General features: G+C 38.4%; 2 protein-coding genes and 1 pseudogene across 2 annotated transcripts; all 3 read left to right on the top strand.

Moving 5' to 3' along the window:
* Nucleotides 1–34,280: 34,280 nt before the first annotated feature.
* TNIP3 (TNFAIP3 interacting protein 3) lies at nucleotides 34,281–124,499 on the top strand. Its single transcript, XM_060147423.1, has 13 exons — nucleotides 34,281–34,360; nucleotides 66,751–66,871; nucleotides 88,977–89,063; nucleotides 92,741–92,821; nucleotides 94,725–94,790; nucleotides 96,208–96,315; nucleotides 98,365–98,493; nucleotides 103,256–103,375; nucleotides 106,266–106,391; nucleotides 110,457–110,507; nucleotides 111,628–111,726; nucleotides 114,610–114,670; nucleotides 123,781–124,499. Exons 1-13 carry the CDS (start codon nucleotides 34,329–34,331, stop codon nucleotides 123,810–123,812), a joined length of 1,113 nt encoding a protein of 370 aa, XP_060003406.1. The 5' UTR covers nucleotides 34,281–34,328; the 3' UTR covers nucleotides 123,813–124,499.
* An 11,393-nt stretch (nucleotides 124,500–135,892) lies between these two features.
* Nucleotides 135,893–136,010, top strand: LOC132520127 (small nucleolar RNA SNORA11; annotated as a pseudogene).
* Nucleotides 136,011–142,779: 6,769 nt separating this feature from the next.
* LOC132519488 (NADH dehydrogenase [ubiquinone] 1 subunit C1, mitochondrial-like) lies at nucleotides 142,780–143,023 on the top strand. The gene has a single exon (XM_060147422.1). The coding sequence runs from the start codon at nucleotides 142,780–142,782 to the stop codon at nucleotides 143,008–143,010; it is 231 nt and encodes a 76-aa protein (XP_060003405.1). The 3' UTR covers nucleotides 143,011–143,023.
* The last annotated feature ends 478 nt before the right edge of the window (nucleotides 143,024–143,501 follow it).

The raw sequence follows: 143,501 nt of genomic DNA, 5'->3' as shown, positions 1-143,501 counted from the left end.
TCTAAAGAAATAAAAAAAATACTATCTGGAGACTGATTTGAGGACATCAATATAAATATAACTAACAGAAAAAAATAGTTTTTTAGCCACATTCCAAAAGTTTCCCCTTGGGGGAGAATCGGTTTTGGAGTTAATGCTCTGACAGCCTCTTTGGAGTTTCCAAGGCAGTAAGAAGGAGGGCACAGGAGAGGCATTGAGAGGGATGACAGAGAGCTCTAGAATCTGAAAAAAAAGATACAAATGAACTTGTTTACAAAATAGAAATAGACCCACAGACATAGAAGACAAACTTGTGCTTACTAAAGGGGAAGGAGGGAGAGGGGTAAATTAGGAGGATGGGCTTAACAGAGACACACTACTATATATAAAATAGATAACCAACAAGGACCTACTGTATAGCACAGGGAACTCTACTCAGTATTTTGTAATAACCTATAAGGGAAAAGAGTATGAAAAAGAATATATAAATATTATGTATACATATAATATATACACATACATATATAACTGAATCACTGTGCTGTACACCTGAAACTAAGATATTGTAAATCAGCTATACTTCACTATAAATAAATAAAAATAAAATTCTACAAACAATAAAAAATTAATCCGATATAATCCCCCCCAAAATAAAAAGTTTGAAAAAAATAGGAAAGACTTTCGGGAGATATTATTTGAGACTTCACGGGGGAAAGATGGCCAGAGGGAGACCCAAAGGCTGATAATCAAGACAGATGGAGAAAAATTCAATGTGATCTGTAGTGAAATATGATACTTTACCTGATGCAAGTTCTCCTGTCTTCTCCTCTACAAAATCATTAGTAAATTTACACTGCTCACTCACGCTTTCTAGAGAATTCCTGTAGCAGGAAACTAGACAGTTACTGAATTCAAGGCTGGTGTGAGATGAAAGCAGCTGTCCACAGAAGAGATCACATATGAGGTGAGAAAAGATTTCAATGTTACGATTTTCAAGTTGGAGAATCATTTCCTTATCTAAGACCCTGCAACTCTCATAGTTTGTATGGATAGAGCAGAATCTTGGATTTTCTAAAAACATAAATCTTTATAGTATTTGAAAAAGAATGTTTAGTATGTGCCGTCCTGGGTTTGTCAGGGATCAAGGACTTGAAGACAGGAATATATAAGCGTGGTGCCTGAAGTGTCTTAAACCCACAGTATTGTAATATACGTAAACCAGTAGATTTAAGTGGGTCTGGTTTGGATTTCTGTCCCTTGCAATGAAAAGTCTCCTGTTTTTTGATGCAAAGGGCAACTGTGGTTATCATCAGAAGGACAGTCAGGACAAATAGGGCCATAGGGACGAGAGGGAGAACGGATATATTTAAAAGGAAAAAATTTGGTAACTGAGGCAACTTGCCGTCCTATCTACTTGGGTCTGATCAGCACCTGAGCTCTAGTTTCAGCACTAGAGAATGGGAGAAACGTTCTGTCAAATTTCACTCGTGCCTTGGGTATTGAGGAGCTAGCCAGCTGCCAACTTGCAGCTGGAGGATTAGCTGGGGAGAAATTTCTTTATGGCTGGGCTTAAGCTGGATGAGGAGGAAAGAAGTGAGTATTCCACATAAAGGTGCACAATGAATTGTTACTGTCACTCGTGGTTTAAACATCTGGGCCTTACTTCTGAGCTAACATTGGCCTTTCTCCCTTGGCCGTGCTTCAGGCCGTTTTTCCCACTTAACTGTACATACGTCCTATTCACGACGCTGGCTGAAACCACCACTTCATCCTTGACCCTGCTGGCCCAATTATTCCTCCCCCGTACCTCCCTGGTGATGGCCTGGAACTGTCATCTACTAGGCTGACCATGCCTCCCTCTTTAGCTGTGTTTGTGATTGAAGGTGTAGACTCCTGCCATCTGCTTTCTTCTCCCGCAGGCCAACACAAAGAAGTTTAATCACGGCACTAACTATGGGTTTTCGGAGATTTTTATCCAATTTACTGCTGTGAAAGTCATCAGTGGAGGCTTGTGTGTGGCAATAACAAATGCTTCAGATCAGGGGAAAGTATAAGGACAGAGAGAAGACACAGCTTGGCTGAGAATGGGAAAGCAGAATTACAGATGATTAATAATATTTATTTTCACACTCTCTCCATGAAAAAAAAAATCTCTGTTGTCCTTTATTCTATCTCCTCAAATTAGTGGAAGAGTGCTACTCATGATTCATCAGTGATTCAGGATGAGCTGCCCTGCTGATTTCTACTCTTTATCCTCTGGCCCATCAGGGCCCAAGTCAGAGGAGTTTGTTGACCTTAAAAATAAAACAGCCAGTTATTTTACCAGCAAAATGCATTTATTCAGGAAGAGTAGAGGAATTGCAAGTTGGAATATGCAGGCTATGGCAAAACCATAGGCAAATAAAGGAGAGGAACATTACTTAATATAGAAAAAGGAGGAAGCTGGGAGGAGCTGCTTCCAACAAAAATCCATTGGAGGAAAGTGAGAGTTCGGGGTGACCGTTTCTCATTGGCTGGGCCTGTTGCTGATCTAGGAGACAATCTTCCTTCCTCCTGTTGGAGATGTAGGGTAGGTCTCTTCCTGTTTGCCCTCTTCCTATGGCAACGAGGGGTAGTGCCTGAGAGCTCCCTCTTCGGGACTCCACCTTCAACGAGGTTTCCTTTTATGAATTTTCACAGGGTCAGTTAAATAGCAGAATGCTGTTAGTTATTAAAACTTGTTTTGACCCGCAAACTCTTCTCTTTTTTTTTTCTATAACTCCTTCCAATCTGGCCTTCACCTCAACCCTCCAACAAAACAGCTCTTGTCAAGGTCACCAAATGAACTCCACTTTTGAAAATCCAGTGGGAAGTTTTCAGGCAGCTAACTTGACTTGTCAGATCCTTTTTCGTCCTGGATATGTTTTCTTCACTTGCCTTCCAGGACACCACACACTCTAAGCCCCAGACACCTCCCCCCTCCCCCCACTAAGTAGATGCTTCCTTCCAGCCTTTTTTCCCTGATTCCTCCTCTTTCCCATTCTTTCAACGCTGGTGTACCCTGGGGCTCAGTCTCTGGACCTTTTCTCTTCTACACTCACTGTGTTGGTGATATTTCATCTAGTCTCAGAGCTTTCAGTTCTTTCTGTATACAAATGCTTCTTTAATTAATATATCTGACCTGGACTTCCCTCCTTAACCCTCAGCTAATATATACAATCATTTACTTTTACTGGCTCTACTTGGATGTATATTAACTGTAACATATCACTATTCAACCTCCTCCTCACATAGACCTCCTCATCTCAGCAAGTAACACAGTCTATCCAGTTGCACACACCAAAAACCTTGAGATCATCCTTGAATCCTCTTTGTCTAATACCTCATATCCAGTTTACCGGCAAATCCTACTGGGTTGACTTCAGATTATTCTCTGCCAATACTACCCTGGTCTCAGACATCAGAATCTTTTGTCCTAAACAGCCTCCTACCTGGTTCCTTGTTTGTACCTTTGCTCTTCTAGAGTTTATTCCAAACACAGCAACTAGAAATATTCTATTGAACACAAAATCAGATTATGTTATGTCCTTCCTCAAAACTCTCCAATATTGGGCTTCCCTGGTGGCGCAGTGGTTGAGAGTCCGCCTGCCGATGCAGGGGACACGGGTTCGTGCCCCGGTCCGGGAGGATCCCACATGTAGAGACTGGCTAAGTGAATGAATCAATGACAAAAATAAATTGCTATTTCTATTACATAACCTTACCGCTTCCTCCAAAGAGAAAAATTTAGTTAATAATGTTACCCTCTGTAGGCAGTTTTGAATTTAGACACATTTTTCCCCCACTCATTTGTATGCGTCATGGTTTTATCGTATATGTTTCAAGACATTTAAGTATTTAAAATAAGCAAAGTTGATGAGGACAAAAAGCTGATGAGATCTAAGGTCTCCAGGATACTAAATGTAAACAAAAATTTAAATATATAATGATTATAAAAGATTTAGGGGGAAAATCACATTGGGGGGATATAAAATCAAAGCAAACATTTAAAAATTAAACAGGTAGATATAGATATATTTTTTAAAATCAAAGCCAGATGACAAATTTTCATTCTTGTTATTGATTTGCTATGAAATCTTTAGATTATAGATAATATAGTAACTTGGAGCCAAAAAAGGTTTTGTTTAAGTCAAGAAATGCTTTACCTCATCCACATAATGCCAATTGGAAGAGTTCTGAGACTATTACATTCAACAGCCTCTGACCAACTTTAACAAAGTGTGATGATATGTCTGAGACATCATTTTTCTGCTAAAACATTAATGACATCTAAGCCAAGGCATTGAGCAAAGGAAAAGTTCAGTGTTAAATGGAGAAATTCCACTTAAGTATCACTTTAATCAATGGAGACAAGAAACTTTCTTGGTTATATTAAAATCAGTTTAGGGAATGTATTTTATCAATAATTTACCTGTAAGCAAATTAAATCAATTGGAGATTTTCAAACAGAATTTTGTAAAATATATCCTAGGGATTTTTTTCTTTCATAAAAGGAGTATTTAAGATTATCCTCAAAGGACAAGCTTTCAATAATTTGAGCTTCATCCTGGGAATCCCAGAGGCTGAGATGGTGGAATGTAGGTTTATGCTTGCTAATAAGGAGGAGGAACACTGAGAAGATACCAGATAAACCCGAGGGTAAACCTGCAAATGTCTGGCTTCTTATTTACTGCCAAATCCATCGCTTGCTATTTGTGTCTGCCAACCCCGGAGACTTCCAAGAACTAAAAGTATCCTGGGAACATGTGAGGCAGTACCCTTCTTCCCCCTATTTACTTCCTTTCTCTCAACCTTGGTCTACCCTCCTGTTAGCTTCTCCTATCTAGCTGGACTCAATCCTTTCAGAAGTACTCTTAGTTAAACAGACACAAGCATTTTATGCAGACACAGCACTTCCCCCACACTCACGTGCATACACGCACACACACACACCCCTTATCCTATGCTTATAGTAATACATTTCGTACTACAATATATGGTGCTTCTATAGACAAGAGTACCAATAAACTAGTTTATAGACCCTAAGACCAACATTGGCGGAAGCTGAAAAATGAAATATTACATCCACATCTATTACAATCTTTTTAAATAAATTTATTTATTTTATTTATTTATTTTTGGCTGTGTTGGGTCTTCATTGCTGCACGTGGGCTTTCTCCAGTTGCGACAAGCAGGGGCTACTCTTCACTGTGGTGCGCGGGCTTCTCATTGTGGTGGCTTCTCTTGTTGTGGAGCATGGGATCTAGGCGCGTGGGCTTCAGTAGTTGTGGCATGTGGTCTCAGTAGTTGTGGCTCACGGGTTCTAGAGCACAGGCTCAGTAGTTGTGGCGCACGGGCTTAGTTGCTCCGCGGCATGTGGGATCTTCCCGGAGCAGGGCTCGAAGCCGTGTCCCCTGCATTGGCAGGTGGATTCTTAACCGCTGCACCACCAGGGAAGCCCCAATTACAATTTTATTTGTCAATTATACCTCAAAAAAGCTAGGAAAAATAAAATAAAATACATAATTTTCAGATTGAGAAATAAATAAGTTAACAGGATTTATTTTATTTTATTTTTAATTGGTGTACAGTTTCTTTACAATATTGTGTTAATTTCTACTGTACAGCAAAGTGAATCAGCTATACGTATACATATAACCCCTCTTTTTTGGATTTCCTCCTCATTTAGGTCACCACAGGGCACTGAGTAGAGTTCCCTGTGCTATACAGTAGGTTCTCATTAGTTATCTATTTTATACATAGTATCAGTAGTGTATATATGTCAATCCCAATCTCCCAATTCATCCCATCTCCCCCTTCCCCCTTGGTATCCGTATGTTTATTCTCTACATCTGTGTCTCTATTTCTGCTTTGTAAATAAGAACAGGATTTTTAATTATATGTAATTCACTGATGTTAAATATTGAAGAAATGTTATTATATGTTAGGCTATAAAGATGTGTTAGGCTATAATTTGCTTGAGAATATTATTTGTTGAAATTATTTTTTTCTGCAGGGCTTAAATTTCCTTTATCTTATTATCTTGGTTAACAGGATTTTTTTTCCTGCTTTCTCCTTTCCTTCTACAGCCTCCTGGAGACTGTAGAAATGGATGTTTTATTCAATCTATTTATACGTATATTAGGAGCTTTTTAGCAAATAGTTTGTGAAAGAAAGGAGAGAATCACAGAGGGGAAGTTTACATGAGAGTTTTTGCTTCTCTAAGGCAAAGGGTAGGTTCTAAGCTCAGCACAGGTTGAGGTTCCCCAGGTCACAGGCGTTGCTGGGCTATGAGAACTGTACCCCAAATGAACAACGTCACCCTTCAAAGGAAGTGTAGACAGATATTTTCACATCTAACCACCAGGCTCATTTCTCATCTCAGGTTTCTGTAAAATTCCCTGCATTTTAATTGCCCAAATTAAAGGGTTAGAAAATCAGTCATAATAATAATTTTTAAAACATTTCCCACAAAATCATCATCGATTCCTAATTTTTCATTCATCAGTATGTCTTGTCCAAGTCTCCTAAATTCTAGCACTGTCCTTGATACATGAATTAGTTAATGTACAGCCAAAGTGGATTGTGTATGTCAATTTCTGTCATCTAAATGGCTCCTGTTCCTTTGAAACTCTTTACAAAAACTCTTTGGAGTGTTTTGCACACAGTGGCCAGTTTTGAAAGACCTTTTCTAAAAAAGAAAACTACTCTTTAGAGGAAGCATAAATGAAATAGCCATCAAAATTCACTATGCCCCTGCGAAAGGTTGAATTCAGAGAGTTAAGTGAAGTACTTCATCCAGAGCGCCGCTATGATGTGGATGAAATGAAATGAAAGCAATCTTTATGCGAGAAAAAAATCTAGCCCCCAAGAAATCTTATAAATGCTTACTAGTTCAGTCTTTAAACTATGAGTCATGAGCCACGATTAGTGAAGTATTCCTCTTCAGCTTTCAGTAACCATGAAGGTAGTTTTTATAAAAGTAGTTTTTACCCTGCCCATAGTGATAACTAGAAAAGATAAACTCCTACACAAGGTAATGGCGAGGGCAGCGTGAGAGGAGGTTCCGATCTGTGTGGGAAGCTGTAGGTGGTCAGGGACGACTCAAGAGTCCAAGATCAGCCTCCTAGTCATCTAGCTTTAGCAGTTCCCAGCTACTTTTTAGTTGCCTGGTTGGTCTGTTTTCTCTCTCTCTCTCTCTCTCTCTCTCCCTCACATTCAACACATATGTTCGAAAAACAGCTTACAGTTCTCATTAAAACACTTGAGTTTGCATGAACTTGCATCAGCAAATGGAATAAATTATTAAGAGCTTATTCACACACATTTTATCATTCAAGCCATGTGTTCCTGTAAATATCTTATTGAGTTGTTCCATTTAAAAATAAAGATGTTGTGTCATTCAATGTATTAAATTCAGCTTTTCATCTGAAATTCTCCAAGGCCTTGAGTTATAGTGTCATAGTTTTTTGCCAAGGAAATAATTTCTATCTTTCAATCATTCAATTTAAGATATTGTGGCTCAAAATTACCTTAGCAGAGAATGCACTCTCCCACAGAAACACTTACTGGACAGGAACTGATATTCTGAAAGTTTTTTTTCTTCTTCTTCTTAAAAGAATTAGCACATAGCACAGGGAGATCAGCTCGGTGCTTTGTGACCAGATAGAAGGGTGGGATAGGGAGGGTGGGAGGGAGGGAGACGCAAGAGGGAAGAGATATGGCGATATATGTATAACTGATTCACTTTGTTATAAAGCAGATACTAACACACTATTGTAAAGCAATTATACTCCAATAAAAACGTTAAAAAAAAAAGAATTAGCTTTGAAATCTTTATTTAAAATGTTAATTAACTTTTATTCTATCAAAAACCGAACAATCTCAAACTTGCATATTTTGTGTGTTTTGTGTAAATGTATTATATGTGTAAGTATCTATGGCTTTATATATATTCTGTGTATGTGTACACACACATAGAAAGGTAAATGAAATAAAAAATAAAACAGAAGTCATAGTAGAACATTACATTTTCACAACTCTTCTGTTATTTTTACAATCCTACCACCACCAGAAAAGGTCTCTGGTGGGCACTGAAAATCTAGCAGATGGAGATGACTACATGCACCCGTAGAGCTTTGAAATGATCGTGAGGCCAGGCCTGTCTGTCATTCAAGGAGCCCTTCTGCTCTGCATTAATACGGGGCAGTTAAACTGAGTGCAATGCTTACTTCCCGGGTCTCAACGCCTATCACCACAACCTGAGGAGGTAAGAAGGTACTTCCTCTTTATCCACAATTTTGGCACAAGTTTCTTTGACCAAATTTCCAGAAATTAGCTCAAATCATCCACCCAATTATATCTGAGAGCCCAAGGGAACCATATCACATACCCTCCAGGATAAAGATCTCAGGCTTTCAGATTCCAGAAGACTTGACCTACAGTCACTCAGCTGCCATGGCTGAGAGACCCTCACAGGCTTACGGTCCTTTGAGACAGCCCTCCAGCATGACTCTGCTGGTGTTCCCTAGGTGGCCTCGGAAGGGTGCTGCCGTCCCTAATTATCATCGCGCAACTAAGACCAGGATGTGATTTTTACCAGAATTTCCTGAAGAGTTAAAGATAACAGACACAAACTCCAAAAGCAGTTTACAACTGTTACTAGAGACCCAAACATGACCCTTTATAACACTGGGTAGCCTGCGGTTGAGGATAGCATAACCCCGGACTGATAGGAAGCTTCAGACAGCCACACTTCAGGATCCAGGCTCTGCTGAAGGGAAATGTTCTCTTCTGCCCAAGCTGATTGACAGAGTGCTTGCTGTGTTCTCGTTACTTTATATGCACCACCTTCAATCCTCACAACACGATGGTGATATAACCGCCACCATAACAATCCTCTTCACGGCCGACGAAAATAAGGCCCAAAGAGGTTAAAAGTCATGTTGCTGAAAATCACAAAGCCACGATTTGAAAAACCAGAAGTGTCTGACTCCTTCACTTCAGAGATCAAGAGGCAACTAAAACTCTGGTAGTGTTCAGACAGCTGGCCTCAAATATGATTTAGTAAAATTCTGACAGGTTACTGGGTGAAGGGGATGGCGGGCACTTGGCTATGAGGAGGGATCCAGGACAGGGAGAGAAACACCCCATACTCTGCATGGGCTTGGAGGAAGCACTGACTCTGAAAGAGAACCTACTACTTCGGCCCTCCGGTCTTTGCAGGGTTAAGGTTTATGACTCTGAATCCAGAGAAAAAGACCTTCTTCCAAACAGCTGAGCCGCACCTGCCTCACCTTGTGGCAGGAATCCCAACACATCCTAACGCTGCACCCGCAATGTCGTGAGCAGCAGTAGGGAGCAAAGAGAGAGAGAGAGACTATTATTTCTATTGTCCTTAAGAACACTTCCTATTCTAAAGAATAGGAATATGCTTACGGGTAAGCATCAGGCAAGCCATAGTCCATCTGCTGGCTTGGATTATAAAGGTGAATATGTCAGAAGTTAGAAGTTACACTGCTATCTTGCAGAGACGTAGAAAGTGATGCGTATGCTGTAGAGCCTAAAGCTAGACCCTGGGGACCCAAAGGCCAAGGCTGAGGATATGGTGCGTGAACTCCACGAGAGGATGCTCACCACTGGAGAGAACAGAGGCCAGAGGTGAACAAGAAATAGCGGGTCTCCACCAGGTGGGCCGTCAGGATTCAAGCAGTAAGACCCAGGCAAATTACTCATCAGTGAGACAGGCGAGAATGCACGTTCTCACCTCCTCAAAAATATGAGTGACAATTTGTAGTTATGCTCATTTGATATAATTAAACTCACTGCAGATGGTATAATTCTCTGCATTGTCCTGTGGATTATACGACTACTCTGAATATACAGCCATTTTAGCGGCCCATTACTTCATTTCCTCTGCTCTCTCAAATTTTTCATGCAACAGTTTCATCTTCAAGTCATAGCACTGTTACCTTCAAGATTCTGCAAGCACTAAGCAGCAATTATAGTGACAACAATTCCTGTAGAATTTATGAAGTGTGTGCTCAAGTTAAAGCCTGAGCTGAGAAAATGGAATGCCTTTATGAGATTTTATTGCAGAAATCTCTATCCTAACAACATGATACTATCTTCAAGGTGATTAATGTAGGGCCAAGATAGCACACTTCTTCCCCAGTCAGGGTATAAAGATGATTACTGACGATGTCCAAATATTCCTAAACAACATATTTTGGCTCTACCCTCTACGTATAACTGAACTTGACTTCATAATCCCAAACTCTCAGACGAACAGTAGAAGAGCATCTTTCAAACAGAGCTTCCAGAGTTGTACAGGCATCACCAGCCAACCAGCAATCCTGTCTAAAGAACAGTGTCCATACGCTAACACTATAATCTGCTTTACTTAAAATGACCTTCCCCTGGAAGTTATGTTTTACTAAACTTTCCAGACTCTGACCCAATACAATTTAGTGCTTTTGTTCAACCACACACATGCATGATCTCAAGTCATCGTTTCATGTGTCAAGATTACTAACAAATGGCAAATGGATGAAATCATACTGAGAGAATTTCTCCAGGTCAGAGACAGACTGTGATTCTCGTTTCATTCACATATAATTTCTAATAAGTAAACAGTTATGTCATTGATCCCTTCCAAATATTTTCAACTCTATTGTAACTGCTACATCCCTGTTTACCTTGATCCCTCTTCTTTTTGGCCAGCTTAATTTTGCTGTCTAGCTGTAACCATCAAAGTGAAGAGTCAAAAAGAATTTTCAGTCCAGGATAAAACCTTTAATCTCCAACACGTCTATTCCATGACTGTGATGACGTGGACCCAGAGAAAAGCACTGGGAATTGGATGATTTCAGTTGGGGCCTTTGACCTGTTCCACCTTCTACTGCTTAAAGCCTCACCTTACTCTCCCCCTGGGGTTTTCCTAACAGTGGGCAGTAGCATACTGTTTAGCTCTGTACAACTTTCCACTCATAGATACAGACCCTTTTTAGGAAGCAAAGAACCAAGTAAGAAATTTTAGTATCTCATCTCAAGGGGTTCTGGGTACAATCATTTTGCTTACTCCTGACCCTCATGGCTGATTCCAAGATGCGACAACTGACTCTGACCCAGCTCCTTATCTGAATGCTTTGGCTTGTTTATTTCTTGGTTCTCATTCCTGAATTTCTCCAGTAACTTAATATCCTGATTCATTGGTTTGACTGAGTTTTTGTACTAATTGGCAAGTCAGGCCTCCCAGCCTCCCACAGGAAGCCCCTGAGGCCCACAACTTACCCATACAGCACTCTAGCAGTACCAGTGCTGCCTGGTAGTACTAATACTGTCTAGCAGTGCTGTCAGCTGACGCTGAATCTATGCTGAGGCATTTCCATTAAAGTTCTAGCAACTACTAAAACAGTTGCTTTCTGATTGCCACTTGTTTCGGAGCTACTTGCCCATTTGAGGACATTATGTACATTTATTTTAAAAAAAGTCTTCTGCTTGTAAATTTGCTCAAAGCTTCACCTCACTTTTTTTTTTTTTTTTTTTTTTTTTTTTGCCCCGTTCAAGCTCTTAACCTGGGTACATTCTTGAGGGCTGACTTTGGCAATACGTCCAGTAGAGAGTAGAGACAGCCCCCATCTGAAGGTGTGAATGAGTCTCACACTCCCAGGCTACTTCTACCGTATCACGCCCAGTAGAATTTGCTTAGGCAACAAGTGGAGACGTGGGTGTTTTTTTTTTTTTTTTGGAAGATTTTTAGGAGGTTCTTTGTAAGAAAAGCCATCAGGGTGAGAAAAGAGCCCAGCTTTTCCAAGAAGCACGGCCACAGATGTCTCTGTGAGCGAGCAAGGACAATACGGCAGGCAGCTGCTGGATCCTTCGGCTGCCTCTGAGCAGGCAGGGGCAGGTCCCCGGAATCACCCCTCACAGGGGCAGCCAAGCGTGCCTCTTCGAGAGGCAGGAAGTGAGAAGCGTGGGTGGGCAGGGCGTTCGACAGAATTTTGAGGAGTGGTTTCAGAATGAGGCAAGAAGGGCTCCAGATCTGCTCGATGGATTCTAGAGCGAAGGACAGGAGATTGTGCCGTTTTGTTTATTTTTCTCACAAGTGGTGCTGTGGGCTGTGAGATACCCTTTAATGTTTTTCAAAAGACAAAAATAGGGCTTCCCTGGTGGCCCAGTGGTTGGGAGTCCGCCTGCCGATGCACGCGAGCTCGTGCCTCCGTCCGGGAGGATCCCACATGGCGGGGAGCGGCTGGGCCCGTGGGCCATGGCCGCTGAGCCTGCGTGTCCGGATCCTGTGCTCCGCAGCCGGAGAGGTCACAACAGTGAGAGGCCCGCGTGAAAAAAAAGAAGACAAAAGTAAAACCAGAATTAAATTTTAATGTTTGATGGTTATTGTACATTTTTTAGTGTCTCATAGGGCAGTCTATCACTTAGTATTTGCTGTGTAACAAATCACTCTAAAACTGAGTGATGTAATAAAACAACTAATTATTTAGCTCGCAATTCTGTGGACTGCCAGTTTGGCCTGGGCTCAGACAGGCAGTTCTTGTCTCAATGGGACTCATATATGTTTGCAGGCAGCAGCTGGTCAAGAAAGGCAATTACGCTTTGGGGGGTTGCTGGCAATTAACTAGGCAGGAGGTGGGCGGCATCTGGGATACACGTCTCTCCTCTTGTTGGGAGAAACTGAAAAGTCGCATTGCTTCTACCAGCACTAGGGTAGAGTCTCTTTCTCTGCTGCCTGAATCTGGGCTGGCCTTGTAGCTTGCTTTGCTGATTTAATGTGTAGGAAGCCAAGTTGTATCATTTCTGAGCGTGTTTGCTTCTGCTCTCTTTTTTTAGAACCCTACCAGGTTACCAGTGAAACAATGATGAAATGTCATTCAACTCTGAATTGCAATATGGGGGTGAACACACGGTTCGAACCTGGCTACTTCAGGCAGAGAATCAAACTTACATGATATTGTGTTGCTTCAATAACTTAAGGAAAACTCAATATCTCTCACGTGAAGTTGTGAAGCTGTCATCAGTTTTCACTCAACATCCACGAAGCACTAAGTTTCCTGAGAAATGACAAATAGCTACGTGGGTAACCTTCTTGCTTGGATTATTGCAGATGTAATTGCTCTGCTTCACTAATTGATCCCAGATTCTTTATGGAGGTGGCTACTACTGTGTGACTTGTAATCAAGCAAGCTTTGAATTATGGGCATAAGGTCTTTCACCATAAACTGGACAAATTCACAGAGAGCGTGCATCTCTGAGACCCTAAGGAGAAGACGGAGTCTTGTAAACTATACCAGTGACACAAGACAGGATGGAAGTCTCAGAGGCTGAAAAAAACCAGCAGGCAGAACAGAGGTTTCTGGAGGTGGTTCATGATCTCAGAGACACACAGTCCACGTAGAATGACCTCACTTCCCAAGAACAAGTGATTCAGAGTACAGTGAAAGGATTCTCATGGCTTCGGCTTCCCATTCCAATTGGAAGGCAACCTGTGGTCAAAGAATGTCGCCTGCCATGTCAGTAAACAAAGGATGTTGGGGCCATCTAGCCCTCGGCCACTGCAGCTGCCCTGACTGTGCACCCTGAGGGGATTCAGGATGGAAAAAACCAGGACACCGACCCTGGACAGCTAAGGTGCATATCAAAGGAATGATCTCAATGAGCCCAGACTCGTGCATCTTCCTGTACGTAGGAAAGTGCTAAATTCATTAACTTGAGATAGCCGGATTTTTTTTCAATTAACAGTAATCTTTTGATATTCTGCCTGGTTTTTGTTGTAAAAACTCCTGTATACCCTGGCTTCTCCCTCGCCTCTTTGGAGCAGTCCCTCAGAGCTCTGTGAGAGGCTATCTCCCGCGCCTTGAGAGGCTATCTCCCGGGCCTAAGTCCCCAGTAAGTTTGCCAAATAAAACATGATTCTCAACTTTTAGGCTGTGCATTTTTTTTTCAGTCGGCAAACCATAACAGATCAACTGGGAGAAGTGAGAGGAAGATGTTTGACAAAGGAGAAGAAAGGTCCAAGTGGAATATACTTATGGCTAACGATGGCTGAAGAATCTTGATATTCCCACACTAAGATGAAGTATAAAGAGATGAGTCTTCTGTGGCTCTCCAGGAGCAACGTAGAGGATGGAGAGTCAATCCCAGAAAATGCAGTGGACTTCGAGAGCTGCAAATAATGCCACAGCTTCTAAAGTCAGGCCCAACAAACAAGAACCTGGTGGTGGAAATAATCAGGTTCCCCTATACTAATCAGCAAACATCCCAACCGCAACTTACTGTCCAAGTCCACACCTTCCTGTCAGCCTGGACCTCAGACTGTGGCTACGTTTACAAAGTTGACTTCATCAGCCTGAGATGGGTCACAAACAGGAGGGCTGCTTACCCCCGGCAATTCACAAACCCTGCCATGAATGGGCAGCTAAAAGGCTGCCTCCTTGGTAATGTTCTGTTTCTTGAACTGGGTGTTGGTTACACAGGTATATTCAGGTTTTAAAAATTCATCAAGCTGTATACTCATGATACATGCACCATTTCTATATATTAATACATCAATAAAAAATTTAAAAGAAAAAATGACTACTCCCTAGATGCTTCCAACACTGGGGTTTGGACATATCTCTGGCTTTGCTTGTAACTGTGAGATGATATTTTCCAGAGAAACAAATATTCCTTTTTCCCATTATCTGTGGTCACAACCCTAGGAATAAAAAAAGAAATCATGCAGACACTTCCCCAGCAAAGCCTGGCGAAGGCAGGGGAAGTGCAGTGACACTGACTAGGGAAGAAGGAGATAAGGTTTCCTGCTGGACTGTGAATAGAAGCCCTGCGAGGAACAAAAGGAGTCTGGACTTCCTTGAAACAGAGGGTGACATAGATTTCATTTGGGTGTCACCAGGAAAACTCCATGATCACTTATTGAGAGAAAAGCAGTCACAGAGACAAAACTTTTACATTTTGGAGGATGGGTTATAAAACACCCCAGTTCTCCACCTGTGAGTCTTTCAGCTGTTGTGTCTCTTTTTGCTTTTAAACTATTACCACACTCACATAGGACACTTCACACTTGACCCTGTGCTCACAGTACGTGTGGAAGGTTTCCCCCGCAGCAAGTAATTCTCTGCCACATCAGCTGGGTGTCCACGAATTCAGCTCAATTCTGGTAGGGCGGAGGGATTGAAATGGAGAAGTAAACGGGTAGAGAAAAACCAGAAATAGCGAAGGCTTTTAAGTTTAGCTTTGAATCTACTTCTCACCCCAACTGACCTCAGAAATTCTTGATTTATTTGTGTAACAGTCATAAAATCACTCTGTGGGATAGTGTGAAAAATATGTTTCTGCCACTCATAAACCAGGGTCTGAATCTTAGCTATGCTAATTACCGGCTGAGAGAAGGTGGCTCAGATGGGTCCTTCAGTTCTCGGCAGGGTTGAATTGGACACCTGCACCTACTCTTGTTCCGTTCTCCTCTCTTGTTGGCTGACGCCTGTGTTGAATCAGGTGTCAAATATTTTGAATATTACCTCTGCTTCTCTGAGCTTCCTTTTCCTCATAGGGGGCGAGTGACACCTTATGTGCTAGTTACTGAAAAGAAAAAATGAGACAATGCAGTGCTTCTCAGACTTTAGTGTTCATTGATGAGATCCCCTCTTATAGCTACCTGGAGATCTTGTTAAAATGCAGAATTTGATTCAGTAAGTTTGGGTTGGGGCCTGAGATTCTGCCTTTATTACACCTTCTTACAAGTTTTTTGCTGGTCCAAAGACCTCACTTTAAGTAGCAAGGAGATAATGTTTGTAAAGCAATTGGTACATAATAGACGATCAGAAATTATTGCTAGTCATTATTTTCAATTATTATCATCAAACTCATAAATGTAAATTGCTTCCATTTATATTTAATTACCATGCAACAAAATAATCATAAGTTATTAAGTTATGCGCTAACTTTTCTTATAAACTTGGCTTAATTTCAGCAATGGTCTCTGTCCATATGTGTTTATTCTTTATATTACATGGCTCATTTATACACAATTTTAAAAACCACAGAGAGAATGACACGAAAATCACTTCAATGTTTATAATGTTTCTCTCTCTCTCTCCATTTTAGTATATGAAGAAGAAACTATAATTTATTAAACTGCAAGAGATATTCCTAGTTTCACCCAATCAAAAAATATTATTGTCACTAGTAATACTTGTGAGCTTCATCCAGTAACAAAATATTATGCTCAATAATGATACCAATTATTATGTGTATGGAGAAGAAGTAAACCAAATAATAATAATAATTTGGTGCACCAAATTATCTGAAAATGGTGTTGTCTTTTGAAATCACAGCCTTATATCAGAAGTTCTTTCTCCATTTTTTCTCTTTCCTTAATATAGTTGTATACTCTTAAACTTTGCCTAAGTCCTATGTTTGACTTTTGTAATTAAAAAATTAAAGGAAAAGTATTTATTATTTTGGGTCCTTGTTTACTCTTGACTTTCCAAAACACTAACATCTTTGTAAAATAGAGAGAATTTCCTTCAGAGTGAAGTACTTTCCCTTACTGTCAAACATTTTTACAGAACAATGAAAGACATGATGAGAACAGTTTTTCCTAAGGCCTAGTTACTCCTTGGCAGTAAATTCGGTATTCAAGTGTACAACTATTAATTGTGCCGGGAGTCCAACTCTTCTAAGTCTTTAATACTTTGGTTTAAGAGCTGAATGAGTTAATATAATTCCATGAGTAGTATCCACTCAGAGTAGACACGAGGTGGAACAATGTGAGCGTTAAATTTTTGTGAATTTTGTGAATTTTTTTTTCTCAACTGTACAAGGGAACTTAAGAAGCATAAAGCCAGTCAAACTGGAAATGTGTTGTTTGCTATTTAGGGTGTTACCAAATTATAGAATCTTTGACCTGGATGGGATTTTCAGGCATCATCTGTCCCAGTCTCATTTTTAGGAAAAGGAAATGAAATCTCTGAGGGTTAAATGAGTCTGATTTGTAGTGAGGTTGTTAGAATGAATGCCATGGGAGAATAATGCATTGGTTTAAATTAAACTTCTGTAAACAGATCTCAGCATTTTGCTCCTTGGTGTACAAAATTATTTCCAATACAAGCTTCAAAATTATCTTGTGAGTTTCAAAGTGCTGGAGGGAAAGTTTTACATTTGTTATGTAACCTTCTGTGTCCTTTGCGATAAAACACTGAGGGCCCCTCCCAAACTTTAGCACAGTAAATGGCTTTTCCTTAAAATATCCATAAAGCTAATCATTTTAGTAACTGTTCCTACCGTTTTAAAGTTCCTGTCTATTCCCAAGTGTGCAAACCCCGCAATGCTGTAGATTTGGAGTTAAGATCTGAAGATCACATGAAGACCATTGGCTGTAAGTGAGGGTCACAGAAGGTAGAAATCACAGCTTAAGATCAGAAGTTATTTTTCTGTTTTAGATTTTCAACTGAAAACAAGAAAATGCCGTAAGAAATATGTCTCTTCAAGTGGGATGTGTAGGCCTTCTAATATCCAAATTCAGTTTTGGCACAGATGGAGAATGTATAAATGATTCAGTGTTGGTCTTATAAAATTTGGTCCAAAATGCCTGACTTCTAAGTTAATGCTCTTTGGGTGGTAATTCCTGTAAAGATAGGAAGGATCAAAAGCAAATTTAATGTTGAAAACAGGTATGGTTCCTGAATTTGGATGAGAAAGTATATTCATGCATATTGAAAACAGGAAGGAATACAGTTGTGGTGAGGGTAAAAGTCTACGAGGTTGAGTGTCAAAGAGTTCTCTTGGGATGTCTCTACACTGTCAACACCTGGGGTTGCCTTTTAACGATCACCATGTCTCTGGGCGTGTCATATAGTGATAACTAGACTTTGGTCCCAAACAGCTGCATTTCTGATTTATCTACAGCCATGATTCATATCCATTCTCTTTAGAAATAAGATTTTTGCCCCTTCTCCCTCCCTACTGTTTGCCTGATATATCCCCCCTTTTTTTTTTTTTTGCCGTATGCGGGCCTCTCACCGCTGTGGCCTCTCCCCCTCCGGACGCGCAGGCCCAGCAGCCATGGCCCACGGGCCCAGCCACTCCGCGGCATGCGGGATCCTCCCGGACCAGGGCACGAACCCGCGTCCCCTGCATCGGCTGGCAGCCTCCCCACCACTGCGCCACCAGGGAAGCCCTGATATATCCTCTTTTATGGTAGAATTTTTCAGAAAAAAAAATCATATCTAGTCAGGAAAAAATGATATTTCAATGGTTTACATTATATGCTATTTAGCCCTTTGTTATATACACTGGAGTTTTTTTTAAAAAAAAGCATGCACGCACGTGCGCACACACACACACACACACACACACACAGTAATGAGGAAGAACTCAGTGAAAATGTGTAGAACTACTCAATTCCTTAAAATTTTTTTCCATTGGGAAAAAAAAATGGACAAAAAAAATCAAATTTAACCATTATAACTTGAGTACAACTGTTCCCAGATTTTTATGAAGGGGTATTCAGTTTTGCAAAATGATGACAAAAATGATCTGTTCTCTATGTCGATTTTCATCCAGGTGAAATTTTATCACATAGTGAAATCAGTTCTACTCCTGGTTGTTATGGGAGTTTGAGAGAAAAAAAAATGCCATTTTTTTAATGAAGTAGAAAGCCCAAATTAATACTAAGGTTTATTCTTCATAAACTAGGCTAGGAGACAGTAGAGCAGAAGTCACAATATTACTCTTCTGGTTGGATAGCCATCCAGCTGAGGCTCCTGGCACAACTATCTCTGTCCTTTAAGTAATACTACAGGTGATGTCCTGAAGTTTTAATGGGAATACACTCTCTAGTTTGAATCTCTCATGGAAACAATGAGGACCAAAGTTTGGCGAGAGGTCATGGCTTCCCTCTTGAAGGACCCTGGAGGATTATCAAATGTGTCTTATCTGCAGGAAGCTGTCACCCAACAGATGGAATCTAGTTTGAACAACTCCTGAGGACCCTGTATTTTAATGGAACAAACATTGCTACGTTCGTTTTACCACATTTCTTTTAAAACCTTATGATGATGAAGCCTTTGAAAGTGAATTTCTCAACTGTAGTACCTACATGATTGTCTCCATTCAACCTCCACTCTTACTCATGATTCGGAATCTGGGATGTTGAGAGGCTAGGAGGTAAAGGAGCCTGAGTTAGGGGTAGAGAGGGAGAGGAGAGGGCCTGGAATCATGCCAGAAAGGAAGCATGTGGAAGCCCTTTGCCTGTCTTCCTCAGGATGCCTGCGGACTGCCTGCTCACGAGGCACAGCTGAGGCCCATGGGAGCCTGATTACCGAGCGACACATTCAGCTCATCTTTAGAGACAGGTTGGATTTGCCCTTTCCCAAGCCTAAAGCTGGGAAACTTCCTTACCTTAGCTTCTTTAATACTCTTAATATTACTTCCAGGCAAAGGAAGAAATACTGAATATGACTCTCTTTTTCCCAAACTCAACTCTCAGTGGGCTTGTCTTACACTTTACCAGTCTCAGTTTCTCCGTTTTCCCCCTTTTCCCTCAGACACTTGCACCCTCAAGCCCTGTGAAATTAATTTTGGGTCAGTCACTTTAGGTACTAGTCTTCACGTTTCATTAAATTTTTTTCAACTCATTTCCTTATTTTTCCCTGAAGGTAAATCACTAAACAAAATGCTCTTTTGTGAACAGTAAAAATCACCTGGTCGGCAGATAGTCATCTTTTGCTTGCCATTGACGTTACGTGGCTTAGATGTGTACTAGAAGCAATGCAGTGCTTTACGGACCAGTAATGCCTTTATTTCATGACGGTGTTCTAGAGAGAGCCCAACTTCCCTTTTACAGTCAGAATGATGGGCGGTAGAGATAAGGAGATCTGTCCTTGAGTTTTAGAGACTCTCTCTTCTCCAACATGTCATGAGGTAAATGAAAATGATGTCTTATTCCATTTTCCACTGACCATCCCCCCGTCCTTCCCATAGTTTTTAATGGAAACAATCTTCTTGCTTAATTGTCATTAAACTCTGGAAGAAATGTCTATGCTCTGTCCAACACTTTTATTTGTGGGATCATTACTAGATTGGTCCTGAGACACTCTGGGAACACTTCAAAGTTTTAATAGCAGCAATTACGTGGTGCATTTGTATAGCACTCTGTAATTTTTATAGAAATTTCAGAAAAGGAAAATATCAGTTAGATCTAAAGCTTCCAATCTATAAGAATGACTTGACTTTCCACCTTATTGCTGTTGGTTGATAAATGTCTCCTTGCTCTTTTGACATCACACTAAAATGGCATATCCGTGTGAAACATTAAGTAATTATTCTTCTCACATGGAAAGAAACAGACATGGTAAATGTCATTTTGTGTTAACTCAAAAGACCTTTTAGAAGACATGTTCAAAAGATTTTAGGAGACCTTAAAGCAACAGTATTGGTATTTCCAGGTCAAATATGTTTACTTTAATAACTCAGATTAAAGACATTGTTTACTTCTAAGTTTCTGTTGAGATTTTTTTTAGGTTGATTATATGTGCAGACTACATTGCATTATAGGCTTTTCTTCTTGTGGAAAATTTTTGAAAACACAGAAATAAAGTGAAAAAATATAACAAACAGTCATGATTTCACCACTCAGTATTGATATTTATAACATTTTTGTCATAAAAAGATAATGTTGAAGTTCTCTTTGGAATCCACTGACTTTCCAAAATGTGTTTGTGGAAGTGGAATTGTAGAAGTGGGATCTTCTCATGGTGTCAGTCTATTTTTCTGAAGTACAATGCCTGTTGTGATAAGAGCTGAAATGTACCAAACAGTCAAACTCCAGTACAGTCTGTCTTCTCCAGCATATTGCCCACATGCTGTTGGCAGTTTACTCTCACCATGTCTACCAGAAAAATTAATACTCCAATATAATCAAATGGTGTAAATAACCCCTAATGATTACTATTGGGTTCTTCATCCACAAGGATTTCATTTCTGAACTTGTAAAAAAATTTTTTCTTACCTTGGAGAGGTTTGCCACTGCTAAAAATTCTATGGACTATGTTCTCGTATAATGAGAAAAACATACATGATTCCTATCCTATAATGCCAGTGAAGCAATCTAGAGGCCATAAATACAATTTCCCCTCTAAGAAAACACTCAGCAACTCCTTTTTAAAAAGGGAGTGGGCTTATTTCTAAATTACTTTAAAGAATGAGTGTTTAAATGTTAACCTGGCTGCTAGCTCTCTCAGGGAAAGAAATAGGAAGATGAAACAGAGGAACATTCCTAGAAATGAGTGTGTGACCTGTGTGGTCTTTACAGTAAATTATACTAATTCTACATTTATGTTTATGTGTTGTGGCCCTATTGAGCTGATATAACTTTTCCATTAAGTGGGCAGGTGGTTTTCCTGTAGTACCCCCAAGTGCCTGAAGAGGTATATTGTTTTCTTGTTTCCATTACAGCATAGAGACTAAGAGGGAATCCTCTGTGGTACTTTCACATAGGTTGTGAATCTTTCATCTGTAGGTTGTATTTGTATCCAAGAGGTGAATATTAGTAGCCTCTTGGTGGCAGAGTGACTTTCTTTAAAAAAAAGGGGTTTCCCTGTGCATGGGGGGATTAACCTTTCAAAATATATGTTTCTACTTCAACCACTTACTTACTGTTTGATTCAAAGGCTGTCATAAAGACAACCTCTCCACGTCTTTATTAGACCTCGTAGTACACTTACCTAGATCTGAGAGGAACTTTCAGTATAGAGCATGGTGAGTAACGTATTCTCCTGCCTTTACTTTCATTTCGCTTACTTACCAGAGTTTGCCGTAACTTAATTTCTTTTTAAAATGCCTAGAATTTTCATATTAAAATGGCATGTGTGATTGGTTTTTGGATTTGGTAATATTAGCAATTAAGATCTGTTTTTTTGTATTCCAGGTGGGAAATGAGATAGAATGTATAAAATGTAATAATGTGCGATGCTCTCCTTTAAAATTTTCATAGCTTTCACCAGTTAGCCCCTTTGTCCATGTCAGGTAAGAGATTTTGAAATGACACAGTTAACTACGTGATGTTATCCTATTTACTGTTTCTAACAATTCTGTAAATAATAACCAAATCGAAGCACTCATATGAATAATTTTACTATGATTGTCCTCTTAGGCAATATTGCAGGGTTCAATAATCTTGATAAAGCAATGAGCCGTGCAAGGATCCAGGCAATGTGTGTCGCTGTAGTGGATAGCTTTCATTGTATTCTTCATGGTATTATAGAATCATGTTGATGGGAAGCATAAAAAGTTCTAAAAGAATGTATTTCTAAATATAAAGTCACTGGGTTGATTTATTTAAATTGTCAAATCTTCCAAAGGAGATTGGAAAATAAACTTCCCTAGGTGCAATTTAACTATAAGCAATCAGACTGACATCCAAGGAAGGTTCATTTTAAAAGCCAGCAGCGGACAAAGGGAGATGAGATGGCTGTGAACACAGTGATGATTTTTTTCATTAATCTAGCAACATTAAGTTTCTGGCTTAGCCACAAAATTTTCTGTTGTGAAATACTACGGGGCTTCGTTATTCTTGGGAATCTCAGGCAACGCCCTGTTGCAGAAACTCTGAAAGCCCTTTTTAAATGGCAAAGCATCCAAGGACCTGCTCCCACAGCACAAGGCCTTAACATGATGGGTGACAAGCAAATATCTGTAGAATGGGTCAATGTTAACATAGACAACTTTCAGAAATGCTCTCCTCAAATTTTTGAGGCTAATTTTTTTTAAATCGGAATTGTAATATATTTTTAAAATCCAGAAAATAATGGGAAACAAATCCTCTCATTTTCTCCTTTCCTTTTCACTCTGTATCTTTGTCTCTCTCTGTCTCTTTCCTGTCTTTCTGTCTCTCTCTCCCTCTCTCTGTCTCCCTCTCTGCTGGCTTCCCTCACTCTCCACTAAGTCTACATTTTAATTAGTACATCATTGGCTTCCAGTATAATTATTCCATTGAAATTTGCAGTCACTGTACAATTTCCCAGTTTTAATGAGATAAATGAGGCATGAATGAGGAAGAAATGATCATTCTTAAACATGGGAAATGTAGTATTAAACTCAATTCCTCCAGTTAAAGGAACCTGAAACACAGGTGTGAGAGGGGCCTGTGGAACAACAGAAGAGACAGGCACCATCCTGTATGCTTCATCAGTCAAGGTCCCTTACTCCTTGACCATCTTCTTCCACTGGGGTTAAGCATCTTTACCTAGATAGTGAGGGGGGAGGGGGAGGAGGGAATGAAGATGCTTACTAAGTTCTTTGTCAACCGAATACTTCCTGCAGAGAATAAAACCTTAGGCTTTGTTTTAACTGTTAACTTTAAAAAATTGCTCTCTAATGTTTTATGCTTAAGTGCTTTAGCTATCAATTTGTAAACTTCGTTTCCTCATTAATATTAGATAATGAAGAGGTCTCAGAGGAAAACCTGTTAGTCACGGTTGTTCTCCCATCTGTTTGGAGCTGTGACAGTTTAGATATTTCAAACATTGTTTTCATGAAGGAAGAAGAATTTAAAATAAAAGAAACATATTTTACACACATATGTCCTCAAGTCTTTAAGAAAGATGAGAGAATTTAAAAAGTGTCTTTCTACTGAAATTGCACAGAGCATGAGTAAACAATCAATTTTATTTGAAAACACTTCCAAGATGAAATATCCCCAAGGTTTTAAAATAAAAACAACATATGGGTGAAAATTATTCTAGTGGCTGCAAAGCACAGTCCCAACAAATGGATCCCTTGATTGATCTAAGAATGTAAAAAACTGGGGATGACAGAGAAAGAGTCACAGTGGGGCAGTTAGTACACAGCTAATAGATTATTATGGTAAGTAATCAGAGTTAATTATTCTATACTTCTGCTAATCTGACACACAAATTCTGAGAGAAGAAATATATTAAGTGGTGTAATTCATAAAATACATTCAAAAGTAAATTACTCCTTTCACAGTTTTAAAATACATCTTAAATTACAAAGATGATGAAATGTTTCCTTTTGATGTGAATAAATATTGATAGGTTATGTCCAGATGACAGATTGCATGCTTACGAGGTATATCAGTACATTCTTCAGTAGGTTGCCATATTCACCTTTTTTCCTTCAGTTTTGAAGAATATGTTATCACTTTTCACAAACTCTTTACTAGGAGAAGCTGTTCAAAAGTGTTCTGGGAAGAAAGCTTACATTTTTTTCAACTACAAAAGGCAAAACAACTGTAGATATTAAAATAAGCAAAAAACTGTTCAGCCTGAACAATAGGAAAATGTGCTTCCTCTTTGAATTTTTCTTGTAGAGAGGAACATAAAACATTGGAACAGTATCAAAACAATCAAATTTGATTTATAGTTGAAAAAAGTGAGTAGGAAGATTCTCAACCTTGAAGTGTTTCATGTAGACAAATTTAATCCTCCCTAAATGTGTGTCAAAAAATAAGATAAATTTCTAATTAGAGATTATTCTGTTGCTTTTTAAAAAATAAGAAAAAATATCAAAAAATAAAACCATTAACATTAGATAAGACTAAAGCAGAGACTATGTAATTAGTCTGAAAGGATCTTGAATTTCACATGTAGAAACAAAAGGATGGATTCTGTACCCGAAATGCAGTGTCCAGAGGTCAGGTCTTATCTCAACTTTTCCTTACCAACAGAAAGCATTTATTAAAATCTCAGGACTGAGCTCATTAACTATTCATTTTTATTATACTAAACAGTCATTTATTTTCATTTGAGTCGTATTGAGATAGCATAGTTCTTTATATATATATATATATATGTTTGTTAACCTGGTGATAATCACCCGGATGTTAAAATTCCAAGGTAATTTCTATGTAGTCACGGATATTTAGATTTATCACAATTCCTTGATGTTAATAATAATAATCTTATATTATTATAATAATAACATGGTAATTAATGTTAAGTACTTATAATAATAATAACATATTATTATCATTTTGAAAGTACACAGACTCGGACATGGCTTCTATTGCTAAAAATTTGGTGCAGGTCAGAATACACTCATCTGAAGTATATTCCCATAAAACAACACCTCCTTAATCTCCCAGTTTCATGACTATCAACAAAACAATCAATATCCATAAATAATAACATACATAAAATACTCATGTCCCATAAAAATCATTTTCTCTACAGGTTTTCCAATAAGTTTTGAATGTTAAACAGTATTTAAATTCGACAATATTTATTTAGAACTTACTATTCACCAGACAACTCCGGGCAAATCTCCTTGTAGTGGAAGCAAACTGGCAGTGCTTTCAAATGCAATCTCTCATTTAATCTTTATGTTTTTCCCTTTGAAGATAGGAAGTATTATTGTTACTTCACAGATGAGGATATTGGGGCTCTGAGAGTTTAACTAATTTGCCAAAAGTCACAAAGCTTGTTGAGTATAAGAGATAGATTGGGACTCACATCTTTTGACACTTACTTAATCCAATCATTCTTTGTAATATGCATGTTAAAAAAGGTGAATTTCTAAATTGGGGTGCCTCGGGGGAGTCCTTCAATAGAACTCCACAGAAAGAGACTAATTCCCCAGATAGAGCTGGATGAAGGCCCAGAGCAAGCACATGCTTGTCTTGCTGCAGAATGAAAGGCCATGCTGTGGACAACAGGACCCTCTCTATGAGGTAAGAATTGGCCATTGGTCATATTTCAGTAAGCCTCTAAGACGTTGTGTCACAAGAGATATTGCAATATATATAACACTAGGATGACCAATTTCACAGCACCTAAGTGTTGGAAAAGTTCTTAGCCATTATAATGTCCAATCTCTTCAAATCTGTGAGATGATGATAAACAACTTATCCAGGGATGAGCAAGTTTAGTGACAGCCCTGGTAACAGAATCTTGGTCTCTTGACTCCTGATTCAGGAACTTTTCCAATTTCAGTCCCCAAATGTTAGTTTTTCATAAAGTAGTGCAGGTGCCCTGAAGTGCTTGAACAATAGAGTACCTGTGGTGGTAAAGAATTTTACTCTATTGCTATAAAACAAAAAGACTTCTTAGAAGGAAATAGATGATGAAAGTCCCCTGATTGGGCAACTTTCTCAGAAATATGAAATGGAAAAAAAAAAAAAACACAGCTCTTCTTTTAGGTATCTCTTTCTTTTGGTTTAGCCAAACAATGTGTAGCCAAAAGTCTCTTTCCTATTCTCGATCTCCCTTGAGCCATTACTGTAAATGAGGGTGATGTGTAATTTTCCTCTCTTCCAATTTCTTCCACAACTGTAATCAAAGGGCCTTAAGTACCTGTTTAGATATAGGGATCTTTTTTTTGCCAGAGAAAATAAATGAATGAAAACCTAGAACAAATTCTTATTTTTTTTGAATGGCATTATCGTATTCTTAAAAACCCTGTGCATTTGCCTTATTTATCATAGAAATTATCTGAAATATTCCAGTGGAATTTAACCCTGTTTCTAGGCTAAGTGAATTCCTTTTTCTTTTTTGATTTTTTTGACTATAAAATTATTTTGATAGGGAGCTCTGGGGATAAAACTTCTTGAACATACAAACAGGTTTAAAGAGTGATTTAGACTAAACTAAGGTATTATTAGGAAAGCTTATTCAAGATTTTGTATTAAAAATGTTAAAGTTCCATGTACAACTTACTGCTGGCATAATTAATATCCTTCAATTCATTCATTCAACATGTGTGGCGCATTTAGCATATTACAGACACTGCACCAGGTACCGGGGATTCAGTTGCGAGCAAAAAAGATGTAAAAATCACAGGATTTACAGTCTGGTGGAGAAGAATGGCCTTAAGCAAATACTCACACACCAAAATAGAAATTACAATTATGATAAATGCTACAAAGGGGAGATGCGTACAGTTGTAAGAACGGATATTAAAAGAATTTGTACAAGATAAGTCAGGAAAGATGACTTTACTTTGAGGGGAAGAGCAATCTAAGGGGGAGCAGCTTCAAAGGTTACAGCAGAAGGGAGCGTGGTACCTTCAGGGAACTGAAAGAAAGGCTAATGGGTGATAAGAAAAGTGGTTGGAAGGTGCTTGTGGGTCAATGGCAGAAAGAGGGGAGCATTTTCAGTTATCGTAATGACTGGAAGCCGGTGATGTCAATACCAGAAGAGTTGCCACACGGCAAAGAACTATCACTTCCTTACGTGACTTCCTTAACCATCACTTCCAATAGTGACTGGTTTGAGACAAGCAGAGCCCTTTAGTTACGATAAGGACTTTGGTCACTGTAATGGAAAACCATGATGGTGGTTTCTTTGTGGGGTGGAGAGAGGGGAGATGACAAGATCAAATATGTGTTTTGAAAAGAACACTATGTCTACCATGTGAAGAGCCAACTGAAGGGAGCCAATACCAGGAAGAGGCAGGCCAGTTAGGATGCTACCTTAGTGGTCCAGGTAAAAAGCAATGGTATTGTCAGTGGTTTGCAAGCATTGCAAAGAAGCTATACAATACTTGAAGTTATTTCTTACCAGCCAATGTAATAGAACATTAAGCATAAAGAAAAGTTTGTCTGGCCCTTTATCTCCCCAATTCGTTCTTGAGTTTTATACAAGTCACTTAATTCTACTTTAAGGAGAACCAAACAGAGAACAATAGCACCCATGTCTCCTTCCCACCATAAGGGTTAACCCAGTAGTGATCCTGGTCATCGTTCCCAGTGCTGACAGTAAATATCTGGCAATAATCATCATGGAATTTTAGAATTCAAGGAGCATTAGAGATAATGCAATCAGGCCTTGATTCTGCCAAAGAGGGCTGAAATCTAGAGAAAATAATTAAAATGCTTAAAATTTTACATCTAGTTAATTTAGGAATTGGGACCAGAAAAAAACTAATAAAAACGAAAGACCTTCTAGTTTCTAATCTAGTGCTTTTTTCCATATTTCTTTCTTACTAATAATCGCAAGGATCTCAGAACTTATGCGTGATTATCTACAGATTGGCAACAAATAAGCTCATGCTTTGGAAGTTACAAACGGCTATGAAAAATAGACTTGATAGTTGCTGAAAGTCAACAGAAATATATGTTAAGAGCATTGTTTTCTGTTTGTTCACTTTGTTTTTTTTTAAAAGAATTGAATTTGAAAGCCTTGAGGCAGGACATTCATCTACTTGTTCTCCACAGGCCCTCCCACCACCTAATGTGGCCAATTTGTCTTAGCTTCCTGACACACTGCAGGCACTTTCCCGCTCCTGACTGAAAGCTCTGCTCTTTTTCCAAACTCCACGTAACCAGCTCAGCATGCATTAACCATTCTGTCTATGTCTCTGTAAACTGGCACTCAAGGCACGCCTAATACTCGCAGCTAAGGACATTCTCTTATTTCTGCCTCCAAAAGTTAAGTGGTACGTTTACCAAAGGTCAGTCTTATTTTTTCCCCCAAGCTATATGTGACAATTTTAATTTTTTTGCAATTACATAATTTAAATAAAATTTGTATAAGCTGATGTTTCATGAGTACAAAAAATGTAAAAGAATTGTTCTGTACAAGCTAATGGGAGTACCTTGGAAACATCCAACACAGGTGAGTTGCCCAATTTAAATTGGATGTGGGTGAGGCAAATTTAAAAGACTGGAAAAATATAAGCATCGAAAAGCATTCTATTTTCAGACAGCTTTGTAAATAAATGTCTTACAAGTCTAATTCCCTTGTAAGCAAAATGAAAACTAGAATTCATGGAGGATTTGCTGTGGGCCAGGAAGGCTCTGTGAAACACCATCAGTTGATCCCTGCTGGGAAGAGAGGGCTTGGTGACTGAGGTGCACTTGTGTATTTTAAGGTATAATAACTTATTATGATAGTAATGTGTTATTCTTCATGAGTCCCAGTTTTAACCAATTTTTTGATCAACTGACTACTTGTAGGTCTCTTATGTGATGATAAGAAAACATTTGTGTATTAGACACCAATATATCATTCCTTTAAAAATCAATATAAGTGATTTCATATATGTAAGTTTGAGGGTATAAGTATGTATGTTTTCAGCATATGATAAAATCTTTATTATTTATCATATATATTTAGATATAAGGATAATAATTTTCATAATGGTTTAGTACTTACCTAGGACATTTCATCCTAAATGCATTGGACCTGGTTAACGTTTGATTTTGAATTTAGTTAAGGTAGACTCTGGAATGAAATAGGTTTTCCGGGTAAATATTATGAGTTCTAAATCATATGCCCCAGAGGGCAGAGCATTCTATATAGATAAAAATCACATGTCAGCCTCAGCGGACAGCCTTCTTTCTGTTTTAAGTAAAACTTTCATGCCTTTGATTGCTCATTTATTTTGACACATTCCAACGCTATAGCATAGACTTGACCAACATAACAATGTTATACAATTGTAGAAGAATTCTTTGGCCATTTTTAATGTGATATTTTCAAGGTCTGTAAAAACCATTTCTGCACAGTTGACCATGACTGGTAATGCTCACACCCTAGTCCTTGAACCTGACTTTAAAAGTCCAACTGTATTAAAAACTTGTCACCACAAATGGCAAAAAGCTCATAAAACTTGGTTTACTTCCAAAAGTAAGTTTATCCTCTAAAGTTGGGTTATTTTGGAACTGTGGATTGTGTAAACTTCTGCTTAAACAATCAAAGAGTTTATGATCTTCATTGATGTACTGAAATCCATCCAAGAATCCAGGACATCTTTTGGTTAAGTTAAACAGAAAGCAACAGCTGCTTCTTGAGCAGTAAGAAACTCCTTAAAAAGAGGAGGAACTGGTGGGGGAGAAGAAGAGGAAGAAGAAAGTAACCAAACAATGGAAACAAAAAATGTGTTTGCTTTTAGCTGAGAGGATGCTGTCAGCCAGTTAGGTACTCTAACTTCCATGGTCTTTAATTGTAAATCTTTTGGTTCCCAGAAATTACATGTGGTTCATATTAGTCTTCCCCCAGGAAAACGAAAGTATAAAACAACTTAAGTAAACTTTTAAGCCCTCTTGTTGTCAAATTTCCTTGATATAAAAGGTAAAAATAAAACAATGTAAATAATCCATTAAAAACATCAGAGCAACTGATGCTGGCCATAGTTAGGTCCTATAATCCTCAAACTCTTAATGTCAGTATCAGTTATTTTTCATTTTCACATCTCTCCTTTTATACAGTTAGGTATCCTTCTTAATTCTACTGTGAAAATATTTGGTCCTCACTGTGAGATAAGTACCAGGTAGGATCCTGGAGATATGAAAATAAGAAACACCTGGATTTGAGCCTCTAAGGCTTAGCATCCTACTTTCTCAATAGGATGTGAATTCTTTGAAAGCAAGCACCTCTTTCTTTCCTCGGAATCTTAGAAGCAGAGAATTTTAGAGTCAAAAGGAACCTTAAAAGATATCATCGGGCTTCCCTGGTGGCGCAGTGGTTGAGAGTCCGCCTGCCGATGAAGGGGACACGGGTTCGTGCCCCGGTACGGGAAGATCCCACATGCCGCGGAGCGGCTGGGCCCATGGGCCATGGCCGCTGAGCCTGTGCGTCCGGAGCCTGTGCTCCACAACGGGAGAGGCCACAACAGTGAGAGGCCGCGTACCGCAAAAATAGATATCATCTACACCAACCCCCATACACCAAGGTCTCCCGGTACGAGCCCCTCCTACCCACCATGAGTCAAGGTGATGAAACGATCAGTTATTTACCTCCTTCCTCCTCAGACTCTGTCAAAATGACACCCATAAACAAGTATAGCACACTAACTACAGGCCAAACACTACTGTATATATTTTACATATATCAACATATCTAAGCCTCACTACGGCCCTAATGAGGCAGGTACTATTATTATTCCCATCTTACCAGAGAGGAAACAGAGACACAGGAAGACTGTAATCTCTCAGTGGGTCACTAGAGGAGCCGGACTGCACGTGGGCAGTCTTGCTTCCCAGCCTGTTCTTAATCACTATGCTACTCTGCTTCTATCCATACAAAGAAAACATATTTTAAAAGTTTACAAACGAGGGAAGGAAGACAGCTCTATTTTTCACCCTATATTTTAAACCACTGTTATTACTTAGCCTTACTGTCTTCACCTTATTTCCTGAACTTTAACCTGACAACTTAGGCCTTTTCCGAAAATTTTGAGAAGAACATGCCATGAATTCTAGAAGTAATTTCAGAAGAGAGATGTCAGTACTTAATTCACAGTAGCTTTGTTTGCAGAGAGCAGTCATATTACGGTCACACTTCTTATCAAGGATGATAGGGTACAAAGGTTCAGTGGCTCATGGACCACATAGTGAACATATCTGGGAGAAATAATGGCTTCTCGGATGACCCTGCAGGGTAGAGACCAATATCACAGATATGAGAGAAAGATCTGTTGACTTCTACCTAGAAGTTAATAGAAATAAGAGTAGAGCAGGCAGACACCATGATCAGCAGTACAAACTAGATTAGTTTATATTGCAAGTACTTCAGGATAAACTGAGAAATTCACCTTGAATGGGCAAAGGTTAAGAGGCATCAGGTACCCTATCTTTCCTTTATCTTTCTACTATTTCATATTCAGATACTATTCATTTTAATGAAAGTTCACCCTGTTCTATGTCTGACTTGGTTGTCCCATTTGGGATCTGCCTCAAACATTTTAAATGTTTAGCAAAGCAAAAATACTTGAATTACACATTTTGCAAGAAATGAATGAACCTCAATCAAGCTGCAGTAGGCTGTGATGTGCTGCTATAAATGTGGGGGTTCTGACCACAGTGTCTCCTGGTTTGGTATAGCAGGTGCTTTGCTCCTGCCTGTTTCACGTCTCCACACTAGCCAATTAAATTTCAGGAAGTCCATTACCTCCCTTCTAGGCTGATTCTGTGAAAAATTAAAGGAGCAAGAACTTCAGTAGAATTCTTTATCTTATGGTTTAACATCACCCTGACTTACAGTTTGTAGAGATAAAGTGCATAGAGGCACACACATGTTTACTAAGTCTTATGAGACTCCTAAAGTGGTTCATTTTCTCTACGACTAAAAAAAAAAGTGAGGCACCGACATTGAGAAAGGCCCTGTGTCTTCAATGTTGGCTGGATTTGTTTGCTTCTACTTGAAAGAGAAGCCCTTTAATTGCTCAGTGTCTTTTTCTGATTGTCTTCTTTGTTTCTCTTCTCGTGGAAAAACACCCCCCATCAGGGGAAATGTATAAACTATTGGAAATGATGATTATTCCTGTGATATTGACTTTTCTGATGATCATTAGTTGACATTTCGACTTCCTGGGTAGAAGAATAACAAGTGTAAAATTCCAGCCTATGAAAAGGCTATTTAGAAGGAAATACAATGCTCGGTAAAGTACACCTTTGAGGCAGTACCTAGTCCATCTGTTTCTAGTGCCTCGGAGGTATTATCTGTGAATTTTAAACTATAACATTTGGTTTGTTGGTTTGTTTGTCGTTTTCATTTTCTCATTATGGTATAAACTATAACATTTTAAGTTTGGAAATTTCCCTCTCCATATGCTGTTTTCGGGGATTTTTTACCACCAGAGTTCAAATAATACAATGTCCTTGCCTAAGCAATATGTTTTTATGAGGTTTCATTTATAATGTAAACATTTCATATAGAACTTTTTAAATATTTTAACATTAGATCCCATCTTATGTCAAACTTGAAATTTCACCTGTATAACGTTCAATTGTGGAACAACAATAGAAAGTCATGGACTAAGGGTCAAATGGCTTGACATCTAATCCTAGATGAGGCATTAGTTAGTCAAATCATTTGTCCTCTATGGGCTTCTGTTTCCTCTCTTGTAAAATGATGATGTCATAATTCTCAGTATTCTCCAAGGTCTCAAATGCTATGATTCTCTAATACTCCAGGACTCCATGTGTCATTTCAGCTCTGCTAGGAAATTAACATTTTTTAAAAAGTAATTTTAGGAATAATGAAACCATTGAAGATATTTTTTAAAACTTACTGCAATTTTATTTTATAAATGAATTGTTTTAAAAACCTCATCTTCCAGAAATTACGGAGTGCACACTTAATTGCAAGTCATGCTTTGTCAGGTAGCACCTCACTTGCATGCCTTTTCAAAGCATCTGCAGAATTGTATGGTATTTCCAGAGTGCCACATGAAGAAACTGGGCAATTTTGCAATTTTATATAGCTAAAAGATAGTTGTACTAGTTGGTGGTCTAATTCCTACAACAGTCCTGAAAGGCATTTGCTTTCATCTAGCAACTGGCTACCATGGTGGTAATGGATGACTTTTAAACAGCTGTCACAAGCTGAAAAAAAACAAAATAAAAAAGCCACCCTCCTACACTATGTAAAGACAGCCTGCCAATAGCTAAAACAAATCCTTCTTGGAGCAATTTAACAAACAAACTTTTTTTTGTTGTTGTTACTATTAAATAGAAACTCATAAAACTCAAACAAACTGGCTTCATGTTTCCCACACACTTGAACAGCCTAATATTTCTTATGGGATCACAGCAATTAGTGGTTTCCAGATGCATTTCAAATGTGTTAAGTGCCTGCAGGAATTGGCTTTTAAAACATACCCACATCTTAAAATGCTTCAATCTCAAGAATCTACTATAATCCCCATGAGGGACTATGATGTCTGTGTAATGTTTGACCATAGTTTGGTGCTTAAGTTGCAATTAATATTAAACAGGAAAAAAAATTGGGAAATGAAAAAAATTCTGTCTTACACGCCTTTTAAAATTTCCTCCTTTTTTAATGATCACATTACCAGTTCCCTTGTTATCCTGAAAATCATGGAAATAATCACTAACTTCTATTGGAGAAAAAGCTGGAATAAATGAGATTCTGAGAAGAAAGCTCTTGGTGTCACTGCGTTGTTAGGCACTCCTGGAAAACTCATTCCTGGACTGTGGCTAATTGAACTACAAACATGTCAGTCTGACAGCATTAACAGTTTATGACTCGTGCGTTGGAATCTCCAGCTTTCTTCACTTGCTCCTGGACAATTTCTCCCTGTCATGAGACTCTTCCTTAACTGGAAGACTGGGTCCTTATGTTTACACCCAGTATTTTACCTTTGATTGAAACTAGACAGAAGGCAAGTTCACGGTCTGTCTTCTCGTAACTGTCAGTGCTGAAAACAAGACATGAGAATAAAAACATGGCTTTTGGGAAAAATGCATTTAACAAGTGGTTTCTCCTCCATTGACTGACGTAGTTATCTTCCCTTGAGATACGGCCAAGTCTCATGTTCTTCATATTTTTTCCTTTTAGTTTCCACGTGGACGACTCTTAAATAAAAATGAGAAACACGAAGAGAAATTAGTCATGCTCACCAATCAGTCAGAAGATTCTGAAAGGTAATTACAGACACATTATTTAGAGGATACATGCCTCTAATAGTAATATTCTAGTAGGAGCACTTCAGTTTCCAGACAAAGGTTTTCAGTCTATTAAGAGTAGACGAGAACTTATCTGGATACAACCATAAAGAGTTGATAAGAAATATATGGTGGATAACAGCGTGGACTATTTGAACACGTTTTTTTTCGCTGCTCTTCAAGGGGCAAGAATCATAGCAAGTTACGGAAGTTATTTGATTTTTTTTTTAAGTATTTGATAAATTCCCCTTGACAAGTTTGGATCTTCAGATGATTTCTCCTCAATAGCACACATTTTCACCTAGGAAACAACTCTATATCTTTTTTTAAAATTTATTTTTAAATTTAATTTATTTTCGTTGCTGCGCGCGGACCTTCTCTAGTTGTGGTGAGAAGGGTCTACTCTTCTTTGCGGTGCACAGGTTTCTCATTGCGGTGGCTTCTCTTGTTGTGGAGCATGGGCTCTAGGTGTGCAGTCTCAGTAGTTGTGGCACACTGGCTTAGTTGCTTCACGGCATGTGGGATCTTCCCAGACCAGGGCTTGAACCCGTGTCCCCTACATTGGCAGGCGGATTCTTAACCACTGTGCCACCAGGGAAGTCCCAACTCTATTTCATTAATAGGGTGAAGAGTAGCTATATCTTCTCTCCTGTGTTCTTAAATCCTCAGCTCAGGTATAGGATGAGAAATTTACTAAGTCCCTTAACAAAAAATCCCTTCTTCAGTCACTTTCTACATTCTATCGACCATTTATGGCTTTTCTCAAGCTTCACTCTAGTCATTGACCCATGTAGTTACTTCTTTGACTTCTTATTTGGCACCTTTTTTTGTGCAAGATATTGGGCCAGCTGCTTCTAGACAATGAATCAGATCCTGTCCTTTTCCTCTAGCTGCTTGCAGTTTAGAAGCGAAAAGCCACACACACACCTAAGTATAATAAATGTTGAGTGTTTCGTGTCATAAAAGAGACACAGATAATCTGCCCTGAGGCATCAGAGGAAGGTGAGAATCCTAGTTGTGAGCATAAAGAGATGCGTGAAGAAGGATTTGTTTGACCTAGTTTCTGGCAAAAAAGAAAATAGGGGGACAGATGGAAAAAAAGAAAAAGGAAAGCGTATTCCAGGCTGAAGGCAGAATGTATACAAAAAAGTTGTGTAGGTAAGTTGAGGACTTGTGTTGGTTCCAGTGAGCTTTTTGGTTTGACTTCCACACCTGGCATATAATACAAAACTCATCTTGAGTGAGAGACTAAATAGTTGAGGACTTATTGTACACGCCAATGTTTCTCTGTGTATAAAGACAAAATTTCTTTCAAGTGAAAGATAATTTAAAGAAATAATTACCCTCAGGTTCTCAAGTCGGTGTTGCTCAAACTTGGGTTCTCATAACCTATGGATCTGGAGACATATTCTCAGGATTCTTGGTCTGTGAAAAACTTTTCATTAAAAGAAGCCCATAGGTACTTCCACTGTGAGAATCACGACTGTGCACAAGGGAAGCCAATAAGAATTCTGAACAAGGATTGACAATAGGCTAACCTGGCCACAGTGTCTGAAATTGGCAAAGGCGGGGAAGTGACTAGAAGCTTGAATAAATATAGAATTGCTGATTTATCCCATTCCTCTCAACCGGTTATATTCAGTATCAATAACAAGCATTTTAGCCTTTAATTGTATAAATTTAGCCTTTAATTGTATAAATTTATACAATTTATAAATTGTATAAATTTAGCACTTTATTATGCATCACAGTTTATTATTCTATAATTGTGCTGTATGTATAAGTCTTGTCTCGTTGATGAGATTTTATCTACCTCAAGGGAAAGAACTCAGCATACAACAGTATAACCCACTTTAGCAGCAGGCCTATAATAAGCATTGATCAATTTCATATAAATGATTATAAAATGTGTAAGCAAAATAGAAATTCAGTTCACAGGAGTAGTTTGAGGATTAACCGATGATACTGACAACCTCTAAGATACTATAGATATTATAGAAGCGTAGAAGACAACATATGATGTTGAACGATTTCTAGGAAAGATGATACCCCACATTTGCCAAATTTTACCAGTTTAAAAAAAAAAGAATGAAAGAGAGGAAAGGAAAGAGAAGAAGGGAGGAAAGAAGGAAGGAAGAAAAGCAGGCAAACAAACTATTGTTTCTGTGTTTTGAAGTTATGTATAGTCTAGCTTTTCCTTCAGTAGAACCACAATGCAAAGAGGTAGGGATTACCTCCCCATCCCATCCCACCCCACACACCATTTTCTTCCAGGTGGAGAATTACAAGGACTCTGTAAGCTCCTGAGTCCCATTCTACTGCCCCCTCTCCTTGGCAACCCAAATTAATGTTTAGAGTCTCTCCATTTACCCATGATGAAAATTACTCAGAAGTTAGTAGTTAACATATTTTTTTCTACAGTAGTAAAACTTTTGTATTTCTAAGAGAATGAGACAGGTAGGTCCTTTGACAGTAATTTAAAATGCTCAGGAGATGGTTTTCAGGTTAACCTTTCTGGTGTATATGACTTGGAGTCCAGAAGAAGGACGGTGGATGAGGCAGATGCTGCAGTCCATACCCCCCTCTCAAGGGAGGTGAGAAAGAGAGAAGAAAGCAGGGAGATGAGAGGCCACAGAGTAGGAACTAAATAGTGAGTGCTGGTCATCTTTCCCTCTTCCTCTCCTGAACTGACCCCTTCCTACTTGAACCGTTTTAGGTTCTGCAGGGTAAAATCTGCCACTTCTTGAAGGTGATACACTGATATCACGGTTGTCATACCAAACTTCTTTCTAAAGTAAAGGGGCAGAGGAAACAACTTTGATCCCAGTGAGAAACTATCAAAATAAAAACAGTATTTTATGGTTTTTATATTTCCTGTTAACAAAATCTCGAAGCATATTGTTTAAAAAGCAGCCCCACTCAATATATCATGATCCTGGGGTCATCCTTGCTTTGATGTACTCTTATAAGACCAGCTCCTCATTTAAATTTTCCTAAAGCAGAATTTTTTCCCTGTCCTAACATCTATTTTAAGAAATTTATTTTTAATAAATTATGTGTTCAGAAAATTATAATTATTACCTAGCAAGGAAAACTATTATGATTCATTATAGCCTCAAGTAGAGGTAATCACAGTAGAATAAAATGAATGTTAAATTCCCATGACGTGCCTCCTTTACCTGGCATTAAACTCACTCACATTAGCACTTGTTCAACCTACGTATTGAACGTGGTCAAATACAATCTCTGTTATTCATTGCTTTCTGGGAACAATACACCGGTTTCAGATGCCCTTAAGGAGCTCCTGTGTCTTTCCCCACATTCAAAGCGTTTAAATGTCTTGATGCAAAACACTGGTGGACTTTAAGAAAATTAAACAACAGGTTTTTGTTTTTTGGTTTTTCTTCCCATACATGAAGAGTACACTACCCTCCAGATGCAGTATTTGGCAGCCAAAAAGCTGCTGGCTATTAAACATCCCTTAAAGCTTCATTTTTTGCTCATAAAGGGAGGAACAGTGTAGGGACGTTTATGGGGTGATAGGCAAATATTTTGGTTGGAGCAAGACTGTGTGGTAAGCGAAAGCTAAAATGATCATTTTTATGATATCATAAGCATTTTTACAATTCTTTTGGCCTCTTCATTTTTAACCTACTTCTTACCTGACCCTAAATTAAACTATTCTGGGAGGGCCATTTATACAGTTGCTGTCCACATGGTGAAGAGAGAAGTGAATGGTGTCATCTACTTTCTCAGACTGGCATATGTATTTTCTATCCATTCACATTGTTTTGTCAGATAAAAGAGAAATTAATTTTGAAGTGCTAAGTGTTTTTAATTACTCACAGAACATCACAGATCCTCACCTATATTTTCTCATAAATTTTGTTAATTCTTAGTCATGCTTTAAACAGTTTCAATATTTAAACTTATGAGACAAATTTGTCAGTTTTTCAGAAATTATAGTTCTTCAAACTAATAAACATCAAAGTTACATTGGGTTTCTGGACAACAGTCTAATTAAGTCTCTTCTCTTTCCAAAATAAGAAAGTAGCATCTCAAGCATGTGTTTATGTGTAATATATTACATAACATTAACTTTTATTGGATGGATACATTCACAGAGATATAAGACAGGGGGCTTTTAGAAAACTTGTGTTTTCAGCCAGACTCCATAAAGCACATTTCAGAAAAGCTTTTTCCATACAAACAACACCCATGGGATGAACATAGCCTTTCCATTTTCTAAGGCCCAGCTTAAACAAAATGCCAAAGAAGGTATCTATGGTATATCTTCTGTCTGTCTGTTTTTAATACTTTATGCCCACATAAACTCTTTGTTTGATTCAATGCAACAATAACTTGTAAAGTTACTACCATGTGCTAGGAAGTGTTTGGGGAAATACTGTTGGAAAGAATACCAAATTAGAATTCTCCAAAGGAGCTACTTATCAGTTAATCTCGGAAGAACTGGCACTACCTCTCAGCATGAAATTTGTGTATCTGGAGACTGGATCTGCCAGCTTTTACCTCAATGGAAACATCTTTGGCATTAACTGGGAAGGCACAGAGCTCACTTGGAGGTCTAACTAGGCCCCAGGCAGGCTGCAGACAGCATGCAGCCAGCTGAAGGAGTCATAAGTCTGTTCTTTCTGTGTGTGGCAGTTCTTGAGTTGCCCTTTTTTTTGCAGAAGGCTTCAGAGTTTAAGCTAATGACATGTCCTCCAGCATGGTAATTAAATACACAGACCCTTCTAAGGCAGTACATTTAGTTTCGTGGCTTGAATTTGATGTGGTTCAAGGCCAATTAACATGATGGAAGATATTGCATTAGCAAAATTCCAGTTTTCAGGGCAATTTGGAAATAACAAGTTCACAACTCTCTTTATGCTGCTCTGACAGGAAGTTATATCAAAACACTAAGTGAGGAAATAATGCGGAAAAATGAAGGGACTTGAGTTTGGAAAATTCAATTTGGTTCTGGTTTGGATCTTTCTCTTTTATTCCTTCATATAAATTGAAATTTTAAGTTTAATGCCCTCAGTGAATTGGATTTTTTCATTGCTGGTAGGCTTCTACTTTGAATACTATATATGTCTCTGATCAAACATAGGTTTACTTTAGAAAGTAGGGAGGTTATGTTCAGAATTTGTTTGAAATCAATTTTTATTCCCTGTGTTTAGTCATTTATATCATTTGCTAATTTTTATATTGACACAGTGCTCACTTTATATTCTGAATATATTGCTCTGTTAGGAAGGATTGTAATTACTTAAATCACACATCACCTCACTTTCCAAGGAAACTGCACTAGGGAATCATTTTTTCGTTTCACATCTAGGAAATATTTCTAAGCTGGAGACATCTACTTTCCAAATACAATGACTTTCATTGTTCTAACCATGTGAGTTCCATTATTCTCCTTATATTACCAGCTCAGTATTTTCAATTATCACAGAAAATATCAGCACATTAAAAAGTGAAATAAAATTTATTTTAAGACTCCAATCATTTGGATGATTTGCCTTTTTAAAAGTTTTTATTTTACTCTGTACTATATCACACTTTATTTATTTTAGAATATAAACAGGAGGGGAAATGTAAATATTAGAAATGAAACTTAGATGAGTTTCACACCCTATACTGTTGTTATTATCAGTACTTGAATACGACACTCTTGAGGTGTTACTGTTCAAAATCAGATTTACATTTATTTAATATCTTATACAGCTTGGACAGTCTTTTCACATTTATATCTAAATTTAGAGTAGATTACAAGCTACACAGAAAAGTAAACTTCAATATGTGATTCCTGGTTATTTCCAGTTGCTTCTGTGTCTTACCTGCTGAAAGGTTAGTTGCTCTTTATAGGAAGAGAGCTGATCACAGTGAGTAGCACATGGTAAAGTCTCTGAAATGTTTGTTGAATGAGTAAGTGGAGACTAATTTAGCTGATAAGTTTGCTCTGCCCCTCTGCTAAACAGAACATTTTTCTGACCATTACAAATGAACCAGCCACCATGCCATCTTATTCTCCTTGTCTCTTTCTTTTTTGAAAATAGTTTCTATTTTCTAATTATAACAGTAAAACGTGAGTTATAAGTCAGTTCTTTCTGTGTGTGGCAACTCTAAGAGTTGCTATATTTACGTAGAAGCCTTTAGTGTTTGCAAATACAGATGAATAGGAAGAAAAGAAAACTCAGGTTTAGTCCTAACACCCAAAATAACTACTGATAGAATTTTTCAGATCTCTCTACCTCTTTTTATCTTTTTCTTTAAAAACAGGACTATAGAGAAAAGGTTGCTTTTGAAAATTTTTAAGTAGGTATATTATAAATATTTTCCCAAGTAAATATTCATCTCGATCATATCCGGTTATATAGCCATATCAATATTGATTTAACTGATGCCCTGTTTGAGACATATAAGTTGTATTCAATCTTTTACTATTAGGAACAACGCTGCAACAGATATACTTGTATTTAAATCTTTGTGCACATTCACCTTTGTTTTCTTAGGGTAAATTCCCAAAAGTGGAGTGTTGAGTGGAAGTACAGAAAAATTTAAAACTTTTGACATGTACTTAACAATGCTCTCAAGCAGAATAACCCCAGTTTACCTTCCCTCCAGAAACAGAGTAATTTTTCTACATTGTCATTATTGCTCCAAATATTATTCACTGTTGAACCAAGTACTTCACTCTGGTCAAAATTTCTTTCCTAAGAATACTATCCCTTACTGGAGTTAAAGTTGCTCTGCCACCTCAGTTGGTCAGCTTTCTAGAAGTCCTTCTCACCAAGTGAGACAACCTACCCATACTATTTTCTCTACAGTCAACCCCATGAGTTACTTTTTTTCTAACATCCTCACTTCTTGAGCTCTCTGTCGTTCTCTCCAGTCTGGATTGTTACTCTTTGGCCAACAGTGCAGTCTTTCCTAGAACCTTCTTTACCACCTCAGAATTTCTAATCGTTGGTCTTTTCTGGCTGTTCGGTTTTTCTAGTGAGGGTCTTTCCAATCTGTAGTCTTGAGATATATGAACGGCTGTACTATTTAGAGCAAAAGTGAGGGACGAGATCTCAGACTACTACAGTTTATTATGTAGATTTCCATGCAACCTCTCAACCCCACCCCAGACCTCTTCTGTGCCTTCTGTCTCTCAATCCAGAGGCTTTGGGTTTCATCTTTCCAAAAGAATCATCCTCTGGCCATGCCTGGGTTATTAAGACAGCTGCCTGGGAATAAAGACGCAGACAGAGAGAAGGACTTGAGGACATGGGGAGGGGGTAGGGTAAGCTGGGACGAAGTGAGAGAGTGGCATGGACATATATACACTACCAAGTGTAAAATAGATAGCTAGTGGGAAGCAGCCGCATAGCACAGGGAGATCAGCTCGGTGCTTTGTGACCACCTAGAGGGGTGGGATAGGGAGGGTGGGAGGGAGATGCAAGAGGGAGGGTATGGGTTTTGCTTTGTAAGCCACATTCAAAATCGTGTTCATTAAATAACCTAGTTAAGCCCATTTACATTTGTTGATATGATCGGCATGTTTGTTCTCAATTCTGTCCTATTATTTGATGTTAATATTAATGTTAAATTTACTATGTTTCTCTCTACTTGATCCGTCTTCTTTGCTTATTTTTAGTACTTGTTTTTGCATTTAGAAAAGCTTATATTTTTATTCTAGTAGTTGCCTAACTCTATGCTAATAACTCAAACTTCCCTTGATCTTTTTTTCCCCCTTAATTAGGCTTCTCCTATCTGGTTTGTTAGATTTAAGTGATACTCTTTGACTCCTATCTATAATCTATGCAGCTATGAACTTATGCTAATTTTTACTTTTTCCCTTCTCCTACAACTTTTTAAATTACTTTTATTTTGTCAGAACCCATATTTAGATAATGCTTTTTCATGCTTGTTCTCCCTTTTTTTTTAGTCTTGGGTATATTCTTAGATCTACTATTTTAATACTCATCAGCAGTCTTTTTGCCAAAGTTTCCTTTAGTTTTAATACATGTAAAACAGCTTAACTGGATACAAGATTCTTGACTCATACTTTCCTAAAATTATTATTTTTATTTTTTATTTTTATTTTTTTGCGGTACGTGGAATGCGCAGGCTCAGCGGCCATGGCTCACGGGCCCAGCCGCGGCATGCGGGATCCTCCCGGACCGGGACATGAACCCGTGCCCCTGCATCGGCAGGCGGACTCTCAACCACTGTGCCACCAGGGAAGCCCCTAAAATTATTTTTAAAATGCTGTGTCATTTTTGTCTTGCTTCTCATGTTTCAGTCAAGAAACTTTGTAAGTTTCTTGGTAATTTTTACCCCAGATGACGGATTCTTAAAAACTAAATAGTTTTACTAGACTCTGTCTTGTAATTTCGAAGGCATATGGGGGTAGGGGGACACTTTCAAAAATAAAATTAAGATTTCGTTTTTTACTTTGATTATAGTTTTAATGGCTGTTCTATTTCATTGCTTTATTTTTCTTATTCAGGAAAATCAAATGTGTACTGGATATTTTTTTCTGTTCTATATCAAGCACTTCCTTTCTGATCCTATTTATTTCTTCATTTTATTTTTGTTCCTCTACTCAAAATCTCTTATGAGACTCTTAACTAAATCTCTTCTTCCTTGGATACTTTGTAATTTCACCTTCACCCATGAGATGATTTTTATCTTTTTTTCAATTTTTCTTTCCTGAATTTGGTCATATCTCATCTTAAATTGTGCTTTTGCTCACTTCTGTCCTGGGTTTTCTTGAATTTATGATTTAAGGTCCTCTTTTATATCTAAAAATGTCTATTTAGAGATGTTTAAAGCTTGTTGGAGTTTTCTTACAGTTTTCCTGTGCATCATGTTTGGTTTTTTAGAGAATATTTTGATCAGCTAAAATCTGTTGATTCTCAATTTCTGTTTTTCTTCTTGTAGTTTTTAGTGGTTGTCAACTGCCCATTTTATAATCAGTTTCCTAGACTGGAAATAATAGATGTCTCGATGTAAAATTGGTGAGAATGTCTTACTAGGTTTCCTAGTTCAAGAGGACCCTCCTCTGATGGTAAAGATAAATGCTTTTTCTTTGGTGGTTGGTGTGTTCAAGGTTAATGTATCTTCTGATTTTGTTTTTATAGGTAGGGTTCAATTCCACAGCCTGGTTTATTACATCCCTTCATCACCAGACTCCACAGGATGCTTCCTCCTTCCAAGTCTCATACTCTCCTTCACAGTGGTGCCCACCCAAGGCCGCCACTGTCAGGGGACAATTCTGCATGGGTCTTTCATGTTCATGCATGTCTTACAAGCAGAGACACTGAGTGCCTTTGTTCTGGGTTACCTTCCCAAGACATTTATTTTAAAAAAATTCTTAGAAGACAAAAGTAATGTCTTCTCTGGACTGAAAGGCACAATTGCTTACAGTTTTGGAATATAGTGTCCTCCTTCATAGCAGCGGCAGTCATATTTACTGTCCAGTATAAAATATTCATTTTATTAAGATCAGGGCTCCTCCTCTGTAATGCAATAAACTTGGTCACAAGTGCTACCTGGCTACCTTTGCACCTCGCTACAAGAACTAGGCTTGAGGAACTAGCCCAGCTTATCAAAAACACCAATACCTGGCTACTGCTATTTCTGTGAGCAATAAAGTCCTTTGTCTCTGATATATAAGTGTCATCTCTTCTGTCAGTATCCATGAAACACTGATGGGCTAAATTGTTAGCCTGCAAGGAGAAAGTCTCAGCCTCTTCACAGTTCTTGATGGCGGCCTTTTGATCTTTGAGTCCCCAGAAGCCAGTTCTCAGACATGTTCTGAGTGTTTTCTCATTCAGAAGGGGACTTTCACCTCCTTTTTTTTTTTTCAAAATTCTGATATATTCCTTTTGAAAATATATTATGAATATTTTCAAACATATACAAAAGCAGAGAGAATATTATGGTGAAGCCCTTAATCATCACAGCAGTTTTTATAATATTCAATACATGGGCAGTCTTATTTCATCTATATCCACACCTATCCCCCAACTTTGAATTATTTTGAAAAAAATCGAAGGTGTCATTTCATCTGTGGATATTTCAGTATTTCTGAAAGATAAGTATTTCTTTTAAAAAACATACCCACAATATCGTTATTACAACTAACATATTTAACAACAATTCCTTAAAATCACAAAATATCCAGTGTTAAGATTTTTCCCAATTGACTTGTTTCTATTTACAGTTTATTGAACTAGGATCAAACATTTGATAATTCTAGCTAATTATCTTTTGTTCTACAGCTTCCTCTTCTTTTTTTTCTTGCAGTTTTGTGGTTGCTGTTTTGTTTTGTTTTGCTGTTGTTGTCTCTTGAAGAAACTGGGTAACTTATAGAGTTTGCCAACAGCAATCACATTGATCATATAATAGATGTTCCTCTGTCCACTGTATTTACTATAAATTGCTCCTTAGATCTAAAGGCTTGGTCAGAATCAGATTTTATTTATTCATTTGGCAAGACTACTTTATAGGTGACATTGTATACTTCTACCTGAAAATACTTAATGTTTGCTCATCTCTTTTTTGGATTACTATCAGCCTCTGATAATTGCTTAGATCCATTCATTTATTATTATGATTATAAAATAGCAATAGAGCATTCTACCATGTCTTCTTTATTATGTAGAATAATTCTATAAAAAATTTCCCCAAAACTATATGACTATTCTGAGATACAGATTATATAGGAGAGGCAATATAAATAACTTGATTCTGTCATGTATCTGTTTTTGAAATAATGGGGACATTTTTTTCTCAGGGAGATTTTTTTGATGTTCATCACCACTAGACCACAATGGGTTTGCTCCTCTTTTCAACTCATTCTTCACCAGACCCTGCTCTGGCATGGTTCCCAAATCTAGCTTTGTTGGTTTGAGATTGAAATTTGTAGTACTCTCTGTCTCTTATTGCTATGGACTGAATTGTGTTCTCCCCAAATTCATATGTTGAATCCCTAAACCAATATGACAGTATTTGGAGATAGGGCCTTTAGGGGATAATTAAGGTTAAATGAGGTCATAAGGGTGGGGTCCTGGTGCAATAGGATTAGTGTCCTTATGGGAAGAGACATCAGAGAGTTGCCTTGAGCTCTCTCTCTCCACACATGCATACACACACGCAAAAAAAGAAGAGATCATGAGAGTACACAGTAAGATGGCACAATCTGCAAGCCAAGAGAAGAGGCCTCAGAATAAAACCTACTTTGCTGGCATCTTGATCTTGAACTTCCCAGCCTCCAGAACTGTGAGAAATAAATTTGTGTTGTTGAAGCCACCCAGTCTGCAGTATTTTTTTATGGAAGTTTGAGCAGGCTAAGACACTTATTTATGCTACAGATCCCTATTGTGGATTTTATTTGCCCTTCTTGTTGATCTGTAAGCATTTTGGAGGATGTGTGGAGGAATTTGGATTAGGCAACTGCTAAAATGTAACAGGAATCTAGAAGTCCAGGCAATATATTGAGAAATAATCCCCTAAAGAAACACATGCACTTTTATTATCAAAGGTATGATTACCAAACCTGGTTCAATTTAAGACTCTTAGAAATGTTCCAGAGTACAAGGATTTATTTCATCTCTATATAGTGGTAATCTTTATTTTCTTTATCATATGGTATAATTTATTAGACGATGATGAGACCCCTTCTCATCAATGGCTCAGAGAAACTCCTAGCTATCCTTTTGAGCAAAGCTGATAGAAGTTCTTATTTACTGACAAGTAAAGAGCACCCACTATATCAGTGACACCATTTAAAAACAGTCTTGTGGTGGAAAGTGTGGTTTCTTGAGTCAGACTGCCTGAGTTCAAATCGCACTTTTTAGGTAAATTACTTAAGCTCTCTAAAAATCGTCATTTTCTCATCTTCCTGATGGGAATAATAATAGTCATAAGGATTAAATAAGATAATACATATAGAGCTTCTGACACATAGTAAGCATTCAGTCATCCTACAGATGCATTTAAAACAACCAACTTAGTTTATGGTTAGAAAATGTTTCACCTTAAAAATATTTCAGGTGTCAATAATTCTCTCTATACTTAGAAGCAGTCATGTAAAATTAGGTAGAAGTCTATATAATGCCCCCAAATGTGTCACTGACTTGTTTCTTACAATAAGAAATATAAGAAGCATTGAGGACAGTTCTTGGCCCATAGTAAACTTCAATAAATATTTGTTGGTGAGTGAATTAAAATCACATAGTAAAATTATATATATAATATTTATCTCACCCCATCTGGGGTCAAAGGATAGAGGACCTTGATTCTTCTGCAATTATTTTATAGAGCTTCAGAGACACACATGAATACATGTGAGACTTTCCATAACTTTACTGATCTGAATTTACAAGGCAATATTCTTTCTGTGTATAATGCTGCTTGGATTTATATAAGCATCACTTATGCCCATTGTAACATCTTTTTTTCTGACACCAAATGAGTGACTTTTTCCACAACCAATTCTCCAACACCAACTGTGTGTGCAACAATTCAATTCAATTCTGACGCTAGCTACTTGGAGTTAGACCCCACAGGTTAAGGGCTCAGTCCCACAAGACTGGCCTCACTTTGAATTCCAGTCACAGGGGCCACCTATACTTCTGACTGACAGGTTATAAATTTGGGGGATCCTATAACCCTCTCCTCAGGTTCTATAATTCACTAGAATATTAATACCTTAACTCAGTGTTAGAGCAGTTAAATAGAACATTTAAAAATCACCAGACTTATGAAATAGTCTAGAGAGATTTAAAGAAGTAGAGCATCTATATAGAATTAGTTGCTTAATTCATCAACATTTAATAAATCATGTACAGAGGTCCCCAACTTATGATGGTTTGGCTTATGATTTATTTAATTTATGGTGGTGTGAAAGCGATATGCACTCAGTAGAAACTATATATCAAATTTTGAGTTTTGATCTTTTCCCTGGCTGGCAATATGCATACCATACTCTCTCATGATGCTGGGCGGTGGCAGTAGACAGAGTTCCCAGTCAACCAGGCGATTGCGAAGATAAACAACCAATACACCTACTACCATTCTGTCCCCATACAACCAATACACCTACTACCATTCTGTCCCCATACAACCATTCTGTCTTTCACTTTCAGTAAAGTATTCAATAAAATAGACTTTGTGTTAGACGTTAGATGATTTTGCCCAACTGTAGGGTAGTATGAGGCTAAGCCTTGATATTGGGTAGGTTGGGTGTATTAAATGCATTTTCGACTTATGACGGGTTTATTGAGATGTAGCCCCATCTCATAAATCAAGGAAGATCTGCATTAGTGTATCCTGGTTTCTACAAAACTAGAATAGATTTAATATTAATGAAATCTTTGATTTTCCTGAGACTTGTTAATTTCTCTCTATGATTTAGAAGTTCCTGCACTTAAAGCTGTCAAAGCTTAATGTCTTCTTTATGTTCTCAGTTATACATCATTGATCACTGTTGTTTTACTGATCTTGAGGTTAATTTTCTCTACGCCTCTGAACAATTCTCTGAACTTTCACGGTCCCTTTATCTTTTCTCTTCAATTGTGGGTATTTAACAACACCAACAAACAAACGGCAAAAAACATAAAACAAAACAAAAAAACCCAGACCACATGTAAAGTAGTCTCACTAATGTGACTCTCCATGACTGTTCTTTTCCAATGAGAAGATTTTCCTCTACCTGACCACCTGTTTCTGCTCTTAGCTCCTTGCCCTTTGGAGTCGATACTTAAATTTGTTTCTATTTTGAAGCAAAATGTCAAGAGGCAACCCCCATAAATATAAAATTAGATAGCTCTGTACCCTCAGGGGCTTAGTACAAGATCCAGGTTATATATAAGTCTAACATTTCAACACCTTTAAGTAAACTTTTATTTTAAAAGTCAGAACACTAAGTAATGTGTCTATGATAAAATGCGTCTGACAATAATGAATACTTTGTAGACCTCTCATTTCTCAAACTACCCAAATTTGCTCCTCCCTCAGTCTTCTGTCTCAGTAAAGGGCAACTAGCATCTCTGCCCAGATTATTGAGTAGCTTCTAAGTAGTCTCCATGCGTTTTCCCTTGCCTCCCTGCAGGCTACTCTAAACCCAGCAACCAGAGTGATCTTTCCAAAATATGTCACATCATATTACTCTTTTGCTCAAAACCCTCATCTCCTCAGAGTAAAATTCAAGATTTTGTTAATACCTACAAGCCCTCCATGAGCTGGCTCCCTTTTATCTCTAGTATTATTGACTACAACCTCCCCTCCATCTCTGTCTACTCCAGGCATACCTTCCTCCTTGGGTTCGTTGGACACACCAGGCAAGCTCTAGCCTTCGAGTTTTGACACAGCAGGGAGTGGAATGCCATTTCCCCAATAAGCCACAGGCTCACTCCTACACCTCCCGCAAGGCTTGCTCAAATGTCACCTTCTCAGTGGGCCTTGCCTTTGATTACCCTACATAAAGTTGGAATCCCTACTTCCCCTACTTCTGACACTCCATAGTTCTGATCCCACTTCCCTTGCTTTGTATTGTTTTCTGTAACACCTCTACCTGTTAAAATGATGACTAGACAAAGAAGTACTGCAAATGGGAAAGGGAAAAGGCATCCGCAAAGAAAAGTCAGTCAAGAGCCAAGACTAACAGTTACAGAAGAGAACAAGCAAATAAAAACAAATATATTGAAATAGGATCAACATCATTGGTAATTAGGAAAATACAAATTAAAACAACAGTGGAATACTCATTGTTGGCAAAGATATTAATACACATAGAGCTGACGTCAGTTGTAGGAAAATAGAAATTCTTATATATAGCTGATAGAAATGAAAATTGCTATAACCAATTTGGAAAGTAATCTAGAAGCATTGTTAAATTTTAAACGTTTATACCCTTTGGCTAACAATCTAAATCTATTCTATGTAAATAAAGCACCAGTATGTAAGAATATATCTAGACAAATATTTCTTTTATGACGTTAACTAAAATGACATCAAAAAGAAAAAACTGTTAGAAACAACTTGATATTCCATCATAGGGAAATAGTTAAATAAATTTGGCCCATTTATAATTTTCAATATTATTCAGCCATTAAAAATAATTGGTTAGATCTATATGTATGAACCTGGAGGAATGTTCAGAAAAATGCAAAATAAATAATTAGCAGGGTAATGTATAATATGACTATATTTTACTTTTTTAGAAAAGGAAGAAAAATTATCATATATATCATATAAATATACACATATTTGTGTGAGTATAGAGAAGAATATGGGATTGGTGCAAATACTAATTATCACAGTAAGGTGGAACTGAGGGAAGAATAAGTTTATTATTTTTTAATCTTCTCTAGTGTTGGCTTGTTAAAGTGGGTGTACTTTTATAGTGTACAATACAGAAAAAAATAAAACAGGCTTTTATTTGAAAATACATAGCCTAATGCTTTGATAAATGCAGAATAAGTGTATGTATCATATCAGAGGACCTAGGTTTTTATCTCAGTTCTCACAAAAAGGTGACATTTAAAATTAATGATATGATTCCAACATTGAATTGATCTAGGGTAATTCCTTTAATTTACACATGAAGAAAATGAGATTACCATGCACAAGGCAGGTTCTCAGTATAAGGCCACTGAATAAATGAATGGATGCATTAATTACTAGACAAAGAACGAGCTAAGTACTTGCTCAAATCACAGCTAGTTAGTGGCAGAGGTACATCTGGAATACAGATCTTCCGATTCCAGGTGCAGGGCTCTTTCCCTTGACATAGGCTTGGGAAAGCAACGTGGAGAAAGATATGTGTATGGCCCAAAGCAGTGATAAACTCTGGCTCTAAATTTGCCTAAGGCAAAAATCATGATGCACAGAGTAAAGGACCATAATTACCTTTTCCTCTTAGAAAGCTTATTACTTTTTGTTTGGGGTTTTTTGTTTTTGTGTTTTGCTTTTTGAAACATACAAAATAATGCTTAGAAATGAATTTTAAACACATGAGACACAAAACGATGTCTAACAACCAGATGTTCTATGTTGGGGCCTGCTGCTCTGTCAGAAGCAGGCCAGTGACTACACACCATCTTGCATGGAACAGCCTCGTGCTTTCGGTGCTGAGTCCTACTCTGGTCCTTCCAAGCACTAACTAAAGTATCAATATGGCTACCCAGTTGTCCCCTTTTGTGGAACATTTGATTAGCATGTTTTCTGGACTTTCCTCACACCCCAAACTTCCTCTCTTGCCCCCTACTCACTCAGGCACGTCAGAAGCATTCACTGACGAAGCCTAGAGTCCGTTCATAAATTAACTCTAGTTATTGCAGCCACCAAATTTCCCCCTTGACCTTCAACTCCTACTCTTTTCCCCAACAGACAGTTCTGCTTTTACTAACATTCAGAGCCTCTTACCAAAAAGTGACCTTTACTTTCACTCTCACCTAGCAGATCCAAAGAGCCAGTTTCGCTTTTTAATACTTCCCTCCGGATTTAGTTCCACCTAAGGTACATTATTTTCCAGTACAGTTCTGTTTTTCCTCTTAATAGAGCCTGAGCAGAGGACTTGAAATGGCCAGCTGGGCTGAGGGTTCCAGAAATATGCTGGATGAAAAGGAACAAAAAGCTCTCTGCGGGAATAAAAACAAAACAAACAAACGAACAAAAATCTGTTGAGGAAAATATAATCAACATGCCTGTTAGCTGGCAGTAATTCCCTGATCGTTAAATCAGCCACACAGTGTCAGCCACAGTTCTGTTTGAACTAGATTGTTCTGTCATAGGAAAAGGATGTTTTCTAATCAGCAGTGGTTACCTAAAGCACCAGAGGAGCGGGGAGCCTGCTAGTTAGGACATGTGTTCAGGGGTCCCTTTCTGCATCCAGAGACTGCTGGTGACCCGACAGCTGCCAACTGCCAAAATTTTGTGTAAAGATGAAAAACGTTGTTCAGAGGTGTGGAAAACCCCCCTGAGCCTAGCAAATTCTAACTAGGTACAGTTTTGAGAAATTGGGTCTAAATAAAGACAGTTGAGGCCCCTACTATGAGGTTTTTGAGAAATCTTGGACTCAAAAGTGTCCTCTTCTTAATTTAAGATTATGCAGAGGGAATTTGTCATTTTTATAGTGTCCTATTCATCACAATCTTTCTGCAGTTATCCCAGTAAACCCACTGTTTAGCACTCTCAGGTGTGGCTGGTGTCACCTATTTGGGTGAGAACAAAAGCAAGAGGAATTTCCTGTAGCGTGTCTGTGTCCATTTGGGGGCACTAAAGAACCAGTCGCAGGTGGTTGCCATGTCTCAACATACAAACAGAAGAAATGTCAAATGCCACCCCAATGTTGCCAGGTATGGGCTTTGCCTCTGACGATGGTTTTTGACAGCGGACACAGTTTCCAGGGCGCTGCTAGCCCAGAGAGTGCCCTTGTGTAATTGAGAAACAGGTGCTCTTCTTTCTGGGTGTATGCAGCCCCACGCAAGAGCTCCTGGCTTGGCCAGAGAAGCATGGGTGAGATCCCAGCCTTCCGCAGCACCAGCCAGGTGCTCTGACACAACCACCCACAGAGCTGTCCTCAGTGAGCTACCCTGACAAGTTACCTGCCCTGTCACCTCAGAAGGATTAAGCTTCCTTAGCTTCCTTTCTTATCTGAGGGTATCAGAGGGATGCTTCAACTCCAGACATTGTGTCTTGGGGTTGACATGACCTGTTTCCTCTTCTCTGGGACGTTATTCCCCAGCCATTGTAGCTAGGTGCACACAAGTAGTTCCAGTTCTGTGGGGGGGAAATTTGGAAGATAAAAATCAGTTCAGTTATTAGTTTAGTTTCACATCTCTCAGCTAGTCATGGGTTGAAATCTTCAATCAATGATTCCCAGTTGCCACTTCCTTTTCTAATCCATTGACCCTGACTCATGGCCAAGACACCTAGAGTCCTTGTTTTCCCTGCCCAGGCAGGGGTATTTCCAAGCTACATGAATAGCAAGACTCCTTTCTTATAGGCCCCATGCCCGACTTCTTTTACTTTTAAGTGAAAACTGCTGTCAAAGTAACAATGAGCTTCATCGATATATCTTTAAGCTCAGTAGCCTACCGATATTACAGATACTTTACTGAACTTTTCCTGGCTCTCACATTCCTCACTTACAGCGTCCCTAAGGTGGTACCAGCCCCCATCTCCTCGAACACTTCTCGGCTTTCCTTTTCTCCTGATTTTCCTCTAGATTTTCTTGTTCTGTTTTGGGGTTTTTTTTTTTTTTTTTTGGTTTGAACTCTCTCTTCTCTCTTGTCCTTGCACAGTGCTTTCAACTGAGCCAGCCATGTTGCATCTGGGTTCTCCCAAGTTTTTTATTTGTTTTGTTGCTAGTTTCACTAAACCTCCTCCTAAGTTTTTTCCAACGTTCTATCTCTAGCCATCATAGAAGGTCTATACCCTTTCCAAAACACCTCTTTAAAAACATTGCATGTTAAAGATAATCTTTTTCTTAGTAAGCTCCATAATTATTATATTATTTTAATTTAAATACCTCAGAGCTGTATGAGTATTTTATGAGGAAAAACTAGGGTCACAGCGCCAACTGCAGTCACTTTTGAGAGGAAGGGCTCTTCTCATAACGTATCCCATGATTTTGTTAACACTCTCTTTGAACCTACTCATGTCTTCCAAGCAGATATACTAAACTCTTAATAAGCTTCAGGCAGTGAATCTTCTTGATCAGCATAGCTGGCCCTCACTGGATCTTCTGAGCCATGTTCATTAATGAACTTGACAGCAAATTCATTACAGTTTGTTTGGAGGCAGGAAAATGTTATAGCGGCCGTTTGTAAGAAATCCTGTAAACTCCACAAGCGGAGGCATTTTTTTTTTTCTTTTCTGCTCATTGAGATAATGTGCCAACCACTAGGAAGAGTGTCTGCCGTATAATAGATGTTCAATAGTTATTTGCTGAAGGGATAGATGATAAAATCCAGTCATTTTTTATTTTACTTTTTTACCTCTGTAGCACTGTGAGGATGATTCATAAGGAAAAAATCCTCAATGCCTTCAGTGCCATGTAAACCTCTTTGTAACTAAAAATTTAGGCCACAGATATCAAACTCATATGTTTCGGGTTATATTTTCTCTGAATGTGATTCTCTACAATGAAGGTCATGTACTACTTTTCAGCCCATTCCTTTAAGTTTTTGTACCTTTCCTGTAGTCCATTCCTTTTGCTTTAACATTTTGGTTTGCAAAGTTTATTAAAATGTCATTCATTGCTACTGTTTACCTTTCCTTTCCTGTAGTTTACAAAAAAAAAAAAATGAAATCTTTCCTAGCCCAGATCCCTAAGAGAAACCAGATCACTATGCTCACCCAGAAATTTGTCTATTATCTTACTCCCTTCAGTTCTTTTCTAGAATCTATTTTTAAAACATGACAAAACGTTTTTATATGCATTCAATTTTTTTAAATTGCCTTTGCCTATAATCTTAGTGGACAGATTTTATGTGTGTATTTAATCAATCAAGCAAGATTTGTCCTTACAGAAACTTTTCTTTCCACTGCTTAAATTACTTTCATGTTAGTAAATCTGTATCATAAATTCTACTTCTCACTGATAAGGTCTTTGAATTTCTTACATGGCTATTCATAATTAAAATAGTATTAGCAAGCCTTATTTCTGTGTTGGCTAATAAATATTGAGGAAAAATCCTAAATTTGTCCTCAAATTCCTTCAGAATTCTTGGGTGGATCCCACTATTTTGGTTTTTTGTTTGTTTTAATATTTATTTATTTACTTACTTATTTGGCTGCGGGGTCTTAGTTGTGGCATGTGGGAGCTTAAGTTGCCATGTGTGGAATCTTCCTTGCAGCGGGCGGGCTCTTTTAGTTGCCGTATGTGGGATCTAGTTCCCCGAACAGAGATCGAACCCGGGCCCCCTGCATTGGGAGCACGGAGTCTAAACCACTGGACCACCAGGGAAGTCCCACACAATTTTGGTTATGTTTAGCTTTATAGCTAGGCTTGGAATAGATCTTATGTGTACTTAAGCTTGGCCCTAGATGTTAAGGGACACTCAAAATCTTTAACAGTTAAGTCAAAAATCAAGTTTCTTAACTCTGAACAGCCATCTACTTGATGAGCACAACTTTTACATTGTACTGATAACTTTCTAACTGGTTTAAGTTCATTAAGCCTAATACTTTGAGCCAAGTCTGTTCATATTTGTTCTTGAATGTTTTAAATTGAATTTCTATGCTACTCATGGATCTCTTTACTGAAGGAAAGGCCTTTAATACTCTGATGATATATTAATCAGAAAAAAAAATACAATACTTTATATACCCCTAGTCCCAATTTACAAAAATATATATGTGCATAGAAAGGAAAAAGATAAATTTACCACGATTTTATTCTATATTAAAGTTGTATTACTATTATATTCATTATAAAAGTCTTTATTACTGAAAATGCTACTAGATATACATACTTATATTTGATATGAATGTATATTTTTAATTATTAATTCTTTTCATCTTCACAACTAAATACTTTTCCCTGGCTATTTATAATTCCATTTTTAATGACTAAGTCTGACCAATTCTTTAGTTTTCCAAACTTCACTGGAATTCTGAATTTAATTGTGTTATGATCTCCATTGCACAGTCAAGCACACGCAATTACTTCCTGAACAAGTTCCTAATTTTTAGCTCTTAAAAACCGAACATCGTATGTGGCCCTTTCTTTCCTTACTTTTTTTTTTTTAAAAAGTACTTATATAGAAAAATGAACTGTTTATTAAAAAGATCTGTTTCTACCAGTATTAGAACTTGTGATCTCTTCTAATTCTTTACCTTTGGCCATCTACACAAAAGCTGTGCTCAATGAAATGCAATGAGAAGAGCTCACCTTGGGCAAGTTAATCATCTCTGTGAACCTCAGTTTCCTCACCTGTAAGACAGGGGAAGCAGTGCCTACCTCAAGGAGGCCTTCTATGGAGTGAATGCGATAAAGCATATACAGTGCTTAGTGCAGTGCCTGGCTCAGTAGACGCTGCCATCGCTGTGACTAGCCTGGCCAGGGGACTGTGTGCTTGTACATATTTCAACAAGTGTCAGGTGAGTAAAGGTGAATGTCATTTTTTTAGTAGAATGCTACTGTTTCCCATCTATTCTGTCATCGCTCATCAGAACAATGTCACCTCACCCACCTGCTGGTCTTGTTTTCACTACAGAATGCTACCTGGCCTTTGGAGATGATTTTTTTTTTTTCACTTGATCTCAAAAGTGCCAGTTAAATGTGAGATTTGCTTTTTCTGCCAAGTATTCTAACTTACCGTGTTTTAGGAACGCCTCCTCTAGTCTTGGTGTAGTTGCATTTATACAAATACCTGAATTGCTTTTATGTCAATCTTGTAAAGATGTCTGAAGAACAAAAAACAATTTATACCAAATAACTGTTTCACTTTGCTGGTTTCCCGCATAATCATGACCCGTGATAATTCCTTCCAAATTCAATGATTTGATGTTTTATAACAAAGAGAAACCAGTGTTTTTTTTTTCCATTTCACTCAAGAATAAATGATCCATTCTCTCTACTCAGAAATACACAAGGTCAACAATAGTTTTATTTTATAGTTTTTGAATCTAAAAATAATGCTGTGATAAAAATCCATTTTATTTATTATTTTATTTTTGTCTGCCTCAGGTCTTAGTTGAGGCATGCAGTATCTTTCTAGTTGTGGTGTGTGGTGCAAGGGCTTCTGTAGTTGTGGCGCACAGGTTCCAGAGCATGTGGGCTCTGTAGTTGCAGCACACAGGCTCACTAGTTGTGGTGCGCAATCTCAGTAGTTGCGGCATGCAGGCTTAGTTGTGCCGCAGCATGTGGGATCTTAGTTCCCCGACCAGGGATCAAACCCGCATCCCCTGAATTGGAAGGCGGATTCTTAACCACTGGACCACCAGGGAAGTCCCTAAAAATCCATTTTAAACCCCTGTGCTATTCCTTGATGCCAAAAGTCATATCAATGTGTTTAAAAAAAAAAGTAATTAATGAAAGAAAAACACTCCCTTTACGCACATTTCTTTCTTTTGGAATCTCACCCAAAATCATGAGGACATAAGCTCTTGAAGGTTAATGGACTTTATTACACAAAGAAGTTTTAAAGAAATATTTGTTGAATTAAATGAGAAAAAAAGTCTTCCTGAGTTTGGGTTTTTTCTTTTTCTGTTGTGCATGGATTTTAGCACTAACCCACATTTCCAAAGGCAGGCTTCTATAATCTGAGGATTTCAACAATTTTTAATATGTTTATTATGAGAAGTCCACAGGGAGGTGAAATGCCAGACATTACAGAGCAAAGATGAAGACATTCAAGGTTTGGGAGTCTTGTTTATCTATTTTGTATTTTTTCCTACCTGGGCTTTAAATATTATGGTGGAAATAGCTCATTTCATTTTTGGAATCCTTGGGCTAGAACAGACTATCAAAGTAATTTGATTCACACACATGCTCTTCTTCCACATTCTTTTAGAAAAGCAAAACACTAAATCATCTTTGCTTTGTTTCAGTTTGCACTAATTCCACAAATCTCAAAGAAGATTTATAGGCCTGCATCTTAGTTTCTGCAATATAATGAAATGCTAACTTCATTTTCATAAGATGGTTTCTACATTGAGTATAAGATAAAGTGTCAAACCGATTTTATTTTTTTAGGTTTACTATTTATGTACTTTTTAATTTTAAAATAATTTCAAACTCCCAAGAATTTCTAAGTGTATCAAGATCTTTCTTTTTTTTTTTTTTTAACTGAGCCATTCAGAAATAAATTAACACTGGATTATTTCATGAGCATTTCCTACAACCAAGGACATTCTCCCATGTAACCACAAGAAAGAAAAAAACTTTTCCTCTACCCTGTTAGGTTCAGTGTCGGGGGGCCTGCTAATTTAACCGACAAAGGTTGATTAACAGGAGAAAAGGAATACACATTTATTACTGTTTGTATTTTCATGGGATTTCACAGAAAAGAAATGAAATTCAAAGAAGTTAGACTCAGGAGCTTCTATACCCTTCTTAGCAAAGGAAATAGTGTTTGGGCTTCAGGGGACAATAAATTGTATGGAAGTAACTAGGAAATATATGGGCTATTGTAGTAAGGTTTGTTTATGCAGACTCATTTTGGTTGCCGGCTTTTGATCTCCGGTGATGAGTTGTTCTTCTCATCCTGGTATAGGAAAAGGGCAAAATTTATGCCATCTTCACAAAAGGAAATTTATGCCCTGCTTTTAGGGAGATCAAGGAGGGCTGATAACTCTTACTATACTTGTTGATTCTTCAACTCAAAATGATCTTCATATCAAAGTGGCATATTTTGAGTGTGGCAAATTCTGATCCCCTTTGAATCAAAATCAGAAAACGAACATTGTTACAATACTATCATATAATCCTCAAAGCCATTCAAGTTTTTGCCAATTATTCTGTTCGTGTCTTTCCTAGACAAAGAAGGATCCAATCCAGGAACATAGATTGCATGTAGTTTTCATGATTTTTAGCCTCTTTCAATCTGGGACAGTTTCCCAGTCTTGCTTGACTTTCATGACCTAACACTTTATACATTTTTAGCAGGAATACCATAGATGTGAAGCTATGTTTTGATGCATCCTATCAGATGGTCAGTTTGGATTTTTCTCATTACAGGTGATTTTATTCTTGATCATTCCGTTAAGGTGGAGTCTGCCAATATTCTCCAATGTAAGGTTACTCTTCCGTATTTCCTTTAGTATTAACTAAGTATTTGGGGGGGGGGGAGATCCTATGAAATGATGTAAAGATGCCATTCCTCATCAAAATTTCAGGCATGAGTTTTAGCATCCATTAATATTTCCTATTTAAATTATTACTATGATGGCTGCCAAATAGTGAATTTCTGATACCATAATTTCTTCTACATTTATTAGTACGTATTCTAACATAAAGAAAAAAGATTTCTCCTGTCCCCATTTATGTCTATTTCTAAATTTTTTATCAGTATAAATTAACTAATCCTATTTTATTTAATGAGTTAGAATGCATTTATATCACTACTTATTTTGATGTGAAATTGTCCCATGTTTAACCAGTTCTTTAGGTATTTCCTAATTTCTAGCACAAAAAGAAATTCTAGGCTCATCAATTTCACATCCATATGAACACTGAAAAAAACAGAGAAAGAAAGAAAGAAAGAAAATGAATATAGACCATTTCAATCTTTAACAAAGTTAACTTACCACTATAGTAGGAAAGCTATTCAGTGTAAGTCTATTACATAAATGTTAAACAACAGCAAATTAAAAAAAAAAACACTTTATTAAAAAAGAAAGAAAATTTTTATTAAAAGTTTAAAATTCGGTAAAAAAAAAAGCTACAATTATTACAAATGTACACACCACACACTTCTCTCTCTCTGCTGACCTCAAAATTCAAAATAAATATAACAGAAAATGTGAGCAACATCAGAAACTAGTTTCTACCTGAACTGAATGCAGAGTGCCCTCTAGAGGCATCATTTAATCAATGCAATATTTCCAACTGCAAATGAACCTGTTTATAATATAGCTCTGTAGAAAGTTTTCAGAAGCAGTTCTCATTCAATACGTAGGTTTACTCTACGCATACTAATAACTCATAATGATTTGATTCAGTGTATTATGTACCACCTCTAACAAAACTAATGCAAGGGATCCAATAAAATGTGGCTCTCACTTTATCAGCTAGACAAGAGAATTGAGACACATGATCACAAGATAAGACATCAAATTGTCGTATGTCAGTTTGTGACTTTTGGTAAAGCTATTACCAAATCTGAGATCTCCCAAAAATTTTATGCAGAAGAAATGTCTCCATAATTTATTCCATTATTTCCTCACCATCCATAGACGAATCAGCTGTAGATTCAGCTTGCAAACTGCCTCACTTGGCTCTGTACTTTTATGTACTGCTGCAAACTTCAAAACTGCTGATGAATTAAAATCGAGAACTGTAGTCACATCTTGAAATGAAACTCCAACACAGATGTGAAAAATTCACATTTAAACTGATATCGTTTAAATAAGTATTACTTAAAGATCAAGGAAATAGAAAGGTAAACTACTTCTCCTATTATAAAATTTTTATACAGCTCTCAAGTATATGGGGGTCCAAATTACTTAATACTTCAGCTATAGTTATTAAAAGTATCACTTTCTCACCTTCTCTGCAATAATTTAAAATAATTTGAATAAAATTATTTTACCAATGGCTGTTCCTTAAAAAAGTCCTTTCAAATATTTGTCCCAATGAAATTCAGCTATAACAATATAGATTTGAGTTAAGAGAATAGTTTTAAGATAATATTGTTTTATTTGATCATATGTTTTACCTAAATACATACTCAATATTAAACAGCAATGAGATACTAGGGAAAATATTATAATTAGACTTCCAAAGTTTAGTCTTCCGACCTTCCTAGAGAATGTCACAACTTGGTACTGTGTAAAGAAGAGATACATTTTGATAAATTAAAGGAAAACTATAGTTGACACCAAAATGTGGTTATATCAGATGAGTGTAACCAGATCTAATTTATCTACTTTGCTTTTTTGATATAGATACAATTGTAAAATATATAACTTAATGTTCCTGTTGAAATGCTTATTTCCAAGTACAGTGTAGGGGAGGAAAATTCTTGAATGGGCTCTGCAAGAAAAGACAGCTTAATAGGAGAAAATCGCACAAACAAGTTTTTGGTGACATGGGAGCCTAAGAGGTTAGGAAATGAAGACCCAAAGAAATGGCAAAACCTAGTATACAATGCTTTTATACTAAATTGATCAAAGAAAGACAATTAGGGAAAAGTAACTGAAACATATGATGAGGCTAAAGGAAGATAAGAATTATTTTAACAAGGTCTGTTTGTACAGATTTCTCTTCGTCTTAATTTCCCATCCTTGATAAGAATGCTTCTTTCTTCCTAGTATAGGGGGACATCTTTCACAAGGGAGTTTTATCTCCTGTTTTCAGGAAGAAAAAGGGGAGATCAGAATGCTTTTTTTTGTATCTGCTGTTTTTCAAGTATCTTTTGTTCAAAATAATCCTTATGCTTAAGTGGCATATTTTGGGCTGGCATTCTCTGCCATCATTCAACATTCACAATAAAATATATAATTTTGCTCTGCATGTATAGCTAGCTTAATTTTGTTTTCAATAAATCAGCATGAGCATATTTACTCTGCAGAGCAATGTGCAAAAGCTTTAACCACGTGATACAAACGCTAAAATGCCAAGGTTTTCTTGACCTTCAGGTCAAGCTTAACGTAACAGGCTTAACTTATTCACAATGCTGGTTGGGAATTATGTTTCCTAACACCTGAATCTTTAAGAGTATTCACTTTTTATAGTCTCTGCTTCTTCAAAAGAATGGAATTTTAAGTAAATAAAGAACAACCTTCATGATAGTCTGCCATATTCAAAAGAAATAGTAACAAAAACACCAAGGAATCTATCCCCTATTGACCCATAAACTCTCAAGCTATGTCCCTCCTGTATCCCTGTTAGAGGGTGTATTTTGTGTGTTTTCGACCCCATAATAAATAGTAGGGAGAGTAGCAATATTTGCGTGACTTCTTCGTCTTTCTGCTGTTCCTCCAACAGGGTCCCTGCTCCCTGGAGTAGAGAAACTCACATCCTAACAAACCTTGGTGTTCCAGGCTCAGTCTATCCAGAAGATCTAAGATCTAAAAACGGTGTCATTTTTCTCTCAATAAAAACTCAGAAAACTTGTTAGGAGAGGAGAGAATCATGCTTACTACTTGCCCTCGGACAAGATTTTATCCTGACTTATATTTCTTCTCAAGCATCAACCTGACTATAGGTTTGATTCCAGGGAATTTGGAAGGACTCCACAACTCCAAAATCCCTCCAGAACGCTGCTTGCTGATGCCTAAAGCTCTATGGCTTGTAGCAGAAAGTTGTGTGCCCTGTTACAATCTCCATAGCTGTTAGACTTTGTCAGCTCCTTCTCCCAGAGGCTGACTACTGAGATGAGGAGGGAAGAAATCATATAGATCCCATGGAGAGAACACGTCTAGAGAGAACAGATGAGCAGCCTACACGTGACTTTTTAATATAAGCGTCCCGTCCTTCAGGACTACCTGGCATCCTTGTTGACCTCAGACCTAGTTGTTCTTGACTATCTGTTCTCTTGTCAAACATTTCATAATCACTCTGAGACTCTGGAGTTACAATGATAAGCAAGCCAAACCTGTGCCTGCCTCCAGGGGTTTCTAATCTAATGGAGGATACATGTGAGTAGACATGCAATCAAGTGTAATAAGCTGCCTACTGTAGGAAATACACGTTGCTATGGAAATACATAGTTGGAACATCTCATGCAATCTAGGGTCTTGTCATGCTCCCATACTTAAGGTGAGAACTGCACAATGGCTAACATTCAGCCAGACAAAAAGGCCAAGGTTTGCATGTATCACAATATCTCCTGTTGAAACAGTGTGTATTTATAGACGCTGTATCCTGCCTCATCTGTTGCTCTGCCCTTGTGAACAAGAATGTTTTACTGGCGCAGAATAGTTCCAGTAAGATGGCCAAACCTTAACTCCGTAGGATAGTTACAGGAAGATGTGGTTTCTACAGAACTATGCTCACCTGTAACCTTTCGCGGGCTGAACAGCACCTGCAGCTGCACCTTATCTCCACTCCAATCTGGCTCTTCTGTCCACGCGTTCCTCCAGGGAGCAGCCACAAGAGGTTTGGCTGGGGTGTGTGGCATCAGTTCAGCGACGTGGCACATCACAAAAAGCAGAGAGGAGATAAATAGGGATCCAACCAAGAATGCAGATAGAGGGCAGTAACAGAGTCCATGCTTATAAGAAATATCCCGATCCTCCAGGCTTTTGTTTCAGACATGCAAAGACCATTTTTAGATATTTATTTAAATTATTAAGCCACATAGCTTGGGTTGAACTCTAGAAATAGTCATTCTTGCCCGAGGCCGATGCTACTCTGAAAATTTTGTGAGCAAATCTTTTCTCTTCCATCACCTCTTTAAGCCACAACTGTTAAAGCTCTCAATTACGAAATAATTAAGACACCATGACTTGTGGATCTAAAGCACAATTACACAGAGTAACTTCTTCATTGAGTAGTTTGTTTCTCCCCCTTATAGCCAGTAGCACACTCAGACTACTAATCACAATAACAAAAAGTAAAACCTAAAAGTCACGGAAAAAAGTCACGGGAAAAGAAAAAGTTCCCATTTGCTTAATTGTTTTGGATTCGTTATTGTAGTTCTTTTCCTTCTCTTGTGTTTCTTGCCTAGAGAAGTTCCTTTAGCAGTTGTTGTAAAGCTGGTTTGGTGGTGCTGAACTCTCTCAGCTTTTGCTTGTCTGTAAAGGTTTTAATTTCTCCATCAAATCTGAATGAGATCCTTGCTGGGTAGAGTAATCTTGGTTGCAGGTTTTTCTCCTTCATCACTTTAAATATGTCCTATCACTCCCTTCTGGCTTGCAGAGTTTCTGCTGAAAGATCAGCCATTAACCTTATGGGGATTCCCTTGTGTGTTATTTGTTGTTTTTCCCTTGCTGCTTTTAATATGTTTTCTTTGTATTTAATTTGTGACAGTTTGATTAATATGTGTCTTGGCATATTTCTCCTTGGATTTTTCCTGTATGGGACTCTCTGTGCTTCCTGGACTTGATTAACTATTTCCTTTCCCATATTAGGGAAGTTTTCAACTATAATCTCTTCAAATATTTTCTCAGTCCCTTTCTTTTTGTCTTCTTTTTCTGGAACCCCTATAATTCGAATGTTGGTGCGTTTAATGTTGTCCCAGAGGTCTCTGAGACTGTCCTCAGCTCTTTTCATTCTTTTTTCTTTATTCTGCTCTGCAGTAGTTATTTCCACTATTTTATCTTCCAGGTCACGTATCCGTTCTTCTGCCTCAGTTATTCTGCTATTGATCCCATCTAGAGTCTTTTTCATTTCATTTATTGTGTTGTTCATCATTGTTTCATCTTTAGTTCTTCTAGGTCCTTGTTAAACGTTTCTTGCATTTTCTCTATTCTATTTCCAAGATTTTGGATCATCTTTACTATCATTATTCTGAATTCTTTTCAGGTAGACTGCCTATTTCCTCTTCATTTGTTAGGTCTGGTGGGTTTTTATCTTGCTCCTTCATCTGCTGTGTGTTTTTCTGTCTTCTCATTTTGCTTATCTTACTGTGTTTGGGGTCTCCTTTTTGCAGGCTGCAGGTTCGTAGTTACTGTTGTTTTTGGTGTCTGTCCCCAGTGGTTAAGGTTGGTTCAGTGGGTTGTGTAGGTTTCCTGGTGGAGGGGACTAGTGCCTGTGTTCTGGTGGATGAGGCTGGATCTTGTCTTTCTGGTGGGCAGGTCCACGTCTGGTGGTGTATTTTGGGGTGTCTGTGGACTTATTATGATTTTAGGAAGCCTCTCTGCTAATGGGTGGGGTTGTGTTCCTGTCTTGCTAGTTGTTTGGCATAGGATGTCCAGCACTGTAGCTTGCTGGTCATTGAGTGAAGTTGGGTATTGAGATGGAGATCTCTGGGAGATTTTCGCCATTTGATATTATGTGGAGCTGGGAGGTCTCTTGTGGACCAGTGTCCTGAAGTTGGTTCTCCCACCTCAGAGGCACAGCACTGACTCCTGGCTGCAATACCAAGAGCCTTTCATTCACACAGCTCAGAATAAAAGTGAGAAAAAGTAGAAAGAAAGAATAAGTAGAAGTAGAAAGAAAGAAAGAAAGAAAGAAAGAAAGAAAGGAGGGAGGGAGGGAGGGAGGAAGGGAGGAAGGAAGGAGGGAAGGAAGGAAAAAAAGAAAGAAAGAAGATAAAGTAAAATAAAATATAATAAAATTATTAAAATAAAAATATAATTATTAAGAAAAAATATTAAAAAACGTACGGATAGAACCCTAGGACAAATGGTGGAAGCAGAGCTATACAGACAAAATCTCACACAGAAGCATACACACTCACAAAAAGAGGAAAAAAGGAAAAAATCATAAATCTTGCCCTCAAAGTCCACCTCCTCAATTTGGGATGACTCGTTGTCTATTCATGTATTCCACAGATGCAGGGTACATCAAGTTGATTGTGGAGCTTTAATCCGCTGCTTCGGAGGCTGCTGGGAGAGATTTCCGTTTCTCTTCTTTGTTCTCACGGCTCACAGGGACTCAGCTTTGGATTTGGCCCTGCCTCTGCGTGTAGGTCGCCGGAGGGCGTCTGTTCCCGCTCAGACAGGACGGGGTTAAAGGAGCCGCTGATTCGGGGTCTCTGGCGCACTCAGGCCGGGAGGGGGGGGAGGGGCACGGAGTGCGGGGCGGGCCTGCGGCGGCAGAGGCCTGCGTGACGTTGCACCAGCCTGAGGCGCGCCGTGCGTTCTCCCGGGGGAGTTGTCCCTGGATCCCGGGACCCTGGCAGTGGCGGGCTGCACAGGCTCCCCGGAAGGTAGGCGTGGAGAGTGACCTGTGCTCGCACACAGGCTTCTTGGTGGCGGCAGCAGCAGCCTTAGCGTCTCATGCCCATCGCTGGGGTCCGCGCTGTTAGCCGCGGCTCGTGCCCGTCTCTGGAGCTCCTTTAAGCAGCGCTCTTAATCCCCTCTCCTCGCGCACCAGGAAATAAAGAGGGAAGAAAAAGTCTCTTGTCTCTTCGGCAGCTCCAGACTTTTCCCCCGCACTCCCTCCCAGCTGGCCGTGGCGCACTAACCCCTGCAGGCTGTGTTCACGCCGCCAACCCCAGTCCTCCCCCTGTGCTCCGACCGAAGCCCGAGCCTCAGCTCCCAGCCCCGCCCGCCCCGGCGGGTGAGCAGACAAGGCTCTCGGGCTGGTGAGTGCCGGTCGGCCCTGATCCTCTGTGCGGGAATCTCTCCGCTTTGCCCTCCGCACCCCTGTTGCTGTGCTCTCCTCCGCGGCCCCGAAGCTTTCCCCCTCCGCCACCTGCTGTCTCCACCCGCGAACAGGCTTCCTAGTGTGTGGAAACATTTCCTCCTTCACAGCTCCCTCCCACTGGTGTAGGTCCCGTCCCTATCCTTTTGTCTCTGTTTATTCTTTTTTCTTTTGCCCTACCCAGGTACGTGGGGGGTTTCTTGCCTTTTGGGCGGTCTGAGGTCTTCTGCCAGCGTTCAGTAGGTGTTCTGTAGGAGTTGTTCCACATGTAGATGTATTTCTGGTGTATCTGTGGGGAGGAAGGTGATCTCCGCGTCTTACTCTTCCGCCATCTTCCCAGAAGCCTCCAAGGGGTTGTTTTTAAGGGATGAAAAATGATGAGGAAGGGAAAAAAAAAAAACTATGTAAAGAAAAATAACAAAATGAATGTATTTTTCTCTTGAATTGTGGGGGTTTTTTTCCTTTTTTTTTTTTTTTTTTGCGGTACGCGGGCCTCTCTGTTGTGGCCTCTCCCTTTGCGGAGCACAGGCTCCGGACGCGCAGGCTCAGTGGCCATGGCTCACGGGCCCAGCCGCTCCACGGCATGTGGGACCTTCCCGGACCGGGGCATGAACCCGTGGCCCCCGCATCGGCAGGCGGACTCTCAACCACTGCGCCACCAGGGAAGCCCCTGAATTGTGTTTTTAATGAGAAGGTTTCTCCATCATGCCAACATGATATAATGGAAAGAAAAATGGACTGGAGTCAGAAAATCTGATTTAAATTTTGATGTTACCTGTTAATAGTCATGGGAATGTAAGCAATTCATTCTTGTTCTCATATAAATGATGCAAGTTGGACTAAGTTCTTTTTAAGGTAATTTCCAGATACTCTTTGACTCTAATATTTCCATTTGGTGGCAAATAATTCCTTAGGGATTTGTTCTCAGTTTAACTGAAGACGTACAGCAAACATAGCCCAGAGACAGGCCATAGAACCCTACAGATCTGCGTCTGATCTTGGTCCTGCCAATCTTCTGAAGTGTGATTTCATGTAAATTAGTAAGTTAATTAACTTCCTAAGTCTGAGTTTGCTCATCTGTATAACGCAGGTAATGCTGACTATGGTAATGCGTTGTTATACCCACTGAATAAGAATATGGATGTAAAGCATCAGGCTTACTGGGAGTGCTCAGCTCTGGTCATCGTTATCAGACTGTGAAAATCCCTAAACTTGCCTGTATCTTACTTGATTACTTGGAATAAATGTGCAAGTAAGTGAAAATTAAACTCCAATACTCTTTAAAGTTCTCTAATGGCAGCAACTAATGAATACAAAATGAAATTAGAGAACTGGAGATTTTGGAGGGGTATCGTACACGAATAACACCTCCACATCATTCACAAAATGATAATCATTTTTAATTATCTTTGTAAAATGTGACTTTCCCATGTCCCCTGGGCAGATGTGAAAGCATGGAGCTGGATAATAAAATCTGCGATCTGATTGAGAGGAATGTTTCTCCTGATCCCAGAGGGGTCACCCCGGGACCAATGCCAAGTCACAGAAGTCCATGTTCTGTGAAGGTAAGAAAACATCTTCTTTCGCGGTTTCTCAATACACCCTTCAGCAGCGTGTTCACCGAGAAGAATGCATGGGGACAGTCCCCAAATCATTTACAGTAATGCACTTCCTTGATGGCTGAGAGGACAAAGTGAACCAGTACCAACTTCTCATACACAGTCACTTCCTGTTACCAAGGAAACCCTCAGCAGAAGCTCCTTCCAGTTTAAAGCGTGATACCAGGGGAAGCAGAGCTCAAGCCGCAAGAAAGAACGCTTATTGCAGCGACAGCTCTTTTACTGGGAGGCGCTAACCTCGTTTTTGTAAACCCACTTACACTGGGTTGCGAAAGTCTGCACAACTCACGTCTGTTTTTTTGATGAAAGAACAAGGTTTTCCTGATTAGAGTTGTTTGACTTTGACTTTCCTCTTGTTTTAGGATATTTGTCTATAGTGCTTTATGTAAGCAAATAAAATTCAAGGGTAAGCTCAAGCTAGGAATTTTGTGCATGACTTTCTAGAAATACATCATAAATGACAACATAAGCTCTTAAACTCTGCAGCCCTTCTGATTAGAAACCGTCTCTAATGATCATTTCAAAAGAGATCTAATGTAAGTAAATTAGAGAGCATGGCTGACATTAAAAACATTTACATAGGGCTTCCCTGGTGGCGCAGTGGTTGAGAGTCCGCCTGCCGATGCAGGGGACACGGGTTCGTGCTCCGATCCAGGAGGATCCCACATGCTGTGGAGCGGCTGGGCCCGTGAGCCATGGCCGCTGAGCCTGCGCGTCCGGAGCCTGTGCTCCGCAACGGGAGAGGCCACAACAGTGAGAGGCCCGCGTACCACAAAAAGAAAAAAAAAAAAAAAATTTACATAACTTCTGCTTTGGTTCTTAGTTCTAAAATAATTCATGCTCATTGTGGAAAAGCTATACTAAGCATAGAGAATACTATAAAAATCATGTAGAGACAGATTTATTGTGGAGCTAATTAAGCTTGGATTCCCCTAAACAAATATTTACTTTTGTAACTAATTAGCATTCACAGATTTGTGGTTTTTTCTCTTAAAGGAGGTCCTGGAATTGTATAAGCCTCAGGCCTCGCCAAACATGTATCAGCCTCTGAAATCCCCTCCATGCCCACAGCTCCTAGAGAGCCTCTCTCAGCATTTGGGGTCTGTCTGTGTGTCTCCTTCTGTCACACACACACACACGTGCACACCCTCTTTTGTTAAACTCACCTTTTTTCACTTAATAAAATGTTGTGGATATTCCTATAACTCTTTCATTCATTTAATGACCAAATAGTATGGTGTGTGTTCTTCCCACTTCTCCCTGAAAAAGAAGTATTTCTTTTCAGAGTTAGAAATGACTCTCTGCTAATGATGAGGGGCAAGGAGGCTTTCCTCCCCTTTTCTTTCTTCTCTTCTCACTCCCACCCCGATACACATATCTCTAACTCCCAGTTAAGACTTCCTTCCTTCATGAAATGTGTGCTTCTTTGTAGTGGCCATCTTGTCTAATCCCGGAAATAAATTTAATGATGAAAATTTGAATCCCCTCCAGTACCTCTGATCTGCATATTCTCTGATTATCAGCCCCCAAGACTCATTTGACTGACTTCCCTCCCCATTCCGTTCATTTTGTTTTCTGGATTCCTCCTTATGTGCTAAAGACCTCTTCTCCATCCTTATTGCTACTCTCCTGGAAGTTAGCTCGCTCTGTGCTGGGGACTTAACTGGAACTTCTACCTCTCTTCAAGATACTGTTTCCCCTATCACTTTGTTGATGAAATTGGCTCGTTTTCCGATACATATCCAGGCAAATACATATCCAGGCAAAGGAGAACAGGTACCTGGCTGATGTTTTTTATTGTCCTTGTGAAGTGTGAGGTAAAGACATCTACAGAGAATGAATGCGAGGGTAAACGTGAAGTCCAGTGGTTAACATAAGGGAAGATATGAAATGGCCATTGAGAGACTGAGAGACAGGAGAGAGGTGCAAAACTAAAGTGAGTTGCTGAGTAGCAGTGAGGACCACTTAGTAAGACCAGTCACTAAAGAGTGTTTGGGCTCCTAAATCTTCACTCTCTCCATCACCTCTTGCCAGCTTAATTCTCCTCAACTTTAAACATTTATGAGACCTCATGTTATTTTATGGGTAATGTTCTTTCTTTCTCACCAGTAAGTATGATTTTATTTTATTTTTTAATTTTTTTATTCAAGTACAGTTGATTTACAATGTGTTAGTTTCAGGTGTACAGCAAAGTGATATGTATATATTCTTTTCCAGATTCTTTTCCATTATAGGTTATTACAAGATATTGAATGTAGTTCCCTGTGCTATACAGTAGGTCCTTGTTATTTATCTATTATATATATAGTACTATGTCTCTGTTAATCCCAAACTCCTAATTTATCCCTCCCTCACCCCCATTTTAGGGGTAATGTTCTAACTCACTCTAATATATCATAGCCAAGCTTATTGATCATGACGTCCAAGACTTTGCAGCCCCTTATCACACCACTAATAAGCTCTACCCTGATAAATCCACAGTCATTTTGCATCTGATTTTTCACTTGTCCTCCCATTTGCATTTGATACTATTCACTAATTCAACTTTCTTAAAATGTCTTACTCCATTTACATCTATAAAAGTATCCCTCAACACCCTCCTTTTTCCTTCTGATCTTTTCTTCTCACTCACCTTCACTGACTTCTCTTTCATCACCTGCCCATGTTATACTAGTGTCACCCAGGGATCTGTCCGTAATCATTGGCTCACTAAACTACAAAATATAGCCTGATGACTTCCGACACATACACCTACTAAAGGTCAAGTACTTTTCTATACTCATATCAACTTCACTCAGCATTTTCAAAGGTGAATTCAGTATCTTTCCTGTTAAAACTGCTCGTTTTCTTTTTTTCCACTCTCCATTTCCCAGTTCCCAAAATGCACCCATGTCCCACCATTCCACAGTCCTCTAACAGACCATGCAGTTTCATGTACTATGCCTTTTCACATGCTGTTTATTCTTCATGGAAACCCTTGTCTCCTTGCCCATTGGATGAACTATCCTTTATGCCAAGGTTTGGACATGTCATGACTCTTTAGTCCCACAGAGTTCTCCAGCCCCCTTTTGCTCTGTCCTAAATAAATACCTTCTTCATACCTCATTCATAGGCTTTATCACCTTGGTTTTGTAATCATTTATGTGTAGACATGTCTTCCCCACCGGTCATGGACTTCCTGTGGATGGGGTATAAAGTGTCACATGAATGTGTAAAGTATCACAACATAGGTTTTTCTAGAAGGTACCAGGGTTATGCAACATGTTTGTTTTCATGCACTGTGAGAAAACTAGATATACAAAATCAACTTATCTCTAGAATCCCTTCACAAATAATTCTCAAAGTCTACAGGGGAATATTGAATATACACTTATAAGCCCAGTTTCTCATCCTCAAGCTTTTGACTGCCAGTGATTGTCAGATGCCCACCTATCACTGCTGCTTCTAGACGTCAGCTTTACCACTCTCAGTGGCATTGTTGTGGTACCACTCACTGTGACAAGTCAGCCTAATATTTGGATATATTCTCCAGAGCCCAAATGCAGCTAACTGCTATTGCTCCCTCCATTTCAATGGAAAGACATTTCCTTTTGCAACTTTAGCTACACAGGCCCCTAATGCTACTTTACACATCCAGTGTTTGCCAGAAATATGTGTAACAGTTTGACTTTCATTCTTCTGCAGATGGGGAAACTGAGGCTCAGTGAAGCTAGATCATTTTCTCATGGTCCTGTAGCTAGTAGAAATTGGTTTCTGGACCTAAACCCAGATTTGTCTGGGTTACCCTATATATCCTGCTCTTAACTTCCCCTCCCTCACATAAGAATCATTCGGTGACTGGGCCCAAGTTCAAGCTGGTATCAGGAATGATGCTATTGTCAGAGCAAGCCCTCCTTTCTGGCTTAAAGCATCACCATTGGATCAAGCTACTGTGCCTTTACTCTCTTTGAGGGTAAGATCTCCCAGGAAAAATTCCTGGAAGTTTCTCTTTATCTCACGGACTTCTGGCATCTCCTCCTCAATTGTCATCTGAAGTATCTTAAAATATTTGATTCCTTAAGTAAACACAGCTTAGTTTCCAGCTGGAAGTTCTGCTGAATTACTGTTTACAATAGCACTCTGCAGAAGTAAATCCTACATTCAAAACAAACAAAAACTGTTGCATTCTCACTGAGATACTGATGGAACTAAAAAAAGTATAGGAAAAATCTTTTGGGGTAAGACAAGGGTGAGCCAATGACAGAAGAACTGTGGAGGGCATCTCATTTTTCCACTGGAGGAAGTAAGCATGAGAACGGTAAGGTAGACTCCCTTTCCAGGAAGAGGAAATGAATTTCTTTATGACATTATGAGATGGGAAGAGTGTGGCTGCCTAAAAGAAATATGATTTAATGAAAACTCCTGAGACATATGTCATGTTCCTTTTTTGCTCTATCTTTGCCAAGAATAAGGAAAGAGAAAGAATTACTATAAGAGAAAATGAGCAGACTGACTCATTGCTTTGAGGAAACAGAAAAACATTATTGATGAACATGAGGAACTCCATCAGTATGAAAGCAGGTTTTAATATTCTGGGAGAGCTGAAGTAGACAGCTGGTGAACAGAAGGCATTGAAAGTCTTATAGGCAAAGGACAAATAATTTTCTAAGTGAGATTAACATTCAATTCCAAAATGGGTGTTAAATGGAAGTTACACTAAACCAAGACACGGTCTTAATACTATGAGAAAATTAATATATGAACATTAATTTATGACCCTGTAATTGTATGTCTTCAAAGACAAAAGAAAGTGATAGGAGGCTTGAGATGTATTTCTTGGACAAACACATACATTCCAGTAATGCTTGGAAACAAGGGTGCCACTTGGGAAAGGGAAGGAAAAGTGTCCCAATTTTAAGAAGATATACCACAACTGAATTTGCTTAAGAGCATTGTCTTGTGTTTAAATTCTATTTTGCTTTTCTGATTTTAACTGAGACAGCACTAGAAATTGGCTTTTAATAACTTTGGTACCAGCTGAGGGAAGATTTCCCAGTAACTGCAGAAAAATTCTAGCTCTGGACATTCTTCTCAAGGCAAAAAGCTTTGGGAAAATGTTTTGAAATGTTCAGAGAGTAATATGAAACTTCTTGGAAAGTACAGTAAGTTGACACACGTTTTTTGTAACCACATTTGTTGAAAAAAACAAAAGATCTAGTTTCCGTTTCCTTATTTCCCTTTTTAGAAAGTTAAGCTATTTCTTTATCAAAATAAAATTTTGATTATTGAAATCTTGTTTTCCCATCTCTAAAATGGGTTGTCACAAGAATATACTAAAGTGAGTGAAGGAGAGTGAAGCCATGTGCTTGCTCAGCGGCTGCAGGCACCGCTGCTCCTCTGCTGCACTAACGCCGCAGCCTCAACTCGGATTTTCCCTTGATTTCATGCCTCTTGACCCGGTCTCTTACCGTTCTGTGGAAGCTAGCTCCACCCACGCCTCCTCCTCGAGGTAAATACTTAGGAGTGGAATTGCTGAGTCGTATGGTTGTAAATCTGGGAGGTCCTTATCCTGGGATCATTTAATCTGCAGTTATCTTGAAGGCTCCACTGTGGCTGGAGGGTCCAAGTTGTCTTCACTCAGATGTGTGGCAGTGGGTACTGGATATTGGCTGAGTCTCCTCATTTCTCCTCCACATGATCTCTCATCTTCTGCCACGTGGCTGACAGGGTCTTGGTGCTCCAGCCTGGTGTCAGGCCTGAGCTTCTGAGGTGGGAGAGCTGACTTCAGGACATTGGATGATGAGAGACCTCCCAGCCCCACATAGTATCAATTGGCGAGAGCTCGCCCAGAGATCTCCATCTCAACGGTAAGACCCAACTCCCCGCAATGGCCAGCAAGCTCCAGTGCTGGACACCCATGCCAAACAACCAGCAAGACAGGAGCACAACCTCATCCATTAGCAGAGAGGCTGCCTAAAATCACACTAAGTTCGCAGACACCCCAAAACACACCGCCACATGCAGCCCTGCCCACCAGAAAGGCAAGATCCAGCCTCATCCATCAGAACACAGAGAGCAGCCCCCTCCACCAGGAAACCTACAGAAACCACTGAGCCAAACTTACCCACTGCAGGCAGACACCAAAAACAACAGAAACTATGAACCAGCAGCCTGCGAAAAAGAGACCCCAAACACAGTAAATTAAGCAAAATGAGAAGACAGAGCAATACACAGCAGATGAAGGAGCAAAGTAAAAACTCACCAGACCAAACAAATGAAGAGGAAATAGGCAGTCTACCTGAAAAACAATTCAGAGTAATGATAGTAAGATGGCCCCAAATGTTGGAAATAGAATGGAGAAAATACAAGAAACATTTAACATGGACCTAGAAGAAGTAAAGAGCAAACAAACAATGATGAACAACACAATAAATGAAATTAAAAATTCTCTAGAAGGAATCAATAGCAAAATAACTGAGGCAGAAGAACGGATAAGCGACCTGGAAAATAAAATAATGTAAATAGCTACCACAGAGCAGAATAAAGAAAAAAGAAATGAAAAGAGTTGAGGACAGTCTCAGAGACCTCTGGGACAACATTAAACGTACCAACATTCGAATTATAGGGGTCCCAGAAAAAGAAGAGAAAAAGGCAGGGTCTGAGAAAATATTTGAAGAGATTATAGTTAAAAACTTCCTTAATATGGGAAAGGAAATAGTCAAGTCCAGGAAGTGCAGAGAGTCCCGTACAGGATAAATCCAAGGAGAAACACACCAAGACACATATTAATCAAACTATCAAAAATTAAATACAAAGAAAAAATATTAAAAGCAGCAAGGGAAAAGCAACAATTAACATGCAAGGGAAATCCCATAAGGTTAACAGCTGATCGTTCAGCAGAAACTCTGCAAGCCAGAAGGGAGTGACAGGACATATTTAAAGTGATGAAAGGGAAAAACCTACAACCAAGATTACTCTACGCAGCAGGGATCTCATTCAGATTAGACAGAGAAATTAAAACCTTTAGAGACAAGCAAAAGTTAAGAGAATTCAGAACCACCAAACCAGCTTTACAACAAATGCTAAAGGAACTTCTCTAGGCAGGAAACACAAGAGAAGGAAAAGACCTACAAAAACAAACACAAAACAATTAAGAAAATGGTAATAGGAGCATACCTATTGATAATTACCTTAAATGTAAATGGACTAAATGCTCCAACCAAAAGATATAGACTGGGTGAAAGAACACAAAAACAAGAGTCATATATACTGTCTACAAGAGACCCACTTCAGACCTAGGGACACATACAGACTGAAAGTGAGGGGATGGAAAAATATATTCCATGCAAATGGAAATCAAAAGAAAGCTAGAGTAGCAATTCTCATATCTGACAAAATAGACTTTAAAATAAAGACCATTATAGGAGACAAAGAAGGACACTACATAATGATCAAGGGATCCATCCAAGAAAAAGATATAACAATTGTAATTATTTATGCATCCAATATAGAAGCACCTCAATACATAAGACAAATGCTAACAGCCACAAAAGGGGAAATTGACAGTAACACAATCATAGTAGGGGACTTTAGCACCCCATTTTCACCAATGGACAGATCATCCAAAATGAAAGTAAATAAGGAAACACAAGGTTTAAATGACACACTGAACAAGATGTACCTAATTGATATTTATAAGACATTCCATCCAAAAGCAACAGAATACACTTTCTTCTCAAGTGGTCATGGAATATTCTCCAGGGTAGATCATATCTTGGGTCACAAATCAAGCCTTGATAAATTTAAGAAAATTGACATCATATCAAGTATCTTTTCCAACCACAATGCTATGAGACTAGATGTCAACTACAGGAAAATATCTGTAAAAAATACAAATACATGGAGGCTAAACAATACACTACTTAATGACCAAGAGATCACTGAAGAAATAAAAGAGGAAATCAAAAAATACCTAGAAACAAATGACAATGAAAACATGGCGACCCAAACCTATGTGATGCATCAAAAGCAGTCCTAAGAGGGAAGTTTACAGCAATACAATCCTACTTCAAGAAACAAGAAACATTTCAAATAAACAACCTAACCTTACACCTAAAGCAATTAGAGAAAGAAGAACCAAAAACCCCCAAAGTTAACAGAAGGAAAGAAATCATAAAGATCAGATCAGAAATAAATGAAAAAGAAATAAAGGAAACAGTAGCAAAGATCAATAAAAGTAAAAGCTGGTTCATTGAGAAGTTAAAAAAAATTGATAAACCATTAGCCAGACTCATCAAGAAAAAAAAGGAGAAGACTCAAATCAATAGAATTAGAAATGAAAAAGAAGTAACAACTGACACTGCAGCAATACAGAGGATCATGAAAGATTACTACAAGCAACTCTATGCCAATAAAATGGACAACCTGGAAGAAATGAACAAATTCTTAGAAAAGCACAACCTTCCAAGACTGAACCAGGAAGAAATAGAAAATATAAACAGACCAATCACAATCACTGAAATTGAAACTGTGATTAAAAATCTTCCAACAAACAAAAGCCCAGGACCAGATGGCTTCACAGACTAATTCTATCAAACATTTAGAGAAGAGCTAACACCTATCCTTCTCAAACTCTTCCAAAATATAGCAGAGGGAGGAACAACTCCCAACTCATTCTGTGAGGCCACCATCACCCTGATACCAAACCAGACAAAGATGTCACAAAAAAAGAAAACTACAGGCCAATATCACTGATAAATATAGATGCAAAACTCCTCAACAAAGTACTAGCAAACAGAATCCAACTGCACAGTAAAAGGACCATACACCATGATCAAGTGGGATTTATCCCAAGAATGCAAGGATTCTTCAATATATGTAAATCTATCAATGTGATACACCATATTGTCAAATTGAAGGAGAAAAACCATATGATCATCTCAATAGTTGCAGTAAAAGCTTTCGACAAAATTCAACACCCATTTATGATAAACACTTGCAGAAAGTAGGCATAGAGGGAACTTAACATAATAAAGTCCATATATGACAACCCCACAGACAACATCGTTCACAATGGTGAAAAATTGAAACCATTTCCTATAAGATCAGGAACAAAACAAGGTTACCACTCTCGCCACCATTATTCAACATAGTTTTGGAAGTTTTAGCCACAGAGAAGAAAAAGAAATAAAAGGAATCCAAATCGGAAAAGAAGAAGTAAAGCTGTCACTGTTTGCAGATGACAAGATACTATACATAGAGAATTCTAAATATGCTACCAGAAAACTACTAGAGCTAATCAATGAATTTCGTAAAGTAGCAGCATACAAAATGAATGAACAGAAATCTCTTGCATTCCTATACACTAATGATGAAAAATCTGAAAGAGAAATTAAGGAAACTTAATTTGATGGTAAACTTAATTTATTGGTAAACTCCCATTTACCATTGCAACAAAAAGAATAAAATACCTAGGAATAAACCTAACTAAGGAGACAAAAGACCTGTATGCAGAAAACTATAAGACACTGATGAATGAAATTAAAGACGATACAAATGGATGGAGACACATACCATGTTCTTGGATTGGAAGAATCAACATTGTGAAAATGACTATACTACCCAAAGCAATCTACAGATTCAATGCAATCCCTATCAAAAACCAATGGCAGGGCTTCCCTGGTGGTGCAGTGGTTGAGAGTCTGCCTGCCGATTCAGGGGACATGAGTTCATGCCCCGGTCCAGGAAGATCCCACATGCCGCGGAGCGGCTGGGCCCGTGAGCCATGGCCGCTGAGCCTGCGTGTCTGGAGCCTGTGCTCCATAACAGGAGAGGCCACAACAGTGAGAGGCCCGCGTACCGCAAAAAAAAAAAAAAAAAAAAATACAATGACATTTTTCACAGAACTAGAACAAAAAATTTCACAATTTGTATGGAAACACAAAAGACCCCGAATAGCCAAAGCAATCTTGAGAAAGAAATACGGAGCTGGAGGAATCAGGCTCCCTGGCTTCAGACTATACTACAAAGCTACAGTAATCAAGGCAGCATGGTACTGGCACCAAAACAGAAATGTAGATCAATAGAACAGGATAAAAAGCCTAGAGATAAACACACACGCATATGGTCACCTTATCTTTGATAAAGGAGGCAAGAATATACAATGGAGAAGAGACAGCCTCTTCAATAAGTGGTGCCGGGAAAACTGGACAGCAGCATGGAAAATAATGAAATTAGAACACTTCCTAACACCATACACAAAAATAAACTCAAAATGGATTAAAGACCTAAATGTAAGGCCAGACACTGTAAAACTCCTAGGGGAAAACACAGGAAGGACATTCTTTGACATAAATCACAGCAAGATCCTTTTTGACCCACCTCCTAGAGAAATCAAAATAAAAACAAAAATAAACAAGTGGGACCTAATGAAACTTGAAAGCTTTTGCACAGCAAAGGAAACCATAAACAAGATGAAAAGACAACACTCAGAATGGGAGAAAATATTTGCAAAGGAAGCAACTGACAAAGAATTAATCTCCAAAATTTACAAGCAGCTCATGCAGCTCTATGTCAAAAAAACAAAGAACCCAATCTAAAAATGGGCAGAAGACTGAAATAGACATTTCTCCAAAGATATACAGATTGCCAACAAACACATGAAAGGATGCTCAACATCACTAATCATTAGAGAAATGCAAATCAAAACTACAATGAGGTGTCACCTCACACTGGTCAGAATGGCCATCATCAAAAAATCTACAAACGATAAATGCTGGAGAGGATGCGGAGAAAAGGGAACACTCTTGCACTGCTGGTGGGAATGTAAATTGATACAGCCACTATGGAGAGCCATATGGAGGTTCCTTAAAAATCTAAAAATAGGACAACCATACGACCCAGCAATCCCACTACTGGGCATATACCCTCAGAAAACCATAATTCAAAAAGATACATGTACCACAGTGTTCATTGCAGCATGATTTACAATAGCCAGGACATGGAAGCAACCTAAGTGTCCATTGACAGATGAATGGATAAAGAAGATGTGGCACATATATACAATGGAATATTACTCGGCCATAAAAAGAAATGAAAGTGAGTTATTTGTAGTGAGGTGGATGGACCTAGAGTCTGTCATACTGAGTGAAGTAAGTCAGAAAGAGAAAAACAAATACCATATGCTAACACATATATAGGGAATCAAAAAAAACCAAAAAACGGTTCTGATGAACCCAGGGGCAGGACAGGAATAAGGACGCAGACATAGAGAATGGACTTGGGGACACAGGGAGGGGGAAGGGTAAGCTGGGACGTCTCAAGCTGGGACGAAGTGAGAGAATAGCATTGACATATATACACTACCAAATGTAAAATAGATAGCTAGCGGGAAGCAGCTGCATAGCACAGGGCGATCAGCTCGGTGGTGCTTTGTGACCACCTAGAGGAGTGGGATAGGGAGGGTGGGAGGGAGACACAAGCGCGAGGGGATATATGTATACATATAGCTGATTCAGTTGTGGTAATCGTGGAGTATTTCAATCCTTTCTTTGTTAGGAAAAAACATTGCATTTTTGTGTGAGGACCTGTTTACTGTTCCCTGGGAAATGTTTGAATAGCTAGCTGGAAAAACAGCAAGTTCTTAGGCAACAAGAAGGCCTGTCTCAACTCAGCTGCTGCACTTTGTGGTGTTTGAAGCCCACAGTTGGCAACCTGGGTGAAATTTAAATGAGCTATGTATCTTTCTCTTATCTCTAAGTTCAGCTAGTAGTTTTTAGTCTTATAGTTCTAAAAGTATAATCAAATCTCAAAACTAAACAGATGAGTGGATAAAGAGACCATGTTGTGTTTCCCTAAATATCACCATGCCTTATCTATGACATTTTATTCCTCCATTCATTACAAAGATTTTAAAAGCTTCCACTATGCATGAATATCAGGTATATGTCCAGATAAGGAGATCTTGCTGTGTCTGTCCACCTTGAACTCTATTTTATAATAAGGTATAACACCAGGCACCACAGGAAAACAGACACACAAGTCTGTAAGCTAAAATCGAACTCTAAGACACAATTAAAACTCTTATAAAAGAAGGGAGACAGAAACTCTCCCTAACACTTGAGAGGCGTCCATTGTTGGACAGATGGCTGTCTATTGGATAGATGTGAGGTGATAAGCTCAAGCTCCTCTTGGTTAATAAGTAAGAGACACTTTTGAGTAGGACACTTTCTTACTCAAACGTTTTCTCTTCCATCGCTGGGAGAATTTGCCCCAAGTTCCACAAGAGAGGGATTTAGAGAACACTGGAAGATGCAGGTTGTCCTTTGGAGATGTGAGCAGTAGGTGCAAGACGATTCCATCTGCCTCTGAACATAGTGATCCTGGAAGCTCCAATGCAGGCTGCTTTGGTGGCCAGGAGAGCAGCATGCCAACACGAGGGGGTGTTAGTGGAGGAAGCCACCAAGTCTTGAAGTGAAGGGTGACATCTGGGTGGAAATTATAATACATTTTATAATTTTAACGGAATAAACGAACATAAGGCATCCAAGAGGCTGCAAAGAGAAGAAAATGAATTCGGAGTGTCAGGGCTTCTAGCAAACAGACTTTCAGAGCTAAAAGTATTATCCTTACTTTTGGAATCGTTGCCCTCTCATAGACTTATATGACTTCAGCAATTACACTTGAAAAAAACTTTAGATATGTCTTTCTTATTATGCAGAAGGAAGAGTAACGTCAGTCTCTGGGTTCAGAGATTTGTAAATTTGTGACACTATTAAGGAAGCTAAATTCTTGGCTTGGGAGATACCACGAATAAACACGTTCATAAGAGTTGTTTAGCAAATTGTATTCTTTATATTCTTGATCTGTTTAGCTTTGTGACAGAATGTGGATCTCTCATAAGGACTTCCAAACCTAAGATGGGTTTTGGAATCTAATGCCTCAAGAAACCTTTTTTCTCAAGCAAGCCTTCCCATTTCTAGTTTGGTTAGAAACAATTTCTTTAATGGGCGTGGGGAAAATACTAGCGAAATGGGCACTTTCAGCTCTCACTGAAGAAGGTTCATAGTATTCTAATGTCTACCATCTAGATGAAATGCATCTTAAGACTCTTTTTACCTTCTTTTGTACTTGTGAGGGGAGTGAGGCTGGACCCACAAAGTATATAAATATCTTTTCCTATGGGATTCTGGGATAGGTAGCAAAAAGTGGGATAATTTATTCCTTTTATTTTTTTCTCCAGTAAGGAAGATTTAGTTTTTTTAAGTAAATGTTCCTTAAATCAGTAAGATCAGCTAGTAAATATTTACAATATTTTCAAGCTCTCATATTGAGAGATTTTCTTTGAGTCAGGCTCATTTTCAGACAAAACAGTCCCAATGTACACTATTTGATCACTTGTGTTTCCACAAGTCATCACCGTAGGCTCCCATTATTCCCACATCATCTATATATGTACATGCCCTTTCTTAATTACTATATGTAACTATAATTTTTGCTATTTAAAAATAGTATCTAGGGGGCTTCCCTGGTGGCGCAGTGTGCAGGGGACACGGGTTCCTGCCCCAGTCCGGGAGGATCCCCCATGCCGCGGAGCGGCTGGGCCTGTGAGCCATGGCCGCTGAGCCTGCGCGTCCGGAGCCTGTGCTCCGCAATGGGAGAGGCCACAACAGTGAGAGGCCCGCGTACCGCAAAAAAAAAAAAAAAAAAAAAGTATCTAAAGCTATGATATGTTGAGATGTATTGTCTCAGGAAGAAAGTAGTCTCTTTCACCTGAGGTCTCCAGGCTGATCGCTTGGTGATTATGAAATGATGCAGAAAGGATTTCATTATCAATGGAATGATCCCTCTAATCTTCAGATTTTATTTTCAAAAACCAGAAAATGCATGAAAGACATGTCTGTTTTGCTCATCTAGTACTTGTCTCATGTCCAATACACAGTCCATAATCAATAAATATTTATTATAAGAATGAGTACATGAATGAAGGTGAAGTCAACACATGTAAGCTAGGTACAAGGGAAAAATAAAGGGATTTGCAAAGATACCGAGTGATCAGGGATTAAAGTCTGGCAGGGAAGAGAACATTAACAACTTCAAATGCAGGATTACAATTTTCGAAGGCTAAATTTCTCTTTTCTGACCACCAGTTATTGGCAGTAGAAATTAATCTCTAGGCAAGTAGTGATGGGAACTGGTAAGAGTTTGTTTGGATATGATCTTGAAGGTCAAGCCAGTTCATATGTAGCCCTCAAGAAAGCTCAACTCCCTTGAAACTTTTCTGAATTATATTTCTTAATGGCTCAGGCTCCTGTATCAAACAAAGTAAATTATGTTTTGTCCAATAATCTTTAGCTATGTTATTCATGTCTCCTCGCACAGGTAAAAGGTCCTTTGTGGGGAATAAGCCAGGGGGACTGAGGTCTAGTATGGGTTCAGCCACCCACTCATCATGTAATGACCATGGGCAAGTCACTTCTCAACTCTGAACCTCAATTTAATCCTTCTTTACATCAAAGATGCCTCTCCTGACAGCTGCACGGGACTGTTATGAAGTTCAAATTGAAGCAGATAAACGTTTGCAAACCACAGAACTCACATGTGCTAAATTGTAATTTTCTCCGTTTTTTAAGCTGAATTTAATTTCAATCTAGGACCCCTATCCTGTCTTTTAGAAGATAATTTAATCCAGTTGACTTCAGGAAATCTCAGCCACTTCAGCGTTTTCTCAGGCAATTTATATTTTCAGTGCAGTCTTACGCAGGGATTCTCTCCTCTGTCTTCTTCTCCCTACAGCAGCACCTACAGTCTGTGATGGAGATTTTGTGGGAAAATGCAGGTGGAGTAGAGTTGCCAGATGTGGCAAATAAAAATACAGGATGGGGCTTCCCTGATGGCACAGTGGTTGAGAGTCCGCCTGCCGATGCAGGGGACACGGGTTCATGCCCCGGTCCGGGAGGATCCCACATGCCGCGGAGCGGCTGGGCCCGTGAGCCATGGCTGCTGAGCGTGCGCGTCCGGAGCCTGTGCTCTGCAATGGGAGAGGCCACAACAGTGAGAGGCCTGCGTACAGCAAAAAAAAAAAAAAAAAAACAGGATGCCACGTAAATTTGAATTTCAGATAAACATCAAAATATTGTATCGGACATACTTTTACAAAAAAGGTTATTGTGCATCTAACACTCAAATTTATCTGGAGGTCCTATGTTTTTCTGGCAACTTCAGGGTGAAGGCACCAGGTTGCAATAATCCATCATCTTACCCTGCAATTAGCACTGGTGTAATCTGTTCCTTATGCTCTTTTCATTGGCTCATTGCTTCACTGGCAATCACTGAAGCTTCCAGGTCCCTCTTCTCATCTCCTGTCCTCAGATCCATGTGATAAATACTGCATTTTCCTCAATTTTACAGCAAAGCATTCTTAAATCCACAGAATCCTAGTTAACCACTGTTACATCCTTCTCAGGAGATGATGGATGAGTCCCTAGAAGAGTTGGACTCATTTTCCCCAAGAGGACTCACAACATTCAGGGCTCTTTTCCCCTGATTCTTTTCTCATTTTCCCTCAGGGCCATATACTTCTTTTACTCTTCTCTGGGTGGGATGGGGTAGGGAGTGTGGAAGAGGTAAGGAATAGGTTATACCATCTCTTCATCTACCCTCTTTTCTGTCAGTTGTTTATGGTGTAAGATTTTACGGCTTGATTCTGATTTTTCTCAAACATTTTGTTATGAAAATTTCAAATATATAGCCAAGTTGAAAGGATTTTATGGTGTACACCCATAGATTTTACTGTTAAAACTTCACTCTACTTATTTATCATATATCTATCCATCTACCCACTGCATGTTTCATCCATCAATCCACGTTACTTTTTGAAGCATTTCAAAATAATTTCACAAAAGGAATTAATCTTTAAAAAATTTTTTTTAAATATATTACTTTCAGAAATACTAGCTCTTAAAATTCAAAGCTTTGGTTTTCAGGATGGTCTCTAGAGTTTGAAGAGTCTATTTCGAAGTTCAAAGACTGAACAGGGACTGTTTTTCCCTTTGCATTCAATGACAAACTTACTCAGCCCTGAGACGAAAGATATCTCTTACTGAACAAAGAAAGGATTACTTACATGAAACAAAGAACCATATGTGTTTGGGGGAATCACCAGTTAATACTTCAAGAGGTTAACTTATAAGATATAATAAAGCACGGTACAAATGTAGGAGATATTATTAAAGACCACATTTATACCTTTTAAAAATTCCCTCATAACATGTATAATCATTTATATTATTTATTTATTAAATATTAACTAGGATTAGGAGAAAAAAATTTAAGGAGGTTTTGTATGGAGACAAAACAATATTGATCATGTAACCAAAATAAAAAAGGGTGAAATATTTACCTATAAAATGAATAAAAAGAAAATACATTTAAACAGAACAGCTTTTTAAAAATGGATACCCCTACTTGATCCTTTCTGATTTGGAGACAAAACATATAACTTTGTTTATCCCTGTGGTCATTCTCCTCTGGGCTGTGTTCTGAGATGTAGAAGTGTACTATGATTTCCTACTGAAAATTTATACATAATCAGGTTTATTTTTTTTCAGTGTGTATGTCACTATTCTGTCCTCTGAAGGTACTGTGTCAGTTCCCAAGGCTGAAATGATAAATATCGACCCTACCTTCAAGAAACTTACAGCCTTGTGCTGTAAGGTACATAAAATTAATGACAGTTTTACAGTAAGTGCAGGAATTGATGCTTCACAAAGTGCCCTGGATCACAAAGGAGGAGGTAACTAACTGCTCTGGAAAACCAGGGGAGACTTCAAAGGGGCTGGTGATCAGGCTGTGTCAGCTAGTTTACTACTTTGGGCAGCGCTGAGAAATCTTTAGACATGGAAGTTTTATAAATTCTGCAGTTTCCTAAAGACTAGAGAAGAGTCAACAAAGCCCAATTTTCCCTGTGGTGTATCTGCAATGCACTAAAAACTAAAAGTGTGCAGTGGAAACAGACATGTATGTACTGCATGGAAGAAGTGCTTCAAAGCACCAACCTGGAGGGACACAGCCTGTATCCCCCTTGAGGCTCTGGAATTTGGGACACGCCTCTCATGGGGCTCTTCTAGTCCAAACCCAGGTTTGGGGTATGAAAGAGAGGTTATTTACTAGTTTGGAGGCCAAGAAGTTGACTTTTCTGATCTTGAGATCTTCTACAACCTCTTGAGAAGATACATGACTCAGCAACATTACAGATTTAGTTTTGGGTAAGGAGGAGGCTTTACGTGTGTCTGAGCACCTTGTGTACTTGCATAGGCACTAATATAATTGGCACTATTTTAGGTTCGAGAAATACAGAATGAACACAGCAGACAACAACTGCTGTCATGGAGTTTAAGCTCTAATGGTGGGAGGCCAAGAACAAAGAAGAAAAATATATAGGGTATGATATACAGTGCTGTGGAAAAAATATAGCAGGAAAGCACTGGGATGGAGAGTAATTTTAAATGGGGGGGGGTAGGTAAGATCTTAATAAAGAGATGACATTGAAGCAATTACCCGTTTGGGGTGGAGGGTGGGATGAGCCATGAGGTTATCTAGGAGAAAGATAGTTCTGGGCGGACAGAACAGGGAGTGCACACGACAGGTTCATGGACCAGCAGTGTGGCCAGGACATAGAGCAGAGTGAACAAACAGGAGGATACAGAGAAAGAGGTCAGAGGGGCACAGGCTAGAGTATCTAGTACCCTGTGGGCCACTATAAAGAGTTTTGCTTTCACTCTGAGATGGGAAGCCATTGAAAGGTTTTGAGCAGAGGAGTGACATGAAATGACATATTTTAAAGACCCACAGTGGCTACTGGGCTGAGAATAGATGGGAAAGGAGCCAGAGGGGAAGCAAGGAACATTGCAATAGTATTGCAGTAATCCAGGTAGGAGATGATGGTGGCTTGATCAATGCAAAGATGCTAAGCCTCTTGCCCAAGCTCACATATCTAGTAAAGGATGGAACTAGGATTTGACACAGAGACAGATGTCAGTAACTACTGGATGCTCTCTTAAGAATTTTCATGTGAATAAAATCAGGAAGTAATCATTAAAGTTTCCATTTTGAAAATTTATAAAATTGCACGTTTATTTCACTCTCTCCTTAAACTGGGAAGTCTCTAGTGGCAACATGCTGCTCTCCTTTCTGTGTATGTTTTTTTTTGTTTATTTGGTTTTTGTTTTGTTTTGTTTTTTGCGGTACGCAGGCCTCTCACTGTTGTGGCCTCTCCCGTTGTGGAGCACAGGCTCCGGACGCGCAGGCTCAGCGGCCATGGCTCACGGGCCCAGCCGCTCCGCGGCACGTGGGATCTTCCCGGACCGGGGCACGAACCCGTGTCCGCTGCATCGGCAGGCGGACTCTCAACCACTGCGCCACCAGGGAAGCCCTCTGTGTATGTTTATAGAGAGCCTAAAAAATGTTCAGTTAGATTGGGTATAAGCTGTGAGGAAAAAGAGGAGTCAAGGATGACTCCAAAGTTCTTAGTCCAGAGCATGAAATTTGTCATTGTGATGGGGAAGACGAGTCTTGTGAGGGAAGATCAAGAAATAGCTTTTATATAAGTGGATAAGAAGGTACCTATTAAGCAACCAAACAGGTATGGTGAGTAGGCAATTAATATAGGTGTCTGGAGTTCAGAGGTGTGGTTCATTCTGAGTGCCCCAGGTGAGCTGATTATTAAATATTTTGATTACCACGAGATGTTAAGTATTTTGAATATTACTTTTGATACTATCTATTAAGTGGTATTGCAGTTGTCAGTCTAACCCATTTAGTACATAATGTGCATATCCAGGTTTATTTTTACTAAAAAGCCACTTTGATCATATAATTCCTTTCCTCAAGGGTCTTTGCATGGCCTATGCAATAGACTTAAAATTTCTTAGTCTGAAATTAAAAGCCTTTCACAATTTGATCTAAATCGACTTTAGATAGACCACATGAGCCCCCCTCTAGTTACACTGAGCTTGCTATAATCCTTCATATTTAGGCTTGTCCATCTCTGTTTCATTTAAGTTGCTCCCCTTACAATAATATATCTCAGTTCTCACCATCTATGAAAATCCTATCCAGCCTTCAAGGCCCAGCAGATATTCCAACTCCTGCAATAATGATTAAAGCTCTGAATGAGCTCTCTCTGAATTCTTACAGTCATCTCTCTCTCTCTCTCTCTCTCTCTCTCTATATATATATATATATTTATTTATTTATTTATAGATATGTAAATTTCATTAGAAGTAGGAACTTTTGTTACTTTTGTTTATTTTCCTTTGGAATCCACTTAGTGCCATGTGCATAGTAAGTGATGTGTAAATGATTGATGGTCCCTATCTTTAAGGTCATATTATTATTAACATCTAAGCTCTTCTATATATTATCACAGACAGCAACCCCAGGAAGAGGACACCTCTACTATCCCTAGTTTACAAATGTGGAAGTTGAGACTTAGGGGCCTTAAGCATCATCCCCAGATTTACAAGCAGTGAAGGTAGAGCTGAGATATGAATCCAGATGACTGGACTCTAGAGTCAGATGTTTAGTCACCACCACGTACTCTCTCTCCTACCTAGATAGCACATTCACTTAAAAATCTATGCAAATAGATTCAGGAAGCAAAGGAGGTTTTTTAACCCCCATTCTAAATGGATATTAAAGAAAAAACCGTGTTTATTTTACCTGCCAAAGAATCCCTCCAAGCATGTGTAGAAATGTGATGATCTCTCTTGAACTAATTTTGAGAGAATTATCATCAACCGGAATGATAGTTACAGACCACTGACCGGTAGTTCCTTGGTCCTTTACTTCACCATATTTCCCTCTGTTAGTTATTTTCCTCTAGAGATTATTTTAGTCACTTGAGAAATGAAGACTCTTCAAAATCACTTTGGAAACATGGAGTGACATGTCCATTTCTCTGAAGGTTATTGCAGCTAGTGAGACTTCTCTCATGAAACAAAGCTTGACTAAAAGCCAGACTCTTAAAGTATACAGCATATGTGAAAGGGATGGAGGTGAGGTGAAGAGGGCATATGTAACAGAAAATATCCAGTTTATTCCTAGGACAGTACTAATGCAAATTCCCTTTTTCTCAAACCGAACTTGGGACACTCCAGAAGTTATTGTTTATTCATAAATCACCACATGGCTCTCTGGAGCTAATAGAAAATCTGTTTGTTGTTAAACTGCCATAGCAGAAAAAGAGGGAAAAAATTATAATAAAAAATGCAAAGATACAGGATTTCCATTCAGTAGAATCACTCACATCATGATGGGCTACAACGATGAATGTGCAACAGGAGGCCCATACAGAGGGGACCCAACGACGACAGTGCCTGGCCAGAAAATGTGCTTTCTAACCACTTCTTTAGGTCAGTGTTAACACGTCCACTGGGTTATTATTACCAAATACACAAATAAGGCTGAAGGGAACCTTGAACCTTGTATAATTATGTTTTGTGTGTGTGTGTGTGTGTGTGTGTGTGTGTTGCAGCAGGGATTGGGAGGGAAAAAATATATTTTTATGTTATTGTCTTTTTTATTCTTTTCTGATGTGTAGATTTTACTGTTAATGAAGTGTCAGTCTCCAGGAAATCCCTGCTTATATTCCCTAAAGTCAAATCATATGTGAGTCATAAGTTTTACCTTTAGAACTGTGAACAATTTCATTCCCACTTGTACTTTTGGATATTTCCTTAAGGAAATATCATTCTGTTTCACTCAAGTGTACCCCCCAAACAGACCAAGAAACCAGAAGAAAGTAAACACACACACACACACACACACACACACACACACTCCAGGTGGAGAGAGCCACAGATGTCAAGGGGCGTGACCAGTTCAGGAAGCAGAGGGAATTCAGTTCGGCTGGAGCCCAAGAAGAGACGGGTAGAAGATCTAAAGGAGAAAAAGGAGGGCCAAATCTTAGCCACCCGTTCATTCCCTTTTAAAGAATCTGAATTTCAGGAGTTTTAGGATTTATCCTACATATATGTGGATATCAAATAGGGAGGTCTAAAGAAAAATGTAAATTAAGTGATTGACTAAATTCTTCCTTTTCTCCTTTCAGCAACACATTCTTTCCTTTCTATATTGTTGCCTTTTCTTCTGTTCCCTCTCCTCCAAGTCAAGAATGAGGTCTTCTGCTCTATCACAGCCCATCTGTGTAGCTCCAAACATCTGCTTTCCGTGCTTTTTTTTTTTTTAACATCTTTATTGGAGTATAATTGCCCTACTTATCACGTGCTCCATTATCTCAGTGCCCTGTAAAACGACAAACCAACTCATTAAAGGTAAATGTTAGTGCAAAGATTTTACTTCCATGGGATCATGGAGAAAATGTGGACAACCTACGGAAAAGACAGTCTTGAGACTTTAAACTTGAGAACCAAGTTTAAACTTCCTGCCAATACAGAAGATTAGTTTTACGAACAATACCCGATAACCTTGTAATGAATTATTTTCTTTTTAGTTCCATGAGAATTATGTATGACTCATTAAATTCTGCACAGCTAAGCTGACATGTATAAGGCATTGCCAGAAAATCCTTCCCTTAGGGAAGCAAGGAACTGGGCTGTCAAAAAGTCAACAGTTACCTAATTGATCTGGAAATACAGTGAAGTTACGGCAGCTTGTCTACTGAGGAAAGACTTGGCTTGCCTAGGCTTTCTGTGGTAACTTCTTCCTCCAGTGGGAGAAACTTCCAGTAAGGGAAGAATGACAATTTACATACCATAGCAAGGCTTATGTGCCTTGCGTGTTAGTCACAGCCTGCAGCTTGAGACATCCTGGGAAATCCCTATCTGGAAGAGAAGAAAAGTTATAATCACACTTGCTGTGCTTTTAACCTTATTCTGTATAATTCACATACAGTGTCACTTCTGTACATTTTCAGTGAAAAACTGTTGCTATTATTTTCTATCATCAGTTAACTATTTGTGTGGTATTTTAAAAATTATATATATATTTGCTCTGACTTTAAAAGACACCATTCAGAGATATTTTCTTTGCTTTTTTCTTTCTGCTCTCCAAGACTCCAGAAAAACCAGCTTCCGTGGCACATTTCCTACAGTGCACAACTAGAATGAGTGGTACAGAAACTTCTACTGAGCATGCAGAGGTAAGAACGCATTTCTAGGGGATAAATTGACCATATATATCATCGACAGCATTGCTAATGGCGAGTTATGCAATGATTAATAAAAGTAGAAATGGCTAGTTTGCTTTCTTTAACTAAGATCTGCTCTATATATTTCAAGGATGTTATTCAACAAAGGAAAAATATCTAGGTGACTGGTTACATTTCCTTTGACACCTCTGAGCTACATTTCTTCTTTTACAAAGTGAGAAATAAAATCTTGTCCTGTCAGCTTTTCGATTCTGTGTTTCATATTTTGCTCTTGATTTCAAGGAATTTGGTTTAATGTAAAATGTAAAAAGAATATTATATTTGTGTGGTTAGAAATAAAAGCTATTATAGCAATAGAGTATCTATGGTGAAATACTTCTATATATGTAATTAATACCACAGTCATTGTTCTGTTACTGGTTACTGCAACAGATACTTACTGATTGAATGACTGAATGAATACTTACTGATTGAATGAATGAATGAAAGTGCTTTCTTAAAGATTTTTTTAGAGATAACTAAGATATAATAGGACTCTGAGACTTTTTGGTACATTTAGGTATTTAATTTAGCAGTCTCAGAACTTGGATCTTTTAGAAGTTGGTCTGGGTATTAGGGTAAATGAGAAATCAAGGTCCAAATACTTTGAACACAGATTACATTTTATAGGGAATAAATGTTCTTTAAATGAGCCCTTAGAAGGACCAGTGACTAAAATTCTTTCTATGCCTTTATTAGCAACAGGGAAGCACAGCAAAAACAAGTGAAAAGTTTCCCCAAAACTTTGTATTTAATTGAGTTTCTTTCATTTTAATGCACACCTAAGACATATGAATGGTGGTAAAATGTTGATTAACCCTCAGAGAAATCCGTAGTGATACATTTATGACTTATAAGCCATACCTATTGCTGTGCTTTCTCTGTCTTGCAGATTTAATATCTCTACTAAATCATTTTATAAATGATTTTTATAAAGTTATTTAAAAATAACTCAGGGCTTCCCTGGTGGCGCAGTGGTTGAGAGTCCGCCTGCTGATGCAGGGAACACGGGTTCATGCCCCGGTCTGGGAAGATCCCACATGCCGCGGAGCGGCTGGGCCTGTGAGCCATGGCCGCTGAGCCTGCACGTCCGGAGCCTGTGCTCCGCAACGGGAGAGGCTACAGCAGTGAGAGGCCCGCGTACCGCAAAAAATAAATAAATAAAAATTAAAAATAACTCATTTATAAGAAAATCAAGGGTCAAAATATTTCATAATTTTTTTCCAGAGAAAATTATATATGGAAAAAAATGCATGCTATCTCATTACTCTTAATCTAGATTCCCAGAAAGTAGGGTCATACAAATATTTGTTGGTCACAGATTTTTATTTTTTTATTTTTTTGGTCTATATCACAAATAGAAAAAAGACTTTTTGAGGACCTAAAATTCATATTCCGAAGCGTGGTATGGAATGGAAGAACCTTGAACTTTAGTGTAACTCATGATAATCAGTGATATTTATTAAAAATAGAGGTGGGTAAATAGGTGGCGCAGAGAGGATGTTTAAGACAGTGAAACTATTCTCCATGGTACTACAAATGATAGATACATGTCATTACACATTCGTCTAAATCCATAGAATGTACAACAGCAAGAGGGAACCCGAATGTAAACTGTGGGTTTGGGTGATAATGATGTGTCAATGTAGGCTCATCTATTAACAAATATACCACTCTGATGGGGGATGCCAATAATGGGGCAGGCTACCCATTTGTTGGGGCAATAGGGATGCGGGAAATCTCTATACTCTCCACTCAATTTTTCTGTGAACCTAGAACTGCTTTAAAAAGTAATCTATTAAAAAGAAGGTAGAGGTGCTATGGCTCCCTTTCAGAAATTCTGATCAGTGTTCAGGGTGCCTTATGTTTAGCAAGCTCCCAGGGTGATTCTGATGCGCTCCAGTGGTGAGAACCACTGGTCTAGAATCCAGTCTCACCAAACCTCTGCCTCACAGAGCCCAGGACACACTAAGTAGGGTTGGCTCACAGCATTCTCCAAATCAAAGATGCCTAATATTTAGTCTGTGCTGATCCAGAATAAGTCCAGTCCCTTGGAAGTCTTCCTAAAAGAGGGAAATCTCAATTGCAGGACCCGACATACTTGTCACCTGGAAATTGATGTCACTTCTGGCACTGGGCTAAACCACCTTGAGGTCAGAAGCAGGTATAATCATTCTGATTGTGTTGACCTACGGAAGAACGTCTCTTTTTAAATGCAGTCTTAGTTACACATGGATCTGAATAGGAAGTAGCTAAGAAAACTAAGAACAGCATCTATAGAGGTATAAAATACCCTCGAATCCTAAAACATTGTGAGACAAAGATAAGTAGAGAAAAGATAGAAAATAGTTTTATAAATCATTTCTAATGAAAAAAGTCCTTAAAATCCTGTGATGATTGCAAAACGGCATTTCCTGTAACGTTTGTGGCAAAGGCCAACATGTTTTGAAAATATTTCTTAATTGTTCATGAATACCCTTAAGCAATTTCGTGGTCCACAATAGCTATTGAGCCTGAAACTGAATAGCAGATTTAGGGACGACCCTCATTACTCCATTCATTGTATTACTTGTATGACTCAGCCATGCGATGGTTTTAAGACTATTGAGTTAAAACAGAGAAAACAGTACTTAAGAGAACTTTGTTGATGGTCGATTTAGACAGATGGCAGGCAGTTTCCAGAGCTTTTGTGCTTTCTTTAAATGAATAATATTTTTTTAAAAAAAACTGAAAAGAAAGGTGGTTAATTTTTCACCACACCAATGATTTATTATTAATCTAAGTTTGTCACCTAGTAGCTTTATACAAAGGGCTGGTTAAAATTACAAAATACCAGATAATCTATGCCCACCTCTATAACATAATCATAATGATGGTCACTGAGGTAGTTAATTTATTGTATTATTGTTTCAGAATCAATTTGTTGCCATTTAACTGTAGTGTGTTGGTCTTTTTTTCTTGGTGGTTCTATCACTTCTCTGACTTTTGCCAGGGCCACTCTTCAGATCATGGGTATGTCTACAAAAATGATTTTTTAGAAATGTTTACCAGGTACATACCTAACATATATCCATGAAACTTACCTGATTTCTATATACATTATACTCTGAATTTTCATTTTTTTGGAAAAGGGTTGAAATCCAAATTCATAAAATCCTAATTTCTTACTTGCCCATTATATAGATATATTATATAGATAAATTATACATAGATACATAGATATAGATATATATCTATATATATAGATATAGATATATATACATTATATAGATACATTATATATAGATACATTATATAGATACATTATAGATATAGAGATATATATATCTCTATATCTATACCTATATATCTATATCTATATATAGATATATATCTATATATAGATATATATATCTAGATATATATATACATATATAGATACATTCGTAATTATTTTGGTACTTAATTCATATAAAAGAGTCTAAAATATAAAGCTTTTTCATCAACAGGTCTCTATGAAGGACTATGGTGTGAGCATTATTATTGCTAAAATATTTTTATGAATTACAACATGAGAGTTTGTGAAGAGAAGCATTTCTCCTGTTTATAGACTATTCTGTTTCACTCTTTTTCTTCTTCTTTTTTTTAAGTGGACTCAATCATCGAGAAGAAAGAACTTAACAAATTTCCTTGAACAAAAGATAAGGTGCCTGGAAAAACAGAGAAAAGAGGTAATTTTGAAATATTAGTTGAAGCAACACGTGCCATGGATTAATGCTGAGAATAAAATAGGCATCTAGTGCCTTTTATTTTTGTTATTGGGTCACAGTATTTATCTTAAGGATACTGGACTGCATTATTTTGAGAGCAAATACTTCTTTCTTATTCACCTACATATCTGTTACTCGGTCTCTCAGTGCTTGTGCAAATGAATAAAAATGACAAAGCCATAAATCCAATAATTATAATCTTAATTTTTTTCAAAACTTAGACATTTCCTCCACACGGGCTAGGTGAGCTTATCATCTGTGCCCTTCATGCTCGGCACTTGACACACCTTGAAACTCAAACTGTCAGAGGCTTTATTGTATCACTGATTAGGTGCTATGACTTCATGAGTTGGGCATCTGACCAACAGGGGTTAAGGAGCTTTATCATAAAAGAAATTTGTTTTAAAATGTCATTGGGAATGTGATGGATATTATTTTGAGTTCCGTTTTTCAGAGTTTAATGACTATTAGAACCTCTTTATTCTCCTTGACAGTTCTCCTTGACACTCTGTTGTCAATTTTGTAATTCCTTTTCAAAATCATTTTCTGTGCTACAGCCTTCATGTTTTCTTCTATGGTTTCCTCTACCCTTCTTTGATACTGCATAAAATAGTGTGCCCTTCTGGAAAATTACTGAACTATAGCAGAGTAATGTTACCATAGCATAGAAATGTTAGTCCCTAAAATCACAACAGATCAGGGATCTTTACATAATAATATTATATAGTCTTATACTAAATAGTCATATCTATTTCCAGCATAAGAGTTACCTAGCAACTGCCACTCTGGATTAGATATTTTGTTTTGTAATTAAGAGAAAGTCTTGCTACATTTTAGTCATTGCGACAGTCTTCTCCATGTCTGTCCCATATTTATAGGTGTTGGAATTTCTCTTAATGTGGAAAGTTGTAGACTTCCCTTACAAGAAAACTGAAAACAGGTCTTAGTGTTTTTTCTTTCATCTATTTGGCACACAGTTTTAAAACTTTCAAATTGTTTGCAGCCTAAATTGTTTCTAAATATTGTCTTATGACAAAAACTATTTTTCCCTGAAAAACCTATGCTTCCAAAAAGGTGATATTATCCATTAGCTGAGTATATAATACAAATCATGTACTGATTTTTAAAAAAAAAAACACAGTATTGCAAGCAAATGATTATCAGTTAATTGAACTTGGAATTTTTTTTTTTTTTTTTTGTGGTACGCGGGCCTCTCACTGTTGTGGCCTCTCCCGTTGCGGAGCACAGGCTCCGGACGCACAGGCTCAGCGGCCATGGCTCACGGGCCCAGCCGCTCCGCGGCACGTGGGATCTTCCCAGACCGGGGCATGAACCCGTGTCCCCTGCATCAGCAGGCGGACTCTCAACCACTGTGCCACCAGGGAAGCCCGAACTTGGAATTTTTTAATATAAATTCTGCCTTTAAAAAGCTAGAAGAAATATTTCATTTTAATAATCAATATAAGCACATAAAAAATATGGAAAGGTTTGAAAAAAGGCCCTTCAAATATTAATAAATCTTACATAAAACCATTAATACTTACAATTTTTTATCAGATTCTGGTTAGATTAAACAAAAAGATGAAAATTCAAATAACTAAACAAAGTTAGAAGTTGCTAATAAACTGTTCAGCTGATTAGTCAGGATATACCTAAGGCTTAATAGTTTTTCATATGTGAACCAATTATGAAAGGCGAATGTGTTCAATTAACTTATCCCAGGTCTACCAGAACTTGGTGGAAGGAATATTGTCTTCACCCATGGCTTCCAAAACCTTAGTAGCCTCGAGAAGTGATTTCACTTTGGCTAAATTTCCAAATGGGCAAAATCCTTTGTTGCTTTACCAAACTTTAATAATTTCAGCTCCTGGAAGTTAACCAGCAATGGGATCAGCAATTTAGAAGCATGAAAGAGTTATATGAAAGAAAGGTAAACACCTCTCTGTTTGGTATTTGCTTTAAATCGGTAATCTCGGGGAGACAAGTATGTGAAGAGTCTCATTGATTTCAACTACAGGAGATTTGTGGGTAGCCAGCTGTCTGTTGTAAAATGATGAAGGGGAGGGTGCTGAGTGCATTATTGGCCTCTTGGTACTGAAGATTAATGAACGAAGGAACGTGTCAGTGAATTGTCTTAAGCATGGCAGAAGAAAGGTACTAAATATAGCCCCCAGTGCCGTCTCTAGAGCTCTTGCCCACATTTATCATAGCTCACACAGTATCCTGGCCTCGGCTTTGTTACTAGCAGCCATAAAAACACAAGGTTATATGTGAGGAGAGAAATGGCTTAAAGTTCATACTTTTTTGTGCAAGGCTACTTCTCTAATTCTTTATAGCATAAGCTGTTTTCCACAGAAAAGGAGACAAGCAGTGTTAACAGCGTGTGAGGGGAAGTGGGGAATCCCTTCTTCTCTCCAAAGCATGTTCTCTGTCAAGAAACTTTTGCTTTGGTGAGAAAGAATTTTTTTTGGAGGAAATATATTTTAAAGGGTAAAAGTCAGTTTATAATTTAAAACCATTCCATGTTCTAAAAGAGAGGAAAGAGAAGGTAAACTCCCCAAAATAATTCAGAGTCAAGAAACTTGACCACACATGAGAAGTACATTAGTATTGCTCTTTTCTTCCTCATTTTGATACTCAGAGTATTAAATTTGGAAAGAGCAGGGTAACGTTTCACTACACCAAGCCATGGTCAAGCCACCTTATAATATTTGGTCTGGACAGCTTTGGGATCTCCAAATTTTAAAGCACATGATCCCAGAGAAAATTGTTTAAGCTGCCTTCCTGAACGGCTTGCAGCTGCATGAAGACCCAGGGTTAACAATGGTCACAGTTCCCATCTTTGATGAAGCGCCTGTCCCTAAGGCTTTTCTGGACCCTTGTCACTCAGATGACTAATTTGGCATTTAGTAGCAGGTCAAATGCTGCAGGTTACTGATGAGTTAAAGGTCACGTCTGTTTTTCGGCAAGGTAGGTATATTCACTTATCCCCTATCCTTCGCTGTCCTTTTCAGATCAGATGAGGCACACCTTGCGACCTGAGAATAGAATGACAAGCCTAGAAGGCTCCCTTAAGGTCTATGGGTTTATTTCCTCGAAAGTGGTGTGGTCTAGAGAAAGGAGGCTGGAGGCCGTTTTGGTGTTTGCTTTTTTCTCTTGTAGAGGAAACTTCTTTTTAAAAGCAAAAGACCCGATCTTGGTTTGGGGCGGTGGGAAGAAGAGCCACTCCCTAGGGGATGCCCAAGACTGAGCCAGTTCTGTCCCCGGGTGCTTAGGCTGGGAATAAATCCAGGGGGTTGTGGGCTTCAGGCGAGGTGTCTGCAGCTGTCTGTGAACCACTTCTTCAGGTCGCAGAGCTGAAAACGAAACTGGACACCGCAGAAAGCTTCCTAGGCACGCTGGAGAAGGAGCTGCAGCAGAGCCAGAGGGAGAGCGACCTGCAGCAGCGCGAGGAGGTGGGCGGGGCTCGGGGAGCGACCTCCCTGCCCCCAGGAGCGCGCGGTAGGGGGAAGGGGGGGGCCCTGCCTCCAGACGGTTGAGAACCAACCGTTTATTCAAATCAACCCTCTGCAGAGCGGTGACCGATGGGCAAGGGTGTACGGGTTACGCAAGTCCCCAGAGCCAAAAATAGGGGCCACTTCTCTAGAATCAGAGGGCGGGAGGGGCCGGCTCACTTCCTTCTGTGTCGCGCAAACAGGCAGACCTTAATTTGCCCGGCTCCACCCGCGGGCAGAACTGAGCCAGGGCTTTGGGGTATCTTTCTCGGACGTTGCAGCCTAGGAGAAAATTCATTTTGCGTTTTTGCTTTTACTCATACTAATCATTTTTATTACCAGTGTTGATAATATGACAATTCCTTGTATTTGTACAGCTGCTTTTCAGCTTACAGAGAGCTTTACAAATAAGTATTACCTTTGTCATCTTAAAAATATAACACTTTTGAAAAGTATCTCACCCTCATCGTCTCATTTAACATCCTCAGCCCATCTGTGAGGAAACTCTTATTTTTGCCGTTTTAAAGATGAGAAGGCTGAGACGTAGGGCTTAGATGACTTAATGTCAATAATGTAGCACATGGAAAAATAGGACTTGAGCCCAGTCTCCAGACTGGAAGGCCCCTTTAATCCTCCTGAGAACTAGAAGGTGGCCATTGAGGTGATGGCCTCTCTTAAAATAGATTCCCGGTTTTACTTCTAGTTATGGGACTACATGGATTTGTAGAAAATGGGAGGAGGCCTTTGAGCTCTAATGGCCTCTCATGTTTTTCAGGCATGTTAGGAAAGAACGAGAAGGGTAGATTTTCTCAGATGAAGTCTTGTGACTAATATTGTGATGCAGCAGCTGTATTTTAAAACATGCATAAATCTTAAGGCAATGTCACCAATCAGTGCAGACATCATCAGTTCAGGTTCCCTTCCTTGCTTAGCAACTCCCTTTCTGCCACGTAAGAGTCCCTTTCGGTTCCATTTACATGCAGCACAGGAATCATGGTAACTTCTTCCCTATGCAGTTGGGACCATTTTCTTGTGGAAATAATTTTCTCTTAAACTATGCTGAGTTAGAAAAAGATTGCTAAATTTTCTGTGTACACATGGACCTATTCTGTTTAAACAAAGGCAAAGAGAAGTGTTTTCACTTTTAAAGAAAACGACTCACCTAAAGTAGATTTCTTTAATCATTGTGATGGGAAATATTAGCTATTAAAATAATATACTTTAACGTATATCTTAGCTATTTCCTCATCTTGATTTACCTAAATTCCAGAATGTTTATTTTACTGGGTTAAATAAAACTGCAGTCTAGTTAAAAATTCAATTCACTCCACAAAAAGTTTACTGTCCAGAATATAAAATTAAGAGATAGGAGGCAGATGTTGTCTGAATCCTGTTATTGTCTAAGCCACCGACCTTGCTTCAGTTACTTAAAACACTGGATTCCTTGAAGGTGATCTGAAAAGTGGAGGAGTGATGGCAGTTGGACTAGCTCATCTCTACCTTTTAAAAGTAATCATCAGAACAATACAGTGCTCTGAATAATTATCTGTGGTGAAATGTCTTATTGCCTGAGGTTTTATCTTTTATCCTCTTCTTTGTCTCTCACCAGTCCTGAATGATGCAGGATTGGGCTTTGAGATATTTGGTATTTTTTGTTGCAATGACACTTTGCATATTAGAACTTTCAGTTATTTTTAGTGAGTCACTCTTTCATGACCTTGTAAGAGCAAGTAGCTTTTTCTGCAGACCTATTTGACCCTTGAAAGTGAGGAGTGGGGATTTTGATAGCTTGTTCTGGGGTCGCAAAACATAGTAGCAGTAAGGATAACATAAAGATTTCTTCTATCCTAATCCTGACCTCCACCCAGAGATTATTGCTCGAATGGAATGTTAAGTGAAAATCTAGCAGGTCCTGTTTTTTGTTTGTTTTTTATTTCAGAAGTGTTCCTACAATATCATCTCATCTGAATTTTATTGATTTTGAATTTGTTTTCTTGCTTTCTACTTCAGAAGGAAAAGGAGAGCCTAAATGAAGAATTACATGAATTGAAGAGAGAGAATACGCTTTTGAAGGAAAAAATTGCTCTCGCAAGCCAGAAGAAGCAACACTTTGAATGTGAAATAAAACGCCTCAATAAGGTATCAGGCCAGGTGAAGCTGGGGAGATGAGAGGTTTCTGTATAAAGAGCACTTTCTGGGCTGAGGCTCACAGCAAAATCCACACTGCAGTGCGGCTCAGTCTCGGGGGCTTGCACGGAGGTCTCTGTAATTGCATAAATCACTCCTATCTGCTTCGTTCAGCCATACTTGGCTAAGAATGTGGGGGGGAATTCATGTCTCTGCAAAGAATTGTCATTAAAGAAAGAGATAAGGAGAAAGTATAGAAGAGAGTAAGAACTTTTTTTTTTGGTAGATCAAAGAACCACATAAAGCAAGTGGGTGTTTGCGAATAGTAGCGTTATCTCTTGGTCAACCGCGAAAGTTTCCTGAGGAAAACAGGCTGCTCTTTAAAATCATCACTGTGGAGCTCCTGAGTGTAATACAGACTATATGGAAGCAAAGTAAATGCCAAATCCAAAAATGAGATGGCGGCCTTCCTGAGAATAAGCCTAAAACTCACCTTTAATGGGGGGCTGGGGAGTAGTGTGTAGGTCTATTAAGAAAATGCTGGTGATTTAATGCCTTTGCTCCAACAACTATTCAAAGGAGCTACCTGTGAATTGCTGCAAAAGGACGACATGTAAGTGAGTGTGTGTGTGTGTGTGTGTGTGTGTTGTTTTAATGGACTAAACCTTAATTTTCTTGGGGGGAGGGATTGCTGACTTGTTCAGGGAAAAAAATTAAATCCTTTGCTGTTGACTTTTCCAAGAGCCACATCGTATGTGGACCGTAGTAATATGTTGTAATACATGGTTGAGTTGAGATAGTCATCTCTCAAGCTAGATATTTCTTGACCAAAGTAACAGAAATTATCTTCTAAAAAAAGAGCAGGTGGTTGACTGGCCTTAAACACGTGCTCAGTGCTTGCCTTTGGGACCGTGTGCCATCTTGTAGTTAAGTAGTGTTCAGAGGTGTAACTTAAATATCCCCAAAGTGTTAACTATATGCCTGTATGGTTGATAGGGTGCTTTACAAATGTGATGCTATGTTTGATATGTTTATGGGGCAAGTTATTATTCAGGAGAAAATGAGAAATTGGAGATTGACTTCGTAAACCATGTACTTCTCTGTCGTTTAAGAGAGAAAAACAATGTTCAGAGATACAAGTTCAGGGCAAATGAATTTTCTGTCTTAATCACTGCTGGAAATCCTTCGCAAATGAATTAGAGGAACTGACATTAATTGAGATTATATTTGAAATCTCTCCCATTTTTTGTTGTGTGGTTTTTTTTGTGTGTTTTTTTTGCGGTACACGGGCCTCTCACTGTTGTGGCCCCTCCCGTTGCGGAGCACAGGCTCCGGACGCGCAGGCTTAGCGGCCATGGCTCACAGGGCCCAGCCGCTCCGCCTCATGTGGGATCTTCCCGGACCCGGGCACGAACCTGTGTCCCCTGCATCGGCAGGCAGACTCTCAACCACTGCGCCACCAAGGAAGCCCCTCTCTCCCATTTTTGATATGTTATTACTTATCAGTTTTCTTCTGTTCTCTATTTCTATAAATGTAGGCACAAGGATATAAAGCCTGTAGAAATTAAAACAGCCGAGAACTCTGTTTTTTACTCAAACCCATGTATAACCTTCATTTTTGTGTAGGTGTGTTTATAGAAAATCTTTTTTAATTAGTAAAAACTTTAAAAATCATGATTATAATCATAAAATCTCAATGAGAAAAATTAATTTGAGTAAAATTCAGAGCTTGTCATCTTCTCAAAGAGGATTTTTCTGGTTATCTTAATTAAAATTACATACTCCACTTCTAATATTTCCTGTTTTAATATTTCCTTGGAATTCATTGCATTCTAGTATATGCATAATGTCTCATATTTATCATCTTAATTGTTTCCTGTCTCCCAGTCTTGATTGTAAGCTCCATGTGGGCAGGATATTTGCAGGGCAGATTTCTCTCCTAGGCAAGGTGGACACAGTATTGAGGGCCCACAATACTTATAGTGGCCCATTAATATGCTTAATTTCTCTTAAAGTCAGAGGAAAAAAACTAAAGTATGAGGTTGAAAATATATTTTCATATTAACATATTCATCTTTGTAAGAATGCAATTATAATATATAATTTTACTACATATTTATTTGGAGGAAGGGACTCACAAAGACAACAGTCATAATGGGGCCCTGAGTTTCTCTCTTTTGTTCACTGCTACATTCCAAGTGCCTAGAACAGGGCCTTGCTCATAGTATGTTCTTAAATATTTGTTGAATGGATGAAGTAACTAATTAATGTAATTTGCTGGTACATAATATGTTCAGTAGCCAATTTTGGCCCTGAGATTCATGTTTTAATAGGCGTAACACATTTACTTATGAGTAGTAAGAAAAAATAAAAGGTACTTCAAGCCAGAAAAGATTTCATCTCACACATCTATACCTTCAACTGTCACTTTAAAAACATAGATAGAAAGTGATGAGCTATAAAGAGATTTTTTTTTCTCATTTTTTCTCATTTAGTGCAAAGAGATTTTTTTTCTCATTTAGGTTTTTTCTCATTTAGTATTAGTGTCTAATGAAATGTAAGAAATTATTATTTTACAGTATAGATTTTTCTTCTGTTCTCTTTTACCACTGTAATAAATAGAAGTTACTCAAAATGATGATTTGGGTAGCTAATTGTGTGCACCATTCATTACAGTGTGGAAATTTGGGGTCCACCCCACTTGCACAAACCCACTGCCTGCTGAGCCGGTCTCAGCAGAAATTGGTAGCATGTCACCTTAGCAATTAACATATGGTTTTCAGAAGTTCACACAACTATGTGTACTGAATTTTACTTATTTGCTTTGAGGGAGATACCTAAGGGCATTGTTTTCATCAGGTTCTTGACAGAGAAGCCAGATGTTTGATCAAAGTGAGAGAAATTACCTGAGGCTAGTCAACCAGGGCCACCCATGGGCAAAACTGATGTGTCTGACATCTTGCCATTGTGAGATGGGTAGATCTGTTTAGTATATCTGTGCTTATGGTAAACTGCTGCTCTAGAGTAGGTTACAGGTGTTTGTTCAAGGAACTTGGAAAACCCCAAGATGGAATAAATGTCTACTAGACTCGCCTTTCGTTTATGACTCATTTGCAAAATTTCTAGAAGTCTGAATAGCATGAAAGGTAGATCAGAAAATTCAGATATTACAAAACCTACAAAAGTAGTCTATTCATAGCTGTAGGATATAGAACCAGCATATTTGATTATCTTGACTCACTTGGTTTACCCCACCCTAGATTCTATTACTAGTGACACATGTTTTAAAAATATAACTATTATGATAATTCCTAGAACTATGTAGCTTAGCAATAAATTCTAACAAAACATAAATTATTAAACAACTTCTGTTGTCTAATAATTCTTGGAGGAAAAAAAAAGTTCTTGTTTTTCTTACAACTTCCTGAAAAATGATATTTACGTCAGGCTAGACTATAAGACATTCTTTTAGGAACCTTCTAATCTTAACTATGCATATTTAAGACCTTAAATTTGCTTTTCTTTTCTATCCTTATGACCATATTGTGTAGTAATGCAGGGAAGTGAGTTACTAATAGAATCATCAAATGAACACCATCGAAGCTACTAAAGAAATATAGAGGCAGTAAAGTCTTGGAGCTTTGGAAGTGAACCTTTCTATTTGTATAGAGGCCTCATTTGATAATGAGCAAGTAGTCACATTGTGTGTGGGCTCTGAAACCACAACAGGATGAGGTATGTTCTGTCACAGTTTTTGGCGGCCGTTTTATTTAACTCATCATGAGCCCAAAGTCTTCAGAATAGAGACAGTGTCTTTCATATAATCTGAAAAAGTATAGTATATGTAAGAGTGCCATGGAATTATGAGTAAGGATGATGATCTGGTTGGCAAATCTAAGTGTCTCTTATTTGCTTCACTTCCTCACCCCGCGGTGAAAACACCAAGTTGTACTGCATGTCAAGAAAGCAGAGCACTCTCTCCACCCTCTAGTGGGTTAGTGGGTATTTTATTGGAGAATAATTATGACTGTGTCTAGGCCAAGGCACGTTATGCTAAAGGAGTACAGAGCAGAACCGTACAACAATGGATAATGAATCTGCCTGGGTTCCCATTTATGTGAGTTTCCCTCTCTCCTGTAAGGGACATGGTTATATAGCAGAAATACGTCATTCAAAATGTCATCTGATGGGGATATATGTATATGCGTAGCTGATTCACTTTGTTATAAGCAGAAACTAACACACCATTGTAAAGCAATTATGCTTCAATGAAGATATATTTTTTTAAATGTCATCTGAGAGCAGAACGTCAGCTTTTGAGGAATGCAGATTCTCAGGCCCTGCTTCCAGATATACTGATTCAGGATCCTTGGAGGCAATGCCCAGGCGTGGGCATGTTTGCTACCTCTCCAGGTGATTCTGATGCTCCCTGAAGTTCGAGCCTTATTGATGGAGCATATATTTGACTGAAGCAGACTCTAGAGAAAGGCTATGTATCTGTTTTCCACTCATGGTTGGCTAGGTGGAAGGATCTCTAACACCAAAGCCTTCTCAAGTAACAATGAGAGTTGAATAACATAAGCACCATCATGGAGAAAAGATGGAGATTCTGAAAAAAAAAAAGCATATATGAAGAAAGTTACTCAGTGATGAAGGTAGCATTAAAAATGAAATTCTACCTTATGAGTGCACTTGAGATGACTGTAGGAATTGTAGAGAAATTCATATGATGTGGCAACTCTCAGGTCAACAGTGTGCTTATCTTATAACACAGGCTCTTCAGGATGCCTTGAAAATGGAGTGTTCTTCATCTCCTGAGGACTGTTTGCGGAAGTCTGAGATGGAGTGCAGCCATGAGGAGATGAGGACAGAAATGGAAGTTCTCAAACAGCAGGTGAGAAGCTGAAAGTGGAGCGGTCACGTGGAGAACTTAGGGCCCATTGTTCATGCCGCTTTAGCTATTTCCGGAAGTCCTCCTATTCAAAACATGTCAAAGGTTTTTGCATGTATTTTAATTAGAATTACCTAATTTTAAAGCTTTATGGGAAAATATAGATCAGCTAGTCCAACTCTAGAGAAAAAAGAGAAAAAAAAAGAGAAAATTGAGTTTCAGATGGATTAAGTGGCTCGCCCAAGATTATACACTTAAAAAGGGGGCATGCTAATTAACCTTTTAGTGAAATTCTATTAGCACTGGGTCTAGAGGGTTTCATGTAGACATGATTTATTTTGAAGACACTATTAACCCAAACTCTGGACCTTTTCAGAAAATGGTAGCAGCCGGGCTATTATTCTGTAGCTGCAGGCCTCTGGGCTTTTGAACAATGAGGGCAGTTTTAAAGGGAATACTCTGCACTGGTCATAGTCACTGAAGAGCCAGGTCTCTTCATCTATCCCTGCATACAGATGGCACTACCTAGGAATTTCCTGATGTACAATGGTTTCCTCCTCCTAACTCACCCAGCTTCACTCACTGTTTCCAAGTGCACAGCAAGAGTAAAGGATGCTCTCTCTAAGCTCCTGCATGCACCAGCAACACAGGGCTGTGGGGATATAGCACTGCCTAAACTACTTGAGGCTAATTTTAGTTCACCCAGCTGGAGCTGGCTTAGCTGAGGAGCCACCCATGCATATCACATCTCTTTTCCTGTAAGAGGTTAAATAAACTAATATAAGCAAAGGGCTGGAACAGTTCATAGTGATATTGATAAGTACAGGAAATATAGGAATTCCAATCCCAGAAGCACACATTGTCAGAAATATGTTAGCAATGGCAGGGGCTGGGGATAGGGTGACATAGAACAAAGAGCCGGGAAGTATTATTTTCTGATGCCCCTGGGTATGACTTGTTGGCTGTTTTGCTCTGAGCAAGTGCCAATTACAAGGATTCCTGATGCAATACAAGGAAGAATAGAGCAATTGTGATATTGTTGTTGTTGTTTACTTTATTGTTATTACTTCATAGGAAGTAACCTATCTATAAATCTAAAAAATTCAGAGCATTTGACATAAAGTTGGATTTTCTCTTCTATCAACTCAGTTTGAAATAATCTGCTTCGTTACATTCAGGATCAAATATAGAGCTTGAAAATAGACCCATGGAAAGAATAAGTGCATAATCAGAGTGTTAAAACTGCCAAATTCTCATCCCCTAGAGTACCACTGGCTCTAGCCAGGATTCGTCTGAAAAAGGTACTGCTTACGTTCAGACACCTGAGTCATCTTCAGTGCTCCCGTATAATGTACACCACATGCGAGAGAGTTGCTCTTACACGTGTTTACAGTAAAGGTTTAATTCGTATTTGATACAGACAATGGCAGGTATTCTTCTTCTCATAAACCCCAAGAGTAGACCAGAATCCGTCTCCTTCATTTCTGTATGGCCCTTTTGCTAGCTTTCGGCATTCACATTTTAACTGTGCACATTTCTAATTGGGTACCCACAATCATTACATCACCAAGTGCTGTGTGAAACCCTAAAGGATTTAAATTCACAAAGAAACTGAGCTCGAATCTTGGCCATCTAAGTGCTGAAATCGCTATCAGTGTTGTGTTTGATAAAGAGCGTCCATCTGTTCTAATCAGATGGACTTCTCCCACTTCAGATGCCTCTGGTAATTATTTACAGAGCATTGGTTTAACTGTGTCTGGATTTGAACCTCAGCTCTCAACTAAAAAAAAAAAAAAAACCACCCCAAAACAAAATATCAGACTGGCTGGGTATAGTTCCCTTGCAACCTTCTGGTGAATAAAGCCTTGAAATTAAATATGTCTATCTGCATCTAGATCCATGTAAAATATTTAATTCCCCCCCCCTTGCCTATTACATTTTGTTCTATTATTATTGACTTAAAATTGATAATCCTGTAGTTAAAATTTGTTGCACTGTTGCTGATGGTGGTGCAATGTGCATTAACTTTAATAGATGAAATCTAGCTACTAGGTTCCCATGTAAGTCGTAGTTTAAATCTGGTTTTAGAGGAAATCCTTTGCTTCATTTCTTAAGCTTCATTTGTTTTCATAACTCCACATTCTAGTCTCCAAGCCATCAGCCAACACCACGCCAATTAAAACAACAATAATTAAATCTGGTTTGGGGGGGTTTGTTTTGATTACTTTTCTGGAATATTTGGAGTACCTCTTGAGAGGCATTCCACTAGAATGTTACTCTTTTTTATGATATACTCCCACAATTACTTATAAAGGCCAACTCTGGTGAATATCTTTCAATAAACATGCTTTGCTCTCCCACATACATGAGCCTTTCATTTCTATCTTGTGCTAAACTTATAATTTATATTTAGAAACTTTGGCATGTCAGTATTTAGTGGCTTCACTTAGCAGCTATTGTCAGTAAACTGTCTTTCAGAACTTCAAGCAGTATTTTTACATCAAAGCCTTGTTTTAGAGATGGATGATTTGCTCCAAAACAGTGAAACTTAACACTGATGGGGTGGGAGGAGCAAGGCTTCATCACAACAATGGAATATGCAATAAAAAATCGGGGAGGGGAATTATTTTCAAAATATCCATGTTATTACTTTACTTATGAATTTCTGATATATGCTCAAGGAGAAAAAAGTTGAGAACTGCCATTATAAACAAAGTGAAAGGTAAAATTATAGTCATATGTATCAAGATAGAGCCCCACCATAAAGAAATATTCATGAAAAGAGGACGGAATGTCTCAGATTGGACAAACCCAGACAGCACCTCTCCGGAACTCATTTAAATGGCTTAAGAGAAAAGGAAGCTAGCAGTAACAGTAAGTTAATATTTCCTAGGTGCAAATATACGAAGAAGACTTCAAAAAGGAGCGATCAGACCGAGAAAGACTTAGTCAAGAAAAAGAGGAGCTACAGCAAATTAATCAAACTTCTCAAACACAGTTGAACAGGCTGAATTCTCAGGTATAAGTCCAATAATCTTTGCCAGCACGTATGTATTTTATTTTTATTTTCTCATTTAAAAATCTAGACATTTTGGCTTCTGTTAATTGCTGTTGGATTTTTTTTTTTCTTTTTTGAGAGATTAGCACCTGGGATGAAGTCATTCTTAAACAATCTTGTAAAGAGATGAAAATGACTAGAGATTTCTTTCATCTTAAGTATATTAAGGAGTTTTCCAAGAAATTGGATTCCAAAGTCTTTTATAAAATCCAATTCTTTTGATCTTTTTCTCATAATATTTATCTTGGTAGAATGGGAGTTGGAACTACCTAGCACTCAAATTCAAAGCCAAAACACTCTAGTACAGTGAAGTTGTTTCTAAATTCTTATCATTTTCTTTGAAGGGCTATGTTGGAATGTTCCTGTCTTCTAAAAACATACATACTAAATGTCATTTATATACCTAGTGAAACCAAGAATTTTGTTCAGTGGTTTCCCAGATTTAAAGTAACTGGAGTGCTCTCAGGAAGCCAGATAATGTTAGCCACTTTATTAGAATAGAATATTAAATGTAAGCACACTAAAATTAGGTGCAATAGAATTTATTAAACATAGACTCGGGAAGTTGCCATGATGGGTAAATATTGATGTTAATGAGGGAAATGTAGCTAACACAAATTTGGCTTAAGAAAAAACAATGAACCACGAAATTTTTAATTTGCAAAATTATGCAGTGTTTTTCAATAAATAAGGAATTGTTGTGGGACAGGCTGTGACAGCTCTGTAGCTTTAAGATTCTTAGTCTTAGAAGAGATTTTAAACTCTTTGTCATCGCCTTCTTCCTAATACAAAGTAGATTGTGAGTTAAATTTAGTTTCTTCTTTGACATCTTTTTTAAGGATTAACTTTAAATCCCTAGTTTTACCTGGAGAATTATTTGGCAGAACCATTTCCTTTCTAAGAAACTGGAAGGAATAAAATAACAGTAAAAATATAATACAATGCTTTTTCTGAAAATAATTCATGCAACATACTTTTACAACAGTGGGTAAGAAAATGTTCTGATCGTTCCTGGTGAGAAAATCACTGTCTCAATTTGTATGCCTTACATGCAAAGCTGCCTTAATTTTTTTGAAGCTGTCACTGCACAAATCATTTTAGTTCCTGCCGTATTTTAATTTTATTCATTCTACTACATTAAATTCAGATTGATGATAAATATTTGTCTAGACTGGCAATGTTCTTGCCTTTATAAAAGCTGTAGTACAGCCAGAAACACACAACCAGATACTTACATTATAGACTATAATTCACAGTAATTTTCATTCCCGTGTTATCTGTAATTTTTGATTGATATCAAAAAATAAATGTATTGTCTAATTACAGTACAGTATAACTGCTTATGAACTAGGGGAGGATCCTAGTGATATGCTAAAACTATCAAAATTTTCTTTATAATGATAATCCAAGCATTTATTCTTCAAAAGTCTCATTTACTCAGGTGAAAGGAAGACAGAATTCACCGGATGTAGTAGATGGTTTAACAATCTATGTTAAATGTATTAACAGCAGATTAAATGCCATGTTAGAATAGGCATTACCTTATTTGAGTAGCGTATTACCAGTGGTCCAAACGGACCACTTGACCAAAGGAATTTTTAGGTCAAATCGATCTGCCACTAGTTGCTTACATACCAGAGTTTATTCTCCCTTTCACGAAGGACATTTTAAGGCAGTGACTGGTAAAACAGTCAGTGTGGTGAAGTGAAAGATACTTAGGAGATATTTAAGGATAAAAGCCCGATGTTCATGCCTGCTTTGACAATCAGTGAGGACCTTGGGCAAATATTCAACCTTTCTTCTCTTCATCTGTAAAATGACAACGTTGGAGTAGATGATCTCTAAAATGTTTCTTATAACTCTAAAACCTCTGTCTCTAAAAATAGGTTGCTTAACCTCTCTTAGCATTCTCACCTGTAAAATATAGATAATGATACCTACCTCATGACTTCACAAAGTTGTTCTCAGGGTTAAGTGAAAAACAATCTATGCAGAAACATCTAGTTCAAGTAATGGCTCACAGGTATTTCATAAATAATCTGTTGGAAGGGAGAATTTTTAATAGTTTCATTTAGTTGTATAATTAGCCTGCCACATTCAGTGCCTCATAATCTAATTTTGATGCTTTCTTTCTGCAAGGCATTCTGCTATATGCTGTGAGGGAACTAAAAAATGATCCATTCTATTAAAAGACTCACAAGATAATGAGGGGGACATATATAGTCTGTCCTCATCATTTTTGCAGATTCCATTTTTGTGAATTTGCCTACTCACTAAAATATATTTGTCACCCCAAAATCAATTCTTGTGCCACCTTTAAGGTCACTTGTGATCTTGTACAGAGCAGCAAAATACTTGAGCTTCCTGACACACTTGTTCCCAGTGGAGGTCCAACAGTTGATGCTGTCTTCTTCTTTCAGATCTCATACTGTAAAAAGTGTCCTTTTCATGGTCTATATAGTGCCACATTTTTCACATATTTGTGCTTTTTGGTGGTGATTTCACTTTTTTTTAATAAATTTATTCTATTTTAATTTTGGCTGCGTTGGGTCTTCGTTGCTGCATGCGGGCTTTCTCTAGTTGTGGCGAGCGGGGTCTACTCTTCGGTGTGGTGCACGGGCTTCTCATTGTGGTGGCTTCTCTTGTTGCAGAGCATGTGCTCTAGAGCACAGGCTCAGTAGTTGTGGCCCATGGGCTTAGTTGCTCTGCGGCATGTGGGATCTTCCCGGACCAGGGCTCGAACCCGTGTCTCCTGCATTGGCAGGTGGATTCTTAACCACTGCACCACCAGGGAAGCCCCCGGTGATTTCATTTTTTTAAAATGGCCCCCAAGCATAGTGCTGAAGTGCTGTCCAGTGTTCCTGAGCACAGGAAGGCTGTGATGTGCCTAATGGAGAAAAGGCATGTGTCAGATAGGCTTCATTCAGGGATGAATATAGCGCTATTGGCCGTGAGTTCCATGTTAATGGATCTATAATATTTATTAAATGAGGTGTCTTTAAAAGAACACACATAAAACAAAATTATGTATTGATTGATTTACAAAAATGGCATGACCAGAAGCTGGTAGGAACCTAAGCCTGCATTTCCCTGGGAGAATGGTGCAGTGTTTGCTACTTCGGTGTTCACAGTGACTTTATAGAGCATAACTACCATGAATCATGAGAACTGACTGTACATAGTACACGTTAGACTATAAAAAGTCATATAGTAAATGTAAAATGCTATCTATGTGGGAGGACCAAAGGAGAGAATAATTCTGATAGGTAGGACTTGGAAAGGTATCATACAGTAGGGGACATTTGACCTTGCTTTATAGGGATATAGGGATGACAATAGCATTACTAAAGAGTCCAAAGAAAACCAGCTTTCCCTAGATGTGTCAGATGTTGGGGGAACCCAGCATAGGTGACTCTGCTGGATGAGGTTGGGCCTCAAATAGTGAGAAGCATGAAGTGTAGCAGTGTGCCTTTGAACAAGTTACTCAGCATCTCATGCCTTAGTGACCTCGTCTGTAAAACAGGAATAATAATGTTAAGTATCACACAGGGGTATTGGGAAGATTGAATGTGAGTTATTAAGTGTAAAGCACTTAGATCACTGACTGGCATGTATTAAGTGCATATGCAACTTTTAAAATTTATTGTGGAAGCCTTTGACTGTACAATTGACCAATTCCAATTACATTCAATAAGCAGTAGCAGCTGTTTCTATATCCATATCTATGTCTATATCTATATTTATAGCTAGAGCTAAATACATCAACCTAAAACTGAGAATTATAATGGCCCCAACAAATTGGAATAACAATTTTAAACTATCCAACTTTCCAAACTTCATTTGGGAATTTCAAGATAGAACCAGTGCCTGTCTGAAAAATCCCAAACTCAGCTATTTTCGTTGGCATGACTGTTATCAGTGCTTCACCCCCTTGATTTCTGAGTAGATCACTGCCCTCTGGGCCAAGAGTAGCTTTAGAACATTTGAGCTCTTTCTGATATACAAATGCCTTTGTTTTGTCCACAGATAAAAGCTGGTCAGATGGAGAAAGAAAAACTAGAAAGGCAATTAAAACAGGTATGTTGATCCTTACTGAAATTCACCAGCCCTCTTGTGTTTGGTTTTTTTTTTTTTTTGCGGTACGCGAGCCTCTCACTGTCGTGGCCTCTCCCGTTGCGGAGCACAGGCTCCGGACGCGCAGGCTCAGCAGCCATGGCTCACGGGCCCAGCCGCTCCGCGGCATGTGGGATCCTCCCGGACCGGGGCACGAACCCGTGTCCCCTGCATCGGCAGGCGGACTCCCAACCACTGTGCCACCAGGGAAGCCCAACCTCTTGTCGTGTTTGAAATTCCAACTTTAAGTTTTACACATTTATTCCCAAATACAGCAGGTCCTCATGGTCCCAATTGAAGGCATTTTCAAACTCTGGTACAGATGGCCTAGGACAACTCATGCTTTTCATTGTCAACTAAAATGTCAGTGGAGAGTTAAGGCTTAGGTACCACCAAGGCCTCTCAACCCTAACACTCATGAAAAGCACATGTTACAGAACACGTTTTTACAGTAGCACAAGCTTTAGTGTGTGTTCATGCAAACAGAGATTTCTTCATAGACTCACAAACACCTGGGAAATATATTTCCTCGGTATTTCTTGCAGTTGCTTCCACAACAGTGGAAAACTACGTCAAAGACTTGTGCCTTCTTTTGAGAAAGTAGAGTATCTTCTTGGGTATTGGAGCATTCTAGTCCATTGGTTCGCTAGTAGCCTTAAGGAATGAATATTGTTTCTCTTATTTCCTAATTTCCTCTCTGGACTTTAGTTATGTCATCAGTGTCTCTGGTTACAGTTTAAGAAAATTTATTTTATGGCTTAAAGGCTGGTTCTTCTTAAGCAAGGACTCTGTGACGATAACTCAGAGACACAAAGTTAACTCTACATACATTTTCAAGTGTTTCCAATTTCTTCAACATGGAAAAGTAGCTACAGCTTCACCTTCAGTAAAATTTGGCCTGTGAGCTTCATCTGTATCGGTCCAGAGTCTGCATGGACAGGCCTCCTATCTTGAATTTGTATTATGCCAGACTTAGGCTAAACCTTAAGATTTTAACCAAACTTTGTGGTTGTATAAAACAAGTGTCAGTGTGATTCCCCAATTTCACCCACTTCCCATGAACCAACAGCATTGTTCTCCTCAGATGTATTTCCTAACCAGTAACTACGGCTGGAATTTCCACCTACGGGATCCATGCCTACCGACAGGCCCTGGGGCGGTGCAGGATCTACAGAAGTACCCAGTAAGTAAGAGGTCTCATTGCAACAAATAAGTGCTTATATCTCTAATAAGTGCTAATATTCTCTTTTGGTAGAAATGATATCTGTCTCAGGAATTTTGGCACATGATACTGTCTACATAAAGAGCCTCTATTTATCTCAGCCTCTAATTTGCAGAGTTACAGTGGTCTATGTACATTATAATTATCTTTGGGTCACTGTATCCATAGGATATATAGATAGGAATACATTAACTGAAAGGTATCGAATTGAGCTAAAATTCTAGGAACAAACATATAACACTTTATATGGGTCATTTTTAATGACACACCCGACTCTACCGAAAAGACATTTCTGTGTATAAAGAAAAGCAAAGTGAATATAGCAAAACAGTCTGGGTGATACCTTTTTCAGTTGTAGACTTATATTCAACTACTATGAATATTGCTACATCTGTGCAAAATAGTTTTTGACATTTTCCAGTTGAAAGCAGCTCCTTAAAGGATCCAAGAAAAAGTGACCCACTTAAGTTGCTCTCTATGGCTGTGTCTACCCAAGGAAAATGAAGTGAACGGTGGAGCCGTTAGTTGTGAGTGAAATTGCTTTGGACAGTCAACCTGAATAAGTCAGACCCAGAGCACCCTCCCTTTCCTTCTCAATAACAGGGTTCCACCCACCATCCCCCATGGTCTGGAAGTTTGTCTCTACTCTCTATTTTTGCCTACATAGACAGAATCTTCATACAGGAAATAGGTCATGCATTTTTCTGCATTTTGGATTGGCTCAGGCAACCTCCTCCCCCTTAGTTATTATTAACTGTGTTTCTAATTAGGCAAAGAATCTGAGATTTTAAATCCTAGCAGGATTTTCCTAGCAGGACACTTAAGGAGTACATAGTTCTCTTAGTTGCCTGAAACTTCTCACACTTTTGTATTTGAGTGTGACTCAGAAGCCCTTTTCCCAAGGGAAGAGATAATGACTCTTTGGGTGGTGGAAGGAAGGATGTCAGAATTTAATGAGCATCTCTTAGTTGACCGTGGTGTGACACAGCATACAGCTGAGAATTTGGTTCTTTTTGTGTTGTTGTTGGTTGCTTCTTCTGTCTGCTCTCCCTCCTCCATTTTCTTTTTTCTTTACCCATTTGCTTACTTTTTACTTTTCACTAGAAACATTTCTGGGAATCTCCAAACACAGCTATCATTCTGTATTTTTTTCAGAATGTAGAAGGAAATTAATATTGTGGGAAACAAAGAGATAGAAATTTACTAAGGAGTTTAGTTGTCTGCAGGTTAGGGAATTGGGGGAAATACTCTCGTGGAAGGTTAACTATAAATCCAAGGACTCATTCAAGTTTGCCTACAAGTAAAAATGACTGTTTTCTTCAAATCTTTGTTTGTGGAAAAAAGGCAGAAGTTCACCTACTATAAAAGCTCATCAAACCTTTTCTATCAATTACAAGAGATAAGGCAGTCCCGATCACTTAAAATTATCACCAAATAAACATCTGTATTTGAAACAAGATTCCACGCCATGTAACGACTACATTTTCAATCAGTAATTTTCAATCACTTAAACAAAATCTCAGTATAAGGAGAGAAATTACAGAAACTCGCAGAGTTCATTTTAAAAGAATATTTCATGTCTCATGCTTATTTCTAAGCCTGAATTAAAGCACATGCGATAGTGTTTGTAAAATTATGGTATATTCACCTTCTTTTGGCAACTGTCCTGGAATATAAAACTGAGGCTCACGTCACTTATCCTATGTGTTATTTGAGACATCTAAAAATAAATGAGGAGATGAAAAACGGAGGTGATCTCATTTCCTCTTCTAGCTTTTTGTGGACCAAAAAGAGCCAGGAGCCTAGGTGTCTGAGTGAGGGTAAAGTGGGGTCAGGCAGTACCAAATGCAGCATTTCTTAGCATCTTAGATAATTGAACTCTTAGGCTACTTTCAGTGGTCTGGCAGCCCTGTAAAATGCCCCCATTGGCTCGTTGTTAGAGAAAATTCTCCTGAGTTATTTTCAGGTGGTAATTGGATAATAGAACAAAGGGCCTGTCTTCTCTGGGTCTTGGGAAGAAGGTAGAGGAAGCAGGAACAAGCATCTGGAGCAGGAAGACAGACCAACCTCCTTGGCAGGGAAAGCTGAGATTCCTCTGTTCTAAGTGGTTAAATACAAAGATTCTGGCCTTGGAACTGTATTTTGAAATTCAGGTCTATAGTTTATGATTTATTTCAATGCAATTTGTTTAACAGGTTTCCTGATGTTCAATGTCTAGCTGTTCTTAATTGGTGTAAATCTAGGAAAAAAATCCCAAGAGAAAAATCCAAGTCTACCCTCTCTTCTCACTGACTTTCTAGTCTAAACTAAGCAATTTAGAATAGTTTCTGCAGAGGAACAGTACAAAGGGAAAGATTTTCACTCCTTTACCATCCTGAGCCTCTATAAGCCATGTCCTCATGTAATGGCTTAGATTTCTTCCTTGAGCCACCAGAAAACATTAAACTTGTACATTGTTGTTGTTGGTTTTCCTGTTGCCTCCTGTGCTAGGGTTTTATAAAGAGTATTGTTGATGATAAATTCTGGCTATAGTAAGTTTTACAAAAGTCTTTATACTTCTGCACATATCCAAAACACATCTGGTTTAAAAAAAAAAAAAAGCCACAATCGCAAAGTAGTAGACTTTCTGGCTGAACACAGAGTGGATTTAGGAGGGGGTAGGGAGATGGTAATAGTGATGAGGGAGATAAGAGGGGTGAGCAAGATTGGCCACAGGTCTGGATAGAAACCCCTTTTGTGTTGCCTGCATAACAAAAGCCACATAGGGTAGTTATATTTTTAACACACCACTATGTTTGGTTTGAAGCCCGTGTTGCTATAATAATGTTTTATTGTTCCACACAGCCAGACTGTCAGTGGTATGCTCCCGACCTGTTTCCGCCAGATGTGCAGGACAAGGCGAATGGTAAGACCGCAGCTGTATTGAGCATTCTTTCATGTTTACATTTTAATGGGCTCTTTTGGGGATGTTTACTTGACATACATTCACTCATACTCGGGGAGGACCCACTATAAAGTTGAGTTGCATACACAACTCTAATGTGATGCACCTGGGGTTAAATTGAACTTCTTCAGAAAAAGAAAATGTTCGAATGCAGAAATGCATGGATCTCAGTTCTGGCATCTGTTCCTATTCCATCTCAGAGTCAGTATTCCATCCGGGGTTAGAAATGAGAACTTCCAGCAGAGCTGCATTATAACAACAACAACAAAGTTCTGTGATTCTACTGCAAAAGACAGATGCACATCCACTATTCCAGGTTGAGTTTGCTAGACAGATGTTTTAAATGTCACTGGCAGACAGACAGAGGAAACCAAAGGCTCAGAGCTGTGTTCCCTAATGACTAAGTGTCAGGCTCCAAGTTTAGGCCAGAGTTGCCCACAACGCCCACTTCTAGGTATGCTGAGAAAAATGGAAAAGTCACCTACCAAGTACTCACAACTAAGAGTACTCTTTTACCTTATTTTTCTTTGGTTTACCATTCTCTTCTTTCTTTCCAGCATATGCTATACTTTCTACTGCTTGTTTCTCTGGTCTCATGAGTCCACCCAGGAGTGGGCTGAATAAACTGGGCTATAATTATAATCCCTCTTCTGTTTTCATCACATATAATCAGAAGTCAGCAATGTCTGCTGCATGTTTAACATTCCATATGACACATACCTGTGACTCTAAGTTGTTAATTTCCAGAGATTGGAATCTATCTACAAAAGCTGAAGAGGAGCCGTGTTCCAATTTCAGGCCATACTTGGAATGTTATCTCATTTAGTTCAGATCTGAGGTCACAGAATTCTAGTGTTTAGTACAAGGAATCCATTACGGAGTGGAAGTAGAGAGCCGGGGATACTATATGTAATTTTCCAGTTGGGAACTTCACAAGTCCAAGGACTTTTCATGGTAGTCTGCGTAAATGGAGCCTCCTACAGTTGTGCAGCACACAACCTGGACAGCTGTACACAGCAGCACTGAGAGTGGCAAAGGCCATAGCTCACAGTAGCATTATGGAGAAGAAAGATAAAAAGTGAGAACTCTATAATAAAATGTCTAGGTATTTATCAGAAAACTGTAGGACTTTCTTTTTTCTTTTCTTTCTACTACTAATATAACCATTGGTTTTAATGAAGTTCTTGGGTTCCAGTCATAAAGGAGAGCTTTTAATAGAAAGGCATACTATTAACCATAATGATTGTTGCATAATGTCTGTGTTTCTGAAATACATTAGCTGAGTTGCCATCCAATTATAGTTTCCCATTTTATATTATATTGGTCTGGAATGAATATTAAAGATATTTTCTCCTGAGTTGGAGTTTAATCACTAGAAAATACAATTATGCAGTAGAGAATTCGATAATATCATAAAGCCATTTATATATCACTATAGTATTCGTCCTGGACCAAAGTAATAGAAACTAATGATTATATAAAATAGGACTGAATTGTGATGATCTTCAAAAACTAAATAACATGCAAAAATATAATTTTATAGTCAGTGTGTGAGACCTACTGATTTTTGTCTACTTGGGAAGAAATATAAGAGCTCTGTGATGTATAAACATGTTGTGTGACAGGGTCTACAGATATAAAGTAAGTTTTATTATTATACCATTTTACAGATGAGGAAACTGAGGCTTGGAGAATTTAAGTAGCATGCCTAAATCACAGAGTTAGGAAGATTTAACCCTGGGATTAGATTCCAGGTATATAACACCTCAAAACCTGTGCTTGAATCATATCCTGTAGTGCCCTTGAAAAGCTACCTCTCTTACTATATTAAAACTCTCTAAAATGGTAGATATAAAAGTAACAATGGGGGTCTTAACTTGGATAATTATAGGTCTAGTATCTAACCCTCAATAATCTCTTCTTCCTAAGAACTCATAGCATATATTATCTGTGCTTCTCATTTGACACTTAGAATATCACAGGTAAAAGACACAGTACTATGTAAGAATAAGTGCATAATAAATGTGTTATGAGGTAAATCTTGCTTGGGCAGTCCTGGTGGAAACTGAAGGGTTATATTACCATTTGGAACCTGTCCTCCGTACCGGCACTGCTCTGCAGCTGACTGTGGCTTGTCTACAGGGAAGAGGGCTGATCATGACTAGGGGACTATTATAGAAAGAAACCTCCTTACTTTAAAATCTACCTGCTTGGAATTCCTGTTGCCCCTTTTCTAGCTTCCAAAGCTGATGCTGTTTCAAAGCTCAAGCCAGGTCATGACACTTGGCAGAAGCTCTGAAATCACACTTGTCACAAACATCCCACGTGCCATTATTTAATTTCGGTAGTGAATCTTTTTATTTTTTGTTTTATTTAATTGGAAAGCTCCTTTTGCTTTGTCGATCCAACACAATTGCTCAGAGTTCTTAAAAATAATTGTGTAGTATTGATTGTTAAAAAAAATATGGGTTTAAAGAGCTTTTATTATAAAGATATTTTTATTGTCTCATCATATGACCAATACATTTATTCTCCACTATTCAAGAATATACTGCTAGTCAATATAGCCTGTGTTTTGGACTAGAAATACCAAAATGCAAGCAATGGAAAGAAAAATCAGTGGAAAAATTAGACTCTGTTTCTGATAATCTATAAACAAGCTATTTCTGAAAACTGCTATACGTTTTATTCATATAATACTTAAAATATTTTATTTATATAAAAAGGATCCTTTTTAAAATGTGGATATTTAAATTAATATTAATTAGTACATATGCTTCCTAGATTGTCCTAGTTCTCGGTTTTTATTAATTTCCTATTACTCCTGACAAATTTATTTTTCTGACCCCAATATATGTAGGATATTTTTATCTTAGTATCTTCCTTTATAATTATTCCTCTTATTATAATTTAACCTGAAGTAGTGGCTCCAATGTCTACACATAGAGCGGCAGCCTTGTGATTTTTAAAAGGGACAGTGGGTACAAAGTGGGTGACTAAACGTCTATGCTACCGCTAGAGCCTCCTCTGACATTCCCAGGGTCTGCGACAAGAACACAAGGAAAGCTGCATACTTTATTTGTAAATATTTAAACATTATGGATCAGGCTTAGAAGCTATTAAAGTATAGTCTATCCTCCTATTGATAAATATAACTGGAAGGCCAGCGTCAAATTTAGAACACTCAGATTCCAGCCAGTTCTGTGCTAGAAAGCAGTGGCACAGGAAGACCTGAGCCATGGCCCACCCCCTTCCCTCCCACCTACCCGCTGGGAGGGGTCTTGAGTGTGAATTTGAGGACAGCCAGCAGGCACATCCCAACTTCATATACCCCTCACTACCCTACAAACGGCACCCCTTGGCTTCGGGCCTGGGGAAGAAGACAACATGGGGCCTGGAAGCAGACCCGGGGTCACCTGGCAAAGAATCTGGGGGTCTGCTTGTGGGTGCCAGGAGCTTGTTCTAAAGGAAGGTAGGCCCACATGATGAGAGGGAGTCTGGCTGGAGGAGGGCCAGAGCAGGGTCCTCTGAAGAGTGGGGACCCAGTGAAGGGCTCCCTGGCCGAGGATTAAGGTCAGTTGGTACTGAGTACAACATGGAACAGTCTTCAGGTCAACTGATTTCCAGCCTTGCTCTCAGCCACTGTCTGTGGTCATTTTAGAGTGCTTTGGGGACACACTGAAAATCAAATCTTCTTTCAGAACCTCAAGATTTGAATAAAGGTTTTCAAGGCTTTGAGACTTTCCTAGCTTTCTCTCTGCATAGCATTAAATAATGGCATTTTTCTACATGATGTAGAAAATGTAACATCTACGTGATGTCCCCAGATGTCAACGGGTTACAGTTTCTGTTTAAACATGTGATTTTACAAAGAACTTTTAATCTCATTTTATCTGTTATCAGAATGAGATGCAAAATGACTTCCATGTTTCCAGAACAATTACGGCACAGCAGAGTTAGTATAACCTTGGAAGCATGTTGTTTGTTTCCTCCTTTTTGAAATGTCAAAAGGCTATGTTTTCTGACTCTATTGTATGCCAATCACTTCTGCACCTTCCAAAATTTTCATATGGTATAGAGCTGAACTTTGTCTAATGAGCTGGACCTCAATTCTTACATATTTGGAATGGCATGAAATGTAGGCACGCAAGATTGTGTTGTGAGCAAACATCATTATTTCTTTACAATATAGAAGATCAAAGCCCAACCATTATAATTGGCCTTTACCGATGTCTAATAATAAAGAATTAATTGAATACTGCCTGAATTCATTTCCTAGAGCTACCATAACAAAGTACCACAAACTAGGTGGCTGAAAACAGCAAAAATGTATGCTCTCACAGCTCTGGAGGCTGGAAGTCTGAAATCAAGGTGTTGGGACGGTCGTGCTGCCTTCAGAGCCTGTAGGGGAGGGTCCTTCCTTGCCTCTTTCAGCCTCTAGTAGTCCCAGATGTTCCTTGGCCGCGGCAGCATAAGGCCAATCTCTGCCTCTCTCTTCACGTGGCTATCTTCCCTCTGTGTCTGTGTCTAAATTTTCCTCTTCTTATAAGGACACCAGTCATATTGGATTAGGCTAATCCAGTGTAACCTCATATTAACCTGATTATGTCTGCAAAGCCCCTATTCCCAAATAAGGACACGTTCACAGGTACCAGGGGCAAGGACTTAAACATACCTTTTGGGGGGGACACGGTTCCCCCAATAACACTAACTGTATGCCAGAAACTATTTTAGGGGCCTTCTATTTATTATCTCGTCAAAACCTTACAGCAGCCATGTGAAACGAGGACTGCCGTTGTCCCTGTTTTGTAAATGTGAAAACTGAGAAGCAGAGAGATCATGTAACTTGTCCAACCCCACATGGTTGGACATGGCTGGTTATTGGCTGGGACACAGACAAGCTTACACAGTCTAGCTCCAAAGCCCACATTGTAACCACTAAGCAATGTGGACCACCCCATGCTCTGCATTAAGTAAAATGTAATAGTGTCATACTTTGCATTTATTCTATTTAAATACATTCTAATTGTCCTGTCCTGAAAACCAGAATCTTTATGTCTCAGGGTGTGTCTTTTTTTTTTTTTTTTTTTGCGGTACGCGGGCCTCTCACCGCTGTGGCCTCTCCCGTTGCGGAGCACAGGCTCCGGACGCACAGGCTCAACGGCCATGGCTCACGGGCCCAGCCGCTCAGCGGCAGGCAGGATCCTCCCGGACCGGGACACGTGTCCCCTGCATCGGCAGGCGGATTCCCAACCGCTGCGCCACCAGGGAAGCCCCCAGGGTGTGTCTTTTTATAACTGTCTTTATTTAAACATTACAGGTAATTTTACATTGGTAAATGGCTTGGATTCGTTGGATTTTTTCCAATTCCTAATAGTATGAAGAGATAAAGGGACCAGTGTAAATAGTAAAAAGTACTTAAGAAATGTAAGAAACAGAAGAAACTTAAAGACCGTACTTTGTATAATTTTCAATACAGATGGATAAAATATTACAATATTTTTCTTTTATCAAATGCATTACTGTCTTAATAAAGGAAATTAATTGAAACTTAGAGGCAGATAATTTTATGCCTGTTTCTAGATTGTTTGAAAAGAATTACAGGAGAAATGCCACCTCACCTTTAATGCTCTTAAGGTCAGCTTATCAGTAAACTAAATGATTTTGCTAAAAGAATAATAAAGTGCAAAAGTATATTTACATGTACAGGAACATGAAAATACAGGTGGTAAATATATTCCTAGTCAAACACTGATTTTATAAGCAAAGACTAAACATTCTATTTAGTATTTTGTATGAATAGATACAGAAGATAGATAGATCGATCCTAGATGAGAAAAATGCACACAATAAGTCTAGACTAGTCACAGTTCCACCAGGTAAATGAAATTGTAGTAATTCTATTAAATGGAAGATAAAAATCCATAGGGAAGGAAAGCAAGGTATATATTTTATTTTTCTGCATCCCAACTGGGAAGAAAGTTTACTTACCTAGGTTTCCTTACTGTTCATGCCTAAGCGTTCACATTCTAAGAGGTTAGTGGGCACGTAGAGAGCAGAGTCCCCTCAGTCCTTTCAAAACCCCTCTGCGGCGCTGATACCCCCTCCACTCTTAACCACCAACTGTACTTTAGATTCAGCTACTACTTGATGTAGAGTTGAGACATGGCTTCTGTCACCAAGATCTCTGGGGTCTATTCAGATCACTTTGGCATCAGGCTACTTAACCTGTGCTCCTGTGAACATGGAAACCTACAGTGTAACCAACACCATTAATAGATAATTACTTACCCAATTAGTGGGTAGAGTCCTTCACCAAGCAATAAGGCAAAGCCAATTCTTCCTAGCAGGTGAGGACCCACATTCCCTTGTGGTGTTTCTCTTGTCCTGCCCCCATAACTGCAGAGCCAAGTCTCACGACAGAAGTCTCTAACCAACTTCACTATATAAGGACACTCTGCCTTCCATTCTAGGAACTCAAGACCTGTATTTGCCTTTGTTCAGACTTCCATTCTGCCATGGATTATCTCATGGGCCATAGCTGCTCTCCATCTAAAACTTGTGGGTAGTAGCCCTTGCCTCTATACCTATTTCACAAGAGTGCTGTAAAAACTACACAGGAACTAATTTTTCTTAATGTTTTAAGATACCTAGAGGTAGGCATCATTAATTAATGGATTAATTCTAAACTTCAGGATTGGTTAGACCAGTAGATCATGCTTCTGGATCCAAATTTATGTTCTCACCATATTAGATATCTTTTCTTTTTGGAAATGCAAAAACTTTTTAAGCAAATTAAGGAATGCTTCCAGACTTTAAAAAATTATTATAAAGTTACATTCCCATCTAAACACATTTTTACCTATATTTTTATATTTTCTCAGTTTAGTGCATAATCATGTCTAGTCTGTCTTTAAAATACACCAAAAGTTCAGGTATATATTGTAAATGAATTCTTTGCCATAAATTGTAATTCTGTGCCATAAATTGCATGTGATTTCAAAAACGTACACCACAAATATCTTAAGAACGTTATGCGGCTAAGTTCCTGTAGAAACTGTAGCTAACATTTCTGAGAAAGTAAGATACTTATTACGTTTAATATAACTTTCCAAAAAGGCATTAAATATTTTTTTCTTTTTTTAATTGAGGTATAGTTGATTTACAATATTATGTAAGTTTCAGGTGTACAACATAGTGATTCACAAATTTTGAAGGTTGTACTCTCCTCATAGTTCATTATAACATATTCATCCATTCATTATAAAATATTGGCTATATTTCCTGTGCTGTACAATAAAGACTTGTAGCTTATTTATTTTATGCATGGTACTTTGTACCTCTTAATCCCCTGCCCCTTTCTTGTCCCTCTCCATTCCCTCTCCCCACTGGTAACCACTGGTTTGTTCTCTATATCTGTGAGTCTGTTTCTGTTTTACTATATTCTCTAGTTTGTTGTATTTTTTAGATTCTACATATAAGTGATATCATACAGTATTTACCTTTCTCTGTCTGACTTATCTCACATAATACCCTCCAAGTCCATCTATGTTGTTGCAAGTGGCAAAATTTCATTCTCTTTTATGGCTGAGTAATATTCCGTTATATATGTATTATGTATTATATATATTATATATATCCATTATACATGTAATGTATATATAATGCATATAGTATATATTTTTATACATATATATATATATATACATATCCCACATCTTCCTTATCCATTCATCTGTTGATGAACACTGAGGTTGCTTCCATATCTTGGCTATTGTAAACAATGCTGCTATGAACATTGGAGTACATATATCTTTTTGAATTAGTGCTTTTGTTTTCTTCAGATACATACCCAGGAGTGGAATTGCTGGATCATACGGTAGTTCTATTTTTAGTTTTTTTGACGAAACTCCATACTGTTTTCCACAGTGGCGACACCAATTTACACTCCCACCAACAGTGTCCAAGGGTTACCATTTCTCCACATCCTTGCCAATATTTGTTATTTGTGGTCCTTTTGTTGATAGCCATTCTGGCAGTGTGAGCTAATATCTCATTGTGGTTTTGATTTTCATTTCTTTGATGATCAATGATGTTGAGCATCTTTTCATGTGCCTATTGGTCAAATGACTGTCTTCTTTGGAAAAATGTCTGTTCAGGTCTTATGCCCATTTTTAATTGGGTTGTTTGTTTGTTTTGATATTGAGTTGTATGAGCTATTTATATATGTTAGATATTAACCCCTTATCGGTCACATCATTCGCAAGTATTTACTCCCATCCAGTAGCTTGTCTTTTCATTTTGTTTCCAGTAGATACCTTTTTATATAATGGCCACAGTTCTCAGAAGAATATTTTTTCAACCTGAAAAAGTAACCTTTTATCTTCCTGTTACTAAAATGTTAGTTTAGCATATCTTTGAAATACCAAATGCAGGGCAGCAAGTATAAAACTTTTAACATATACTAAAACGTTATCATGAATCAGGGAAACACCTTATTTCTTGGCATTTATGCGATTTTTTTTCTGTTGCCATGAGTAGACTTCTTTGATTCTGTTTTCCCTATGGCGCTTATTTGTGGCATTTTATTACTAAAATATTCCAAATTTTTCATATTGGTTTTCATGATACACTCTCACATCGTAAGCACTGTGATCTTTTCTATGGCTTCGGCAAGAACGCACCCAGTATCGTATTTTTAAAGTACTTTATTTGGCAGTTCTCTCTCTGTGGGATGAGTACTGAACCAAAGAGTAACACATATGACTCACTTTCATAAGCAAACGCCAGAGCCACCGAAAGGACAGCAAGGATGAGAAGTAGTGTATCCTCGTCAGGCACGATCAGGACGAGGCCACAAGTGATTTCACGAAACGGTAAGCATGTGTCAGTCCTGAAAATAATAACCTTCCGTTTGCTGCCTCTTGATTTCTCAGTGTAAACTTGTGGGTGCTCATGGATAAAATACTTCTTTTCTCGCCAGCCTCGAAGCTTATGTTAGCCCTAAGCCCGAAGAAGAGAAATGAATTCTTAATTTTCAATCTGAAACATTTTCCTGCTGTTTTTTGTAGGTTCCTCCTCAGAAAAGAAAGCCAATGCGTAGAAGCACACGCTGTTGGAGGAGCACACAGGCCGAGGGAGAGCTCGGCTGAGGGCCCTCGTTCCTCTTTTTACTGTGGCTTGTGTCTGCCACACCTGCACATCACCACCTCCACTACTCATACCTGGTAATGTTTCCCTTTGGCACGGATGGAGGACAAGGCTGTGACAGCTGAGATCCTGATCAAGTCCTAGGGGCCAAAATTATACAACCTATCACAACTTCCAGCTTCCTCGAAATGAGAAAATCCTAATGTGATGGTGATGGCTTTGCTGCGTACATATATACTTAGAGAAGTAGTTCAGAGACACATCGATTTGCAGTTATATCTGTGTTTTTCTTCCTGTGCATTTGCGTAATTATTAACAAAAAACGTAACTCTGTCTTCTCAAACCAATTAAAACGGAAAACGAATGTATCCAAATTTTATTGCAATTAAATTATACAGTGACATGACAGATGTCTAAAGATTAAGCAGGTTTAAAAGTATTCATCCATTTAATAAGGATTCTACTAGGACCAACTGGAGATCATCTTTGCGAGGAGGTATAAAGCAGGAGTGTGAGATTCACAGATATCCGTACTTCTAGAGGTAACTAAAGAAAACCAGGAGCGTCAACTGAAGCTGCAGTCCAATAAACAATCCAGAGATAAGAGCTGAGACTATCTAGCTCCAACTTCCAAAAGTTATTTTGCTTAATTCCAGTTCAATCGTTTTTGTTTTTTCAATTTCTGGAAATACTTGAAGCTTTGTGTAATAGGAAGATGAAAGAGCCTTACTAAGCAGTTAAATACTTTCAACCTCAATCTTTGACTATTTAATTCTTGATAATTCTTGAGAAAGAATTATCCTTCTCTTACGTTAATTCACTAAAGTTTGTTTTTTCTACAACTGATTAAAGAGACAAATCATTCTTGGCCAATACTTCAGTATAAGTGAATCAGAAAAACAATAGTTGCATCATAACATTTTGGTGTATTTTTTAAAATTTCCATTTCTTTGAATTAGTGAAAAAGTCACTGTAATCCAACTTCTAGTAGTGGATTAAGTTTGCCAACTAGATGTGCTCACCAGAATAAAAATTGAACGTATATATAAGAAGTACCCCTTGGTAGCCTTGTTATAGGTCAGTTCAACAGCAGTAAAACATGATTTAATCATACCATTACTATTACTGAAGTCATCCTACTACTAATTAGCAAACGGCCAAACATTGTCAAGATTGTACAAATGCTAATGTATTGGGAGAAAATCCAGTTTAGGCGAGACCTAATTTCATTTCAACTCCCGGTGGGTGACTGCAAATGTGCAAAGAGGACCCCTTGCTCAGAGTACTACTGTAGTTCCAGGAAGACAGGTTTCCACATCCCCGGCCTGCGAGTCAGCCAGTCCCTCTTGTGACCCTCTCCCAGGATCATTTGGGGACGTCTCTGTCTCAGCTCATTATAAAGGTCACACCCCTGTGCTGTGGCACTTGCTTCATTATCACACACAGTTTGTAGAAACTGTGTGAGGAATAGCTCTATCCCTTTGAAAAGATAGGAAGTCACACCACACGGTGGTCTCTGTTACTTTGGAAATGTAAGGCCAGGCATATTTTAAGTTTTCAAAGGTCATGGAGAATTCAATCTTTGACTTGAAGGTATCACATGAAGAGAAAGATGTATTCACTTTGTCATGGTTGTGATGTGATGTCAGAAGAAAACCTTCCTTGGAGTCTAGTTAGGGGTCTGGGAGTGAGGCCAGCCTGTTACGCTCACTAGCATAGATTTTTTTTTAACCCCATTTTCCTTATCAACAAAAATAATATTTCAGACTAAATTTCTAATATTATTAAGCATGGACTAACTTCAGATGATTTTCCTTAGTTTATTTATTGAGCTCTATCACCCAGCAAGAGAGGTAAAATTATCCCGTTGTTACAGGTGATTAATCCAAGTCCCATGGCAAGAAAATGGCAGAGCCAGGATTCAAAACTGCCTCAGGGCTGGCCGCCCAGTTCTATGCATGCTATAATTCTGCTTCCTAAATTATTCCAGCAAGTCCCACTTGTTTTATGGTTCTTTGGGTCTTCATCAATTTGAAGTTATAAGAGCATACTTCTAGGAGAAAGTATTTCGATAAAAAATACTATATATTTTATAGAATTTATGTTACCCCCGGGTTAAGGGAAGTGTCTCATTTAAGCTCCTACATAGAAAAAGGAAAATGTACATTTAACGTTAAAATGCATTAAAGGTAGAAGTGTGGGCCTGATTGGTTGCTTTCATGTATTGATACTTTTTCATGTAGCTCAGACACTGCTAGAATTGAATCTAAAAGACATGTATCTCCCAATTCAATGATTCAGTTTAACAATTATTCTTTAAACACTTATTTTCAGAAATGTCCAGGCAGCTCAAAGCATCTCACACTGATTCTTTGTCTATGCACTAATTTTGGTTGAGTCCATATTTGGAGGGGAGGACAGAGTCATTTAGCAGCCATTATTCTCCCCAACTTGAGGGTCCCTTTGCCCCATTTCATTTCTGTCACTTTCTTCTAATCATCCTGGGCACCTGCAGGATGTTAAATCCTAGGCAGATATAAAATCAGTTGCGCTGCTGTTGCAGCCATACTATGATCCTTTTGCTGGCTTAAAATTGCTTAAGCTCCAGGTACAAGCTCAAAAGAAAAGAAAATGTTTGCTCTAATCCTTACTTTTCAATAATTTTAGAAATAGTTTCTCTTGCCTAGTTTCCATCTTATATAACTACCTCTTCACTTTCATCAGTCTTTGCTCCAAGGGAAAAAGGTGTTAGGGGGAAACAGTTATACCTCCAGCCTTTGTGATTCCATAGAAAAGGAAAGTTTTACCAGCACACACATGCTATACACACACGCACACACACCAGGCACCTCCACACACACGCACACACACACACACCACACACACACGCCCCACCTCTGCCTCCCCAGCTTTTCCAGGCAGCACTGTAGGACTCTAGTTTCTCCATTTGTGGCTGGGTAGATATATTCAAATTGAAAATGTTGCATAATAAAGTTATATCTTTCCATTTTGCCTCAAATGCTGCTGTGTGTGTAATATATTGCCAAGAATATTGACAAACTCTATCTTAAGCCTCCTACAGGAAGTGATAATGTTGAGATCTAGAACCAATTAACTTGCCAATAATTGCTGAGTAATAGGGGAATTTAACGTTTGTGGAAATGCGTGAGTTTCACCACTTTGTGTCCTGCGCTCAGAAGGTAAGATAATTTCTCTCTGCTCTTCTTCCACTTTATTCCACTCCAGCAGCAGAAGGGGGAGCACAATATATGAGGCTCACGAAGTACTGCTTTGGTAAACTAAACCCAACCCCAGGGCTTCCCAATGCCTTTAACCTATTCCTGAGAATTAGTTTGTTGGGAGAATCATCATATGAGCTGATTTCCCTGAGCCTCCCCTTGACTGGGGGGAGCATTTGCACATCTTCGGGGGAACCTCACAGCTCCCTTCTCCCTCTCTCCCTCTGCGGCCGTCAGCAGCCACATCAGCCAACACAGAGGCGTCTGGCAAGCACGAGGCCCCCTCCACTTGGAGACGCCTCTGCAGGCCGAGGCTGGCTTGGTGCTGGGGAAGCTGCTCAGTGTGTCGCTTCACGTGCATTTGCCACACTCGGGCCATTTCCATCCGCCCTGGGAAGGGGGCGCTGAGGGAACACGTGCGATATCGCAGGCTCCGGCCTAGGCTGAGATGATACTCCACATTTCTCACGAGGGGTTACAGCATTGAGCAGGATTTAGCATGTAAAGAATGAGACTTAAGCCTTTCCTCCTTTGATTCTGTTTAACTTCCATAGGTTCTTTCTCTCTGTTCCTGGGAGGAGACCCTAATGTCTTCCTGCTTCCTGACCACTCCTGAATGCCAACCAAAAACATGTCTTTCCCTTCTGTTTCCTTTTTTCAGACTTTTCTCATGTTCCTTTTAAGTAATGGAAGTTTCAAAAAGGCAAGATGGATGCTAGCATGAATGTAAACAGTATGATCTCAAGTTCTCTCAGATGTGGTAACTTACACGGGGGTCTCCAGATTCCTATTACTTAATCCAGACCCCTCTCCTGATTCCTAATAAAGAGCTCAGTGTGTCCCAAACTGTGATGGATGCCATCGTCCCTTCTAAACCCACTCTGTCTATTTCCTATTTTCATCTACAGAATTGTCATTCATCTAGTCCCATAAACCAGAGACCTTTGAAATGTAGCAAAGCAACATTTTCGGCATATTATGCTTTATTATTTCGAGAAAGGTAAAAATGCAACTGGAACACAAAAAAAGATTTGTGCAGTGTATGGAGAAGGTGCTGTGACTGATCAAACATGTCTAAAGTGGTCTGCGACGTTTCGTGCTGGAGATTTCTAGCTGATCGATGCTCCACAGTCGGGTAGAACAGTTGAAGTTGATAGCGATCAAATCAAGACATTACTTGAGAGCAATCATTGTTATACCACGCAGGAGATAGCCGACATACTCAAAATATCTGAATCAAGCATGGAAAATCATTTGCACCAGCTTGGTTATGTTCATTGCTTTGATATTTGGGTTCCACATAAGTTAAGTGAAAAAAACTTTCTTGGCTGTATTTCTGCGATTCTCTACTTAAACATAATGAAAAGGTTCGGTTTTTAAAACCTCTGCCACGCAGCACAATAACTCTGGGAGTTTGACCAAAATACTCAACCTCTATGAGCATCAGGTTTTCCTTGAATAAGTATCCCACATAGTATTTGGGGGCGTCAAGGACTTCTGGCTTGCCAACTCACCATGACCTCCAAACCTCATGTCACCCTGGATGAAAACCTGGATATGAAATTTGGAACCTTCCAGAGGATCCGCAAGTAATCTAATCCCTGAACCTTCCAGCGGATCCGCAAGTAATCTAATCCCTGAAATGAGTTTCTCATGGTTTGTACAGTCCGTCCTAAATATTTGTGGGATCATGGGGATTGCATTCATAGCATCCCACTACAGGCTCCTATCTAGTATTTGTGTACCCTGCCTTGCCCTCTACCACAGCTTTATTGCCTTGTTATTTTTATTTTTACTCTCTCTTCTGCCTTTTTCCACTTAGTATTCAGTCTTTGACATTTTCTCTAACTTCCAACTCTTTCCCTTCTTTCAGTAGCAACAAACATTTACCCCTTTGTCATAAATATAATGACAGTCATTTATTTTTCAAATGTGTCCTTGAGGTATTACCCTCTACTCAAGAGTATTATCAATGTATTGTGTCACCAAAACAAACAGACAGACAGACAAATGGCAAGGCTCTCTCTGAAATGAATTCTAATGAATTCTCTAAGTGCTAAGGCACAAAATGAAGAAAATAGTTATCAATTTATGGGATTATTTAAGGATTAAATTATGTATATGAAGAGGTTAACACAGTGGCTGGTACATGGTAGGGACTCAATAAATTCCTTGGTTTCAATATCTATAAAGAAAAATGTCAATGTTGATAAAGGCTGCTATTGTCAAGAGCTGTAAAAGTCTGAAATACATAAGTCAGCTGCCATAGTTTCAGGAATGCTAGCAGAAGACACAAGATTCCTGGGTCAGAGACAGAAGACTTCATTACTCCCAGCAATAGCAGTAGCCACAGTATCAGCATTTCCTTGTGCCCGTTATCTGAGCCTGATTCCCACAGGGCAAAGTGAAGAGGGCCAGGTGACACCTACACATGCAGTGGTCACATTACAGGAAAGGAACCCTAAACTTAGAGAACCCAAGCCTTTTATGATGGGCAGTAATCCTGCCTGACTGTTGCTTTGGAAAGAGACATTATCTTTATTATATTGGGCAGCAAACCTGTCTGCCACCTACTCTAGAAGGAGATACTTCCTCTATCTTCTGAAAAAAAAAAATATATATATATATGTATATATATATATATTTTTTTTTTTTTTTTAATTTTTGGCTGTGTTGGGTCTTCGTTGCTGCGTGCGGGCTTTCTCTAGTTGCTGTGAGCGGGGGCTACTCTTCATTGCGGTGCACGGGCTTCTCATTGCGGTGGCTTCTCTTGTTGCAGAGCACGGGCCCTAGGCACATAGGCTTCAGTAGTTGTGGCACACGGGCTCAGTAGTTGTGGCTCGCGGGCTCTAGAGTGCAGTCTCAGTAGTTGTGGCACACAGGCTTAGTTGCTCCGCAGCATGTGGGACCTTCCTGGACCAGGGCTCAAACCTGTGTTCCTTGCATTGGCAAGTGGATTCTTAACGACTGCGCCACCAGGGAAGCCCCTGAAAAATATCTTTGAAAAGATAATCCAGAACTAAGGCAATCAGTGTCTCTGCCTGCGAGATGTAAAGAAATGGGATATTCCCAAGGAGGATTCTCTCCCAACAGATATATGTGAATAAAATCACCAGTTTTCTAAATGCTGTAACAAATTTCTCTATCTATACGAGCTCGGAGTTAAAACTTGGGTTATATATATGGTAACTACCTCATTTATAAAATGGGATACTTCCAATTAACTCAATCTTAGACATAGCTCAATACCTCTTGTCAATTATATGCTTTAAGGTCAATTATTAGGCAATATTATTCCTTATATATCTTTGCATGTGCATACTCAAAAGAATGATAAAAAATACACATAAGATTTCCTGGTTCTCTGAGCAAAGTTACTCTAGCATAATACTTTATTAAAGGTATTTGAGAGACTGTTGCTTTCTTGATTTCCAAACACCCATTCCATCTTCTTTTCGGAATAGCACCTTAATATCCTTTAGGAAAATTATATTTTTCCCCACTGGACCTAGTTTGATCTAAAGTGTCCTGTCCTCTCCTAGGCAAGGGACAACCATGTGATCCAAACCAGGCCGGTTGGACTTTCCCTTGCTGGAATTTGAACTTCAAGGCAACAGAGTGCCTTGAGGGGATCGTGGTTGCTACCTTGGCCCCTTAAGATTGACCATGTTCTACAACTTCCCTCTTACTCATGTGAGTAACCCAGTATCTCTCCAATCAGTTGTTTAAGTCAGTCAGAGTTAGTTTCTCTAGTTTGAAACAAATGAATCTTCATCACAAATGTGGGAGTTAAAGCTCAGAGTTTAGGTCAAGGGTCTTGTGAAGAATATATGTACACATACAATATACACATTTTTTTCTTTATTATATCTCTGAAAATGGAAAGTAGGACTGATGGTAGCTTTATAATAATATAATCAGATCCAATATAATCAGATGAGTTAAACAATTCAAATGCTATGCTTGCAAGTCTGACAAAATATTACCTTGGACCATTGCACAGTACACTCAAATATATTTTAAAGTGGAAAACTTCATAATAAAAATAAAATACAATTACTCATTTGAATTTCCTCCAAAACCTGACAAAGCTCCTTAAGAAAATATTTTCATGAAGCAACTTTGGGAAAAGTTCCAGTGAAATAAAACCACCAAAGCCCACGTCTAATTTCCTTATTTCTTTCAATGAAGTGCCTACTTGCATATAACTGATGATCTACATTTTAATACGTTGTTAATAAATAAATCATAGGTAATAGAATTCCTTTTTGAAAGAACTACACCAAATGAGTTCTGCTTTAAAAATCAGTGAGATGGTGGTGTTACTTTCCAGCAAAGTTAAACTCTAGCATTATAAACTTCAGATTATTCTGCAGCAAAATGTGAATTCAAATACAGAGCAGCTCCTCAATAAGAAGTTAAGGTAAAATTTCTGATGGCTTAAAAATTTCTTGTAAACCAATACATTTTTGGACATTTGGCCAATTCTACACATATCGTAACTCTCATCTTGATCAATTATCTATTTGGGATTATTATTTGTCATTGTCATTTTATTGGAAATTTCTTTTATTTGCATAAAACTGTACCTTGTGTGGCGTGATGTGTGGGTGATACTAAAGAGAGGCAGTTCCTATTCTTTCTAATGTCTAAGGAAAAGTATTCTAGCAGCTGTGGGGAGAATGAATTGAAGCCAGGGGAGATTGAATCTCCTTTTAATTTCCAACCTATTCCTCAGTCTTTCAATGTCTCTAGAAGTATTATCTTCCTTCTATAAATCACAGGAGGCAATCAGTCAAAATTTGGCAATTTAAAGTGAGCAAACTATTATAATATTCAAATATTCTAGCAAAACCTTGTCAGTTTTTTATCAAAATGTATTATTTAATTAATTAGCAAAATGTAGATCCATTTTCCCCAAAAGAAAAACTAGCCTTTAATTTTTTTCTTTAATTTATTATTACTCCTAGTTCAACAGGTTCCAACAGTATGGCAGAAATCTATTTTCCCCATAAAACATTAAAGTTAATCCCAGGACACAGATTAATCACTAAGAAACTTTACGAACAAAGTTAAAATGAATTTTTTAAATATAAGGAAGTGGTAGGCCAATGTTTCTGACATAAATTTATATTTATATTCATAAATTTAATTTTTTTCCAGTTTGTCATATGTTTTTCAAAAGAAATTACCACTAACAATGTTTAGCAAACTTTTAATTTACCTTTAGACATTAATTCTTGCTTCATTACCAAATTATTTAGCATCTATTGCCTTCACCCTCCACTGATTGCTTTCCAGTAAAATGAAAAAATCATCAGGTAAAAATAGGAGTTTTTTTCCCAATAGGAATAGTTGAGATAATTTAAGAGCTTTTATCTGAGATCTTCAAGAGATTCACTTCTATCAAATAAGAATGTAATGAATGAGTAAGTTTTGTAGAAAAAGCCCGGGATTTGGAGTCAGGTACAGATTCTGGCCCTGACTGCACAGGTATGAATGTGAGCAAGTGTGTCTGATGTGAATAAACCTCAGTTCTCATAACTGAAAAATGACAAGAAAACAATCTCAGATTTTTGTAAAAAGTTAAACGATATCAAATATGTGATGTTTGGTGGTTGGGTGGTTTTCATCATATGTTAGCTCCCTTTGCTTACTGTGACGGTTAAAGAAATTTCTCTTGGGTAACATTTCCCAAAATGTGCTTGATAGGAGGAAAAATAGGAGCTGTGCAGGAAAGGATTTCCTCATAAACGTAAGAAATGCTTTGTCCAACCCAGCTTTTACTGTAGGAGTTCTCAGATCTTTTCATGTGAAATTGCAAGTTACGAAACTCACTCTGTGAACTGTTCCCAGCTTGTGGAGAATTTAAGTCATGTTGATAAAGATACCATAAATAGAATTAACACAAAAATCAGATGCCATCCAAAGATTATCTCTGCAAGACAAAAGCATAAAAAGTGATTATTCTCTGTTAAGTTTAGATATATTATGCTTATTAAAAGAGTGGCTCAAACACAGAAAGGGTTATCCTATCACATACCACTCAAAGACATAGGGTTAACTTCAGTGGCTGCGACAGGCTAGAAGTACAGGAAAAGAAGTACAGCACACCCATAGGGTGGGTGGTATAGACCCAGTTGAGGAAGACACAGCTGCAGATGATGGGAAGAATGGGTGGGATGTTCCAGGTCGATGGTGATAGACAGAGGGGCAGACCAATCAAGATGTAAGCCCCAGGAAAACCCAACAAGGAGTGATAACGATGTTCAATTTGAAAGCAACTGAAAATGGATCAAAGCATGCAAATTAAAAGAGCTCATCTTGATCCAGACAGAATGAACTAAAATAAAGACTATACAGACACACTCTGAAAAAACTATTTGTATTACAAAAATAATAATCATAAACTTTAAAAAATTCTCATACAAGTTTCTAAACTAAAAAAATCAGTTGGTCTACAAAGGAACTATAGAGGGAATACCAACCAATGCTGGACAACTTGACATACAAGGCGATATGGAGAAATACTTGTCATTTTTTTGGCATTATACTTTCATTTTTCATTTATCTTTTCAGTCATCTTTCAGGGGTATCCTTGTATAAATAATATGCAAAAATTAAATTACATTACATTTTATATAAATGGCTTTATAATGTCTTAATTTATGGTAAAGTGATTATAAATACCTTATTTCTTAGTAGTATATATTTTCATTTTAAAAAATACATTAAAGTGCTCCCATATCTAGGGTTAGTTAGAATGTAGCAATGGTACCATGCAAAGAGCCTGCCTCCCTGAGAGTTTATCTTTCTGTTTAAAAATCTGAAAGTTATTAGTTTCATTATATATAGGCCACAGTTCAAAGCCAAGGGCTACATGAGCCAGAAGTGTTTACTTTTAAAACCTAAGAGCATTTTACATTTTGGCTATTACACAAAATTCTTTTCATAATTTTTATTCTATCTTGCAGTTCTGAGGAATTTCAAGTTAAACTCAGATTCCAGTTTTCACATTTACCTTCTTTAGAAAAACAAATCATATCATTCAAGGAGAAGCTAAATCACAGGTGTGGATATGGGGTTAGCAATTTGCAGAATGAGGACTTTTTATGTTATAGCCTAGTTTGCAAGCTGAACTTACATATGTCACTTTATATAGAGCCATTTTGGAGATCCAAAATGGCAATATTCCAGCTTCAGTCACACTCTTGATGTTCCTGTCTGCAAGACAACTCCAATTTCCAAAAGACAATCAGATTGTCGATTAGTTTCAATAGAATATGCCTCCTAGTTCATAATTAGATTATTTCAAAAACTGGAAGTACAGATACTCCAAAGATACACCTGAAGCTATTTGTTTAAGTAAAAAAGGAAATTAATGGCAAGAAACATATATGCCAGATATTTTCCCTTTATAGATAATATGTAAAAACAATTTATATATGATATATATGTTAAATCTTATATATATATATATATAAAGTACAGAATTAAATAGTCTGATGGACAATAATCCAACAAAAAATTAACAATAAAAGAAAAACTAAACTTCTGATAAAAATTTTTTTCTTCTGATGACTTTCCGAAAGTTTTTTTGCACCAATAAACATACCACCTGAGTACATTTCAAATTCTTTATAAGCGAAGTCCAAACTGATTGTGAAGGATGTTACATTGCAGCTTGTAAAAGTTAGCAACAGTCAAGCCAGTGTGGCATTTACATGTTCTTGGATTGAGGATTGCTAGAATAAGAAGCAGAACTCAGAGTGTGGTAAACTTTAAAAAATTATTCTCCCATTCTCATCTAAATTGACCTCATCACAATCTTCTGATATTACTAAGCTTTTGCAAGGGGAAGGAGGCAGTTGGCAGAAAGAGGAAAGGCTGAGGGTTTATTAGTGTAATGGAGAAAGGACGACATCGAAGAACATCCATCATCTGACACTCCAGGAGCAAAACCAATCAGCTTCTCTTCACTGGGAACCGCAGGAACATTACGGCCAGAAGTTCCTTTATACTTAAGTGTCAATGTCTGAAGCATTGAGGTCATCTTTGGTTAATTAGCAGCCACTACAAAACCACATTACGATTATCAACCAGGCCAGCAGAGAACACTTTTCTGAGAAAGGCCATCTGTTATGGCTCTTTATGGAATAAGAATCATCAAGTTCTTTTCTGGAGTTTCTGAATCTTCGCACACAGTTCACGGTCTAAGACATTTCTCTGTGTTCTTGACTAGCATCCTGTTAGCTCACGCAGAAAGGGGCTGCCTCTCTTCTGCTATACTGGCATTCACTGAAATCACTGGGTTTTCTTTTTCCACTCTTCACGAACTTTCTTAAGAAAAAAGCTGTTTTTCTTTCTTCACTTTTTCATCCACTTGGATATCACTGTCTGATTTTTTGAAGATAATTCTTGACTAAGAACCTTCCTCATACTGACCCAGCACCTGCAGTGTTGGACCACGTGGTCCTTACTGACAGGGTCAGGGCTCTAATCCTAAACCTTCCACGTGGTTGAGAGCAGCTCTCTGAGCCAGATGGCTCCCAAAAGTCAGAGAGGATCCTCAGAAAGTACCTGTCAAAATCTTATACCATGTGCAAATGCTCATGTTTATATATATCTCTATATATAAACTATATATCTATAATATCTATATAGCTATAATGTATCTTTAAAATGCTTTTTTTAGAAGTTACATTGTAGGTGAAGAGTTTATTCTAGATGGATTGAGGGGTAAAAAGGAAAATATAAAATCTTAAAAGAAAGACATAACTGAAAACATCTTATAGGGGTGTGCTCAGAGTAGGGAGCGTGAAGAAATGGCTCGTCTGTTTACAACACACTTGACAGGAATCTGGGCTCATTGTGACAAGGGGCACAAAATACCCAACAAATACCCAACACACGTCCTCCACGTGGCTGCTGGGCAGGACCAGTGGGACAGGGCTCAATATTGGAAGAAAAGCTACAGTATTTAGTGGGGGAGTTTGCCACCTGGAGCCCATCCAGTCCACGCATGGGCGGGCCATGAGTGGTCTTATAGACATAAAGGCTTTGAAGCTCTCTTTTCAAGGAGAAAAAAAAAGAAAAATAGATTCTATATGCCATTCTGGAAAAGGCAAAGCTGTGGAAACAATAAAAAGATCAGTGGTTGTCAGTAGTTTGGGGGGAGAGGGGAGAGGAATACAGATTCCAGAAGTTTTTATGAGCAGTGAAAATACTTTGACATTATGATTGATATATGTCATCATACTTTTGTCCAGACCCATAGAATGTGCAACACTATTCACTTTATTAAAGTGAACCCTAAGGTGAAACAAACAAAAAAGAATCTACAGATTTGGTCTACAGATGCAGCCATGAGTATGATGACACCACAGGTATCATATGTGGTATTTATTGATACATGTAATATCTGTAAATATTTTTAAAAACAACATTAATAGGCAAACATAAACTAGAAAAACATATACATCAAATATGGTGAACAATTGGCTAACATGCTTAAAATATATTTAATACATTTTTAATATGTAAGCTATTTTGTCACTATCAAAATTGTTTACAAAACCTTAACATGATAGAATGTTAACATAACTTTTAAAAAAGTTCTTTTTTTAAAAAAATTTTTAAATTTTTTCTAAAATATAACTTTAAGAAACGACACCATTTAAAAAAATGTGCTTAGGTTCACAATTCATTATCTGCAATTCTGAAATCTAATAAGCTCAGAAAAACAAGAGACTATTTGTGATGAACTGTGAGTCAATTAATAGCAAAATATGACTGTAACTCATATGAGGCTGTTTATGGTCTTTATTAATCTCATGTATTATGAACAAACATTTCACTATTAATGTATTTGATTGCAGGGTCCTGCCCCAGACCACACTAGGGATATTATGTAATGTACAGTTTATATAAAATTACCTTTTTATACCCAATCAATTCTCAAGCACATTTTGATTCCAGAGTTTTCAGATAAGAGATTGAAGACCTATGCATAGCCTCAATTAAAAAAAAAAAAAAACCCTATCCATTTATATAATTATTTTTAATTCTATCTAGGTGGATAAAAGGAAGATTGGAAGGAAGGAAGTGAAGGAGGAAGGGGAGAGGGAGGGAGGAAAGAGGAAAAAGGACAGGTATGAAGAAAGGGAGGAATCTTTCTAAAATATTAGTATTTATCTATGAGCAGTGGGATTATGGGTGATTTTTGTTTTCTTTCTTTTTAATATTCTGAATTTCCTAAAATAAGCAAGCTGTTAGAATCAAGAAAAACAAAAAATATTATAAAAACATTCTTTGAAGTCATTTTATGCTATTAAAAGCTCTTCATGGAAAACACAAAGGTAAATTTTTAACCAATGTAGTGTTTGAATTAATCGCAAATTTTAAATTAGTGGGAAATATATTAATAGACTTTCAGTGTAGAAACATACATATAGTTAATATTTCATTTTAACGTAGCTTGTATTTATGTACTCATGTAAATATATATTATATTATATATACACATACTTTATAAGATATACATACATCTTTCACCATGAGGTCTACCCTATCCACCTCATTTAAAAAGGCAACGTCTGCTGTGCAGTAGAAGCTAACGCAACATTGTAAAGCAACTATACTCCAATAAAAATTAATTTAAAAAAAACATAAAAAAAGAGGCAATGTCTCTTATGCTCTAGATTTTCTCACCCTGCTCTGTATTCCCCCATTGCACTTATTACCTTCTATCATAGTATATCTATTAATCTGCTATGTTTATCATTCGTGGTCTCTCTTTTCCTCACTAGAATATTAGCTCACAAGAGCTTCAATCTTTTGTCTACTTTTGTTCACAAATGTATCCCAAGCACTCAGAACAGTCAGTGCCTGGCGTGTATGAGTTACTGAATAAATAGTTGTTAAATTTATGAAGCTGTGTAGTTTTCAAATACTCAGTAACAAAAAGAACAACAACATTAAGTAATACATAAAATCTTAGAATTCTTGGAATCATATTAGATCTGAAAAGAGCCTGAGCTTTCTTTAGTACAGCTAAATATGGTTTAGCTAAATATAATTTTAGGACATTAATCGCTATTAGATAGGATATCCAAGTACAATTTTCTTTTATGCTAAAAAATGTTTATAACCAGTTTTTTTAGTAGAAAGTCTTGAGGCTTGTCTTTCTTTAATGTTTTTCAAGTTTCCACAGAGAAGGTTAAGAATTCTTCTTCAAATGATACTGTTATGTGATTCTGGCTCAGAGATTTATTAAAATAACATCCCTTTGAACTTTTCAATCTTGTTTGAGGAAAAAAATCCTATAATCTACTTTGTAACCATAATGTAGAACATGATAAGAATATGCACTGTAAATGAAATTGTCAACATAAACTTCCATTATATTATCTACATAATCTACATTGTTTGACAGGACCCTTACATTGAATTCTTCCTGAGAACAAACACCTTCCTTTTCATCTCCTGTGCCCCTTCTCCCACAGGATGCCACAACCCAAGATCAGGCACTCAGCAATGCTAGAAACAGCCTTTATGAATTTGTGTGTGTGTGTAAGCCCAAAGAACCCATGTAGTTGTGCTGGGGAAAGAGGCAGCCAGACCAAAACCCTTTTGCTGTCCTAGTATTTTGCAAGACAAGTCATTATCCTTCTTGTACTTTGTATACATACTAGCTGAGAAAAGTAGCCTTAAGGTGTAGTCTGCCTTTGCCTTTGGTGATTAGGAGTCAGAGATAAAATTCCCAGATCGCAGAAGGGATAGATAGAAACACTGACCTAATGTGTTTTCCTTTCTTTAAGTCCTCTAAGCATATCTTTCACTTATACATTCTATTTTTTTAATTAATTAATTTATTAATTTATTTTTTGACTGTGTTGGGTCTTCGTTGCTGTGCACAGGCTTTCTCTAGTTGCCACTGCTACTACTCTTCGTTACAGTGTGTGGGCTTCTCATTGCGGTGGCTTCTCTTGTCGCAGAGCTCGGGCTCTAGGTGCAGGGGCTTCAGTAGTTGCAGCATGTGGGCTCAGTAGTTGTGGCTCACGGGCTCTAGAACACAGGCTCAGTAGTTGTGGCACACGGGCTTAGTTGCTCCACGGCATATGGGATATTCCCGGACCAGGGTTCAAACCCATGTCTCCTGCATTGGCAGGCAGATTCTTAACCACTGCGCCACCAGGGAAGTCCCTATACATTCTATTTTATATCAAGGTACCTTCCATGCTAAAAGTTTCTCCCCGTCGATCCTTGGGGATGTTAATTTCTGTTGCTTTATGATGTGCCGTGTAGGAGACACTTGGTTTTTTGCCAAGAGCCCTTTTTCCTTCTGTAGAACCCATATTTGATGCAGGTATTAGGGCTCAGGAAAGATTAGTCCTGCCCCAGTCACAGCCCCAAGAATCCTGATTGCCTTCAACCAATCATAACACAGTAGTTCAATTTCCCTTTCCATTTGGAGATTGAGCTGGAAAGAGATACCTGATCCCAATCTAATAAGGCATGAGTGGAAATCTGCTGGAATAACTCCTGGAGAAAGATTCTAAGCTCTTAAGAAAGACATGTGAGAGAGGGCTCTTGAGTTTGTTTTTCCTCTGGACATTGATGTGTGAGGATGTAAAGTTTGCAGATAGAATCATTTTGCAAGCATAAAGGGCCTATCCCAGATGGCAAGGCTGATAGAAGAAAAAGCATAATTCTGGGTATTTAACGGCTTTCTTAAGTTGCTGAATTAACAAACCCTGGAGGCTCCCTACATCTGAGACACTAGTTATGTGCAACAATAATGTTTCCATGTTGACCACGTCGCTTTGACTAAAAGCCAAATGCGTGCCTCTTCAGCAACATGGTAACAGCTAATTTGCACCCATTTGAGCCTGGCTGGGCTATCTGCTGCAGTAATGATCCTTACATATTTTCAGTTCTTATTTTTGCCAACCTCAGTCTATTATTTCATTTTGAAGAATCATTTGGAAATTTTGAAGTTATCTGTCTACTGTTAGGCCACATCTAAGTCCTTTTGCTTTCTGATAAAGCAAAGTAGAACACAAAGACATGTATGACCCCAAAAATCTGGATATCTAACTAGCTGCACATCAAACAATAAACACTCATTGGCAGTCTTATTTTAAAGCTATTCTTTGAACTTAAAAATTTGGCCTAAATTTGAGTATCTTTCATTATATGGAATAGATGTGTTTCAGAATGTTAACTGTGCTATAAAGCTAATGCTGGTGATTTAATTGCTGTCTTACATGATAAAATTAAAGGCATATTCATAACCAAAAATTCCTCTAAGCAGAATTGAATTTTAAAACTTCCAGCAAAAAGAGACTGATGATGAGCAAGAAGACGTGCTTGCTGTTGGAATTGCTCGACGTCACTCATAGTCCTTTGAGAACCTGCAGAATTTCTCCCATGGGAGATTTTTATTGTAGCATTGCTACCAATTTTCAGTGATTCCGAGGTTATAGAACTTCTCACATTCCCCAAATTCTTTTGACCACGTGTTTGTGATTCCCCAAAGTGAACATTTTTTTTCCTATTTGGATTGAGTATCTACCATACAAACGGGGACCCCGTGGTAAATTCAGATGGAAAGAATGAAGAATAAGAGTCTGTAAGTCTGTCTTCCCTGAACTTTTCTCTGAGCCTAGACACAAGCTGGCACATGACTTTTCTCATCTTTCAAACAAAGGGAATGAGCTAGATCCAATATTTCTAAAAGTTTTCCACTGAAGAACCTCTAATAGCAAGACGAAAATGAATGCGTTTGAAACAGAGACACTTTTGGAAGATTTCCATCATAGATAAAAAAAAAAAATCAGGCTAATTGTGCCATCTAAGTCACAATAAACATTTATTTTCGTATATAAATGTCGAATAAAATTGAGATGTCAGAAAGATGTGCCGTGCATATTCTGTAACTACTTATACTCCAGACATAGTGTATTTTTCCAGGAAGATGCATTCTGTAATTTTAAAAACCTGACAAAACAGGGGCTTCCCTGGTGGCGCAGTGGTTAAGAATCCGCCTGCCAGTGCAGGGGACACAGGTTCAAGCCCTGGCCCAGAAAGATCGCACATGCCACAGAGTAAGTAAGCCTGTCTGCCGCAACTACTGAGCCTGTGCTCTAGAGCTCGCGTGCCACAACTACTGAGCCCGCATGCCACAACTACTGAAGCCTGCGTGCCTAGAGCCCGTGCTCCGCCACAAGAGAAGCCACTGCAATGAGAAGCCTGTGCACCACAACGAAGAGTAGCCCCCCTCGCTGCAAACAGAGAAAGCCCACACACAGCAACAAAGACCCAACGCAGCCAAAAATTTAAAAAAGTAAAAAATAAATAAATTTTAAAATAAATAAATACAAATTAAAACCTGACAAAACAGGTTCTTCCTATATTAAAGTCTTTAGAATTTCTTTCTAATGATGCTAGACTGCAATATCATACATTGTCTGTAGGTGCCACTACTTCACATAATTTACTAGAAGGTGAAAATTCCTTAGTTCACTGTCCATCAACTAATCAGTATATTTTAAAATGAGTGTCAATTAATGTAGAAGATGCAGAAAGTATCTTTATTTACCTTCTGCTGAGACGTCAGTCTCTTTTTGCTGGAAGTTTTAAAATTCAATTCTGCTTAGAGGAATTTTTGGTTATGAATATGCCTTTAATTTTATCATGTAAGGAGGGATTTTTCCTCCAGGAATCTAGAAAAAGTTAAATTCTGTAGATGAATGCTATGCGAAATCAGTGGGGGAGAATTGCTGCATTCTTTAGAAAGGCGTCCATTATTTTCCTGGAGTTTGCGATACCAAACGTACTTTTATGATAGATTATGTTCCTATTCTGCCTTGCAAAATCTTAAAATAAAAAGATAATATTGTTTCCAAATATATTAAAATAATTTTCCTTCTTCTTAGAGAAAAACACTAAAATGATAACACATTGTTGTGGAAACTCATGGGATTTGGAGTCAGACAGACCTAAGTTTGAGCCCATCTCTCCCACTTACTACTTGGGCAATCTTAAGCAATTTACTTGGGCTTTTTTTTTCTTTCTTTTTTTTTTTTTTGCCAGAGTCCCTATATCTTAATTACAAGGTTTCCACATCTGACAGAGTTTTTGGAAGACTAATAATGTACATAAATCCCCTGGCACATAGTAGGCATTCAAAAAGCAGCAGTTATTAGCAGTTGTCATGTTTCAGCAAAGCCTCAGTAACTACATTACCACCATGGCATTAAACATGGTAGTGTTGAACATTATTATTAATATTAGTAATATTAAAGTTAATTTTAATTTGCTCTAATGCATATGAATCTAACATTTAAGAGGTAAATATATTTCCTTATCAAATCAAATTCCACTTAACTTTGAATCTGATCTTGAATCCGATCTTTTCCTTGGATTCATTTACGGTGAGCACACTGTCTGAAGGCCAAGCAGTAGGGTATAAACTGTAGGGACCAGGTCATCCTCCTTGCTGGGAAAGCCCAAATACTCACAAGCGCTGAGGACATAAGGGTGCTGAGCGTGTCAGAAGTGCTTCAAAGAGGGGGTTAGCGCCCGCAGTTCCGCACCTCCGCCCGCCAGGGTGCGCTCTGCTGGACACCGACCCCCGGGAGCGGCGGGGCTGGAGGAGGCGGAGCCTAGCCCGGCAAGATGGTGCCGTCCGCCTTGTTGCGCCCTTTGTCCAAGCTGGTGGCCTCGGCCAGGCTCCCCAGCAGCTTTTCAGCGCGGTCAAATTTCTATATTCGGGAATCGCCACTTGGCAGACCTGACTGGCTGAAGGTTGGACTGACCTTGGGCACCTCCGTCTTCTTGTGGATCTATCTCATCCAACAGCATAATGAAGATGTTTTAGAGTATAAAAGAAGAAATGGGTTGGAATAAACTTTTGAAATACCGATACAGTAGTGTTTATAGCAGTTCCTCTGGATTCACCAATCTGTTGAGCTGTAAACGTGAGAGAAAGAGTTACATGTGAATATATGTCAAGTCAGCATTTTGTGTTTCACATAATTAAATTAAAAAATACTTCTGTATTAAAAAAAGAAGAAGAAGTGCTTAAAAGAAGATGAGCTGCTTGACCGAAGTGGGTTAGAGTGAGTCTTTGCTGATCAGCCCAGCTGGGATTTACGGTTACCTGGCTCTACCCCATGGGCAGAGTGCAAAATGGCAACCATCAAAATACTTACACCATGGGAAGAGGTCTAACTGAGGAGCCTTTGTGTGTACTGTTTAAAACAACACTCTATATTGGTCTTGGCGTCTTGCATTTATAGAGGCACATTCAAGACACTCACACCACAGAAGCAAAGCATGTAACTAGAAGGGGAACAACTGTTTTTTCCCAGTATAACAGAGCCATAACTAAAGGTGCT

The sequence above is a fragment of the Lagenorhynchus albirostris genome, chromosome 4 (assembly GCF_949774975.1).
Source record: "Lagenorhynchus albirostris chromosome 4, mLagAlb1.1, whole genome shotgun sequence".
Classification (NCBI taxonomy): Eukaryota; Metazoa; Chordata; class Mammalia; order Artiodactyla; family Delphinidae; genus Lagenorhynchus; species Lagenorhynchus albirostris.
This window is presented reverse-complemented; position numbering and strand designations above follow the sequence as displayed.

Coding starts and splice junctions, on each gene's coding strand:
- TNIP3 (XM_060147423.1), top strand. CDS start 34,329: ATGCTCACCAATCAGTCAGAAGATTCTGAAAG. Junction 96,316..98,364: donor ACCTGCAGCAGCGCGAGGAG/GTGGGCGGGGCT, acceptor TTTCTACTTCAG/AAGGAAAAGGAGAGCCTAAA. Junction 110,508..111,627: donor TAGAAAGGCAATTAAAACAG/GTATGTTGATCC, acceptor TGTTCTCCTCAG/ATGTATTTCCTAACCAGTAA.
- LOC132519488 (XM_060147422.1), top strand. CDS start 142,780: ATGGTGCCGTCCGCCTTGTTGCGCCCTTTGTCCAAGCTGGTGGCCTCG.